Source organism: Hermetia illucens, chromosome 2, assembly GCF_905115235.1.
Source record: "Hermetia illucens chromosome 2, iHerIll2.2.curated.20191125, whole genome shotgun sequence".
Taxonomy (NCBI): Eukaryota; Metazoa; Arthropoda; class Insecta; order Diptera; family Stratiomyidae; genus Hermetia; species Hermetia illucens.
In genome coordinates, this window is record NC_051850.1 from 124,012,626 (window position 1) to 124,134,521 (window position 121,896).

The 121,896-nt window shown below is 42.2% G+C and overlaps 2 protein-coding genes across 7 annotated transcripts; one reads left to right on the forward strand and one right to left on the reverse strand.

Moving 5' to 3' along the window:
* Positions 1-30,816: 30,816 nt before the first annotated feature.
* On the reverse strand, positions 30,817-35,586 carry LOC119649057 (sperm mitochondrial-associated cysteine-rich protein-like). 3 transcript variants are annotated; one of them, XM_038051040.1, is made up of 5 exons: positions 35,341-35,586; positions 31,739-31,852; positions 31,556-31,678; positions 30,915-31,502; positions 30,817-30,862 (listed from the first exon to the last, which is right to left on the reverse strand). In XM_038051040.1, exons 3-4 carry the CDS (start codon positions 31,670-31,672, stop codon positions 30,936-30,938), a joined length of 684 nt encoding a protein of 227 aa, XP_037906968.1. In that variant the 5' UTR covers positions 31,673-31,678; positions 31,739-31,852; positions 35,341-35,586; the 3' UTR covers positions 30,817-30,862; positions 30,915-30,935. The 3 variants fall into 3 exon arrangements, with proteins under 3 accessions (XP_037906968.1, XP_037906967.1, XP_037906966.1); XM_038051039.1 differs by lacking the exon at positions 31,739-31,852; XM_038051038.1 differs by lacking the exon at positions 31,739-31,852 and having other exon boundaries at positions 35,304-35,586.
* A 17,945-nt stretch (positions 35,587-53,531) lies between these two features.
* LOC119650190 (radial spoke head protein 3 homolog B) lies at positions 53,532-121,261 on the forward strand. Of its 4 annotated transcripts, XM_038052750.1 has the most exons (6): positions 63,299-64,309; positions 74,524-74,780; positions 111,877-111,967; positions 119,492-119,536; positions 119,682-120,088; positions 120,169-121,261. In XM_038052750.1, the coding sequence occupies exons 1-6, from the start codon at positions 63,923-63,925 to the stop codon at positions 120,749-120,751; spliced, it is 1,770 nt and encodes a 589-aa protein (XP_037908678.1). In that variant the 5' UTR covers positions 63,299-63,922; the 3' UTR covers positions 120,752-121,261. The 4 variants fall into 4 exon arrangements, with proteins under 4 accessions (XP_037908680.1, XP_037908681.1, XP_037908678.1 ...); XM_038052752.1 differs by lacking the exons at positions 63,299-64,309; positions 74,524-74,780 and adding an exon at positions 53,532-54,246; XM_038052751.1 differs by lacking the exon at positions 119,492-119,536 and having other exon boundaries at positions 63,302-64,309.
* Positions 121,262-121,896: the final 635 nt, after the last annotated feature.

A 121,896-nucleotide genomic window follows, 5' to 3' on the forward strand; every position in this document is an offset into this window, starting at 1 on the left:
CCTTGATGGCAGGAATGAGCCTGTGAGTCCACCGACCCTTTGCCGAGCCTTCCCACTGCTCTTGCCATCTATTTATGGATCTCTCCCTTTCAGTCTTCTTCGTCCGCGATGAGGAAGAGGTTGGCCTTCGCATTGTGTATGTTCGCCATCTCTTCTGCCAAGATGTCAATCGGAATCATTCCAGAGACGACGAATGCTGCATCATCTGAGAAAGTCCTGAAGGCAGAGCATACCCTCAGAGCTGTCCTCCTGTAGACTGCATTCAGTTTGCTAGTGTTAACTGACATCCGCAACGCCTCGCTCCAAACTGGGGTCGCATAGAGCATGATTGAGGTCACCACCCTGGCTATAAGCAACCTAGAGGTGTGCCGTGGCCCTCCCACGTTCGGCATCATCCTGGCCAGGGCCATACTAGCTTTGGATGATTTATCACAAACATACTGAACATGTTGCTTATAGCTGAACTTCCTGTCTCTCACCACCCCCAAGTAATTGATAGCCGGCTTGGAAGTGATGATATGATTCCCGACTCTAACACAGGCGTAATTTCTCTTCCGGCGCTTCGTGATGAGGACCGCTTCCGTTTTTTCCTCCGCAAGCGTCAGACCAAAGCTATCTAACCAGCATTTGACAGCACTGATTGCCTCGCTTGAGTATAACTCCGCATCTTCGAGATGCTTTGCCACAACAACCAGTGCAATGTCGTCAGCGTAACCCACCACTGTGGCTTCCTCCGGAAGTAGTAGTGGGCCCAATACGGAGCCCTGCGGGACACCCGCGGAAACGACGAACTCCTGCGGTCCGTCATCAGTGTCGTACCAGAGCCTCCTGTCAGTTAAATAACTATCGACAATGGCGGCGAGATAGGCGGGAATACTAACCTTCGCTAGGGATTTCCGGATTAGATTCCAATTGGCCGAATTGAATGCATTTTTCACGTCCAGGGTTACTACCACGCAATATTTGCTGGTACTACCCTTTCCGTGGATTGCATCTTCGGCCAAGCCAGTAGCCAATTTGATGGCATCAATGGTTGATCTGGCTTTACGGAACCCATACTGCCGATCTGAAAGGCCGCCTTGGCTCTTGACAACCGGGAGTAATCTATTATAGATTACCCGCTCTAGCATTTTCCCCACCGTTTCCAAAAGACATATGGGTCGGTATGAGGATGGTTCACCTGGAGGTTTACCAGGCTTAGGCAGAAGCACCAACTTCTGCCGCTTCCATACCGCTGGAAATATTCCCTCGGACATGTACGCTACGAACAACTCAGCGAACATGTCCGGCCTGGATTTCACGGCAAGTTTAAGGGCCTTATTCGGTACTCCGTCCAGACCCGGTGCTTTATTGTCTCCTATTCTGCCCCAGATCTCCAGGAGCTCGTCTCTGGTGACTGGCGGGATTGCCGTCACATTCAGAGGTGGTTGGAATGTGTCGGTGTTCTCCTCTTGCCATCACGATTCCATAAGCTCTCCCCCACGGATTTACGTCCACTTCTGAGCAGAGTTCCTTAAAGCATTTCCTCTTGCTTCGCTGGATGGCGAGCTTGAGGGTTTTGCGGGCTGCCTTGTAGGCGCACTCTTTCTGCCCTTGATCGACTCTACCTACCGCCCTCTGAGCCGCTCTTCTGGCTCGGTGGCAGGCTGATCGAAGGCCGGTCAGTTCATCATTCCACCAGTAGTTTGGTCTTCTACGGGGGAATGCGCACCTCCTAGGCATGGACGCGTCACATGCTTTGGCGATGCATTGAGCCAGATGGACAGCTCTTTCCGTAGAGGCGCTTGCTATATCAGGTTGATCTAACCACATCTCTAAGAAGCTCTGCTCATCCAAAGATTTTGCAGACCAGCCTGAAATCTTTTTCGGTTTCGGGCATGATAGCTCTTTGCCCTGAGGTTCGACACATGTCTCAAAGAAAACTGCCTGGTGATCGCTGTGGGTGTAGCGTTCGCTGACGCGCCAGGACATACCACGCGCCAGCGAAGGGCTAACAAAGGTCAGGTCTACAACTGAGCCTGACCCCCCTTTCTGGAAGGTGTTTACAGAACCTTCGTTAGCCAAAATCATGTCCATCTGCGCGAAAGCTTCTATTAAACTGCGCCCCCTAGCCCCCCACTCTAGGGCCCAAGCATTGAAATCACCAGCAATCACCTTTGGACTTCGTCCCCTTGCGTCGAGAACAAGATTATCAAGCATTTGCTCGAATTCAGACAGTGTCAAACTTGGTGGGGCGTAGCAGCTGTATACATATACACCACTTATTTTCGCCCACACAAAGCCACTGGCTGCCTGACTTGCAGTACATTGTATGGCCTGTCGACCGCAAGCCCATATCGCCGCTCCACCAGTCGAATCTGTGACCCATACGCCACCGTGACGGCTTCTGTACGGCTCACTTATGATGGCGATTTCCATCTCTGATTCGAACGTGGTCTGCTCAAGTAAATCCTGAGCGACCCTGCAATGATTGAGGTTTACCTGAATAAACCTCATTTTCTTATTGCAGTGAGCGCCTTCCTAAATTCAGGACATTTACTACTTCCGGCAATATGCCGGTTATCTTGTCCCTCTTTCACCTCACACAATAGGCATTTGGGGTCCCTATTGCACTCCCTGGCAATATGGCCCTTCTCCCCACACCTTCTGCATCGATCGGATCGATCAATGCTGCTGGTGCATACCTTGGCCAAGTGCCCAAACATGAGGCATTTAAAGCACCTCTTTAGTGAAGTCTGTTCTCTTAAACGGCAGACAACCCATCCAATCCGAACTTTTCCGGCAGTCAACAACATCTGCGCTGCCTCCGCAGGTACTCGTATTGTGGCCGTTTGAGTACCGCCATAGGCTTTTCGTAAACTTACAACAGACTCCTCTGTAAGTTCTTCCAACTTGAATTGCTCCTTCAGAGCAGTACAAATTTCTACTTTTGATGTTATTTCATCGAGATCCTTACATTGTATGTAGATCTCATGTTTTTGGGCACGCACTGCGGCATTCTCCCCAAGTGAGTCCTTTACCCGAGTGCGAAAGTCATCAGCCTTGCCCACGCTGGATCTTTTCAGCTCGAACATGAGATCCCCTTTCTGGGTTCTTCGGATTCGATTCACATTTCCGCTCAGATCTTTTAGGTCGGGATCCGCTTTGACCTTTCTGAGTATCTCCGCGTAGGACAGATTGCCCTTACTGGAGATAACAATCGCATCTGGACGGGTTCGCAATTTTGCTTTTCCTTTCGCTTTTTTGCTCGTAACCTTAGTCCATCCATCGTTTCCGTTCGTCTTGGGCTTCGCAACGCTGGTCGACTTTTCTACATTCGCTGTACGCTTTCCTCCTTCAGAGCTATTAGTGCTGGTTTTCAGAGTTTCCTGTCCGCCTTTTTTTCTCTTAGGTGCCTGCTGATTATTTGAAGGATCCCCCTATTTTTCCCGTACTCGTTTGTTTCGCCGTGTTTCGATGGTAGTACGGTTAGGTGTCACTCGGGTCGCTTGTGACATTGTTGGTGCAGCGGGGTTCGGCGTATCCTTAATATTCTTTTCCTCCATCTGCGATCTATTATAGAGGACTCTAATGGCCCTCACCATATTCTTTATGGCTTGGTGCACGTTGTGCTTGTCCTTGATGAACTCGGACAGCTCAACTATTTTTGCCCCAAGCTGGATAAATGGTAATTCCTCCGGATCGGGACTCCGCTCCTTATAAGCCCCGACAGGGTTACCCCTTTTATACGATGTTTCACTTTTGCCAGTTATTGATCTTGCCTGTACTTTATCCTTCATTGCCTTTAGCATTGGTGGAGATCTCAAAGTTGATGAGCTTCTTTTGAATGGATCCTTATCTTGTTCCTGGAGCACCTCTTGCTGTCGCGCATCTTGAACATATGCTGTGGGTGTTGTTACAGTTTTTGTCGTCCAACGATCCATCTTCAGTTCATCCTTGGTTGTTCTTGCTACTGGTGTTCTCGGTAAGGTCGTACTTCGCTTGAACACTTCCTTCTCCAGATCCAAATCACTTGTAACATTATATGCCAAGGTGGCCAAGTTGTCCACCACCGAGGCACTGCGGTCGAGGGATATCGACGACCGGGAGCCCGCTTGCTCACTCCCAAAAGCCGCCGGTACTGGGGTTCCGAGCCCCTGCACCGTAAGTTTACTCCTTCTCTCGTCTTCCGTGGTGGTTTTATGTTCTGGGTATCCTTCCCATAGCCATTTTGGTCCACGCACCAGAGATGAGCAAACACTAGCCCATACACAGTCAGAAAAGAAAAGTGCATGAACACATATTTACACATCAATAGGTATGCCCCTATCCGCCACCTGGGGTCGCGCCTGATGGGAGATCTGGCAACTCCTCACAGGTCTGTCGGTCTGTCTGTCTGTCTGTCACAACCGATTTATTCGGAAACGGCTGAACCGATTGTCACGAAAATTAGTAAGTGTGTGTGATCTGTTGTTCCCTTTACATGCAGCATGTGGCATCATTTTGTGTTAAGTTTAAGGGGGGCTCCTCATACACGTGAATGGAGGGTGCAACATTTTTTTTTATAAAATGTGGCAATGTGGAGTATCAAATTAAAGGGCTCAATTAGTATTTTTCGAAACTGGTTCCATATTTGATATTAGGTAAAATATAGGGGAATGAGGGTTCAAAATGTGACCCCCAAAAAGTGAAACAGGTCTCGTTCTCAGAATCTATCCAAACAAAAATCTGAAAAAAAATCACAGTGGTGTATCTCTACGAAATCTAGGCCTCAAAATATATCCGGTTCCGATATCTGCACAAATAAAGTTGATAATAGTATATTTCCACATTTTAGAAATTTACCCGGCAACCCCCCTTATATTCGTCCCAGAATTATAAAATTTGGCATGGATATAATGCACAAGTTGGTCAAGTTTGAAAAAAATCAAACTATTATTAACAAAATTGTAGGGTGTGAAACTTTGCCATTTTTTGTGAATTTCGTGCACTCTACAACCTGTATGACGTCATCATTACATATCGATTCATCTTATGAATGGGGTCGTAAAAAATTATTTTATTTTATATTTTTAGTCACAATTACTTCAAACAGAGATGTATGTATGTAGGTATATAGTATATGCGTGCTAATGAAGTTTGCGGGTAGTATCTAATTCAGATATTTGTACATTAAACCAGCGGTATTTAATATACGTACTACATATGTACATATGAACACTTTTGTGCACAAAGTAAATCGGAAATATGGGTACGATCATTTTATATACGTGCATATATATGTACAGTATTCGAAAATAGGCAGATTGTTTGGTTAGGGTGAGCGTAATATCTATGGTTGTAATATGTACGTATGTCTCGTAGTTTGGACAAATACGAAGGATTATGTTGGATTTGTAGCTATATACGGATAGAAAAATGTGCGTTGAAATTTCGTACATAAGATGAACACAAAACCTTTATACCCGAAGTGCGAGCTTCCGGTATTCCGACTTGTTACTACCAGGTCAGAAAGCAGGAAGGAAAATTTGACAGAAAACAGTTGTGTTACCACAAGATAAATAAATTCTCAACTAAAAGATACTAATGTTATTGCGTCTGAGCGCATTGTACGTAGAAAATTAAAGGATTCATATTTAAAGGCCTGCCGACCCACCAAGAAGCCCAAGTTAACAGCTGCGATGAAAACCCAGCCTCTGAAGTGGGCCAAACAGTGGCGTGATAAAGATGGCAACCTCTGGAAATCGGTGAGTTGATATTAAACGCGTCATTTACTACAAAATAATGAGAGAGCATAATATTCCTCTATTGGATTGGCTGGGTAACACCCCCGATATGAACCCAATTGAAAATGTGAGAAGTGATCACAACCAAAACTCAGCTCCTTGAAGAAATAAACCATGTGTGGAACCATCATCCTAAATTGTAGGATGCAGTACAATCTTACATTAACAGCTTGCCGCCCAGAATTGAAGCTATCATAGCGGCAAAAGCGGGTTTAACCAAATATGGATACTTTATGGAATACATTTCAAGATTCTTTAGCAGTTAACAAATATTAGGTTGTTGCACATGAAATGGCCGATTTGATACAGATTACAGCTTACAGAAAATTATTTAATTAATCAAATGCCAGTTGATTCAAAACACTTCTCCCAACGAGATAAAAGAGCTTGTATGCCAGTTTCGTAGAAGTCGAATTTTCAGGTGTTGATAATATCGTCAAAGGCAATTTCGATGGCCTCTTCAATCCTAAATTGTTTTTCCGCCAAAAAATGATCAAAATGCTTTAAAAAGTGGTAGTCGGTTGGCGAAAGGTCCGGTGAATACGGTGGATGAGGCAGAGTCTGATACTGCAATTTGTTTAACTTTTGAACTGTTGTTCTGGATACATGGGGTCGTGCATTGTCATGAAGGAGTATCACACCATCTTTGTTGAATAATCTCGGCCGTTGAATACTCAATTTTTGGTGTATTTCCTCGAGTTGGGCGCAGTATTTCTGTGCATTTATCGTTTCGCCAGGTGCCAAAAAAGAATAGTGGACAACTCCAGCTGTAGACCACCAAACAGTTACCATTACCTTCTTCGGATGGAAGCTCGATTTCAGCAGCCTGTGTGCTGATCGGCGACGATTGCCGTATAATGTCCACTTTTCATCACATGTTACTATTCTGTGCAAAAAGGCATCGCTTCTGTTGGGAGAGAGTAAAGAACTGCAAATTTCCATTCGAAGCGCAATGTTTTGCTCCGTAAAGGCATGCAGAACCCATTTTGTCAATTTTTCACCCCTCCAAGTTGTTGCAAGTACCGGGAAACTGTCGAAAAGTGTACGCTCAGTTGCTCTGCAATGTCTCCCACAGACTGACGTGTGTCGGATTCGACTAGCAAACGCAGCTCGTCGTTGTCAATCGATGGTCCTGGATGTCCACGTGGCTCACTTTGAAAGTTTAGTTCACCTGACCGGAATTTTTTGAACCACCGCAGTGTGGTTCTTTTTGCTTACCGTATCCGCTCCGAATGCGCTGTTAATGTTCCTGGTCGCCTCCGCTGCTTTATGACCGAGTTTGAACTCATACAGAAAAATTATACATTTTTGGCTCTTTTCCATCATTTTTTCGTTTTTATTCACTGTTTTCACAACGATGGTCAAAACTGAAATGACTCCTTGATTAAATGTAGGAATGTTTATACTTCATTATCCGACACCAACAACGCCAACTGGTGTTGGTTTGATACAGTAAAATCGCAACTAACTTCACTTGATTACCAAATCGCCCATTTCATATGCAACAACCTAATAAATATTTTTTCTAAAAAGATGATGTTAACAATTGGGTAACTAAGTATATTAAACATATAAATACATAAATGTGTCTATTAATAAATTCTAAAGCTGAAAAACATCCGATAATTGAGATTTTGCATAGAATCCGCAGTGCGCGTATACTTAGACTTATATTCTATCTGATATTAAATGTCAAGCCACTTTCAAAAAGTATTAATCTCGAGCTTTAATTTGATGGAATCTAATAGAACCTATCGCTTGAACTAAATACAAAATCAAGGCATTCGCTATATAAAAGGGCTATATAAGTCCTCAAGGGAAATAAAATTTGTATCCTAGTCCAGCCTTTTAGAGTGGCTCTTCGAGATTATCAAATCATGATAGAACTTGTACAATTATTCAAACTTTTTTGATCATGAAGCTAAATGCTGATATCTGGCCTAACAATAGCCAAATTTAATAAGTCAATATTGGATCGGCATCCATGTAGAGCAACTGATTTATATTCGCGGAAATGATTCGTGCATTTCACATCGATGGCAATGAATACACTCGCACTAAAAATCACTTTCGAATATTGTAAGATGGCATTGTCTGTAATCTAACATTATTGCCCCTACCATAAACAGATCTTGGTAAGACAAGGAATCCGACAGTTCCGATTTCCAAAATAAGGCTAAAGGCCCATTCACTTTAAAATGTGTTCAGACCTCTCTTACATCTCCAAATAAATGGATTGGTATTTTAGAATACATTGTTTACATTGTAGTGGTCCGTATCTTTACTTTGTTGCATGGATGCTGCCTCTTTCGGCTTCTACCTACATTCCCATCGCTTAATTTAGCTAATTATTCCTTGTGTACTTGACTTATAAATTCGGAACGCCAAAGTCTTCTTATAGCTCCAATTCTAACGTTACCTTTAACATATCCAAAGTCTCTCAAAACTCAGAAAAATTTGAGGAATGGATGGACAGAATTCTCTGTTTCTACATATTCACGTATTATGTTTTTACACATTTTCAAAAAATCCAATACGAAGAATACGTCGTAAAAGACAAACATTTTTGTATCTCCGCACACACATTCGATACTTCAGAGATCTGCCTCAAGTCATTGCTTGAGTTTGGCTTCTCACGTATCAGCCTCCACAGTAGTAGCTCAAATACTATCTACGCATCTAATCGCATCCTGTTAAATCTAGATAAATGTGCACTATGCATCTTAACCCTCCTAGTTTATTAATTTTTAGTATCTATTGAAAATGCAAGGAGGGCTATCGTGCAAAGCAATTAAATCTTCGTCAAATTAACCGCAATCCGCAGGCGCCAATACTAAATCAATTTTATTCTCAAACATAAATCACGTTTATAGCATCAGAACGCGTAGTACCAGCCACAGCTCCGAACCACCAGCGATGATTGCTTTACTTCTTGCACACACAATATTTACATCTATCTATATGCATGTATGTACACATATAGTTAACGAAGCGCATCTGAGTACTGATATTTCGTCAGTGATCCTACAGAAAAAAATTAACTTGTTTCCATAACTATTAAATATGATCGCAAGTAACTCCACCGAACCATATCGAAAGGACCAAAATAACGTCAATAATTATTTATGCAAATCAACCGAAATCGCAAAATCGATTAGCACAACGATAAGCGCCTTAATGTGGATGAGATAAATTAAAAGCGCATACAAATAATGCCGTCAATTGTGCGTATAATTATTTATCATCACCATAGCTGCCCGGTATATACTAAGATGCAATAATGTCGAAATTTCTGAAATTGTCTCCCTCACTTTCGTAAAGGTGTCTGGAATTGGAGTTTTCTTTTGCAAAATGATGAAAACGAAAATAGCTGCCAACCATGCAGACTAAAAGATTAACGGATTGAAGTGAATTTTAGTACTAAACAGTGAAAGTTATCATACATAACTTGCAACAAGGATGGGACTCCATGTATAATCCAATCAAATAATCGGCAATTAAATACCTCTCAAACCATCTCTCAACATAACCTCGAAAAGGATAAGAGCATTCATCAATCGTCAGTACAGTAACAACGTGCGATGAAAGACTGTTTATAAATTCAACAGCAACCTTTAGGTTTGAGTCGTGATATGATCACCACACTGCCACAATTGTCAGCGAAGTAAGCCTCAGCAATGCACAGAAAATTAACCTCCTGATGGAAAATTCTCACAAACCGAATATCAGTGTTTCGTGAATTCAATCAGGCTACAAAAGCCGACAGGACTAGAACTATTTGACGTAGTTAAGCGCCTCACGTGCATGCTCGGTTTCAAGAAATAAAGTTCGCTCTCCGACATTCATGTTTAGATCTAACAAAAGTGGACTTTGAACGCTTCACTACTTTCGCCACATAAACCAGCAAACATGCACCTTAAAACGCTCTGATCCTCAAGAAACTCTATTATATCTATATAAAATGGAGAACTAATATGGAAGAATCGTATCGTATCGGAACGAAGCCTCAGTTTAAAATGGGTAAATATGTATTTAGCGAATCATCACCAAACCGCCATTGGTCCAAAGAAAACGCACTTTGATCAAATGGGTAAGCGAACCAGAATATTTCAAACTGAAATACCTGCCATAAACAAATGTGCTTCCTTCAACCTCGAAAAGAACTATAAGCGTCACCCAAGCGGCTATTAAACCTTACTTACGTGCCAAACTGGCATGGAAATGACTTAACAAACTGAATCCGCTCGGCTGATTTGGTTAGAAGGCAATGAAGCAGCAAACGAGCTTGCCAAGAAAGGAGCTATATGCCATTCTATGGAGCCGGAAAGGGGTTCATGGCTACCACATTGAAAAATGAAGAGGCGTAGGGAACTTTATCAGGAACGGAACAGTCCAGCGTGCTCATGGGGGATACGAACCCCAGTCATCGGAAGACAGTCTAAACCTCAACAAGAAGAACCTGCAATGTGAAGTCAGCCCACTGTCTGCCTTACAAACAACCGGGTGCAGGGGACACGCCTGCACATTGCTGTGAAAATAAATGTGTAGCGAGTCGATTTGGCGATGATGCCGCCACATCAACCACGCCCCTACCTCCGATATCACAAGCCATGTTCATCCGCTCCACGGCAGAGTTAGGATGATACATTCGTAATTTGAACATAGTGGTCCGTATCTGCGCTGGACGTTTTCCAGATCGATTTTCGTCCAGGGTAATATTCTGAATGACTCTTATTCTTCCCCGAGAGATGCGATTTCACCACCAGCTTTATACGTCGCGGGAATTCGGACAACAGATCAACCTTCAGATCACCATCTCAAGCATGGGTTCCTTGTAGAATTCCTTAGAACTTGTAGAAGTCTGTATCAGTCTTAACATGGATATGCAGATCTCCAACGCTATGTACAGCATGCGGCTCGTGATGAGCTGTGCGGATGACTTGGTTTCGACACTTGTGTAATCCAAATTCCATCCGAATAATGGCAATTTCTTTGGCCTCTAGTTGCTTGTCGCTCAATTACCGAGCCGATAATGAGCAATCCCTTGACGCAATTCAACAGCCCTCTTGCTCCTCGGAACGAATGTTATTGGTCTCGAGGTGCGCATTGATCCTTCCAAAAAATTGTATGAATTTGTAGCGGGCCGATAAGCAAGTAATCGGTATTGTGTCTGCGAGATCCTGCACTGTCCGCATATTAGGGATAATGTAGGCTATCCCCGCAATGAGTAAGGGTGGAAATTCCTCATACCGACTAATCACCTGATTTATACTATGTATGATATAATACCAACCGACCATGTATACTGGTGAAATTATTGTACCAAAAGTCCTACATGGCTCGTCGAACCTCCACTTTGATAACATCCGTAAAATTTATGCCGAACATAGTGGCATGATGGGTAATTCACTCAGCATACTCAGCATACCAACTCCAATACTCTTTCGTTCCATTATCGAAAATTGCACTATCTGCATGCTCTGTTGGAATTCGTTGAGTGATCTGTGAAAAAATCCTCTGGTTCCACGCGTACGTTGCATTCTAAACACGACTGGAGTGACTTTCGCCATACCGTCATAACCGGCTGCATACGACAGAAAGGTTCTGCTTTAGTGTGTCCAGAATTTCAACTATGATTCTCTCACTGGGGATGACATAGTTCCAGTAAACCATCTGCAGTTTATTCTTCACCCGTCTGCTGGCATTGTCAGAGCTGGCTTGAATTAGCCTAGCAATGTCCTTAGCGAATCCCACCGACGTTCTAGACGAATTTCCCATGATGTATCTTTTCGGTCAGTCAAACCAATAACGCGAAAGCAAATCTTCTGGCCATGCAATCTGACAGCTGAAACTGCATCACAATACAGTGATTGTAGCAGCAGCAGCGACATATCGGGATACAATCTCATAATTGATTTGACGTAAATGTCTCGAGTTGCTAGAGATGCTAGAGCCTGGGAATACCTAGTCTATGCAAAGGATCCATTTCTGAGGATTCTATATACACTCTTTGAAATTCGTCCCGAACTTCAGCGGAAATTTCAGCTGGACGATGAAGAGGTGTGCTTCGGAGAGTATTGAAACTGTTGCCTGCAGTGGGCCGTGGTGTTATTGATGCCGCCGCCTGTGCCCATCGACTCCTGGTTACCAGTTTCCACGATGACATCAAGCCGAATACGTTCCCTTATGATGGCCGGGATTGTGTCCCTGCGAGTAATGAAGCGGTACTGGTATACAACCCGCTGCGCAGTCACGTGCACGTATTGCGGGAAACGCTCGACGAATCTGGTAGGAACGGGTAGTGAAGTGGTTCATTTCCTAAGTCCACTTCATCCATTGCCTCTGCAAACCTGCTGAAGTGGTCGCCACTGATTGATCTCAAACTGTTCAAGCGGGCGGACCTATACTCTTGGTCATTGAGGCACCTAGGCCGTGCTGTCCATTACGGGAGCCCAACCCAGTCATCAAGTCAGACCACTGCCGCCGGTTATCCGTACCGGAGCTTAAATTCCACGCTGTCCTCATTTTTTGATTTACAGTAATAGCTTCCTCAGTAAGTAATTTGTCAGAATGCAAAGCTCCTGCACTCTCCTTACCTACCCCTGAGACGCTACTGTGGCTTACAGCCATTTAGACTAAAGCTATCTATCCCTTCTCCTTTCACAATCGGGCTTGAGGCTGGCTACGACAGAGTTATTATTATTATGGGCGAATTTACGCTCAATATAATTCGTAGTTACGTCGTGTTTTGCAAGTTATATAGCTGAGCATTTAACATCTGGGAATCTCTTCAATCACGCTGCTACCAGGGCAGAAGCGAGACAGCGTGTAACTAGTTGCCTCTATCCTGGTACAAAACCGTAAAGCCCGCTTCGCTTATTATCTTTCGACTATTGCCAGTTATAATTGCATCAATGCCTTTAACAATTAGGTGCAATGAGCTCACATTTGTGGTACCTATCGACAGACCTCAACGACATTTTTGAACCAAACCGCTATCCGCTTTCAGCTCAAGAGTTGATCTTTGCAGCACGAGCTAACACAAAACTGCCTACAGTAAGATAGACCTTTCAGATGCCTTTCCTAAACTTAAGCTTGACCACAACACGGAGAAATAACTCATCATTAACAAGCAGATTTCGTGGCCTCTTTGGCGTCAATCGCCTGCAACCAGGAGATAAAACGGGTACAGGCAGCTTCCAACAATTGATTGACCATTCTCTCTGAACTGGACGGGAATTTTGCCTACATCTACCACGTTTTTATTAGTGGAGTCGTGTCGGACGACGTCAACAAATAACTCTGCGAAGCACTTCACGGCTTTCAAGACTACGTTTTCAAGTTCTGGATCGAGAAGTGTTCATTCGTCCGTACTTCTATACCATTGTATGGATACTTCGTCGATGTTGCCTCGGCCAAAAACATTCCCGTCCAACATGAGTTTTACTTGATCTTATCAACTATTTTGACAAGTTCATCGCAGGTGTAAAGGGTCGACATAGTCTGGCGAGTTTCTCAAGAATTAGTCTACAACTGTACCCGAATTTCGCCGCATAAATATTCATAAATACATTTCCAGCATACGTTGTATCTCATCAAAGAGCATTCCTGTCAATCTGTGGACCAAATTCTGACACCCCCGCCCATACAATAAATGCAAAAGCAGGGGCACGATTTGTCGTTTTTTGCCTACGACTTCAAGATTCGCTGAATACCGAAACCCAATGAGGACACAATCATTGCTGCTTTCCACAACGACGAACCCTCTTCATCTTTTACCATCGACTCATGCGAAACGTCTTCCCGTGAAATTGGCTAATATTCAACAAACATCATGTAGCAGCCTCACATTTCAATAGATTGTTCAATACATATGCAACGGGCTAAGGAAAGAATCAAATTAGCAAGCCTGAGGTGCATTTTTCGGCCAAATCAACAGATCACGTATAGGATCTCTCGGTCGCCATAGGCTGTACTGGCATGGTCTCCTTCATGACATGGAGAATTTCATCAAGCGTTGCAAGAAATGTACAATTGCTAATAAGTCCCCGCCCAAGTGTACACTCTAAACATGGCCCCAACCAAGCGGTACCAATCATCTTATTTTTTCTTATTCGCTAGTGTTGATAATTTTATTTTTGCAAATACCGATATTTCGGGAACCACCTGTTCCCTTCATCAGTGCTAACAAGCCTTCAATCCGACTCTAACTGCTATTAGCCCAAGATCCATAACCCATGAGAGAATAAACGAGTATAACGTCGGATAAGTAGGTGTACCTGGATACTTAAAGAGGCTAATTAAAAATTACTTGTTGGAGAGATCTCTGGTACGAAGTAGACGATAGACTCAAGATTTGACACTAAGTTCTCTACCGTACACTGTGATGCATAATGGAGTTCTCGTCATTCTAGGCCAGCCTAATTAAGGAACACCAGACGTCCCCCAATTCGATATCCCTAAAAGCTGTCTGGCATCCTGACCTATGCCATCGCTCCATTTCCATCTTTCCTACTAGAGGTGTTGCTCTTGTAGCCTTTCCGGACTGGATTATCCTCATCCACACGGATTAACCGTAACGTAACGCACCGTGACCTATTGAGCCGGAATTTATCCACATCCTGACGGTCATGGTATCGCTCATAGATTTCGTCATTATGTAGGCTACGGAATCGTCCATCCTCATCATCAACGGCGCAACAATCAGTATCCGGTCTAGGCCTGCCTTAATAAGGAACTCCAGACATCCCGATTTTGCGCCGAGGACCACCGATTCGATATCTCTAAAAGCTCTCTGGCGTCCTGACCTACGCCATCGCTCCATCTTAGGCAGGGTCCGCCTCGTCTTCTTTTTCTACCATAGATATTGCCCTTATAGACTTTCCGGGCTGGATCGTCCTCATCCGTACGGCCCACCGTAACCTATTGAGCCGGATTTTATCCACAACCGGACGGCCATGGTATCGCTCATAGATTTCGTCGTTATGTAGGCCACGAAATCGTCCAAAAGTTCTTCGGAGGATTCTTCTCTAGAACGCGGCCAAGAGTTCGCAATTTTTCTTGCTAAGAACCCAAGCCTCCGAGGAATACATGAGGACTGGCAAGATCATTGTCTTGTGCAGTAAGAGCTTTGACCCTATGGTGAGACGTTTCGAGCAGAACAGTTTTTGTAAGCTGAAATAGACTCTGTTGGCTGACAACAATCGTGCGCGGATTTCATCATCGTAGCTGTTATCGGTTGTGACTTTCGACCCTAGATAGGAGAAATTATCAACGGTCTCAAAGTTGTATTCTCCTATCCTTATGCTTCCCGTTTGACCTGCTCAAACTCCACCTAACTTTATGCCACTCACTGTATGGATTTCATAGTTCCCAACTGTTCACCAAATTTCGTTTGGATCGGTTCAGCCGTTTTGAAGAAAAGTGCGTGTGACAGATAGACAGTCAGACAGACATTGAATCGATTTTAATAAGGTTTTTTTTACACAAAACCTTAATATATGGTGAAAAATTGGCATTTGTGTCTTTATTCAATTTTTCAAAAAAAAAAAAAAATCCCATAAAAAGCGAAAAAGCCTTCACAAGGGATCACCGTACATGTGTATTTTTTCTCAAAATCAAATGATAAAGTTGAATTTGTACGTGGTTGCACTGTTCTAGTTTTCAGTTTCGGTTGGAGAAAAGAGGTGGCATGTTCTGGTTTCAGAACCTATCTAGCGATTCCGATTGATTCATCGCAATATCTAGTCAAATAAAGTTCATAACATTATATTAACAAATATATTTTAGAAATCTCTTATAAAAGAAAAACCAAAGCTTATATTGCAAACGTAATATTGCGCAATAATATAAACCATAACAGAAGGCGCAATACTTTGGCAATTTCTAAAATTATTAACAAAGTTATAGTAAATTTTTAATATTTTATGTAAATCTATTACACCCAAAGGCGCCATAAGTATAGCCTTGAAGTGATGAAAATGGATGTTAATTTTCATTTTTATTAGACAATTATTTGAGCAGAGTATTATTGAAAACTGTAAACTGAGAGTTTCAGAGTTTAATTAATTAATTTTAATTGATAAAAAGTAAACTCCATGCTAGAATAACAAATACGAAGTTTTTCTTCCCCTTAAATTTCGTCTAATCCAAAATCTATTCCTTTCATCCACACTAAAGATGGACCCCCAAAAACACTACAGCAATCCACCGATTTCAGGCCATGTTTATATATAAAGTCGCAAAAGACGTGGCAATAATCAGCAGCACGTTCTTGAACCCGAACAATTGGTTACGTTGTTATTATTGGCTAATCTGATTAGAAATTAATAATAACGGAATGATGTCGAGTTTATACTCTCAATTAGCAAGCAGAATTTTTGTCACATCATCACGGCTATTCATCTCCAAAAATCGCGTGTCAAGTTAAAATTCCACCTCCACGTTTAAAAAAACCGATAACCACTTTTTCAGCAGATGCCAATTCGAAATTCAAACAAACACAAACCCGACCAAGATATATTTTTCGTTCTATTAAGATGAAAAGTAAACGCTTGTAATTTGCATAACATATTAAACCAGATTTTTTGCTATGTATTTCGGTGCTTTAAATGGGCTTCAACACATAATATACTTGGGGCAAATGCAGGTGCGAAACGCGCTCTTCAGCCGCTGACATGCCTGAATTCAATTAGCATCGACTTCATTTCTAAACGTGTCTAAATATAGGAACGCAGGCGCCGCAGAAATTAATCGTGACCTTTCCGTGCAATTCCTTATTATTTCCTTCAAACATTGTTTTTATTTCTTTTAGAAATTGGGGAGTCCTAGGTCCGCATCCACTTGAAGCCGGACCGGACCAAAAGGACGGACTCTTCTTTTTGGGTTTAACACCCAAGTTTCCAAAATTAAAAGAGGGACGAAGACGGGTACGGTTTCTTACCAGGGCAGACACTGCCTCACCTCTGCCCTGGGAGCAGTTTGGTCCGGTCCGGCATCAAGTAGATGCGGCAATATAACTGAAGAACCAGCAATCAATTGGCTTTGGTATAAAGTTGAATACAAAGCAAGATCAGACAACAAATACGTACCTCACTGAAGATAATTACAGCATATCTTAACTGCCGGAATCAAGCCAGGACAACTATTACACCATCCTATGGTTCCACTTTCAAAATAGCAGTCATGGTCCTCGTCGATTCGAAGGAAAAACTCCATCTTCGCTCTTAGTAATTGTTTTTCATCTTAACAAACTCTAAATAAGCATCCATACTCCTTTCGATTTCTGAGTTCCTTCTCTCGCGCTAGTCCACGTTAGTGTTTGCTCTTTAAATTAATCTTCACTTTTCCCACGTTGCCTGATATCTGGCATATATAATTATTATGTCCACCCCCCTCTGTAAGGACCATATTCCCTTCATCGATAACTTTCACTTCTTTTTACCATTTAGCATTTCCCTATGTCTGCCTTGGTTCCTGCAAGATATTTTCTTGCCGCTTCGCACTTTCCGCCGACTGAGTTACTGGTTCTTAAATAGTCACTTGAGGTTCTGCAATGGATGGGCGGCTTTAGAACCTCACGCATGGCCTCTCATACGGCATTGATATCTCCTCTATGCTTGCTTTTTGCGACTTTAAATTTCCTTTCTGCTGATTTGAAATTTCTTTGACTTCTTGCTGCGGTTTTGCGCTATCTGCCGGTCTACAAACATGACAATGGTCCGATCATGACCAATTGCAGTACTCCTTCTTCTAGCATGGCCACCTTTGCTCCTCTGCTGCTTGTTCAGTGCTTGATGAATAATTTTTTTATCCTATCACTGTACAGTTGCCCTTTGTCTTTTCTGGAATTTCTCACGGAAGTCCTCCCAGGGCTTTGCATTTTTTGTTTTCTATTCTGCTCTTTTTAGAATGCTGCCAATCCCTCGGCGTTGAATTCTGTTAATATGATGTTTCTTGAACTTCTCCTTTTTGATCTTTGGTCACAGATTTCCGAAATGCCTCCTGCAAATCCTTTCCATCTTTTTTTTTCATGTCGTCTCTTAATTTTCTATATCTCCTCTCCGTGTCGTTCCATAATTATCTCTATTCCTTCTTCGTGCCATTTTATGTTGGCCACACATGTTTGCAGAGGTTACAGCGACGCCAACTCCTTTTTGAGCTGCTCCACATTTAAATTCTCGAGCCATTTCCAAATAACATTGACTATGCCATTATACCGCTTTTACCAATTGGTACGCGTCTGCCGAGATTTCTGTACTCCGGCTAACCATCATTATATCATAAAGTCTGAGAATTCTAAGATTCCTTTCACGTCGAGAATTCGAGCAGTACAATTCACCACAAACAAATAATTCAATTTCTCAAAAATCTTCGAGCAACTCCCAGTGTTGAAGTTTCTTGACAAGTCGAACTCATGAAACAGCTGCACCTTAAAGGACTCAAACTTGGTGACTTGACATTTGCCGTACCACAGCGTATCAACACTCTGTTCGGATTTGTTTTGTAAAGGCAAATCATCGGAATTAAGACCATATATTATTCACTCAAAAGCCCAATAATAATTTTTTTTGGTAATACTACGTCCAGTGTTATCAAATTCATCTGGAAATCACTATCAATTCCATCACACCACAGCCAAATCCAAAGACGGAAGCATGCAGCAAATCCTAGCCAAGTTTTAAATCCAAAAATAAATTCCGTCCCCGTGGAGTTCACGAAAGATAGCAACTCGCCTACCCCTCAGTTAGTTCAGCCGCCCTGGTTCTAGCTAGGGTTGGATAGTAGCAAAATAAGTGAATGAAAGTTTCGCCTGACATTCCCCAACGGAGAGTTTCCTGTACAGATTATTCAGGTCCTGCAAGCATTCACACGTGTCTGGTTCGTAAACTCCCCTTTATAGTTTTTGTTCTAGGAGCCCTAAATCTTTCTGAAGTTAGCATATAATAAGGAATTTGAGTAGACTCCGCCCCTCGAAGCATAATCAAACAATTTCATCTTGAGGAACTCAAGCTTCAAATCACGTATCACTCAACATCAACTCACTGGACATCGATACAATCAGAACGATTTCCTTGGATGCTTCATCTTAGCAAATTCACACACAACATTTTGTTGTTTCAAACGTCACACGCATCAAGGGAATGCGGATACAGCACTAACTATCAAGAAATGGTACTCCAATTTCATCCAGTACATAAACAACTCATCAGATGCTGCCTCATCTCTGCCCTGGTGTAGTGTTATGCGAATGGTGCCCATTGGATAACTTGCGGTTGGGGATAACTAACTGTATTCCAACAGAGCCTGATACCTGACTACCTCATTAAGTAAGCATAACCTTATCTTGCTATTGGGAGCTACGGCAAGACGAGCCTCTTACTCCCAATACTCGTGAGATTCAAATGAGTACCATAAGCAATAATAAAAATCACAACAATAAAAACAGCAATAAATTAGTAGAACCACATATAGCACGCAAACTTGTTCAGCTGGTGGAAACGTTGGTAATCAAGTGAAAACACTTAATAAGGGCGAAATTGGGTAGTCAACAGCACATCAAACTCAACATTAGCCTACCATGAAGACCACAACCAACAAAGATCTAAGATCAAAAAGCAGAGACTAGCAAAAGTATGTCTGAAGTTGGTATGTCAAACGCCGGAAAGGAATCAAGTCTCAGTGACGCAGTAACCAAATAGTATTTGCGGCATCTGAAAGAAGGCCGAGAAACAGGAGAGGCCGGGAAGCTCAGGAGACAAGAGAAATCAGCTCACAACAATATGATAAATGCTCCAAGAAACCTCAGCCCGAATAGGTTTTCGACTGGTAATTCTACCTATATCATTTCCAGAACGAGTACTCATTCGTGAGGAGCGGGAAATAATCGAAAACCGTATAGTCCCGAAAATGCATAAGGGATGGAATGCCAAGCTTTTACTCGAGGGGATACGTTTTCGACCAGCTGTTATACTGGTTATACTGGAGAAGGCCTCGGCGGAAAGGCTTAGGACCATTGTCTTTAAATGGCCCATACGAGGGGCACATATTGTGATACACCAGAGGCACACATGGTGACCGTTGCAAGAACCTTGTGATTGCTTAAAATAAAAGTCTGCAGACACAGCTATGGAGGGTGTTGAGAAGCAACCAAAAAGCAAAGAAAACTCCTCACGATCGAATTAAATATCCGATCTCTGGATACAATCAAGAGCATTAAATCCCATATAAGCTACAGATTAGCTAATGCTCCAATACACGTGCATGAAATGAAACCGAATAAAGAGGTTAATTAAAATCCACTCAGTCCCAAGATGAACGGCAAATCATAGAAGAGAGCCAAGTCAGAGGAGAAGGACGATACTCACTATCAGCTGTCAACTTTTACAAGTGGTTAGACCGCTGGGCTTGCGTAGGGAAAGGACGTTGTTGGAATCTCACTGGTGGCAGAGGATTTGTTATCGCGACTGGATGTCGGGTACCCGACATCCAGTCGACTCAGCTGTGAATGAGTAGCTGAGTCAGGGTAATAATCTTCGGCGAGTGCAATGCTGACCACATTCCCTCCTACACTGTACTGTAGTGTAGAATTAGGGTCTTGAATGAAGTGGTCTAATACACTCCAAGGCCCTGAAACAATTGGTTTTTTGCGCCAACGATCCTTATTATTATTAATTTCTAAGGATGATGTTGGAGTAGTGCTGATTCAAAACCTTGGATATATCGGGAAGAGATCCGGTAGAGAAAACAGGAAGAAAGATGAAGATAATTTGAGGCACCTCTTGTGAAAACCCAATCATCATTCTTCAATTCAACCTAGCACATGTAAATCTTCTTCTAGACTGGAAAATTCGCAAGTTCCATCAGAAACCTGTAAAAGAATTCGTGAAGCAGTCGAGGTATCCGGCTACTTCTTAAGAGAGCATTCCCAACTCCTTGCAAATTAATTCATTAACTGGTGAGGTACTGTCAGAGGAAGGTTTCTACCACTCCTTCTCGGCTACCAAGCCAACGAGCACAACGAAGCAGAGATTCCAACCAAAGAGGTGGGGCAATTTATAGCCTTCTTTCATTTATCCTAAATACATCATAGTCATCATCAACGGCGCAACAACCGATATCCCGTCAAGGCCCGCATAAATAAGACATCCCGGTTTTGCGTCGAGATCCACCAATTTGATATCCCTAAAAGCTGTCTGGCGTCCTGGTCTGCACCATCGTTCCATCTCAAGCAGGGTGTCCCTCCTCTTTTTCTGAAAAGGAGTGTAGGAAATTTAATCCACTTCCTGAAATCCCACCGTGGAACTGTCACTGTCTTAATGACATTCTGTGAGGCAGGACAATAATATACTGAGGGGAGAAAAAGGGAAATAATTAACGATGTAACAAGGAAACTCGAGCAAAATAGTCACTGAGTACCATTGAAATTACCTGGATCTTTCCAGCACTCCAAAGGGGCCTTAAGACATCCAGCGCAACTGCTTTGACGCGGCATGGCAATATTGCACTAGAGCGGCAGCCAACTGGCCAGGCAACCCAGCAACATCGCGTATTATATGTAGATGGGGTCATTCCTTTAGTTCCTGTAGTTTAGTCCCCGTGTGCCGGGTTGGAGAAATCGATTTTTTTTTTCCATGAATTGTATCTATATATAGTGGGGAATATGTGGGCAAAGGGATTTTCTGATATTCCGAGTCCTTCAGAAATTACAGGGTTAAACAGGTAAGGAGTTTGCAGCCGCGGCTAGAGTACTCGATGAGAAACAGCATCGAATCTTTTTTTACCTCTTAGCTTTTTACCTGAGCCTTATAAATTCGAACACAGGTATAAATATAAAAAGATGGAAAAGCAATCAATTGTCTAAACTTATTTGCTGTTTGGAATAAAAAGGATAATCCAGTCTAGAGTGAGCACTGAAAGGCGTTCAAGTGTGTGTTCAGTAATTTTTTTTAAATGGATCGTACGAAGGGAGATCGCTTTAACGTTCAACGTCATGCTCGCACTAGAAAACGAATATTTCATGGGAATCGATGCTTATCAAAGAAGAAAAGGACTTCGCATCAACATCAGCAAAGAAACTCTTAGCAAGCATGAACATGGATGTTCCAATTGCGACAAGTTTTGTATATTGTATATTGGATTTTGCTGGAGTTTTCTCCGGTGGTTCTGCAAATTTCTGCAAATAATAAAATATACGTGGTCGTAAAAAAGGAATACGTAGGACATCTCAAGAAAAAAATGGGAACGCGGCTTAGAAATGCAAAGAAGAATCACAAAGGCATTGGTGGAAAAGGGGCTGGAAAACTTACTGATAAGGACCTCACTATATTTTCTGGGCTGACTGTTCGTCGACACGCAAATTCAATAGAAGGAATGAAGCAAGAAATTTGGGAAACTTTCTTCCATAAATGTTCTACGGACGAAAATCCTCAGCATCAAAATTGTCCAGCAGGCGAGGACAGTTGGTGCAAATGGCGTAAAGCGGAAGCTAAAGGAGAACTGGATAGTTTTCACCACGAGAAGGCACCTTTGACTGAAGAAGTTCAAACAGTCATCAAACCAATCTACGAAGATTTGTCACGAGATGATCTCTTGAACAGATTTTTAGGAGCAGAGACCCAGAATAACAATGAGTCGTGAAATGCATTGATCTGAACTTTCGCTCCTAAACACATTCATTCTGGGGCCAAGGTCGTAGAAATAGCCACTTTTCTCGCTGTAATTATTTTCAATGAAGGATTCAATGGCATTCTCAAAATCCTAGTGACAATGGGATTTCAAGTTGGTCACATAAGTCAGGTTTATGCCGACCGCCGTAATGAAGCGCGAATTTGGCGTTTCGAACGACGATCGACTGACCTCGCTAAAAGAGCCACAATTGACACCAGAGAGTAACAATCGCCCTTACAAGACTTTTTTGAAAAAACGGAGGGTGCTCTCTATGGACCAGGTATAGCAGATTAATGGTTAGCTAAAATTTTACTGTTGATAATCACATTTAAATTTTCAAATGCGTTTTTCTCGAAACTGCATCTTGAAAATCGGCTGCCATCATAGCTTAAAATCTATCCAACCAAATTCTTTGAAATTTTCACAACTTCTTTAATACATATTTCTACGGTCCGCAAACTAGGATAATTGCAATCCGACGGGTCGTTTTTTTTTATTCACAAAAAAAGCCGTAAAAAACACCAAAATCCAAAAAGTTAAGTTTAAAAGCCCACCAAAAATTTACCTTTTAATATTTTCTAATTATCCTAGTTTGCGAACCGTGGAGTATTGTCCACATTAAAATGCCGTATAGTTTTTTTCCCTCAGATTAATACAGCGCCCTCCAGCATGGCAGCAGAAAAACACCTTTTTTTGGAGATGGGTGCTTAAATTAGCACTTATTCCAAAAATTAGCTACGAAATCAAGCTGAAAAATTTATCACATATACTAGAGATATCAATAAACATATGGTGAAAAAATCACGTTTCTATCTTTATCCAGTCCTTCACAATAATTTTTCAAAAAAAGGCAACAAAAAAAACGGCCCTCACACGGGATGACCCCCTTAAGCAGGCCCCCCTTAAGCGCGGAAAACGGAAAACAACTTGTTACGAAACCACAACAGGAGCCTCGGATAGGACGGATTTTAAAACGACGGACCCGGCAACGACAAAGGAACAACGATTTGCGCATTTTCTCATGGAACGTGCGATCCCTGTACAGAGATGAAGCTGATAAGCAGCTAGCCGATACCCTGTCCCAATATAGGGCTGATATAACAGCGTTGCAAGAGATGCGATGGACAGGGACCGGTTTCCTGGAGAAGAGCCACTACACCATATATTATAGCGGTCATCCAGTAAACCATGTGCTCGGAGTAGGTTTCTTAGTCAGCCAAAAAATTAAACCTGCTGTTATCGGCTTTGAAAACATAAGCGAACGGCTATGCACTCTGCGCTTGCGAGGCAAGTTTAGAAATATAAGCCTCATAAACGTTCACGCCCCTAAAGAGGAGACTGCAGAGTCGGAGAAGGATACCTTCTACGAGGCAGTAGAACGAACCCTCGAAGCCTGTCCCAGATATGATATCAAAATCATACTTGGGGATTTTAACAGCCAAGTAGGGAAGGAGCCCGTATTCAGGCGATACGTTGGCTCCCATAGCTTACACGAAAAAACAAATGATAACGGACTGCGGACTATTCAATTAGCAGGGTCACACGAAATGGTTGTTGGAAGTACCTGGTTTGCGCGGAAAGCGGTCCACAAACATACGTGGGCCTCTCCAGATGGGATCACTTTCAACCAAATTGACCACCTGTTGATCGAACGCCGCCACCTCTCAGCCTTGATGAATGTCAGAACATATAGGGGGGCCAATATAGACTCGGATCACTATCTCGTTGGCATGGTGCTCCGAGCTCGAGTAACAATACCACCTAGAATCCCCTCTGGCAATCAGGTGAGAGTAAACACTGAAGCCATCCACAACACAACCCTCCGCGAGACCTATAAGAGGGAAATGGGTGCCGCAATAACCACAGTCAACAGAGGACCTGGAGACGAAGCATCAACAAATGATCTTCACAACCACCTGAAGAACGTCATCATGGATACAGCCACAAATATACTTGGCCACAGCCGCAAAAGGAGTCGGAACGGCTGGTTTGACGATGAATGTAAGCTAGCAACGGAACGGAAGAATGCCGCATACCGAGTAATGTTGCATTCTCAAAGAACGCGGGCACGCGCAGAGACTTATCACGAACTCCGTCGAGCGGAGAAGCGACTTCACAGACGGAAAAAGGAAGCCTGGCAGAACCAACAAGTCTGTGAACTAGAGAAGTACACAGAGCAACCGCACCAAGCGCGGAAGTTTTACCAACAAGTCAGCAGGATGAAGCCTTATACACCTCGATGCTCATCCTGTCGAGACAAAGAGGGAAATCTGATTTCCGACAGAATGGGCATATTAGAGCGATGGGTTGAGTACTTTGATGAGCTACTGAACAACCAGAACATCGGCGAGTTGGAGGTCTCGCCAACTGAAGACGACGGACAAATACTGCCACCACCAAGTTTAGGAGAAACAGTCCGTGCAATTCATCGGCTAAAAAATCATAAGTCGCCAGGAGCCGATGGAATTACAGCCGAATTGGTTAAATATGGAGGCGATCAGTTACACCAAGTGGTTCATCAACTTGTGCTCAAGGTATGGGACAGCGAATCAATGCCTGACGATTGGCAACGAGGCATAATCTGTCTCATACATAAAAAGGGAGATATCACACAGTGCAGCAATTATAGAGGTATCACGTTGCTGAGTACCATCTATAAGATATTCTCCACTATCTTGCTAGGCCGGATAGTCCCATACGCCCAGAACATCATTGGCCCATACCAAAGAGGCTTCACTCCAGGCAAATCAGCAATAGATCAGATTTTCTCTCTGCGGCAGGCGATGGAAAAACTGTTGGAATGTGGACAACAGTTGCACCATCTGTTCATCGACTTTAAAGCCGCCTATGATAGCGTAGCCAGGGTAAAACTGTACACGGCCATGAGAGAATTCGGTATCCCGACGAAACTAATAAGACTGACTAGGCTGACCCTGACCAATGTGCGAGGCCTGATAAAAGCAGCAGGATCACTCTCAAGACCATTCGACATCAACAACGGTCTACGACAAGGCGATGCGCTATCATGCGTCCTCTTTAACCTGGCCCTCGAGAAAGTGATCCGTGATGCAAGAGGTACGATCCTCTTCAAGTCCACCCAACTACTGGCCTATGCTGACGATATCGACATCATGGGAAGAACCACCCTAGACGTACAAACTGCCTTCATCCAGATCGAGCAGGCGACGATAGGCGCGAGATCTTGGGCTGCACATCAATGAAGGCAAGACAAAATATATGGTGGCAACGTCAGCACCGAAGACGAATCAACCAACAACATCAAACCGCGCTGGTCAAACACAACCACGAAGAATAATAAGGATAGGAGAATACAACTTTGAGACCGTTGACAATTTCTCCTATCTAGGGTCGAAAATCACAAGCGATAACATCAACGATGATGAAATCCGCGCACGGTTGTTGTCAGCCAACAGAGCCTATTTCAGCTTACAAAGACTGTTCCGCTCGAAACGTCTCACCATGGGGTCAAACCTCTTACTGTACAAGACTATGATTTTGCCAGTCCTCATGTATTCCTCGGAAACTTGTGTTCTTAGCAAGAAAAATTGCGAACTCTTGGCCGCGTTCGAGAGAAGAATCCTCCGAAGAATTTTTGGCCCCCTACATGAGGATGGACGATTCCGTAGCCTACACAATGACGAAATATATGAGCGATACCATGACCGTCAGGTTGTGGATAAAATCCGGCTCAATAGGTTACGGTGGGCGGGTCACTTAATCCGTATGGATGAAGATGATCCCACCCGAAGAGTCTATAAGGGCAATATCTATGGTAGAAAAAGAAGACGTGGCAGACCCTGCCTAAGATGGAGCGATGGCGTGGGCCAGGACGCCAGACAGCTTTTAGGGATATCGAATTGGTGGACCTCGGCGCAAAACCGGGATGTCTGGAGTTCCTTATTAAGGCAGGCCTAGACCGGATACCGGTTGTTGCGCCGTTGATGATGATGATGAAGCGCGGTAGGAACATCAGCACCAAAAGCCATCCAACCAACAACATCAAACCTCCCTGGTCAATTGAGAATAATAAAGATAGGAGACTACAACTTTGAGACCGTTGATAATTTCTCCTGTCTAGGGTCGAAAAACAAAACCGAAAACAGCTACGACGATGAAATCCGCGCACGGTTGTTGGCTGCTAACAGAATCTATTTCAGCTTACAAAAACTGTTTCGCTCGAAACGTCTCACCACATGGTCAAAGTGCCAGTCCTCATGTGTTCCTCGCAAACTTGAGTTCTTAACGAACAACATTGCGAACACTGGGCCGCATTCGAATTCCGTAGCCTACATAACGACGAACTTTATGAGCGGTACCATGGTCTAGTTCTAGATAAAATCCAGCTCAGTAGATTGCGGTGGGCGGGCCACTTAATCCGTATGGATGAGGCTGATCGAGCCCGGAAAGTCTATAAGATCAATACACTTATCTATGGTAGAAAAAGAAGAAGCAGACCCTGCCTGAGATAGAGCGATGGCGTAGGTCTGGGCGCCAGACAACTTTTTGCGGTATCGAATTGATAGACCTCGACGCAAAACCGGGATGTCTGGAGTTCCTTATTAAGGCAGGCCTAGACCGGACGCCGGTTGTTGCTTAAACGCCCACCTAACTTCGTGGCAATAAAGCTAAATTGGAAGAAAATCAAATAGTTAGGGATTACACTAGACAAAACGCTATTCTAGAAGACACACGATGGATCCACACGGCAATAGTGAAACAAATGATTAAGTATCGGGTGGTAATCTAAGGGGACAGAATCAAACTCGACAGGCAATCTTGAGAATATCTGAGGGTATAAATGGGACTGAAAGCTGCCTAAACTGGAGGAAGACTCGACATTTTTTCCAAACGATAATATGAATAATTAATTTTGAGGAATTACATGACAATAAAGTTTGGTTTTGATTGGAAACTTGAAACAATATTAAGCAACAGGGCAGATAGGTGTGGAAGCGATCTACGCCTTAAACTAGCTGCTGATTCCCTCACAACAGAGGGAACTAATGGGTAAGCCCTTCATTACATTTTTAACCAAAATATACACCTTAGATACGCATGCCTACTTCAACTAATTCAACAGTCAATGGAGCTATACAAACAGATATTCTAAGTTGAAAATAACTCTCGAAAGTTATCGCTGTCTTCATCAAGTTCCCCTCAGAACTGAGAAAATCTGAAGTTCCCAGTCTAATCTCATCGCTATCACCAAATTACCTGGAAAAATAATGAGCAAGGTACAAAAATTTAACTTAAACAGCACATTTCCATCAAGAACTGAGAGCTTTATTCAATCATAAACGATTTGAAGGACGATTTGAATTCGCTCTGCAAACTTCAGAAACTATAGTATCAGTAGTAAAGGAGCTTTAGTAGAAACATTTATTCTTCATTGCGTTGAAGAGGCTCGCGAATGAGGTGTCTGAATTCAACAATTAATAGACCAACTACCGGAAACAAATTACTCCTTCGAAACTATTGGCTCACATACTCATGCCGGTGTGACCTACCTTAGCCCAATGTGAATTCAAGTTGGGATGTGCTAGGAGAACTGATTTTAACAGTAGCAGTATACCTGCTGGGAGTTGGGAACTATTCAACTGATGGATTCATCATAGCCTAATGCAATCCAACTTGACTGGGAGCAATTTTATAAACTCCTACTCAGTGATTCTCAATTAAGACCACTAATTCCGAAAAATGACATTTTGGCCGCAACCAGAGTTGGTTCTAGAAAAATCATAGCAATTCTGGGGTAGTTAACCCACATTATAGGGGAGGGCCAAGAGTTTCGCCCCGGCAGCACTACTACTGCATAGCTCCAAATCTCGACAGGATTTAGAGAGCCAAGCCAGAGAACCTGCAACCGCTTTTATTTAAGAACTTATTTATTTAGAATGCTGTACAAGGGAATCTTATATAAAGTCACATAATTCCAAATGTAACAAATACAAGAAACTTGTATAAAAAATCGTAGAAAGCCTAGATGTGCTGGTATGCAACTGACAGCCATACATACAACTCCCTCAGAAACGTCAAATTCGGGGAAGCAAGTGGGCTTACAAATGCACAGGCAAAAATAAATTCATATGTTGAGGGACAGTTAAGCCCTCGAGTGTTTAACGTAGGTACCTGTCGTGGAGACTTAATCCCACGGTCCTCTTAAGACACGGATTGATTTTGTGACCACAATCACAGCCCCTCTCAAACAAGCAACAACGGTACCAGTCTATACCAAGTGCATGGCTTAGCATTCATACTGGTGGACGCAAGACATACCCAAATCTTTACCGAACTAAGGAGTACGGCACCCGTGTTGAAACGCAGCACCACGTCGAGGCCCGAAGGTCTCTTCTCTCTTGAACATAACCACAACCCCCATGAAACTCCCACTAGGGGGCCTACCGCAAACAACCGAGCTCTACTCACATACAATGGGAGTTCACCCGAAGTATGAGAGTCCAGGGGCTATCCCGGTTCCCACGGTACCAGTATACCCTTGGTAAGGTTTCGTGACCAATTTGCTACTTCAGATAAATCCCCGTGCAGACTCGGGACTGATCGCCCTAATTAGGCCTTTGGAGCATTCGCCTACTGCATCACGGCTGCCAAACCAAAGTGAGTACATCGTCTCCTGGAGGTTCTCCTCGGCCACTTGGTTTTGGTTTGCCCGACAGGGTTGCCGCCCCGTCTTCCTCACTGCCACCTCTGAGCACCTATGTTGAGGAACATGAAAGTCCTGGGGGGGGCTTAACGTGAGTACCTGCCGTGAAGGCATAATCCCACGGTCCTGTTCGGATACGGATTGATTTTGGGACCACAATCAGAGGCCCGCCATGCAAGCACAGCGGTCCTGGTTTATTCTGAGCTCCGAGGAGCTCTGCCCGCGATGTAGGCATAACCACAACCACCATGAAACTCTAAGCACTAAGGGGCCAACCGCAAATAACCGGACCGAGAACACATCCTCCAGGAATTTTCCTGGAGGATATGCTCTCAGAGGGCCATCCCGGTTCCCATGGTACCAGATAATCTCCCGTCAGGCTTCGTGGCAGAGCCCCTTCAGATGAGTCCCTTGCAGACTCGGCTCTGATCGCCCTCCTCGAGTACGTGGGGACGGAACTCCCCAACGGGTAAACTGGATATGTTGAGGGACAAGCCAATTTCCACCAAGTCACAAATATTTAATATCTACACGCGCATATGGCGCATGGAAATTAATGATAAAAAATTTTTAAACTGCACACCTAAACTTTCCAAAAAAGCGAATATTCTTTGCATGTGTGTTCATATGTAATTTTTGCAAGTATTCAATGTTCTTAGCATTTAATAGCATAAAGATTTCTTAGTGTCTCACCCAAGAAAACTACAAACATTGGGGCATTGCGGTCATTGCGTATCCGTGAGGTAAGAACAAAGTAGCTATCTGGCCCGTAGCCCTTGTGGTTTATGTATTGGTATATCAATATGTCCATCTAGATGGTTTTCTTGTGCGTGTTTCCATATCCTGTATAGTAAGCCATAAAAAGCTCAGCAGTGGGACATGCCCTCAGCATCTCGGAGCCATGTGCTCGCAACCACGTTGGCGCACACCAATGCACTGCATCACATGCACAGCACGAACACTAAACCTTAAGCGCGGAATTTATCTCGCGCACGTATAGAAGATGGTCTATGATGCGCAATGATTTTGTTAACATACATTTTCTACCAATGCACTGGGAGACGAAGTTCCTGTGTTTCGTCTTCTTGGTTTCACCCAACCAAGAATAAAACCCATTTGGTGCTCCACGGAATGAACACGCATTCATCAACACCCGTAAAACAAATTAGTTGTCATAAAAAGACGCAAGAAGCCATCTATACATTACCCATTATGATGCATTATAATCTCTCTATACCGCAGTTATTTCTTTAATAGGAAAACTGCTTTGGACTCATCTTCCAAAAAGGCGAACTCACTCTTTTCGCGAAATTTCAAACCGATCTCAAACTTATGGACTTTCGAACCCAATGAATGGAAGTTTCATTGTTTTTTTCAAAAGTCTGATCTTATTTTTAGTTTTGAGAATGTTCTTAGCAAAACACCGAAAAGTTCCTTAGCAAAATGGAAAAACGTCCAAGCCAGCAAGACCTGCTTCATTTTCAAATTAAAAGTGCGACTTCTTGAAGTAATAATAAAAGTGAAAACGGTTAATAATAAAACTGCAAATTTGGGTTGCTTAAACTGCTTTCATTTTAAATGTGCTATAAGGTAGGATCAGGACAACTTGTATCTCAGAAAAATCACAGTACTATTATACATATATAACCGGCAAAAATAAATACTGACTTTCGCATTTGTTGTTTCGGATTCCAGATTACGATCAATCAATCAATCATAGTATCGATTTCCCCCACATCGGATAATTCTGAAAGAAAAAAATATATTCCAACTTTTCAAAATAGAAAAACCGACCATACCCTATAGCGCCATCTAAATGCTCAAGAGCAAACTACATATGGCAGGCAAGGAGAAGGAGGACCACAGGGACTGCAAGGCCCGCATGGAAGGCAAGGCGGTCCGCATGGAGCACAAACTCTAGTTGGGTCATAAGGTGATGGTCCACAAGGTGGTGGACACGGCGCACAGGGCGGGCATGGCCCACAAGGTGGGCAGGGCATACACGGAATAGGTCCCGTCACACCACAGGGTCCACATGGATAGCACACTGGTGGCAAAACGATCGGGTCACATTCTTGTGGGCAACTTGGACCACAAAAACCACCACCGCCAGCACCACTGCCACCAATTTCACCACGGAATCCACCCTCAGCGTTTCCACCACAGTTTTCTGAACCGGTTCGGATTTTGGTCACTCCCATCGTCATATTTGTAAATCGTCTAGAAAAACAAGCCGGAGTGCAAGACGGATCAGGCATTGTAAGACAACATGGTTTCCCTTGGCACTCGCTACGTGGACAATCATCTTGTAATCCATTTCGTTTAATGCAGTAGCATTGCGTATATAATATTGATGCTCGCAACTCTCGACTTCGACATCGGCGAACCTAAAAAAAATCAAAATTTATTGAATAATAAGCGGATAATACTAGAAACGCACATCAGGGCAACAAGATGGCGGCGGACAACATGGTGGACAACAAGGGCTACAAGGGGGCGGACAACAAGAAGATCCCCCAACGGGCTCTGCGCATGGTATGCAACACGGTTCACACATCTTGGACTGTAATGAAAAGAAAATCAGAAATGAAATAACATAAAAAGAACAGCATTTGAGCGTTACTTGGGTATATTTAGCTTGTGAGACCCCTCCCTCTTAATTGATCAAGTCCCGGCTTTAAGCTGTCCCATGTCGGTTCGATTAACGAATGTTCCCCTGGCACTCTCTATCAGTATGCTAAAAATCCGTTAAATCAATACAAGCCCCGAGTCTGTCACCTTTTGACCTATCAGACTACCCTACACCCATCGCATTGCGTAAAACCTAATATACCGCCCAAATATAGACATTACCTAGAAAACTAGCCTGTGCCCTAGCATTACTATTACCACTCTTAAGTTGCCGAATATCAAACGCAATGTAATCTCAATACTATGCTTAACATAATATAATCTTCAAGAAGGAAGTTGGTATTTCCATGTAGTGGAACTATGCCCCAGAATGTTCGCCCAACCATCATGGTCAGCGTACTGTGTATTTAAGCGTTCGCACGCGAGAGCACAATCACTTTTCTTTCAACCACTTCGTCTTTGACATGTTGCATGTTGATGTTTTGCCGCTTAGAAATATCTGGTTGCCATTCGCCCCTTGGTGGATACAGCACGTCAACCACACCTACGCGCCATGGCTCGCGATTACCTGAAAAACCTTTCAACTCTCCCCACGATTTCCGGAGACGCTCGCACTCCTCCTCTACTGTTCCGCGCCAAGTGCTCTTGGGGAGGTCCACTCGTCGCCAATCTTGGCAGAGTTGGTTCCACTGCTCTCTGTCGATCTAGGTTTCGAGATGTTCTTCATGCAACGGCAGGGAGCACATAGATACCCCTCCAATTGTCACACTCAAAACGAATCGCGTTCCTTGGGATCCTCACAATCATCCCCTTCTTCAACTCTCTGGGAAAGCTCCTGGATTCCCAAGATTCCTGTATGAATGGAAGCAGCAGATAAGTAACTCTGCGGGGAAACCATCAAACCCAGCGGCTTTACCCCGTTTGAGTGCATTGATGGCCGAAATGAATTCTCCTCTACTTGGAAGAACATACCGTATCCGCATGTAACTATGACTGGCCATTTCATCCACCATAGGAGGAACTTCACTGGAAATGTTACGGTTAAGAACCGTGGTGAAGTGTTCCTTCGACCTCTTCAGTTGTTCATCATCGTGGATGGGAAGTCGACCGTTGAAGTCCTTCATCAACACCGACCACATGAAAGCTCTCCATGATGCGGTATACATTCTTGAAATCATTGCGATCTGCGGCATCTTACACTTTCCTGACTAGTGCAATAGCCAATTCTCTCTTATCATGGTGTACTCAACACTGAACTTCTTGCGATTTCGCTCGGTATCATCACTCCCGCCATTACCATTACGGTCCCCAAGACCGTGTTTCCCCATCATATGTACGAGCAAGGCGTTTTCATCCATCACAATGACAATGTTACCTTTAGGAAGCCACCCTTGAACTGGGTTTAGTTGCTCATAGAAGCATCCTTCTCCACTATATAGGAAGTCTCCAATGGTTCGTAGCGTTGTAGAATTGCGATGCTCCTTTCCAGAGTACAAAAGCACATTGCTATTAGTATCATAGAAGGGAGAGAAATACCCTCGAAAGCCCCACCATCTTACTTCGCTTAGGAACAGAATGTCCAGCTTATATCAGAATTCCGGCCCAAGTTGGCGAAAGCGAGCATTCTGAGGACCCTCGCTACCGTTACCGAGAAGCGTTCGCAAATTCAAGAAACCAATTATAGACCGTTTTCGATAGCCAAAGGTCGTTGCCGTATCCTCGGTGTCGTCGACTTTTCGGTAGCAATAACGTTTCAAAATTTGAAGGCTGTTACCCGACAAATTTCTATCTCTTTTAGTCGCCTCTTAAGATAAGCAGAGAAGACTTTGGGTGTATTCTTGAGCTGCAACTCACGAGGCCACCAAAACTTCCGGGTTTCTAATTTATCACAATCTCGGATGAGCTTTCAAGGAAACACTGAATCATTACATTTCTAGGGGCACTTTTCAGATCCATATCCCTTGGTCAGTTTCTAAACATAGTCCGAACTACACTTCCACGAAAATTCTTGCTGCCAACTGCTTTCGAGTGACCTTTTCAAGGTACAAAAGAGAGAATGGAAATTTAGATTTCTGCAGGTGGAATTCCGGGAAAACTTTTTTAAGCTTACGCCGCAATTGAATACGTTCGACAACTGGTGGGTATGGTTCCTTAAACCCCTATGCATTGTATAGCGCATCACCTACACCTAAGTGCCATTGCAAGGTTCCTAGCAATCTCCTCGAGCTTCGCCACGACTGTCCGAGAAACTTGCCTCAGGCCAGAATAATGACATAACGAGAACATGAGTCGATGAATTTTCGGAAATTCAAAGTAACAGTATACCCATTGCAAAACAGGGGGAGAACATTGGCGCGGAACAGTTTCAACTTAAAACGGGGGTGAGATAAACTATTCTCCGAAAAAGTGTGTGTAGCCAGTCAGACGTGGGCTTATCGGTATTTATCTTGATTCCGGCTCTACTTGCCTCCTACTTTACTCTCGTTGAGTAATGAATCATTGGCCAAGATACTTACAAGACTCAGTGAAAGAACAGACACAGTCCGTTGAATCTCTCTGTGTTCCCCAACCAAGGCAACAGGAAGAACATCATCGATAACGAAATGCAATCTAGACAGACTCAACTTTGGATTAGGTTGACTGACGGATCCAAAAGTGTTACTATCAAATAATGGGCTTTTTTTCAGAACTTCTATTATGCGCTTTCAAAGGCAATTCATAAATTCACCACTGATTACAATAGGATCAATCTGTTCAAAACTTCCAAATGGTGTGCTACCAAAAATATGAGTTTGCGTAACCTTGAGAACTTGTGATACATGGACTGATTGTTTCTGTTCTAACGATAAAGCTTCGCATATTTATAGAATGAGCGGGATCAAACAGCCAATTAGAGTACTGAAGATCTATTCAAAGATATATTAAGTCATCATTTTATATGAAAGGCACAATTCGGGGATGTTAGACAAGTCATTGGAACTGAATGCAATGTCAGAGATATTTCACTCCTACTCACCAAGAAGAATTAATATATATAATTCGAAACTTCGGTTGACAATCTGAACCTTAGGGCGCTTTTGCAAATTCATATCGAACCTGCTGATCGACAAGCTCTTAGCACTCTTTTGCAAGTTTTGTACGAAAACTTGTGGAATGCTAATTTTTCTAAGCTAGCATGGTATCTTTAAGCGGAAGTTTCGTCAATAAGTCATAAAAAAAAAGATATCTTCTAAAGAAAAACCAGCCCTATTGAAGGTCAGATTTCAAATCCTTCTTGGAATACCCAAGAAGTGTCAGATGCCGTTTCAGGAGAATTCGAAATATTCAACCCTAGGTCCTGTATGCTGTTAGCTTCACATATACGAAAAAACCGACTATAGAAATCACTGCGGAAAAAACTCATTCTGGGCATCTAAAGTGAAATTTGTCAAAACTGGTATTTCACTGAAAACAATGATTCTGCCTTTCACCTAACCAACTACCTTTACCTGGAAGTTTTCTTCATTTATTAGATTCTTAAAACCTCCCCAAAAAATAAAGTGATCACACATACTTACACTTTACTACTTTCTAGTTAAATCCAACTGAGGATACACTCCTTTCTTATTTTGCACGGTTAGACTTTTAATTTTAAAACCAAAACTTCTCCAAAGTACAACATAAATAAAACTACAACACGTACAGATTTAATTTTTCAACTTTAAATTTATTTTTAAAGATTAATTATTCTTGCACTTTATTTCAACTTTAAATTTTTACACCGTTATAACACTTTAGATATTTTTATATCTTAATATATTTTTTATATCTTATTTGTGCAGTTTTTATTAGGGAATGGGCTGCCAGATGTCATGGTTCAGAAATGGATTTTCAAAGGAACTAGATGAAATTCTCAAATTTTATAAAATGTTTAACAAGTACTTACTGAACTTAAAATATTATTGAGAATTTTAATTAATTTTATTGGGGGGCTGATTGCAGTAAATTCATAAACCGTGAAAAATAATCGTAATATCGGAAGCTGGGCGCTTCGGGTATAAAAGTTTTGTGTTCATCTTATGTGAGAAAGTCTCCATGCACGATTTTCCAACCGTACATAGCTAAGAATACGAAATATTCCTTCATATTTTTCGAATCTTCAAAATACACATATGTACCATAAATATTGTATTCATCCTAAACAAACACACCTTGCCTGTTACCGCATAACTATGCACATATATATGTGTTCGCATCTGAATTGATCTAACACATCTTCACGCATTTCCACTTTACTCCATGCACAAAAGCATACGTAAGTGCAAAACCACTGGCATGTGCTAACGAACACACAAGTCTGCCATATTGGTTATTACCCCCAAGCTTTAGTTTTTTTTGGGAGTAGGGTAGATGAATGCGTTTACGCACAGTGTTGAACTCCCGCAACATAACAGCACGCTGTCATACTACCAACTAAACAGCTCCCTGTCATCAGAGGATTAGCCTGGAACCGTTTGATACATTACTTCGGGCTAGCCCTCCCACTCTCCCGGCTTTGGAAGCCTTCAAGTCAGGGAATCCCTTTTACCAACGAAAAGGGGGGGGGAGGGAGTTGTTAGTTCAAGGCACCTCTTACAATCCGATCCCTCCGCCGGTCGAATTAAATTTTCTTCGCAATAAGAAAAGCCCGAACATAATGCGTAAAATGATTCCAGCTTCCAGCGCTCTTTCAGCATCCTTCTGACAATGTTGTGTGAAGAGAGCTCCCCTGCGTTTGCATAAAGCTGCTGACGAAAGCCGTCCCACCTCTCGCAAGAGAAAAAGGTGTGTTCTGCGTCGTCCACCATTCCATTGCAGAACACACAACTAGGAGATTGCGCATTCCCAAGTAAAGAGGTAATCAATCTCACCATGCGTTCGGTTCAGTCATGGGTCTAATTTGTCGATGAGTCGCGTAGTCCATCTGCCCCTTGGTTCATGTTGCCAAGAAAGTCGCAAGTCAGTAAGGGTGCGTTGACGCTCCTTACGGATAACTACCTGTCTTAAGTTCTCGCCCTTACGGCGGTAGATAGCTTTACGCTCCTTGGCAAGGGGGGCAACGGGGACAACTCCAGCGATCACCATCACGACCGGTGCACAAACAGTGTAATAAGCAGACGCCACTCGCAAAGCTTCCCGTCTCTGCACTTGAGCAAGGCACTTACGATGCACCTCCTTGCCAAGGGCATCAGCCCATACCTCCGCATCATAGAGCAAAACCGACTGCGTTGCTCCCATAAGGAAACGTGTACTAGTAGAAATAGGAACCCCAACATTCGTCATTAGCCGACTCAAGGGCGCGACAAGGCTCGAAAAAGCTTATCTTCGAGTCGAGCATTAAACCAAGGTATTTAATGGCTGGTTTTGAATCTATAGTCAACTCGTCGGTTGATATAGGACCCAGAGTCGGTATTCTCCTTCTGGTCAAGATGACTATTTGGCTTTTTCGTTTTTTCCAGCGCAAGGCTGAAACCATGAGCAGTCATACATCCGCTTACCCATCGCATCAATATACCCAGTCTGCTTTGCGCCTGTTCAACAGTACGTCCAGCAACAAGTTCCGCAACGTCGTTTGCATAACCCACCAGGCACGACTCTTCGAGCACATAGAGTCTCAGCAGACTATTGTAACGGTCCGGGCCTAGGATGGATCCCTGTGCTACTCCCGACGTAATTCCCATCCTCCTTTGTCCACCTAGCGTCTCTTAGAGCAGGAAGCGGTCTTTCAAATAATCCCTCAATATCCTCAAGAGATAGCTTGGCACGTGAAATGAGTTTTCTAATGTGCCTAGCATACCTGTCCATCTTACTAATTTGAAGGCATTTCTGACATCAAATATGATGAGGAACACTATCCGTCGACGTAGACAGCTGTGTGCCTCGGCTCGATGAACAGCATCTACGACCTCCATAATAGTATCCACTATGGATCCCCCTGTTCTGAACACTAACTGCCTTGGGGATAAGTCCCCGGCAGCGCGGATCGCTTCAGTGAGTCTACTTCTGATGAGCTCCTCAAGCACTTTCCCGGCCCTATACACACCGGTCAATATGCAAACCTATTCGCTCGGCCTTCGGCAAGAACATCAAGTCAAACGTTATCCCGAACCCGATAAGTCGAGATGCCATGGAGCTGGGTCCCTGTTTCGGTATTACTTGCTAATTAACATTAGATCAGCATTTACTTCCGCAGCGAACTGTACTAGTAACCTGTGAACGGTTGCATTCCGGTGCATGTTAATTTGAAAAATGTGGATCATGACATTCGCGCCCTAGCTCTTTCCAATTCCGCCTTGAAGATTGGACACCGTTCCAAGCCCGACGCTCTCACCAAACGCACCACGATCCCTGCAGAGAACCCAACTTACGCTTTCATTCCAGGTTTTCGCTTGATGACCTACTTGACCGCATCTTCGGCATGATGTCCTCCTGTCCGGTCTCTTAGAAGTTGCATGTGTCCATAGTCCAGACTTGGTGGGGCCTACCCGCATTCGTACCCTGCATACTACCCATCCAATTTTAAGGGGGTCATCCCGTGTGAAGGGCGGTTTTCTAGCTTTTTTTAGAAATTTTTTGTGGAGAACTGGATAAAGATACACATGCGAATTTTTCACCATAGATTTGTTAATATCTTGTGCGTGCATAGTAATTTTTCCACTCTGATCGCATAGTTGGTTATTGAAATACAGGGCATTTTATACACCCCTCTCCAAAAAAGGTGTTTTCCTGCTGCCACGCTAGTGGGCGCTGTGGTCATCTTAAAGAAAAAGTAAACGGCATTTTAACATACGGATTTAACTACAGTCCGCAAACTAGGATTATTACAAAATATTAAAAGCAAAATTTTTGGTGCCGTGTTAAACTTTTTTTGGGAATTTTGGTGCTTTTTCACGGCTTCTTCAATGAATAAAAGAAAAACTATTGAACGAATCGCAATTATCCTAGTTTGCAGACCGTGGAAATATGTTCTGAATAAGTCCTGAAAGTTTCAAAAAATTTCGTTGGATAGATTTTGGACTATGGTGGCAGCCGATTTTCAACATGCAGTTTCGAGAAAAACGCATTTAAAAAGTAGAATGGGATTTTAGCCATAAAACTTTAAATGACCATTAATCTGCTATACTTACTCCATAAACCTTAGATTTCCTGAAAAAACTTCAATTTTTGTCCTTTTAGCGAAGTCATTCGAATGTCATGCGGATTGATAAATACGAGCTTTATTACGGCGATCGACATAAATCTGACATATGACTTATCACGTGTTTAACACTATAATTTTCGAACGACTCCGAATATCAAAAAATCACTTTGCCCATATATTCTACACTATATCTAGATATAATTGATGCCACAAAAAAAATCGATTCCGCGAATCCGACACACGGGATGACCCCCTTAATTCTCTCGCTGCTAAAGAGCTTCCTCGCGTATTGCTCACGGACTTCCACCGAAGCAAGTTTTTGGCTCCGAGCATTTACAGAGGTGATACCTATCCAAGCATTGATTACCTCTGGACATTCACGCTTTATCGCCTCCTCCACTTCGACTTTTTCTGTGAGGCGGTCAAGAACCAGGATTTCTAAAAAGCATATGAGTTCTAAGCTAGAAACAAGAGCCTTCTCCTCCAATAACCCCTTGATCGCTTCGTAGAACGTACTCTTGCTAGTCGTTTCCGGGCCCAGTTCGACGAGGACTGCGCCACTCCTCGTTTTCCATATGGAAGACACCTCTGTTCCGTTGTCTGCGGGTTTCATCCTGTGGCGGATTTCACTAAGGACTTCCGCAAATGTATTGCCTTCCACCGGTTTAATGAGCAGAGCCGACGGTCTTTCTTCGTTTCCTCGTCTTTTCTGTTCCTAGTTGCCCTCAGGTTTTATTTACTTCCAATCTTGACAGTCGCCAACATCGCATTTTATTATAGCTTGCATTCTGCAGAAGACCACGCAGATCGATCGCTCCAAATGTGACATAACGAACTGCTGATCAAAAGGCATTTGAGTTTGAAGGCATCAACCTTCGCGTCTCCAGTATGGCCAACAATCCTTCAGAATGCCCTGACACCTGCACACCCTTTATTCCACGTTGACACCGCTTATAATATTCAAATCCTTCCACGATTTTGTCGCGTTCATCTTTAATGTAAGATAGTCTGCAGTCTTCAACCTAATGTTTCATCCTCTGCTTCTCATAATCCTTCTTTGTTGGAGTTCCTGCCAGTTTTTTTTTCGATTTCCTTAAATATCTGTAATCGGTTCCCATAATTCGATTAAAATCAATATTGGCATATGACCAAAGGGATGAAATATAAGCGAAAATTTAGCCACAAAGTTTGAAAAGAATTGATGAAAATGAGATTTTAGTTTCAATAGATTCATTATAAATGTTAGTTAAATTCAAATGTATTGACATGAAAAGAGAATAAAAGGAAACTGTTCTTATTACCATCATCCCCCATCATGTATGTAAAATGGTATTCAGAAAAAGAGCTACATGTGCTACTCATTCAGGCGATACACATTTCGACAATGACCAGAAGTAAATGAGACCTCTCACCAATGCCTTAAATAATTTCATATACGAAACCACTTGTCAGCTCCTAATGGGCTCTTCAAGATGTCAGAACAAGAACCTCAAGAATTTCTCGCAAACGACAAAGGAGAAATTCAAGATGTTAGCCGCGGCAAAAAAAGCCTATTAATGACAATAACATGTTACCGAAGTGAACTGAAAAGTTAATGAAATTGACGAATCACGACCATCAACACTTGGCGGAAAGGTGGCGGCAGATGGAATGTTTGCGTGTAAATAGTGGCTCAATTTGAAGATTTCAAGGTTTAATGTTGTCTGATTGATACACAAAGTTGATTGAAGAACTATGATCAAATTAGTTGATTTGATGGTAGTGGCAATGGGTATTTTGATGGTTAAGTGGAGCTGGACAGAAATTAGTTATTTTAAGGATATGCTTCATAGTCACACTGTGTCCGGATAGCTCAGTGGTTAGAGCACTAGGCTGTCATACGGAAGGTCGCGGTTCAAATCTCACTGGTGGCAGTGGAATTTGCATCGTGATTTGACGTCGGATACCAGTCGACTCAGCTGTGAATGAGTACCTGAGTCAAATCAGGGTAATAATCTCGGGCGAGCGCAATGCTGACCACATTGCCTCCTAGTGGTTATTAGAAGCAGGACTAGGACTAGGCGACAACGCCCAAAATCAACGGAAAGTATCTCTTGCTGAGCCTTATGTCTTATAGGGCCCATACACTGTCAAACGAATTGCGCAACGGGGCGATGCGCAACGTTGCGTTGTGCAATTGCATTTCCCATACACTTAGTGAAATTTTGTTCAAACATTAGTTACAAGTTGGAAACGGTATGAGTAACATGCCATTAAAAGGGTATTGCATCTATCTGTATTGTTATCGGGAGGGGTAGGAGGGTAAGGGGGTGGAGTCCTCTCTAGCCTCCCTTCCACATTGGGGCGATAATTGCTCTAACAGCTTATATATGATTCGCAACTAGGAGGGATATTTTTTTCCTTCTATATGTCCTCTCGGGAATTTGAGAGAGGGGACATCCTTTATCACTGCAGAAATAGGGCTCAAAATTAAACCTTATCGTTTAAAGGGATGATGGCTACCGCTGCTCTTTAATGAGGTTAGAAAAAGAAAACCTTTCTCCCCATTCGGTCCTCCTCGTGGGTTAACCTTGAAAACTCAACTTGATCATGCTGATGTAAAGGGCGATGGGCGCATCGAGTTCCTCTTCCTCCTTTCCACCCCCTCCGGAGATGAGGTTGAAATTCTACCTTTATTAAAATTATATTTCAGTGGTCGGCTGAAAAATATTGCGCAACGAAGCACAATATGCCCACACACAACACATCGCGTTGCGCAAACGGCTCCGTTGCGCAAAAGATTTCAAACATGTTTCAAACATCCGCCCATACATTTGCAAATTATTGCGCAACAGCCTGCTTTGCGCAATTTGTTTGATAGTGTATATGCCCTATTATGTTCCGGTATGAAATTACTACGGTATTATTCCCTCAACATTAGGAAACATTCTGAAGAATTTGCTCATCCTCCACTTCCACAATCATTGCCGACATTTGGACCAGTTCCACCAGTCAGCGCAACTGAAGTCGAGGAGGCAATAAAACAAATGAAGTCGGGGAAAGCAACAGGACCTAACGACATCGCATCTGAGCTCTGGAAAGCGAAGAGCTGGGACCCAACACTGCGGCTCAGTGAATTCTTTAACCGGGTTATTCAGGAAGGAAGAACACCATCTGACTGCCAAGAAAGTACCACAGTTCCAATATGGAAAAAGAAAGGTAGTCCAGCATAATGTTCAAATTACCGTCCGATCCGATTACTTTCCCATACCATGAAGATTTTTGAACGCATTCTTGACAACCTTATTCGCGAAATCGTTGAAATAACCGTGAATCAAGCCGGATTTGTCAAAAACTGCGGAACTACTGACACAATACACGCTGCGCGGTTACTCATGGAGAGACACCGTGAGAAGCATCGCCCTCTTTACATTGCCTTTCTGGATCTAGAGAAAGCGTTTGACCATGTGCCACACGAACTCATCTGGTATGCTTTACGACAACACTTCGTGCCAGAAGAACTCGTGCGCTGAACCCAGCTCTACCACGATCCGAAAAGTAAAGTTCAAAGTATGGCGGGTGTATCAAAACCGCTTCGTGTCTCTGTTGGTGTTCATCTAGAAAGCGCCCTCTCACCAATCCTCTTTGTTCTTGTTATGGACACCGTCACACGGGATATCCAACGTCCAGCGCCCTACACACTGCTTTATGCAGATGATGTTTTCCTAGCATCTGATAGCAAAAATGATCTCGAGCAACTTGTTCAGAAATGGAATGATCGCCTCATGCAACACGGTCTCAGATTGAATTTAAACAAAACTGAATTTTTTACAACCGATCCCAATGAAACAAGCACAATCACTGTCAGCGGCAGTGATCTGCCCAGAACTGAGCGATTTAAATACCTCGGGTCAACGCTATTGTGGCGCGGCAGGATCTGCAGCATTCGAAATTTATTTCGAATGTTGCGGATGCGGACGGGTAGATGGCGCAGAACTCTCCACTCACTTTAGAACTCGCCACTCATTTAGAACTCGCCACGGGAGTGGAGAGTTAGCGGTGAGAAAGTGCCGTTGGTTGGGACAGAAAGGACCGCATGGAAATAAGCCGGTCTCTTCTGCCTCCAACCGTGACATAGAACACATCGGGCCTGTGGGAATTCATTTTGTTTCAAGCGTCTTATAATTTATGTTAATAGGCTTATTGACGCAGTGAGTGTAATTTGTAATAAGAAACTGTGATTGAACAAACCGAACGATAAAGAATAATTAAGGAAAGTCATAAAGAATTGATCATTCCAAAATTGTTGTAAATGGAGTGAAATATTGGTATATCAATTGATTTGAATATAACAGACGCTATTGATCAAGTTTGACCTATTATTTAACCGAGAAAAATGTAAACAAATTCTTGTTGACGACGTGTATTCATTAGCGCATGGAAAATACAGCAAACTATCAAGCAATGGAGAACTGCGTTATGAAATTGCTTCACGCATTAAAGCAAACTGGATGAAGTGGCGTTCCACAACTGGTGGTCTTTGTAATCGACGCAGAAGATCAAAGATTTACCGCAATGTCGTCCGTCCAGTCGCTTTCTATGGTTCTGAGTGTTGGCCGACTATGAAAGACAATGAACGGCATCCTGCGGTAATGGAGACGAAGTTGCTACGTTGGACTATTGGCGTCACACGTTTAGATCACACCCGAAATGACGATATCTGCGATCGTTATGGGGTTGCAACGATCGTGGAAAAGTTGCGAGAGAGGCGTCTTCGGTGGTATGGTCACGCAATTCGTGCCAACGAGAATTCACTTGCCAAGATTGGTCTGAACATCGAAGTCGATGATAAACGATCAAAAGGCAGACCTAAACAACGGTGGCTTGATACGCTAGATGGGGAGTTGAAAGCCTCGAGATTGCACCCAGATCAGGCATTCGATAGAGCCAAATGGCGAAGCCAATCACCACGAGTCGACCCCGCTTGTGAACGGGACAAAGGCTGAAGAAAAAGGAGATTGGGAAACTTTTTTTCTAATTACAAATTTTTCAATAAATTGAAAGAAATTCAACATAGGAAAGCTCCCATACTTAGACAAATCACGGACACCCTGAATGCCACAGTGACCATAAATTTGAAATTAAGACAATACCAAATGTGTATATTCATGCGTTCTTAGCAGTTTACCTGAAAAGGAGTAAAGTCGGAAATAGCACGTCTTCATCCCTAATTAGGATAAGCTTCAATATTACGTTGCAATTAAAACTGCATCTGCTTGCTCATAGACTAGACCACAAAGTTTTAACACAGATCATTCTGAATCAATATAAGGTTTAGCGATCGTAGCTACAAACGACCCTCCATGAGGGGATGCAGCCAGCATTAATAACATAAGCTCTGCAGATTTCTTTCATTCTGATAGATTTCACCACAACGGGTTCACTGGCAGCACACACCCATAATAAAGCGCTTTATAATGTATGCACGCATTGTCTGGTGGCCGAGAATAAACTTTGCTGACACAAGGAAGCAACTAGCATAGATTCAAAGTCTCGACTGCTTAAGCATCGCTGGAGCGATGGGAACTATGCCGTTGGCAAAGTTTGAAGCTATCCTAAATCTACCCGATATTCACTTGTAGCTGAAAGGGTACCATTGGCGCTAGTTTCTAGTGACGTGGCTTAGATGTGAACTCCAGATTTATCCACAAGGCATACTCTCTAATAACTACTGAAAGGCCCATAAATATTTTCGATAAATCCAATTATAGAACTAGCTCAAACCTTTGGAAAAATCGCGGCCATGTTCCAGGCAGAGACATCGCCATTTTGCTAGCGGCATAAAAGCCATTATCAACAGGGCAAAAGGGAGAAAATTTAGCCCAAGCTGAAAATTCCACGCTCCTTACCTACATAATTCTAAAATCAATCTGATTTGGTTATAGCCCGACTATTCCAAACCGGCGAGAAAATTCCTCGCTAGGGGAAAACCATAGCATTTCTGATTTTCAATAAATACTCGCACATATACCTTGGTGGGTGTAGCACATATATATCTAGGGATATAGCGGGTCAACCACACCTACGCGGCATCACTGAAATGCACTCTAACTTCACATACGACTCCACGAGACACCGGCATCCTTCCTCTACTTTTGCGCGCCAAGTGCTCTTTGAGCGACCCTCCGTTCTGACAGGCCTGTGCGACAATCAAGTTCTTCGCCTGAAATAGTATCAAGCCAGCGTACTCCGATGATACGACGCAGAGAGGTGTTAACGAAAACCTGAAGCTTTCGAGTGATATTGGTGGTCACTTTTCATGTGCTATTCCCATGTAGCAACACAAAAAGAACACTAGCATAGAACAGTCTCAACTTCATCATCATCATCTACGGCGCAACAACCGGTATCCGGTCTAGGCCTGCCTTAATAAGGAACTCCAGACATCCCGGTTTGCGCCGAGGGCCACCAATTCGATTTCCCTAAAAGCTGTCTGGCGTCCTGGCCAACGCCATCGCTCCATCTTAGGCAGGGTCTGCCTCGTCTTCTTTTTCTACCATAGATATTGCCCTTATAGACTTTTCAGGTGGGATCATCCTCAACCATACGGATTATGTGACCCGCTCACCGTAACCAACTGAGCTAGATTTTATCCACAACCTGACGGTCATGGTATCGCTCATAGATTCCGCCATTGTCCATCCTCATGTAGGGGACCAAAAATTCTTCGGAGGATTCTTCTCTTGAACGCGGCCAAGACTTCGCAATTTTTGTTGCTAAGAACCCAAGCTTCCGAGGAATACATGAGGACTGGCAAGATCATAGTCTTGTACAGTAAGAGCTTTGACCCTATGGTGAGACGTTTCGAGTGGAACAGTCTTTGTAAGCTGAAATAGGCTCTGTTGGCTGACAACAACCGTGCGCGGATTTCATCATCATAGCTGTTATCGGTTGTGATTTTCGACCCTAGATAAGAGAAATTGTCAACGTCAAAGTTGTATTCTCCTATCCTTATTCTCCCTGTTTGACCAGTACGGTTTGATGTTGTTGGTTGGTTCGTCCTCGGTGCTGATGTTGCCGCCATATATTTTGTCTTGCCTTCATTGATGTGCAGGCCAAGATCTTGCGCCTATCGTCGCCTGCTCGATCTGGATGAAGGCAGTTTGTACGTTTAGGGTGGTTCTTCCCATGATGTCGATATCGTCAGCATAGGCCAGTAGTTGGGTCAGGGATCACTTTCTCGAGGGCCAGGTTAAAGAGGACGCGTGATAGGGTATCCCCTTGTCGTAGACCGTTGTTGATGTCGAATGGTCTTGAGAGTGATCCTGCTGCTTTCATCTGGCCTAGAACATTGGTCAGGGTCAGCCTAGTCAGTCTTATTAGTTTCGTCGGGATACCGAATTCTCTCATTGCCGTGTACAGTTTTACCAATTTGGTCCATTCCAGCATCCACTTTTCACATTCAGACTCACTGGCTCTATCCCACCAATTATATTCATTAAAACCAAAACGATCGCAATGTCTATTCAGCAGAGTAAAAACAAAAAGTCGACTGGGCTTGACAAAATTCCAACCATTGTCCTCAAAAAATGCTGTGCGACCATCAATCAATCTCTATTTAGTCACTGCAGAGGTACGGGTGTAAATTAACGAAGTTGCAACACGGACTAGTCCTATGACCCGTCTCCCAAACTCGTCGAGCGGACCATCAAATTAATCATCAATGAGCGCCGTGATAAGAACAATACCGGTTATTCGGTTGAACACGCCCCTCTGGATGATATGATATGATGATATCGTCAGCGAAGGCCATTAGTTGGGTAGAATTGAAGAGGATGGTGCCTTTCGCATTTACTTCTGTGTCGCGGTATGGGCCAATGATGTTCTGGGCGTATGGGGCTATCCGACCTACCAAGATAGCGGAGAATATCTTATAGCAACGTGATACCTCTATAATTGCTGCACTGCGTGATATCTTCCTTTTTATGTATGAGATAGACAATGCCTCGTTGCCAATCGTCAGGCATTGATTCGCTGTCCCATACCTTGAGCACAAGTTGATGAACCACTTGGTGTAACTGGTCGCCTCCATATTTAACCAATTCGGCTGTAATTCTATCGGCTCCTGGCGACTTATGATTTTTTAGCCGGTGAATTGCACGGACTGTTTCTCCTAAACTTGGTGGTAGTGTTTGGCAGTATTTGTCCGTCGCCTTCAGTTGGCGGGACCTCCAACTCGGCGATGCGTTCTTTGAGAATGCAACATTTCCCTCTTATAGGTGTCGCGGAGGGCTGTGTTGTGGATGGCTTCAGTGTTAACTCTCACCTGATTGTCAGAGAAGATTCTAGGTGGTGTTGTTATTCGAGCTCAGAGCACTATGCCAACGAGGTAGTGATCCGAGTCTATATTGGCCCCCCTATATGTTCTGACATTCATCAAGGCTGAGAGGTGGCGGCGTTCGATCAACACATGGTCAATTTGGTTGAAAGTGGTTCCGTTTGGAGAGGCCCATGTATGTTTGTGGACCGCAAACCAGGTATTTCCAACAACCATTTCGTGTGACCCTGCTAATTGAATAATCCGCAGTCCGTTATCATTTGTATTTTCGTGTAAGCTATGGGAGCCAACGTATCCCCTGAATACGGGCTCCTTCCCTACTTGTTGCTGTTAAAACCCCCAAGTATGATTTTGATATCATATCTGGGACAGGCTTCGAGGATTCGTTCTACTGCCTCGTAGAAGGTATCCTTCTCTGACTCTGCAGTCTCCTCTGTAGGGGCGTAGACGTTAATGAGGTTTATATTTCTATACTTTCCTCGCAAGCGCAGAGTACATAGCCGTTCGGTTATGTTTTCAAAGCCGATAACTGCAGGTTTCATTTCTTTGCCTGACTAAACAACCTACTCCGAGCACATAGTTTATTGGATGGCCACTATAATATATGATGTAGCAGCTTTTCTCCAGGAAACCGGTCCCTGTCCAACGCAACTCCTGTAACGCTGTTACATCGGCCCTATATTGGGACAGGGTATCGGCTAGCTGCTCATCAACTTCATCTCTGTACAGCGAGTGCACGTTCCGTGAGAAAATGCGCAAATCGTTATTCCGTTGTCGTTGCCGGGTTCGTCGTTGTATAATCCGTCCAGTCCGAGGCTCCTGTTATGGCTTCGTAACAATTTGTTTTCCGTGTAAGGTTGTGAGCCCTACCCAACCCCCAACCTGCAGGATCAGTTGGTACAATTTGTCCCCTATTAAGGTGCGGGAGACTCGCCTTCATCCTTCTCCGTCTGCAGCTTTTCGTTAAGGAAGAGCTCCCAGCGGTCACCACGTGGAGGTAGGGTTTAGTAGTAGAGCTGTTGGTGTTGGTTCAGCAGGCATTACCCAGATAACTACGTTTCCACATTTTAGACAATGAAGCGAAAGCGGATCTTGCGCAGTTAATGTCTTAGGCAACAACCAGTTCGGAACCACCGTCGGTAGAAATCACGCTTCCTCGATTACAAATTGACCGAGGCCCAGGAATGTATTTTTTCTTTTTATCATAAATAGTATCTGCATATAGTAGAATATTTGGACAATGTACATTTTTGATATTACTAATTAAATAGGTAAGTTTTCATATGCCAGTCATATGATCACATAATAAAGCGCGAATTTATTGGTCCGATTGACGCCCAAGTGACTTTACTAAAAGAGCGAGTATTGAAGCCAAGGAACAACAATCGGCTTTGCACGACTTTTCTGAAGAAACGGGAGGTTTCTACACCAGGTATAGCAGCAATGGTGGGTTAAAAGTTAATTATTAATAATCACATTTTATTTTTTACATACGTTTTTCACAGAACTACATCTTGAAAATCGGGTGCCACTATACTTCAAGATTTATGGCACGGAATTCCTTAAAATTTTCATAACTTCAGAGCATATTTCTAAGGCCCGCAAACTTGAACTTGTATTCATGTGGCGGTTTTTTGAGGTTTTATTAAAAACAAAACCTTATTAAAATCGATTTACTGTCTGTTTGTCCGTCCGTCTGTCTGTGATACCCATTTCCTCAGACACGGTTACTTCAACTGATACGAAATTCAGTGGAAAAGTGGGAACTGCGAAAACACTTGCATGCAGTGAGTAACATAATTTTACGTTGAATTTCAGGGAAGGTCCCCACACAAAAGAGGCGTGTAACTGTAACTGCGAATAATAGCCATGTGTAGTATCAAATTAAAGGTCTCAACTAGTACTTTTCGAAGTAGTTATTAGTTTTGACATTGGCTAGAAAAGAAAGGGTTGCGTGGATCGGAATAGTGGAAAAAAATTTACGCTATAATTCATACGCGTTTATAATTCACCGCATGTGTGAGGTTCACAGTTCCAACCTTTTTGTACTGAATTTCGTGTCAATGGGTGTAACCGTTTCTGAGAAAAGTGCATCTGACAGACAGACAGTAAACCAATTTTAGGCAAATCAGCAAACTAGAATTTGGACCCTTCAGGTATGAAAGGTTTTCTGTATTTCTCATATAAACACCTTTAAATGGACATTTGCCCGTAACGTATATACATATATTATGTCATATTATTCACACGAACTACTGACATTCTAAATCTTACAATTTCCACAAAAGTGACAACTTCAACCAATTAAACTTTGTTAGAATTGATGCGATTTCCACCAAACTTAATAGAATGATGTTTTATATTATAGTCTATACTACTGATCCATAATTCTAGGATGAACTTTAGAGGGGGAGGGGGGGTTCGCAGTCAATTGTTAAAAATTATAGTATTATACTATTATTAACTTTATTTGTACACCAATCGGTAGGAAGAGTATTTCGGAACCTAGGCAGCTTCGTAATTTTTCTCAGATTTTTCGATTGGATAGATTCTGAGATTGAGTCTGCGAAAGAAATGGCACCTTTTCAGTCCCTACCCTCCCTCCTTTTACTACGAACTGAGAGCAGCTTTAAAAGTTACTTATCGGGACCCTTCATTTGATACGCCACAGAACTATATTTGTTAACAAAAAATGTACACTTCCATTTTGCACGTATGAAGATCACCCATTAAGAACCACATAAAACCATGTTACTCACTGAATGCCTGAGCGTTCACAGTTCCAACCTTCCCCCCAAATTTAGTGTAAATTTCGGCGTTATGTAGGCTACGGAATCATCCATCCTCATGTAGGGGGCCAACAATTCTTCGGAGGATTCTTCTCTCGCAATTTTTTTTTCCTAGGAACCCAAGTCTCCAAGGCTGGCAAGATCATTGTCTTGTACAGTAAGACACCCAGTGGTGAGACGTGTCGAGCGGAACAGTTTTTGTAAGCTGAAATAAGCTCTGTTGGCAGCCAACAACCGTGCGCGGATTTCATCGTCATAGCTGTTATCGGTTGTGATTTTCAACCCTATATAGGAGACATTTTCAGCGGTCTCAAAGTTGTAGTCTGCTATCTTTATTAATTTCATTTGACCAGTGCGTTTCGATGTTGTCCTTTCTTTGGTTTTTGGCGCTGACGTTGCCACCATATACTTCGTCTTGCCTTCATTAATGTGCAGTCCAAGATCTCGCGCATATCTCGGGTTGTTCCTCCCATAATGTCAATATCGTCGGCGTACTCCAGTAGTTGGGTCGACTTGAAGTGGATGGTGCCTCTCGCATTTACGTCTGCATCGCGAATCACTTTCTCCAGGGCCAGTTTGAAAAGTAAGCATGATAAGGCATCCCCTTGTCTTAGACCGTTTTTGATTTGGAAGAGTCTCAATAGTGCTTTATCTGGCCTCGCAAATTGGTCAGAGTCAGCCTAGTCAGTGTTATCAATTTCGTTAGGATACCGAATTCTCACATGGCCGTGTACAGTTTTACCCTGGCTATGCGGTCATAGGCGGCTTTAAAGTCGATGAAAAGATGATGCAACTGATGTCCATATTCCAACGGTTTTTCCATCGCTTGCGGCAGAGGGAAAATCTGATCTGTTACTGATTTGCCAGGAGTGAAGCTTCTTTGGTATGGTAATGATAATGATAATGATATTCTGGGCGCATGATGAACATATCCGGCCTAGCAAAATAGCGAAAAATACCTTATAGATGGTACTCAGCAACGTGATACCTCTATAATTGCTGCACTGCGTGATATCCCACTTTTTATAAATGGAACAGATAATGCCTCTCTGCCAGTCGTCAGGCATTGATTCGCTGTCCCACACTTTGAACATCAGTTGATGAACCACTTGGTGTAGTTGGTCATCTCCATATTTAACCAATTCGGCTGTAATTCCATCAGCTCCTGGCGACTTATGATTTTTAAGCCGATGAATTGCACGGACTGTTTCTTCTGTACTTGGTGGTGGCAGTATTTGTCCGTCATCTTCAGTTGGCGGGACCCCCAACTCGCCGATGTTCTGGTTGTTCAGTGGTTCATCAAAATGCTCAACTCGTCGCTCAAATATGCCGTTTCTGTCGGAAATCAGATTTGCCTCTTTGTCTCGGCAGGATGAGCATCAAGGTGTTTAAGGCTTCATCCTGCTGACTTGTTGGTAAAACTACTGTTGCTCCCTGTACTTTTCGAGTTCACAGACCTGTTGGTTCTCCCAGGCTTCCTTCTTCCGTCTGTGAAGTCGCTTCTCCGCTCGACGGAGTTCCTTGTAGGTCTCTGTGCGTACCGGTATGCAACATTCTTCCATTCCGTTGCTAACTTACATTCATCGTCAAACCATCCATTCCGACTCTTTCTTGCGGCTGGGGCTAAGGGTATTTGTGGCCGTATCAATAATAACGCTCTTCAGGTTGTCGTGAAGATGATTTGTTGATGCTTCATCTCCAGGACATCTATTAGCTGGGGTTATTGCGGCATCCATTTCCCCCTTATAGGTGTTACGGGGGGCTGCGTTGTGAATGGCTTCAGTATTCAGTCTCACCTGGTTGTCAGAGGGGATTGTAGGTGGTGTTGTAATTCGAGCTCAGAGCACCATGCCAACAAGATAGTAATCCGAGTTTATATTGGCTCCCTATATGTTCTGACATTCAAGGCTGAGAGGTGACGGCGGTCAATCAGCACGTGGTCAATTTGCTTGAAAGTTCCGTCTGAAGAGGGCCACGTATGTTTGTGGACCGCTTTCCGCGCAAAGCGGGTACTTCCAACACCCATTTCGTACGATACTGCTAACTGATCAATCCGCAGTCCGTTATCATTGGTATTCCTATGTAAGCTATGGCGGCGGACGTATCGCCTGAATACGGGCTCCGTCCCTACTTGACTGTTGCAATCTCCTAATATGATTTTAATATCATATTTGGGACAGGTTTCGAGGATCCGCTCAACTGCCTCGTAGAAGGTATCCTTCTCCCATTCTGCAGTCTCCTCTGTAGGGACCTGAACTTTAATGAGGCTTATATTTCTAAACTTGCCTCGCAAACGCAGAGTGCATAGCCTTTCGCTTATATTTTCAAAGCCCATAACATTGTCTTCCGCGGGAATAGAATGAGGATAACTTCGATGACTTCTGCTGCCAAGAACCTATCTCCCCATATCAATTCAATTCCCATTCCTCGTCAAGGAAAGAGAAATTCTTCGCTACTGTACCGAGATATTTAAAAAGGGCGATGGTACGAAGTATATATCAAACCAAATCCTCAATTATTCCTTCCATACGCCGCCAGATACGTGGTAAAATTTCTAGAAAGGAGTCAATCACATCCCAAACCCCTAGTTATCGACTGTCTGTGGATCGAGAACTATGAGGAATGTTTTCTCCATTTAGTTCCCAGAACTATAATAGTAATAACCGACTGTTCGACAGAGAAGGTATAGTAGTCCTCTGCACTGGTCGCTATTCTCATTCTCGATATGTACCTCCACCCAAACAAAACGGCTCCGGTCGTTCCTAATCCGCTTCCCGTCCCACCCTTTTGAGGCCACCTCCTCAACCCTCCACCCAAATAAACCATCTGCAACGATTGAAGGTATTTTGTGATCTTTCCTCAAACAACGCAAGCAGATCTTATTCCTTTAGTTCCATAGCTATAACCTTAGATTAAGTTAGCTGCTAAGGTCTCTTTGGTTAGATATTTTTTAAATTTGTGATGTCCACTATTTATAAATAAAAATATTTTTTTTTTAAATGTTTTTGATGTGGGACAACCCAAGGCCCATTGGCGAACGTTGGCCTTTGGCTCTTCTCTTTCTTAATAATGGGCTCTTTTCTCGGAATATGAGCTGAAAAATCGTGTTTCTACGTTTGTCCCCGGTTCCAGTTCCCTTTTTAGGTGATTTTAGAAGCAAATGCGAACGAATTCTTCTTCAAATATCTGACTAGACGCTCAATGAATTTAGTAATCAAGGTAAGTCTACATAACATTTTATGGAAGAAGAGTAAAATATTTCACGTTCAGATTAATCAACAAAATATTTTGTATCGGAGATTTTCCTATGCCAGCGCCATCTTTTAAAAATGTCCGTATTTATAGCAAACAACATCTTCACCAGTGGAGACACGAACCAAAAACATCGACAACACCCAATAGCAAGGACACCAAGTCCCATGGAAACGCACTTTTCATAGAATAACAGCCAACTCTGCCCAACTCCCGGTGTTTAATTTAGTGCAATTTGTCCATTAAATTTCAAGCCTTTCGCAGGCTTTAAGCCCGGAAATTACATTCCGTTGTGACGTTATTCGCCGCATCTAAGGAACATGACAAAATTTGTCAAATCCAACGACAACGAAATCGCAAAAATTTCAAAAATCGTCATTCACTTACTCGAAGTTCCATTGATTGTTTTCGTGGCCCGCCTTATCGTAAACATTGTGCGTGCCGTGAATATTTGCCTGTACTCCCGAGGGACATCCCCGCGTGCTTGTAAACAAAACAAAAATTTCCTTTGATTTTTACAGTGGCCCGTGGTGAATTCGAAGACGGAAAACTTCCTGTAATTTTACAATTATTCATAAGCCAATGGTAATTTTCTAGCCCGCTTAACCAGATTAGATAGCTTTAGTTAATCTCGATGGAATAAGAGTTTGGATGAAGCGGAAGCATAAACGCGCGCCAATTGATTTTCGCTTGTGTTCACATAGTAACTGCCGGGAACCGCCGATAGCGTGTAAATAGAAAATAGAAACGAAATAACAACAAAGCTCCTCCAAAATGCCAACATGTCCAGCTCCCTGTGCCACACACGCCAAGAAATTCCCATGCCCCGACGCGAAGAAGAATCCCGTGGGACTCATCGAACCGAATTTCCCGACTAATGCTAATCAAGCGAAGACAGCAACGTGTCCACCATGCAAGGGCATCTACACCTATTTTACGCCGCCCAAGGCGATGTACAACAACAAGATGATGACCAGACAAAAGTAAGTAACTAGAGATTTGTAAAATGTAATTGCCTGCGTCCATCCTTTCTTCTTCTTCGTAAGTGGTTAGTTATTTTGTTTTGTTGGGCATATACCGATATTTCGGGAACAGCGCAAAAACAGGTATCCGGTCTAGGCCCGGCTTCATAAACAACTACCGACAACCCAGTTTTGCGCCGAGGTCCACTAATTCAATATCCTAAAAGCAATCTGGCGTCCTAGCCTACGCCATCGCTCCATCTCATGCAAGGTTTGCCATGTCATCAGCGTTGTGGAAGTGTTTAAAGAAAGATGTCACAGTCCATTGGATTCCTCCACATCCTCCGGACAAGGCAATATGAAGAATGTCGCCGATAACAACAAGAAATAATATTGATGACAACCCTGCGGGACTCCGCAGTTAATAGCTTTTAGTTAATCTGGAATGCCCCTCCTGCATAGAACTTTCAATTGCACTCCCTGTTCACGCTATCTAAAGCTTTCTCGAAATCTCCAAATCGATCTCTATCTGTCGATCACGCTTTTGAGATATATTATACTTTGATGCGTTCCAGGATTATTTTAGCTATTGTCTTTGCGACGGGAAGGAGCGGGTCCCCTTCTTTGGGATCTTGATGATCAGCCCCTTCTTCCACTCTCTAGGGAATCGTAGTAGCAATAGTATTGTGTGCTGCGCCCGGCATGTTTGCGTTGACAGAAATCATGTCCGAACAAATAAACAGATTCTAATTTCTTTTTGGGGATTGAAAAGTCCTTAGTCCGCATCCATTTAATGTCGGATCGGACCAAATGGAGAGCATGGACTCCTCTTTTGGGGTTAACACCCAAAGTTCAAAAATGAAAAGAGGAACAAAGACGACTACGGCTTCTTACCAGGGCAGAGGAAAATCCTCAGACAGATTCTAATTTCTTTTTTGTCAATGATTTTCGTTTCTATTCCGAGTACATATCCCGGCAGCCACTTGCTGCCTTCTTCAGCGGAACAATCCCAGAAATATCCTTAATCCTAATATATACTAACTATCATATTTGAATCTAATTATCTTAAAAGTTAGGCATTAATTAGATCTTAATACAGATATAAGTGTGTGTTACCCATATCTGTATTCAACCGGTGGTCCTGAGACTCTTTTCCAATGAAGAACCTCTCGTAAGGATCCAATTTGTTGCGCTTGACCTCTTTCAATACCCTTACCCTCCATTTTATGGTCATGTTCTACAATATTCCGTGTGATCGCAGAATTGATATGTGTTTTTCTGCCCCATTTTATTAAATCAGCTCCTTTAAAATATTCCTTGACCCGAATGTTGATGTTCGAGAAACGCTTCAACAACAATATTCGAAAAATGCGTTCTTTGAAAATACTGCGCCCGGACTTCTTTCGACATTCAACCAAACTCAGGGTTGGCTGAGAAATGATAAATGAAATGATATCAACAACAAAACGAAAGATTGATTTTGATTAATTTTATTGACCGCACAAAGCAGGATGAGAAGAACGGAAACGAAAACGAAACGAAAACGAGAAAAAAGTAAACAGCGAATTGCGCGTCAAAAATGATATGATAGACGCCAAGCGGAGATGTAGATAGATTACCGCTGTAAATTTACACACACAGTCAGCGCCAACGCAGGAAGGGTACTGTCGTGATGAGATCAGAAGCGGGAGATTTGAACAGTTGACAAGCCGTTTGGTTTGCCCTACGTATGCACAAGGGCAATTTTCGCAAGACATCTTGTACATGCCGCTTTTTCCTCTTCCTTCTTCGGGTCTTTTTCTTGATCCAACTGCTTCGATGCCTTCTTTGGCCTAGATTCGTCGCAAAGCTGGGAACATTTCCATTGAGCAAGTTACACTGGCTCATTGTATGTCCATCTTCCTCCTCTCTTGTTAACAAAGTTGTTAGGCGATTTCGTTCCTTCGTACCTTGCATCCTCCTAATTAAGCTATGGATTAGAGTTGGCCGAAGTTCATGTTTTGTGGCTGTATCCACAATGTATGATTTTTTTCAAAACTTTTTAAACGTCCTGACGATGGTACGTTGTGTACTCGATAACTTTCTATATATGCCGAAGCCATTATTCAGTATTTTTATGTCGACGAAGGGAATGCCATCATTTGATTCCTCTTTCATCGTTAATTTTATATTAGACAGCCACTTGTTGATTTGGTCAAGTATATCTTGCTTATCCCCTTTTACAATGGCCAGGAGTCATCCACATGGCGTTACCAAACTCTAGGTTTGATTATCTCCATCTTCCATTTTAATTTCTAGGCCAACAAAATTGATTTTGGCCAACTCTAATCCACAGCTTAATTAGGAAAATGCAAGGTACGAAGGAGCGAAATCGCCTAACAACTTTGCAAATCATTGTTTATTTCTAAGAGATTAGATTTTCGTCTGCTATTGGTAGTCCAGCCTAAAAGGACAAGGAGTAGCTTCCTCCAAACTACAATTTTTGGTTTTAAACATAAATATATATTTCGGGAGCGACTTACCCCCTTCATCAGTCCAAAGCTACCTCTAGTAGCAAATCTGCAGTAACTATAGGTGCAGCGTTTTACTCCGTTTGAGTACGTCGATGGACAAAATGATTTCTCTTCTGCTTGGAAGAACAGTCCGGATCTACCTGTTACGGTGACTAGCTATTTCATCCACAAGAAGAGCAACCGCACCGGATTTAATACGGTTAAGAACCCTAGTGAAGTGTTCTTTCCACCTCGGTGGTATAAACTTCTGAATTCACAAAATTCCTTCTTTTTTTCCAATAATATATTTCTTATTATGGCCTTATAAAGAAAAGAAAGTAGTAGTAGTACCGCAGTTCTCCATTGGCTAATAGCATTGACTCGAGATATTTCAATTGCCCAGTTCTTTCAACTGCAGTAAACTGCCCACAATTGAGCGAATTAAATATCTCGGTTAATGCTATCAGCCAATGGCGAACTGCGTAATAAAATTGTTTCACGCATTAATGCGACCTGGATTAAGTGGCATTCCACAACTGCTGATCTTTGTGATCGACGTATCAGCGAACGCCTCAAATCTTAAATTTACTGCAATATCGTCCGTCTGCCGCTCTCTATAGTCCTGAGTGTTAGCCCACTATAAAAGACAATAAACGGTGTCTTGCGGTAATGGAGACGAAAAAGTTGCATTGCATTGCCTTCTAGCTTTTAGAAAGCGATTTATATAAATATATTTATATAAATATAAATAAATATTTAAATAAATTATTTGATGGAAAGCCCTGTGTTGATAATAGTCAACCTCATATTATTAGCAAATGCGAAGAATTTAACCTACAACAGATACAAACAATTCGGAATACCGGAAGCTCGCGCTTCGGGTATTAAGGTTTTGTGTTCATCTTATGTAAGAAATTTCAACACTTTTCTATCCGTATATATTCCTTCATATTTTTCCAAACTACAAGACATACCTACATATTACAGCCATAGATATTATCCTCATTCTAAACAAATAAACCGCCAATTTCCGAATTGATATATGATGATGGCGTCATACAGGTTATAGAATGCTCGAAATTCACGAAAAATGGCAAAGTTTCACTCCCTATAACTTTGTTAATAATAATTGGATTCTTCAAACTTGACCAGATTATGCACTTGTTATTCCTTACACTCATGCCAAATTTTGTACTTCTGCGATGAACCTAAGGGGGGTGCCGGGTAAATTTCTAAAATATGGAAATATACTATTATTAACTTTATTTGTGCAGATATCGGAACCGGATGTATTTTGAGGCCTAGATTTCGTAGATATGCACAACTGTGATTTTTTTCAAATGTTTCGGTTGGATAAATTCTGAGAACGAGACCTGTTACACTTTTTGATGGTCATATTTTGAGCCCTCACTCCCCTATGTTTCACTCGATATCAAATATGGAACCAGTTTCGAAAAGTACTAATTGAGCCCTTTCATTTGATACATGGCCACATTTTATAAAAAAAAATCTTGCACCCTCCATTCACACGTATGGGGAGCCCCCCTTAAACTTAACACAAAATGGCGCCACTTGCTGTATGTAAAGGGAACAACAGATCACATGCTTTCACCAATGGTGACAATCGGTCGAGCCGTTTCCGAATAAATCGGGTGTGACAGACAGACAGGCAAACGGACGGACAGACGCCTATCTCGCTGCTATCGTCGATAGTTATTTAACTGAAAGGAGGCCCTGGTATGACACGGATGACGGACCCCAGGAGTACGTTGTTTCCGCGGGTGTCCCGCAGGGCTTCGTATTGGGCCCACTACTGTGGAACATCATGTACAACGATGTACTTAATCTTCCCCTTCCGGGGGAAGCCACAGTGATGGGTTACGCTGACGACATAGCGCTGGTTGCTGTCGCAAAGCATCTCGAAGATGCTGAGTTATACTCAAGCGAGGCAATCAGTGCTGTTAAAAGTTGGCTAAAGAGCTCTGGTCTGACACTTGCGGAGGAAAAAACGGAAGCGGTCCTCATCACTAAACGCCGGAAGAGAAATTACGCCTGTATTAGAATTGGGAATCATATCATCACTTCCAAGCCGACCATCAAATACTTCGGGGTGGTGATAAACAGGAAGCTTAGCTACAAGCAACATGTGCGGTATGTTTGCGACAAATCATCCACTGCCATTATGGCCCTGGCAAGGATGATGCCGAACGTGGGAGGGCCACGGCATACCTCTAGGTTGCTTATAGCCAGGGTGGTGACCTCGATCATGCTCTATGCAACCCCAGTTTGGAGAGAGGCGTTGCGGATGTCAGGGAACGCTACCAAACTGGGTTCAGTCTACAGGAGGATAGCCCTGAGGGATGCTCTGCCTTCAGGACTGTCTCAGATGATGCAGCATTCGTCATCTCTGGAATGATTCCAATTGACATCTTGGCAGAAGAGATGGCGAACATACACAATGCGAAGCCAACCTCTTCCTCATCGCGGACAAAGAAGACTGAAAGGGAGAGATCCATAAATAGATGTCAAGAGCAGTGGGAACGCTCGGGAAAGGGTCAGTCGACTCATAGGCTCATTCCTGCCATCAAGGAGTGGTTAGAGAGACGACACGGTGAGATTAATTATAATCTCATCCAGTTTCTTTCACAGGTTTGAATTGGAGAGTTCACCCGACTGTCCAAATTGCAATGAAGTCCCAGAGAACCCAGAGCATGTATTCCTCCCCTGTCCGAGGTTTGTGGAAGAAAGGAGGAATGTAGAGGAGACTCTTGGAGAGGTGCTGGTACCAGAAAATCTGGTGCCGAAAATGCTAGCACATCAAGAGAATTGGGATGCGGTCAACTGCATGATCACATCTATCCAAAATAAACTGCGAAAAGCAGAGGAGAGGAGAAAAACGCGGTCACGTGCGCCGCGTATAGAAGAAATGAGATTAAGCTAGAGTGAGCTAACTCCGCCCCGTGATGTAATACCTTATGGTGGTTCCGCGGGGTAGAGAGAAAGTCGAGGGTGGTTTTAGTGGGTAGTGGGTCCAAACCAGTGTCTTTTGAAGAATTCCACCTTCCCAAAAAAAAAAGACAGACAGACATCGAGTCGATTCTAATAAGGTTTTGTTTCACACAAAACCTTAAAAATGTACATACACAGAACAATTCAGGTCGACCATTGCAACCTTGCACTTCGTCATATGCAATACAGGTACAGACAGGTACCTACGTTAAACACCGAGGACTTCCACTATACTGGAAGTCTCCACTAGTGCGTAGTATTGTATAATTGTGATGCCCCTTAACTTGGACCGGAATCTTGCAGTTAGAAGCCCCCAAGTGAAGAGAGCGCGTTATACGATTGCCGCCAGAAACAATAAGAAGCCGGATTCGCGTCTGCTACCACTTCGATTTACAGAGTACAAAATCGCATTGCCGCTGGAGAAAAGAGAGTACTCTCCAGAGTCCCACCATCATACTTTGCTTAGGCCTAGAATTATCATCATGAACGACCAATATCCGGTCTAGCCCTGCCTTAAAAACGAACTCCACACATCCCGGGTTTGTGCTGAGGCCCACCAATTCAATATCTCTAAAAGCTGTCTGGCATCCTGGCCTATGTGCTCGCTCTATCTCGTTTTCTTTTTCCATATCCAGCTTATATCATGGGGATTCGCACTTAAGTTGGAGAAAGCGAGCATTATAAGGACCTTTGCTACCATTTTAGAGGAGCGTGCGCACATACCAGAAACCAATCCGTTTTCAATAGCATAAGGTTGTAACCGTGGAGTCAGCCCCTATCTGAGGGGTGGTAGACGTTTCGGTAGTAATAAAGTTTCAAAATCTACAGGTTGCTAGCTCACAAATTTCTTTTAATCGCCTTTTGCGACAAGCAGGGAAGAGTTTAACCGTATTCTTAAGTGCCAACTCCAGGGTATAGTTAAACGATTTCACCAGACTGTCCAGCTACGGAGGATCTTAAAAGTTAATTATTTTTTTCAGTATTTAAGAAATGAACTAAGGAATTGGATTTGAAAATATCTATTCTTTTTGCTAGTTGCAAATCCAGGGTACAGCCCTCTGGAAACATGCCCTAGGCGGATCATATTGTCTAAAATGTACGCGAAAATTTTCCACAAGACTCATATAGACCTTACTACCACCATCAGTACATTTTGGGGTTTACAGCTATTCATCATCATCAACGGCGCAACAACCGGTATCCGGTCTAGACCTGCCTTAATAAGGAACTCCAGACATCCCGGTTTTTGAGCTTTGACCCTATGGTGAGAGGTTTCGAGCGGAACAGTTTTTGTAAGCTGAAGTAGGCTCTGTTGGCTAACAACAACCGTGTGCGGATTTCCTCATGGCAACTGTTATCGGTTGTGATTTTCGACCCTAGATAGGAGAAATTATCAACGGTCTCAAAGTTGTATTCTCCTACCCTTATTGTTCCTGTTTGACCAGTGCGGTTTGATCTCGTTGGTTGGTTGGTTTTCGATGCTGACGTTGCCACCATTTGCCTTCTTGCCTTCATTGATATGCAGCAGATCTCGCGCCACTTGCTCAATCTGGATGAAGGCAGTTTCTACGTCTCGGGTGGTTCTTCCCATGATGTCGATATCGTCAGCATAGGCCAGTTGTTGGATGGACTTAAAGAGGATCTTGCATTTACCTCAGCATCACGTATCATTTTCTCGAGGGCCAGGTTAAAGAGGATGCATGATAGGGCATCCCCTTGTCGTAGACCGTTGTTGATGTCGAATGGTCTTGAGAGTGATCCTGCTGCTTTTATCTGGCCTCGCACATTGGTCAGGGTCAGCCTAGTCAGTCTTATCAAATTTGTCGGGATACCGAATTCTCTCATGGCCGTGTACAGTTTTACAGCTATTACTCTCAGTTAGTCCAATGCCCAATAACCTGAATTACTCTTAAAAACGGAATTTTGATTTGCTATAAAATGCGAACTACATAATTTGATCCCTACATGGTTGTATCATCTGTGTATGTACATTAGACGAATCGCCTGCTATGAGGGAAATAATCGCCCAATAATTTAACTCCATACACGCTATTGAAATAAGTCCATTGCTCTTTATCCAATTTCTAGAAAACTCTACATAGTTGATAACTTCTCTCATCCTCACGAATTCAATCAATATTCAGTAATCCATCAGAAGAATTTCCCTGAACTTGGAAAAATTCTCATCATTCTTCCTCAGCTGTATGCCTCGAAAATCATTACTTCGCCTTCCTCTCTTCAATGTTAAGGAATATAATTCACGGTCACCGGGCAGTCCAATTTGTTAACCTTTTCCATTCCAATCCGCCATTCAAGCCACGACTTGGCAAAACAAAAACAAGAAACGCTAAAAATAATTATACCGAAACCAATACAAGTAAATTACCCTGTAATATCCTTTTTTCCATTCGGAGTGTTCCTATTTAATATTCATAGAATAAGAAAATGGTCAAAGGAGCTATGAGTATGGAAATTCGAGAATGTCATTTCTAGATTTTCCACAGCTTATCCCATCAATCAAGATCTCTTATCACCGAGTGAAACTGCAAAGTGAACAGGACGATACTTTTTCAGTAAATCGTGTGGGACCTTGAGGGAATCATTTTGGCATAACAAGCCTGCCTGTTACTTGTGGAACCTACCGATAATGGCAGCAGATTACAGAGCATGGGGGGATATGAAGATGGATATGTTGGCATACAGTACATTTATGGGAATTACCAATTCTAATGGGCACATCCTGAAATTCATATTTTTAGCATGTATAAATCATATGAGCTGCCCTCGCATTCGCCGCTACAGGCCGCAGGAAGAACTGTTCAGTGTCGCCAACAATTGGACTTATTGATTCCCCCTTCAGAGGAATATCTTTATATAATATGCAAACTTGCTTGGTTTCTGTCTTATTTTAAATCTAATTTCAGCTGACAATCACAGATATTTAGGGACTGACTGAAGAATCACTGATTGTGGGTTTTTAACCTGTACCCTCGGACTTCTGGCTTCTGCCATATATTTATATACATAAGCGGTTTAATAGTACCTACCTACTGGACACTTTTGTTTCCTCCTCCGCGTGAGGTTCAATAGCGTCGTTAACTTTTTTTGCCTTTCCCAATATTTTCGGCCCCTCATGACCAGAACTGGTAATTACTTCGATCCACTAGCATGGGTTGAAAGCTGGAAAATTCCCTTAATATAGATGTACATGCATTAACTGACTTAAAATCGATCCTGGCAATAATTCATATTCACTTCACAAAAAATTAGCCGCGCATTTCTCACCTTTGTGAATTTAATGCCAAAATAAATAGTTGTTACGATAAACTTGCTCATCGGAATCGAATTGGCGGTCCTTTTGCGTTGGGCACGAATTAGCAATTACAAAAAACATGTGTATGCCCACACCGGCTGTAGTACGAAGGTATGGTTACCGGCTTTCCTGAAAAGAAAACAGAATAGCCTCCCCGTAAATGGCAGGTAGGACGCAAGTCCAGTAAGACGTGGAGAGTCCGATTCCCTTCTACCGGCCAACTCCAATTCCAACTGACCATAGCCTATCGTCATTGATGATTCGTTCTGGACATTTCGTGTTAAGTGCTCGACCTGGAAGGATAACGTTTCTAACAGTCGGTTTTCCCTTGTTGTGTTGAGCACTTCTGTGGACTTGAGTTTTCATAGTTTATAGTAATCAATAATAGCTAGAACTGTTTTGAAGGAACTCTCAATGAATGTGAAGTGATGTGCTTGCAACGCCAAGGAAGCCTTTTCCGTTAATCTACCACACATTTTAAGGATTACTCAAATTAGCTCTGCCGGACTTGCCGGTGAACCAATAAATCCACGTCAGGAAATATCGATTAGGAGCACGAGAGCCCGCTTTTTTCACACTTTGGTCACTTCATGAAGTTTTAATTCATTTGACATAGTGCCCTTCAGTGCATACAGGAGAAAGCCATTACAAAAGCTCCATTAACTGGCTCTATTCCCTTCCATTGAGGAGATTTTTCGTGCCCGATAAGAAACTAAAATTTCCACTATGAAACTACATGAAACTCAAGACTACCGACGTATGGTGAAAACGGAGAAAGTATGTGAAGGACTAACGATCCTCTAAAGCAAACTTTTGTTCCACATACTCGCCTTGGCCAGCGCTTTTGCAATTTACACTTCTCCGAAAAGAAAAGTGAGAAAAAATGTCGACAGCAGTAGTGGACGCGCAGTCTATTGAAGTACTACCAACATCGACCGTTAGTAAGGAGCCTGTGAATCTCGTCCTGCCTGACTCACAAGACGTGTCAAACGTTGATTTTTTGGTTTCGAACGGGCAATTAACCACGGTAGTGAGTCCTACACAAGCATTTCAAGTTATTAATCACGATTTTCTGGCACCGGCCATCTCCAAGCCTAATGCCATTGTAAGACCGTTACGGCGCGATGATCCAATGAATGATTCAAAATTAATTGCCTACGTGGAGTCTCAAATTGTCAAGACTAGTCCAATCGATCAATTTACTAAGGAGCTCGATACGAAACTACGACGACTTAAAACGGAGAATAAAAGTAAATCCTCATCGAAAAATGTATGTATTTCAGTAGAATTAAGTTTTCTCATTGTAATGTGTCAAGGATAATATGAGCAAAGTGTGAGAGAATCGAAACTGTGTTTTCCGTTAAAACGACGTAGGGCGAGCTAGACTAGATATCACACGTTTACTTTAGTATGATACCTATTCTAGCTCTGTAGAACTATAAAACTAAAAAGACGACTTAACACTCGAGAGAATGATAATTAATTGAAATTAGGACAACCTTTTTGAGTTTTAAAATTATTAAAGTAAATAATACTCTCATTTTAAAAAGAAGCTTACGAAAATTTCAACCCTCGTATCTCAGAGAATCAAATAAATTCTATTGCATCCTGCAACATTGATTGTAGCGACATCATTCTGTAAGGACAACCCTTTCCAGGAGCCTTAGGTACTAGTCATACTGGAATAAATGCACATCTGCCATATAGTTACTCTCTCTCAGTCAGGTTAGAGTAGACTAAGTTGAAGAAAGGGGAGGTGTGGGCGCATGAATCCTTACGACTTTGTCTTTCAGAATGGACTTAATAGTGCATAGAAGATCGTCCGTTGGTCCACCAGTATGAAATGATTCTCAGCGAGTTCATTACGTGCAAAGTCCAAGTATCCTGGTATCCACTTCAGGAGCGTTTCATTCAATCAATAAAAAAAATTTTAGGCACGCAATTTATCATCAGCAGCGCAACAAACGGTATCCGGTCTAGGCCTGCCTTAATAAGGAACTCAAAACATCCCGCATTTACGCCGAGGTCCACCAATTGGATATCCCTAAAAGCTGTCTGGCGTCCTGACCTATGCCATCGATCCATCTTGGGGAGGGTCTGAAACGTCTTCTTTTACTATCACAGATATTGCCCTTATAAACATTCCGAACAGGACGGAGAGGATCATCCTCATCCATTCAATTAAGAGACCCGTCCACCGCAACCTATTGAGCCGGACTTTTTCCACAACCATACGGTACTGCTCATAGATTTCGTCATTATGTAGGCTGCGGAATCATCCATCCATCACCAATTTTTCGGAGGATTCTTCTCTCGAACACGGCTAAGAGTTCGCAGTTTTTATTGCTAAGAACCCAAGTCTCCGAAGAATACATAAGGACTAGCAAGATCATTGTCTTGTACAGTAAGAGCTTTGACCCTATGGTGAGATATTTCGAGCGAAACTGTTTTTGCCAGCTGAAATAGGCTCTGTCGGCTGCCAATAACCTATTGCGGATTTCATCGTCAGAGCTGTTATCGGTTATGACTTTCGACCTTAGATAGGAGGAATCATCAACGGTCTCAAAGTTGCAGTCACCTATCTTTATTCTTCCCGTAAGCAGTGCGGTTTGATGTTGTTGGTTGGTTGGTTTCTAGTGCTGACGTTGCCACCAAATATTTCGTCTTGTCTTCATTGATGTGCAGCGCAAGATTTCACGCTGCCTGCTCGATCGCGATGAAGGCAGTTTGTATGTCTCGGGTCGTTCTTCCCATGCTGTCGATATCGTCAGCATATGCCAGTAATTGGGTGGACTTCAAGAGGATTGTGCCCCTCGCATTTATCTCTGCATCTCGGATCACTTTTTCCGGGGCCAGGTTAAAGAGGACGCATGATAGGGCAACCCCTTGTTTTAGCCCGTTGTTGATGTCGAATGGTCTCGAGGGTGATCCAGCTGCTTTTATCTGACCTCGCACATTGGCCAGGGTCAGCCTAGCCAATCTTATCAATTTCGTCAGTATACCGAATTCTCTCATGGCCGTGTATAGTTTTACCCTGGCTATGCTATCATAGTCAGTGCAGTCAATGAAAAGATGGTGCAACAATTTTTCCATCACTTGTCGCAGAGAGAAAATCTGATCTGTTGCTGATTTACCTGGAGTGAAGCCTCTTTGGTATGTTCCAATGATGTTCTGGGCGTATGGCGCACTATGTTATATCTCCCTTTTATGTATGGGACAAATAATGCCTCGTTGCCAGTCATCAGGCATTTATTCGCTGCCCCATACCTTGAGTGTCAGTTGATAAACCGCTTGGTGGATTTGGTCGCCTCCATATTTAACCAATTCGGCTGTAATTCCATGGGCTCCTGGAATTATGATTTTTAAGCCGATTAATTGTACGGACTGTTTCTTCTATACTTGGCGGTGGCACTATTTGTCCGTCGTCTTCAGTTGGCGGGACCTCCAACTCGCCGATGTTCTAGTTGTTCAGTAGTTCATCAAAGTACTCAACCCATCGCTCCAATATTCCCATTCTGTTGGAAATCAGATTTCCCTCTTTGTCTCGGCAGGATGAACATCGACGTGTGTGAGGCTTCATCCTGCTGACTTGTTGGTAAAACTTCCGCGCCTGGTGCGGTTGCTCCCTGTACTTTTCTAGTTCACAGACCTGTTGATTCTCCCTGGCTTCATTTTTCCGTCTGTGAAGTCGCGTCTTCGCTCGCCAGAGTTCGTGATAAGTCTCCGCGTGTGCCCGCGTCCTTTGAGAATGCAACATTACTCGCTTTGCGGCATTCTTCCGTTCCGTTGCTAGCTTACATTCAAGGTCAAACCAGCCGTTCCGGCCCCTTTTGCGGCTGGGGCCAAGTATGTTTGTGGCCGTATTTATGATAACGTTCTTTAGGTGATTATGAAGATCATTTGTTGATGCTTCATCTCCAGGATCTCTGCTGACTGCGATTATTGATTGTCAGAGGGGACTCTGGGTGGTGGTGTTATTCGAGCTCGAAGCACCATGCCCACAAGGTTCTGACATTCATCAAGGCTGAGAGGTGGCAGCGTTCGCTCAACACGTGGTAAATTTGGTTGGAAGTGGTCCCGTCTAGAGAGGCCCACGTATGTTTGTGGACCGCTTTCCGTGCAAATCAGGTACTTCCAACAACCATTTCGTATGACACTACTAACTGAATAATCCGCAATCCGTTATCATTTGTATTTTAATGTAAGCTATGGGAGCCAACGTATCGCCTAAATACGGGCTCCTTCCCTACTTGGCTGGTAAAATCCCCAAGTATGATTTTGATATCATATCTGGAGCAGGCTTCGAGGGTTCGTTCTACTGCCTCGTAGAAGGTACCCTTCTCCGACTCTGCAGTCTCCTCTGTAGGGGCGTGAAAGTTAATGAGTCTTATATTTTTAAATTTGCCTCGCAAGCGCAGAGTGCTTAGCCGTTCGCTTATGTTTTCAAAGCTGATAACAGCAGGTACATGGTTTAATGGCCGCTATAATATATGGTGTAGTGACTCTCCTCCAGGAAACCGGTCCCTGTCCAACGCAACTCCCGTCCAACGCTGTTACATCAGCCCTATATTGGAACAGGATATCGGCTAGCTGCTTGGCAGCTTCATATCTGCACAGGGAGCGCACATTCCATGAGAAAATGCGCAAATCGTTATTCCGTTGTCGTTGCCGGGTTCGTCGTTGTATTATCCGTCCAGTCCGAGGCTCCTATTGTGGCTTCGTAACAAGTTGTTTTCCGTGTAGGGTTGTCATCCCTAACCAACCACCAACCTGGAGGACCAGTTGGTACACTTTGTCGTTTTCAGGCGCGGGAGACTCGCTTTCATCCTTCTCCGTCTGCAGCTTTTCGTTAAGAAAGAGCTCCCAACGGTCACCACGTGGAGGTGGAGATACGGTTTGGTAGTAGAGCTATTGGTGTTGGTTCAGCAGGCGTTTCCCAGGTTTTACGCTGCACCGTGGGTACCAATCGACGTTTCGCCCTGGGACCTATACTACCCTTTGACGACCACCCATGTTCAGCCCTATGAAAAGTAGTCGCCTCTCCACTTACAGTTTCCCCTCGAGATTCACCATACCCACCAAGGCCAGGGAGGGGGCCTACTGATTTCAATTTATATTTATATATTTATATTTATATTTATCTACCGTGTATACCATCCGCAACTATAATATTTTTATGTTTAGGCACATACATATGTAGCTTAAAAAAGTTGAATGCACTTTCAACGCATTTAACTTATTTCTTCGTTGTTCTGCAGTTTCTCTGACACCTGGTTATTCAAACAAAAATCAAGCCATTAGATTGCGACAATAACACTATTCGTATACTTCGCTCCTAAAGACCCTTCTCCCGGACGTTTTGAGCTGTTTATAGAAAATCTTCTCCTCCGAAATTTACGCAGATGCATAGCATTTGACATGAGCTTCGGAAAATCTGGCAAAGTTAGCTTGTTCAGATGCGACTCATCGCCTTTACATCCTCAATCATTTTTTGAGGTTATCTAAAGATTGCCAAATGCCTTCAGAGCTGTAGATTGCAATGCGCCTGTCCTTCAATCGCTCATCAATCACCCCGTTGCTGCTGTTAGGATTGCGTACACTTCAGCCTTAAGGCGGTCTTCTACCGTAAAGCGTAAATTTCAGCCGCAAAATTCAAGTCCCTGTTATAGATGTCGGTTATAAACACATTGCTGAAAACCGTTAACCTGGAGAACGAAGTGAATATTAATCTAGATCATCTTTATTGCGGCCAGATCAGATTTAGACTAAATATGTTCCTTCAATCTTTCCTTTTTTCTTTATTTGGGCTTCAATGGATTACCCCCGATTCCATTAATTTGGGACAACTGCTGTTTTATTCGCTACTTTAGCATTTAGAAATCCTATGATACATAAAAGACTCCGGAATATTCAGTTAGACGGGGACGGGGACAGAGGTGGAAGCCTTCAAATGACACTGGCCTGGAGATGCCAATGTGTAGGATTTTTTACCTACTACTCACCGGTATTATATCTCGGGACGGGGTTGGCTTAGTTTAGCGAGCTATCCTTTCTTCTGTCCCCAGCGATCGTAATCGCGCGTTACTCACCTATTCCGCTTTTCGTAGTTTACTTTGGATCATTGCGAAATTAATAGAATCCAAATCCTTCTGGCAAGCTACCGTTCTGCAGAAAAAAATTTCCGGTAGTAGCATTTCACCTAGAGTTCTCTCTAAATTGCTCCTTTCTTCCACGGACCCCGCATATTGGAAGAATATGTGCGCTGGGTCCTCCGCGATCCCATCGCAATTTGGACAATCAGGTGAGGTGTTCAACTAAAACCTATACAGGCATTGTCCGCATCGTCCATGGTCGGTGAGAAACCGACTAAGAAATAATTGACCGCCCCATGTTCTCTCTCCAGCCATTCCCAGATGGTACTAGCCTTTTCGTGAATTACATCTTAGGCCAAGCCAGTAACCAATTTGATACCATCAACGCTTGATCTGGCTTTACGAAACCCATACTGTCGATCCGAAAGACCTTGACTCTCAACAGCCGGGATTAATCTATTTTCGATTACCCACTCTAGCATTTTTCCCATACTATATACAAGACAGGGCCTATAACAGTAGCATCTTGTCCAGCTTCCATGCCATAGGGAATATCCCCTCGAACATGCACGCTTCAAGCAACTCAGCCAACATGCCCGGCCTGGATGTCACGGTGAGCTTAAGGGCCCTATTCGGTATTCCGTCCAGGCCAGGAACTTTGTTGTCACCTAATCTGCTGCAGATCTCCAGCAGAACGTCTCTAGTTACTGCCGGAATAAACTTCACCTTCAGGGATATGTGAAAGGTGTCAGCGCTCCTCTGTTGCTTTCAATAAAAAGGTATAGCACCTGATGTGCGGGGATGGCCGACCTCTGGGTCCGACAATCATTCTATAGGCGCTCCCCCACCAGTTTACATCCGCCCCAGAACAGAGCTCCTTAAAGCATTCTTTTATGCCCCGCTGAATGCCAGTTTGAGATTTTTGTGGGCTTCCTTGTATGTATGCTCTTTTTCAACTGCTCGTTATCAGGCTGATCGTAAGCCAACTAGTTCACTATTCCCCCAGTAATTGGGTATTCTACTGGGGAATATTAAATCTCCTAGGCTGGTCTAGCTATACTTGCATGAAGGTTTGCTCATTCAGTGCTTTTGTGGACCAGCGTGATGTCCTGTTTCCTGCTGTTTCCCTCCGTAGTCCCAAAACAATTTTCTGATGATCACTGTGGATGCAGTTCTTGCTAACGTGCCAGGATACACAACGCACAATTATATCTCATCAGAACTATATCTAATTGCGCAAAAGCCTCTAATAGACTTCGACTCTCTGCGTTCTTCGCTATTCGAGGGCCCACGCTTTAAAATTACAGGCGTATGTCCAACTTATCTCCAAACTCAGACAATGTGAAACTGGTTGAGAAGTAGCAGCTGTACACGTACACATGACTTATTTTTGCCTACACAAAGCCATTGTCCGACTGATTCATTCTTCATTGTATGGTTTGGCTAACGCAAGCACATATCGTCGCTTCACCAGTCGAGTCTGTGACCCATACGCCCCCGTGAAGATACCTGTACTGTGCATTTAAGTTGGTAACCTCCATCTCAGCCTCGTGGGTGGCTTGTTCAAGTAAATTCTGAGAGACCTTGCAATCTTGATTTTCTTTAGTCTTTGTCCCATTCACAAGCGGGGTCGACTCGTCATGGCCTTTTGGTCGCTTATCATCAACTTCGATGTTTAAACCAATATATCAATCGAATTACGTGACCATGCTATTGAATATGCTTTTCTCACAATTTCTCCATGATCGGTGCAACCCCATATCGATCGATCCTCATTTCAGATGTGATCAAAGCGTGTCACGCGACTAGTCCAACGCAATATCTACGTCTCCATTACCACAAGACACCGTTCATTATCTTCTATAGTCGACCAACACTCAAACCCATAGAAGATGACTGGACGAACGATATTCCGGTAAATTTTAGATTTGAAACGTTCGTTGATACGTTGATCACAAAGAATACCAGTTATGGAACGCCACTTCATCCAGGTTGCGCTAATGCGTGAAGTAATTTCATAACGCAATTCTCCATTGGCTGATAGCATTGACCCGAGATATTTAAATCGCTTAGTTCTAGGCAGTTCACTGCCGCTGACAGTGATTGTGCCTGTTTCATGGGGATCGGTTGTCAAAAATTCAATTTGATTTAGATTCAATCGCAGACTATGTTCCATGAGGCGACCATTCCATTTTTGGCCCGAGATCATTTTTGCTATTGGACGCTACGAAAACATTGTCTGCATAAAGCAGTGTATAAAGCGCTAGACTTAGGATGTGCCATGTGACAGTGTCCATAAAGAGAACAAAGAGGGGTGGTGAGAGGGCGCTTCCTTAATGAACAACAGAGATACGGAGTTTTGATACACCCGCGCACTTTACATTTTGAATCGTAGTAAAGCAATTGAACCCTGTGCACGAGTTCCTCTGGCACTAGGTGTTGTCGTAGCGGAGACCAGACGAGTTCGTGTGGGACACGGTGATCTGGAGAATGCAGAAATGCAATGTAAAGAGGGCGACCCTTTACACAGTTTTTCTCCATAAGTAACCGCGCAGCGTTTATTGCATCTGTAGTTCCGCAGTTATTAGCAATTATTATTTATGTGAACGATTTCACGAAAACGGTTGTCATGAATGCGTTCAAAAATCTTCATGGTATGGGTCAGCAACTGGATCGGACAATAATTTTAACATTCTATTAGATTACATTTCTTTTTCCATATTAGAACTGTAGTACTTGCTTGCCAATCAGGTAGTAGAACACCGCAAACCCCAATAACCTGATTGAAGAAGGTTAGGTCCTGTTGCTTTCTCTGATTTCATTCGTTTGATTGGTTCCCCGACTTTAGTCGCGCAAAGAGGTAGAATTGCTCCAAATTTTGGCAATGCTTGTGGAAGTGGAGGATCAACAAATTCGCCCGTTGAGATCTGCTCAGAATATATAAATATATACCCTAAAGCGTAGTTTTTGCCATTAACGAAACAGCAGTGTTCGATATTCTGTCCTTCTAAATTTAGCAATTGTCCAGCGTTTTATCATCGGGAAACTTGTGGTAGAGGGTTTCGTTTTATGGACCTTCCTTTCAATATCGTCATTCAACAACCAAGTACTTCAGTTGATGAACGGCTTACTTGGCTTGGTGGCCCCGACAGTTGCATAAACCGCTTTTTGGATCGTGTCTTTAACTCGGTAGCACGACTCTCCCACACTCTTAATGGATGGTAATCGCATAAGTGAGATCATGTCTTCTTTCTTCTCACGAAATCGTCACAGTTTAATGCGCGCCTTCCCAGCGGCCAATATTGAGGTGCGATGGTCCCATAGGGAACGGCTTTGCAGTCAGTGACGGTGGTAAAATGTCGGCGTCTTATGAGAATACAGTAGATTTGCATTTTACTGTTCCCACTAAACAATGTAAGAAAATGAGAGAAAACGCCTTTTCACCCACATGACCATTAAAGTCGCCCGCAATGGTGATATAGTCATCAACAGGCATGCCGCAGGTCTTTCCATCCAGAAGTTTCCAGAAGGCATCTTTCTCGGTATCAGGTCGACCTGTCTGTAGTTGATACGCGGTGAAAAAGTGAATGGTGCGATCAGTTGATACAATGGTGAGCTTCATCAGCCGGTCTTCAAATCGTACGACTTCTTCAATGGCATCTCAGAAGCCCTCAGAAATAGCAATGCCAACATCGTAATGACTGTGTGGGCTACCAAAACAGAACCATTTTCACTGCGTTGGCTTTCTATTTCGCAGCTCTTGTCATCAGACTATCGGGTTTTTTTGTAGAGCGCAGATATCAATGCGTGCAGACACTTATTTGTTTTGCTCGGACTAATATCCATGCGTCAAAAACCCTTGCCCATTTCTCGATCTGACTGGGGCCCGTCCTGCCGGGTCAATTGAGGTAAACGCCCTAGCGAAACTTATGACTCAACACCTTCTTTTTCTTTCTAACGACATTAGAAGCATTTTCTGGGTCGGCCTGTCGCGGGACCTGTCACCAAGAAAAATCAGATAGCATAGTGGAATAACTCCAAATATATTTATTTCATTCACTGATCACAGCATTTCATTTTTGTTTCACTGAGGATAGTACAAGGTGCATTGCCTTAAACCTTCCTCCTTTACCTGGACTTGAGACCAGCATGCTATGTAAATAACATGGTGGAGTTCTGAGCGACTTTCCAATGATTGCGGTTTATTTGAGTAAATCTCATTTTTCATTGCAGTCAACGCCTTCTTGAATTCTTGGCATTAACTACTTCCACTAATATTCTGTTTATCATCTCCTTCTTTTCTTCACGCAACAGACATGTGTTCCTTTTGGATCAATCGGAAGTGCCCTAACATGAAGGGCTTTGAAACACCTCTTTACTGAAATCTGTTCTCTCAGACGGCAGACGACGTATCCGATTCGATCTTTCCCTGCTGCCAATTGCTTCTGCGCTGCCTCCACTGTATCGGTTAAGTGCTACCATAGGCTTTTCTCAGACTCAAAATCGATTCGTCGCTCAGTTTCTCCAACTTAAATTGTTCTTTCAACGCAGTGCAAATTTCTCCTTTGGATGTTACTCCTTGCAGAGCATATAGATCTCATGCTTTTGCGCCCGAACTATGACAACCTCCTCAAGTTATGAAAGCCATCAGTTTATGCCCAAGCTAGATTTTCTCAACTCAAACGTGAGATCGCCTTTCTGGCTCCTCCAGATTTCACTGAATTCCTGCTTAGATATATTAGGTCGGGGTCGACTTTGGCCTATTTTAATGTCTCCGCTTAAAGCATATTGCCCTTACTGAAAATAGCAATTGCCTCTAGACGCTTTTTTCTTTGTCTTTTTGTGAATGACCTTGGTAAATCCACCATTTTCGTTGCTTCTTGTCAACCATTCAGCCTTCAACATGTTGTTTATTATTAATGGAAACTCTTTCTGCGGTTGACTATCGACGAATTCATTTCCAATTTCCTTAAGCTAGGCAATGAATTCATTTTTTACTTTTCTATTTTTACTACAGTTTTTATCCAACGGTTCAATTGGAACATTGCATTTAGGACAATTTTACTTTTTGTTGAGAGCAAGTATGCAGGCCCATCTATTATCGAGAAAACAACACAACAAAGGCCAAAGATAGCCGATTATTTGTACAATTCTAAACACAGTTTTTGATAAACAACAAATAAAATTCAATTTTTATCCGAAAATAATTAATAATGTATAATATAACACGCAGTATGTAAAGGAAACATGCATAAGCAAATGAAGGAATATCAACAACAAGTTCCTCAATTTTAATCCACTCACCCGCTTTGCTCAAATTAACCTATCCACATTATAAGTTAATGTCGAAACAACTGTGCATCCAATCACAAGTTACTAAACCCCTCTGCAGGGCAGCAATCAGGAAAACATATGTAAACGTCCCATATTTATTACAACTGTCCCAAAAGGGATATTCCTGCAACCTCCCACAGAGCTACGAGTGCCTTCCAGACGGGTCTATGCATATTCGTCGAAACCGAGAATCTTCACTAATCGATATGGACATGCGAAGGACAAGTGCCATATTAGCCGAGTCGAGAAGGATATTCTTAATGCTGTGGCCGGTGTACGGGCCTTTACTCGTAATCATGCTCAAAACACAGAAAGGTAATTATGGCTATCTTGATCTAGTACACTAAGGATTTTTTCCTTGTTTTCTATCCGAAATAGGACTATAGGACTCTATAGGTTTACGGAAATTGGCTAATAACACTTATAGGACATGAGACATTACGCGCACTGGCATTAATGCGTAAATTAAGCTCCCAACTCTCACAAATTTACAGTTTAGTCCAAATATCCCAAACGACCATTTCTTCCCACTGACCAGCAAAACTCTATAGCAAAATAAATTAGTTGCACCATTAGTGAACAGAATAAGCAGAATAACGATTTCACATTCACATTATCCTTACTAGTGTAGACAAATATAGCAAATGCGTAAAAACAGTCCATATACATCCACTCCAGGATTCGCCAGCTTATTTTCGACCAATTCTAACCACAACATTCGTGATAGTTCAAAGTTATATAATGAGCCTAGCATTGTAAGCTTGTACGAAAATAAAGCACTTACGTTAGTATAGAAAAATAGGCAATCAATCCTTTCCACGACCTTATAATTTGCCGCTACTCCAGTAAGATAGTGCAAAATGAATGAAGCCTTTCCTAGATAGGTAGCGTAAACAAGGCCGTAATGGACTGCAAAGTACTCGTCGAATCACATACCACCAAAGCAAGTTAATTTACATATGGCGTTTACATATTGTGGGCACTCATGAAAGTAAATTATTCTTGACGTGTACGATTCTGTGTAGAGTGTAAAATCTGAATATTGATGCCTAGCAAAGGCCCTTGATGAACGATACTAACCACCGCATTCAACATTGCCTGGATGGAAATGGAAAATAGTAGACGGAATAGAAACGATGTCTGGGAATGCCCTTAAGTTTTATCTATCGAATGTATTTCCGAGCCTGGATCACACAATTTAATTTACTACTCCCAATAACGCCTGCACTCAGTCGGTTACAAGTAAATGATGTCAGATATTGTGAAAAAAGTGGAAAAGATAAATTAGAAATGAATGACAATTTATAATAGGAATGGACATTGGATTTTTATCCAAAAAGACATACTTCATAGCTAAATTTTTCAACGTCCTTTTATCATTTACAATAAGTTCACCCCTCGAGATGTGTACTGTTCCCCACACTATCGTGTCAGGTTGCAGCAATATATGGAAACTGCCGCAAATCAATCATTACTTTACGAGGAGGACTGTGCTTTAAGCCACCAAACCTTCCATCCTTCGCGTCCTCCTTGCGCGCTCTGCTTCTCCAAGTTCCGACTGAATCCTCCTGATTACGAAGTTCACCGTACACTGCGGGATTACTGATTTTCAAAGAGTCTTCTAGGTTCCTCCACTCTGAGCAAAATCGTGGACAGTACAACATGACATTCCCCCGGGTCCACAGGTGTGCAACCACGTTCAGGCAAAAAGAAAAATCACCCAACCTGAATTGGTTTAAATACTTCCTGTAACCACCATGCCCTGACAGAAGTTGAGTTAAGTGGTAGTTAATCTCGCCGTGTGGTCGCTGAATCCACTCCTCAATATGGGAGTCAAAGAGTGGGTCCAGCAACCGCTCTGTGAGTTATCCCTTCATTTTGGTCACTTTTCCAGAGACTCTCGCCATGTCGCCTTTCGGTATTCTATATCCTTTTCAGGTGAATTCATTCTCCTTTTCTCGTACAGGCAGCGTGCCTCACTTGCAAGAATGTTCATTGGGACCATTCCCGCAATAACACACGCTGCTTCCCCTGAGATTGTTCTGAAGGCGCTGAACACCCGTATCACCGCTAAGCGGTAAGCCATATTTACTCTTCTTCAATTGCTTCCTCCTAAACTGGTGCCACATATAATAGTGTAGAACGAACCACTCCGGCTACGAGCAATACGCTACTGTATCTTGGACTTCCAATGTTAAGCATCACTGGCGCTAACGGTACGCTGGTATTTGCTGTTTTCTCACAGGTATAGTCCTGGTATCCAGTATCCCCCAGGTATCTGATAACCGGTTTTGAGATGATGATGTGGCCACCAACACGAATACTAATCGTCTTCTTTTTCCTACGGTTGGCAATCAAGACCACTTCCGTCTTTTATTCCGGAAGGTCAAGCTAAACCATCTCCAGCCACGCTTTTATGGCGTTAATGGTTTCGTTAGCATACACTTCAAAGTCTTTATGTTGTTTCCCAAAGACAACCCACACTAGATCATTCGCGATGATGATGGCACGGGAAGGACAAGAACACCATTGTACATCACGTTCTACAGGAGGGGACCCAAAACTAAGCCCTACTGTGACAGAGTACTGGTTAGGTCTCTCATCCGTATCGAACCAAAGTGCCCTTTCCGAAAGGTAACTTTCGAGGAGCTTAGTCAAATAACTAAGCACACCCGTTTTTGTCAATGAGCTTTTCATCCACTATCAGCTGGCTGAATTGAAAGAATTTTTGCGTCCAAACTCGCTACGGCACAGCATTTATCAGGCAACATCGTGGCTTATCGAAATTCAAATTGTCGCTCCAAAAGGCCATCATTCTATTCTATGATAGGGAGAAGTCTATTGTAGATGACACTTTCGAACATCTTTCCTACCATGTCGATAAGGCAAACCAGGCGGTATGATAATGGATGTCTCGGTTGCTTATTGAGCTTCGGGAGCAAAACTAGCATTTGTCTCTTCCACCGAGCGAGGAAACTCCTTCAACCATGCACGCTCCAAATACGCTGATAAATCACTCGCATCTGCTCTTAACATCAAATGTAAAAACTCTATTGGGAACAGAATCCAAACCGGATACCTGAGTGGTAAGAACAGAAGGTCGTGGTTCAAATCTCACTGGCGGCAGTGGGATTTGTATCGTGATTTGACGTCGGATACCAGTCGACTCAGATGTGGATGAGTACCTGTATCAAATCAGGGTAACAATCTCGGGCGAACGTAATGCTGACCACATTGCCTCCTGTGGGGCACTCTAATCCTTTAGTGTACCGTTACGGTCTTGAATGAAGTGGCCTTGATCCAATTGTATTGTTGCGCCAACGATTATTATTATTATCCAAACCGGGAACTTAATTATTACAGATTCTCCGGCAAAGGTCTACAAGGTCCTCCTCAGTTACCACAAGTATGATGCGAACGTCCAATGCTTGTTTATGATTTTGCGCTCCCCTTTACCCCGGGGAGAGAGCGCCATAACGATTTCGAATGGAAGATACGGGCAAGCCAGTTGTAGTGTTCGCCCTCTCATCTTCTTCATAACTACTCTTTACGCTGTTCCCCCGAGGTTTTAGTCTGTTCCATGTTCCTTGAAGCATTCTCGATTGCTGGTCTGTATAGCCTGCTTAAGCCTACCTCAAAGGTATACTGGCCGTTTTTCGTCGAAGTCTGGTCTTCATCTATTATAGATCGTTGGCAAATCCTTCGAAGTCGCGCAACTCCGCGATCTCTTCATTGCACCAATACTATTAACCGCTTTACCTATTGCTATACCTTTTCTGCAGCGGTACCACCGGGATTGTAGCCTCCGGACAGCATTTCAAAGCTTGCAACCTCTTCAAACTTTTCCATGGACCAGCCTTGATTTCTAGCCCCGCGGGAACACACATCGCCGCATGATGGAAAATTGTCTGGTGGTCGCTATGTGTATAATGTTCACTAACAAACCAGACCATTTTCCTCACGAATGTGATACTTACATATGTCAGATCGACTAAATGTCGTTTCAGTACGAATTCACAAACTTTGAATATCAGTAACACGCGAAAGTCAATATTCTGACAAAGTATATGCATATACATTACGTACGAGGTACTAATGGGACAAATGCCAACACAAATGTTTTTATATAAGAAATACACAAAACCTTTCATACCTGCAGCGTCCAGCTTGTAGTTTTCCGAATTGTTCGTTATGCTTCTATTTATTTTTATTTACAATATTTCAAAGTAAATCAAAAACAAGTAAAATCTTAAATATTTTCTTTGCTCTTTTTTCAATGATTGCTAATTACCACCACTACAAAAACGCTTCCTTGATCACCCGCCTTTGGTAAACATTTTTTTAGTGCCCATTAATATATAGCTGCCACTGCCACAAAGCCCTTACGTAGACCATAGCGCACCACATCTACAAGCAAATGCTGCCGGTTCCTGGGAATTCACTACAACTCCCCTCGTCGGCCATTCTAAGATAGTCGGTTCTTTTACGTGACACAACCCTTGGCGCGCTTTTCAATGAATGACCTGACCTGACTTCCGTCATTGTCAAGGCACTGCACCCCATTTCAGGCCTTAGCTTGGATGTCCTTTCTCCAACCATCTCCATCCATCAATCGCGTTCTCGAATTTTGAAATCCGAGCTGTGATGTGCGGGTTTTCCTGCCGGTCTTCGTCTGTCTGCCCTCCCTTCGAATACTTTTTTTGGGTATCCGAATGTCGTCCATACGCTGAGCGTAGCCAACTCATTGCATCTTACGCAGTTTTATTAATTTGGAGACTTCAGGGTCGTCAAATATTTGGTGCAACTCATGGTTGTATCTAATTCGCCATTGGCCGTCCTCTCGTTTAGATCTCTCAAGATCCTTCTCTTAAATGCATTGACCAGTTTTTCGAAAGTTTGTGTTAAAGTAAATGTTTCATTTTCCGAGCATGGGAGTCTTATTATCGTTTTATACACTCCTAGGTATGCAGCTGACTTAGAAAGTCAATAGGGCCGAGTAAAAGGCTCTTTTTGCGAGCTGGATTGATCCTTTTTTTTTCGTCAAGTTCATTTTCGTCAATTGCAGGCCTAACATAAGTGGTCTATATTTTCTAAGTTGTACTGGTGAATCCAATATATTTTGTCTAGTGGGCGCCATTTTTCTGGTCTGCGTCATAATTTTCGTCTTATTTTCGTTAGTTCGTAAACCAACTTTGTTTGCTGTTTTGTTGATGGCAATAAAAGTCTCCTTTGGTGATGTGAAAGATCGCGCCATGTTTGTATCGTCCGCATATACGACTATTTTTATAGAGCACCGTGCCTTTTATGTTCACAAGCAACTTTCGCAAAACCTGCCCCACTGCCAGATTGAACAGTAGAGGTACTATCTCTTTGTTTTTAATCAATATTTGACTCAAAGGCATCTGTCAGTTTATTATTGACTCTGACCTAGGCTGTTGTGTAGGGTAATGTCATTCTGGTAAGGCTTACCAGTTTTGCTGGAATTCCCAAGTTCAGCATTGCTTTATACAGTACCATTCATATACTTGCTTGAAGTCCACGAATATTTGATGAACATCGAAGTTGAATCCCCAGCATTTTCCTAGCACCTGTTTGACCGTAAATAGCTGATGAATGGTCGATTATCCAGTCCTAAATCCTCCTTGGCATTCACCAATCATATTATCGGCGTACAGTCCAATTCTTCTTTCTAGAATTTTTGTGAAAAAATTGTGAGGAAATACCTCTGTAACTATCACATGTCAACTTGCCACTCTTTTTGTGGATAGGGAATATCATACTTTTTTCTATTCTTGCGGGATTTGTTCGTGATTCCCGATGGAAAGAACCAAATTATGGATAGCTTCAATAATCGATGGACCACCTGCTTTGATGAGTTCAGCAGATCCTTACTAAAATCGGTTCAATGTCTGTCTGTCCGTCTGTCTGTCTTTTTAAGGAGGTGGAAATCTTGACGGTATCCTCCATGGCCGATGAGAAACTGGGTGAGATTATAATTGATCTCCCCATGCTTTCTCTCCAGCCACTCCCTGATGGAAGGGATCAACCTGTAAATTCGACGACCCTTTTCTGACTGATCCCATCGCTGTTGCCATCTGCTAATGAATCTCTCACTTTCGGTTTTTTCCACCTGCGATAAGGGAGAGATGGTGTTATAACTGTTCATCACTTCAGTTGCCAGGATGTCAATCAGAATCATTCCCGAGATGACGAACGCTGCATCGTCTGAGGCGACCCTGGAGACAGAACACACCCTTAAGGCTGTTCTTCTGTAAACCGTACTCAGTTTATATGCATTGCGTTTCCCCAAACTGGGACTGCATACAGCATGATAGAACTCACCACCCCGGCTAAGAGCAGCCTGTAAGTATACCGCGGTCCTCCTACATTCGTCATCATCCTTGCGAGAACCACACTCATGATGGATGCTTCTTTTGCAAGTATGCTCTATGTGCTGCTTAAAATCGAATTTTCCATCTATCATAACTCGCAAGTATTTGATGGCCGGCATGGAAGTGATGATACGATTCCCGATTCTAATGCAGGCGTAATTTCTTTTGCGGCGGTTAGTGATGAGGACCGCTTCTATCTTTTCCTGCGCGAGTGCCACTCCAGCACTCTCTAAACAAGCCTTAACAACACTGATTGGTCCGCTTGAGTACAACTTAGCATCCTCGAGATGCTTTGCGACCACAACCAGTGCTATACCATCGGCATAACCCACCACCGTGGCATCCTCCGGAACCGGAGGGTTGAGTACAGCACTATACATGATGTTCCACAGTAGTGGGCCAAGTACAGATCCCTGTGAACACCCGCGGAGACAACGTACTCCTTGGGTCCATCATCGGACGGTTCCCCTGGCGATTTACCAGCCTCAGGCAGCAGCACCAGCTTCTGCCACTCCCATGGTGCAGGAAAGATACCCTCGGACATGCACGTTTCGTCTGTCTGTCTGTCTGTCTGCCTGTCACACGCACTTTTCTTAGAAACGGCTACATCGATTCACATGAAATTTGGTGAGAAGGTAGGAACTGTGAACCCTCAGACATGCAGTGAGTGATCTCCTTCTACATTGAGATTTAAGGGGGTCCCCATACATGTAAAAGAGGGGTGTAAAATTTTTTTTCGCCGAATATAGTCATGTGTTGGGAATCAAATGAAAGGTCTCGATTAGTACTTTTTGAAACCGGTTTTGAGATTTATTGGAAAGACGGGGAGTGGGAGGGGTAAAAAGTGATAATTTCTTCAACGGACCCATTCTCAGAAACTACCCAACCGAAACTTCTGAAAATTCCTGAAGCTGCCTCTATATAGTGCCCAGGCCTCAAAATACTCTCCATATCGATATTTGTTCAAATTAAGTTAATAATATATTTCCATATTTTTGGCAAAATTGAGTAAAACCTCCTTTAAGTTTATCCCTGCATTATAAAAGTGGGTAGTAGTCTAAAATATAATATGAAGCATATTATCCCCAAGTTTGATCAAAATCATACTATTAGTAACAAAGTTACAGTAGCTCAAAGTTGTCTTTACGTGTAAATTTACAACCCGAAGTACTAAATCTGACATGTTAAATGCATATATATAACGGGCTACCTACAAATGGGATAGTTCTACACTCAAATATACTCACATAAGAAGCAAACAAAACCTTTCACACCTGAAGCGCCCAGCTTCCGGTTTCCCGACTTGTTTGACATTTCATTGCTGACTTTATTTCTTCCAATGTTGACGGCTCCTATTCTGCTCCTATTATGCTCGATGATGATTCTTGTGAGTTCTAATGATTGAGTTGTATGTGAGGGGCTGATGAGTTATTTTAAAAAAGACCTCCATCTCTCACTTTATCTTCACTTTGGTCCCCGATGATTGCTCCGTCATTGTTTTTACAAAGAGTGGCTTTCGATTGATATGCTCTTCACTTTGTACTTTGCAGGCTTGCCTTGTGTTGTTGCTCGCTAGCTGTTATCAGTTTTCTTAATTTCGTCGTCAAAATGTTTTCTCTTCTTTTGCCTTAATATTTTATTAGCTGTTTGTAGGAAATTTTCGTAAATGTTCTCTCTTCGTCCCTGTGTTTCGTTCCCTATGTTGCCTGCATGCCTCGTTTTTCTTGTCAAGCAGTTCCTGGCATTCATTATCGGGCCAATCATTTCTTTAGAATTATGGTTCATGTCAAACCACTTCTTCTGCTGTTGTTTTAATAGCGAGTTTTAGGTCATAGCAGGTATCATATATATGCCGCGTGAGATTCTGTAAAATAGGGCCTAATCGTTCTTCCAAACCTAATCCTTCTTCTAGTTTCGCCTTGTATTCCCCCGCTACTAAATCAGTTTTCAACTTTCCCGTCTCAAATTTTCGAAGTGGGTTAATTTTCATTCCGCGGGTCTTTGAAATTCAACACCTGTGGACGCTTTTTACCATGTATTGGTCGAAATCGCAGTTTGATCTTCGATATGATCCCACATCGGGGATGTTGGATGATCATCTGTTGATGATGATGGCCGAAGGTAATCAACCATCTTTAGACGCCCATGTCCTTTTGTGAAAACACTTGTATGCAGCGCATTCCGATGATTCGACGCAGACATGTGCTGACGAAGGCTTAGAGCTTTTGAGTAAAAGTCAAGGTGACTTTCCATGTACTACTCCCATATCGTAACATAGAAAGAACACTAGCACAGAACAGTCACAACCTGATCTGGGTGTTGAAATAACTGCATTTCCAAATTTTAGAGAAGTCAGCGAAAGTGTCGAGAGACATCCTGTTCGGTGCCACTGTCGGCGGAAATTACGCTTGTTAGATATAGAAATTGACCAACACCTTCATGCTTTTCTCATTAATGCAAATAGAAAGAGTTCGATTACCCTTAGAATGACAACCTTGGTTTTGTTGTTTATCTTCAGTCCAACTTTTTGTGCTCCTCTTTCCAAAACCAAAGCCATTTGGCCAAAGTCCATAGCCAGATTACAGAGCAAACAGTAGTCAAGTAGTTGAGGTGTTTGAGGAACTCCTGCAAGTCCTCCAGACAAGCAGCATGAAGAACGTCATCGATAAGAAAAAGAAATTATATCAAATTCTTCTGAGATTTTTCATATAATATTGTATGCCGCCATATATTGCGCTGATAATAGCTAGTCCGGAATACTCCTCCTGCATAGAGCGCACCAGATATTCTGTTGACCAAGCTTTCGAGATGTTCTTTGATACGTTCTAGGATCTAGCAATCAGCGCGAGTGCGCTTTTTCGGAATCATAACGGTCTTCTTCCACTCTTTGGGAAAAGTCTTGAATTAGCAGATCTGTAGAAACTGCACGAGCTACGATAAATAGCTCTGCGGGGAAATCGTCGAGCCCACGCCGAAATTATTTTTCTAGTGTTCTGAGAAGCAGTCCATATAGCACGATCGGGTAACTAGCCACTTCATCCACAAAAAGCGGAACTCCAGTGGACGTCATACAATTAAGCATCATGGTGAAATGTTTCTTTCACCTCTTCAACTGCTCGTCATGGTGGATAAACAGTCGACCATTAACGTCGCATGAAGAGTGCCTTTCTTCAGAATCTTAACGATCATCCCCTCCTTTGTAAAAAACTCCGGGGGGAGAACGTGATGCTCGGCAGCTTTAATCTACTTGAGCGCGTTGATAGCAAAGATGATTTAGCTTATGTTTGTAGAAGCAATCCATCTCCACATGTTACCGTCCTTTGTTAATTTATCCACAAAAAGTGAAACTTTATGGCAAAGTGCCCTTTCCACCTCCCCACCTCCTTATTATCGTATACAAAACCGTGTCCGAATAGCTGAGTGGTTAGAACACAAGGCTGTCGTGCGGAAGGTCGCGGTTCAAATTTCACTGGTGGCAGTGGAATTTGTATCGTGATTTGACGTCGGACACCAGTCGACTCAGCTGTGAATACCTGAGTACCTGAGTCAAATCAGGGTAATAATCTCGGGCGGGCGCAATGCTGACCACATTGTCTCCTACAGTGTTACTGTAGTGTACCGTTACGATCTTGAATGAAGTGCTCTAATACACTTCAAGGTCCTGATCCAATATGGATTGTTACGCCAACGATTATTATTATTAAAATCTACGTAAACGTAGGAAGTAACAAAATCCACACCTTTTCGAATATTCAATACGTGTCCCCCAACATTATTGATCTGGGTACATCTAACTCCCTTGCGAGTTTCCCGATAGTCTTGTTGTATGCAAACCACATTGATCGATCACACTGGAATGCCTTAATTCGTATCCTTGCTAAAGGTTGACTAAATTTTATTCAATGCAGTACCCATTCCTCGTTCTTTAACATTTCCTTCCCTCGTTCGGAGGCCATCCTAGTTACGACGGCAACCGCCGAAAGGTACCATTTAATACCTTTCGTTACTCCTTACAAAACATTATTTATCTTACCGATTTACTCTTACAGGTTTATAACTCCATTCACTCTGCCTAACTCCAATATTCGATAAAGGATTCTGATTCAGCCTAAATTGTCAGTTTAAACACCCTAAAGGTGACACTCATTGAATATTTAAATGCCGAATAGAGAAAGGTTGCGATCTCGCCGAGACATTCAAAATTAACCTAACCTACAACTCGATTGCTCTGCGTCACGTAGACTCTGCCAACACCTTGCTTCCCGTTTCGGCAATTATAGCAACAACAGTGAAATGTTTGTGGGTTTCTGCAACTATCACCCCTCGTCACCAACGACAAACTGTTCGAGCACAATGCCTGAAGCAAAGTCAGTTGGATCTAGACTGACCAGCAACAAATTTGTATTCAAATCAACGATATGGTTGATGGTCAGCAGTAGATTTGATAATTGCCTTCTAAATGTGCGTACCAAAAGAAATGCGGACATCACCTCCGAAATGAACCATAATCTTCGCTTGTGTATCGTTCCTGCGCATATCACACGATCTTCGTATCTGGTTGATTCAAACTTCCCAAAACCCATAAATTAAGTAAGATGTATTAAGCGAAATCCGGTGACACTAATGCACGCACCAAATGTCCCCCTTTCTACCATAACACCCCGTAAGATTTGGAGCTCCACATTTTCGTGACCGTCAGATGCGGAATCCGCCTGTGATACACTCTTAAAAGCATTCTTTATCAATAGACCAAAGTTCACGATGAAAAGTGCATATCTGTTCATCAAGGACATGATGATGTAAAGAATTCAGTAAAGCTGGTGAAGAGAATTCGATGAAGAGTAGGATGGCCATTAGTTTAAACCAGGATTGCCACAAAAGGCGAGGCAATACTGCCTAAAGATCAAAGGATCACCACAAGCAACCTTGCTGCTTGGGTTCCTCAGATTTCCAGCACCACAATTCACAAGATTTTGCCTGGAAAACTCGGTTGGAATGCGCATAAGCACCAACGATGAAGTCAACTAGCTCTCAGATAGCTATCAAAGTGAGTACACACCTCGTTGTTCGTGCTGATAGAGGTAACGGAGCCATAATTCGCGGTATTATCCGCAGCCACTCCTCCACTTGCTGCTTGATTTCCTCTTCTTCACTTGTCTTGCGTTCTGTCACCCAATCCTAGTTTCTAAATTCCCAGAACTCATCGCATTGAAAGCAAATTTCAGACTGAAACCACTTCATCCTCTTTGGTTTCAAATTTAAAAAACCGAGAAATCACAAAGACTTTCCAGCAACAAACCCGAACCAATTTTCTTTACTTTAATTTCGATTTTGAAACTCCGAAATCACAAAAGACCATGCTGCTCCAGCAGAAGACACGGACCAAGTCCCACTAGTCAGCTGACTGAGCGGGTCCACCCTCCCACCCCTCAGCTACCCAATGTCATGTTAATTTTTCGGAGGAGGCGGAAAACCCCATACAATTAGCACAGAATTCATCACCAACTGAAGCACCAACAAAAGCTACTTCGATTTTTTCTATATTTTACATCGAACCGTCCTTTGTCAAACAGCCCCTGCCCAACAACAAAAATTCCCCAATATCCTAGAATTTGCATGCATAACACGTCGACTTAGCCGAAAGCAGCCACTAAAAATGCATTTAATGATATCCAGTATTATCAGGTCTATATGAAAACAATAACAAAAAAGGTTAATGATCATTTTGCGAATATTCCAAAATGATTGAAAATATTTAAATGACTTAAAAGATGAGAGGGTTTTGCAAATACAATTGGAAAAAGAACGTCTCCATTTATAAATTAATATATTAAAACGAACGACTGTCAGAGGAGGTAGGTGAAAGAAGGGTAATGGGGATGTTAAAGGAAGCTAAAGAGGAAAAAAAAAATGATGCATCTTTTGCGTAGCCGCGGAAAATACACCATATTTACATATATCTAAATAAAATACGATGAAACTATTATTGGTAGCTGAACACTTGATATAGAGGAAAATGGAATCTCACATGCCTTAGCAAAAGGGGACCCTAACTAATAATTGTAATGTCAGTATCATTGGCAAATTTTATTATCAAAAAATTGGTAGCAGGCTATGGCAAAATTTATCCTATCTAGAAGCGGAAAGATATACAGTATTTCGACTGCTCATAACTTACTCACTGGACATATGCTGGTAGTACGAATGTTGCAAAGTGATACGAGCCCGCACTATAACAGTGAAGCCCCATTAAAGAAACGTTTCTTATGGAAGAGCACCGCCTATGACCACGTAGCAGAGTAGCCTAGTATAAAAACTCCTTGCAAACATAACCATCCCGGGGGGAGATCTGCTCCATGATAAATAAGAAACAATCATTTTTGATAATATGATAATAAATATGTATAAGTTCGGGGGAATCGAATTCAAATCTAGTTTGGGTCAAATCCCTCTATCAAAGTAAAAATGAGAGGTCTGAAGTCAAGATAAAGTCAGTTTGCTATCACTCCTCCTATAAAAAAATGTGTTTTATCAGATAGGACAAGCCAATTTTGATGAGTGCTACACATCTGTAAGGCCTACACTACTTTATCGTTCAACTTCTAGGAAAAGCACATTAGTGACTGCTGTTATCATTAAAATATCATTACATTCTCACCCAACACGTTTTGCTTTTATATACAATAAAACGAAATTCATAATTCCCACACAAGCATGAAATAACAGAAACTGCTCTAAGGTTAGTCAAGTTCAGAGTCCTAACTCTTCCCTCAGCTCCTCTGAATTGAAAACCCCATCATCCCGGTCGGTTGAATGAACATAACATTATACTCAGGTGAAAAGTGGAAAGTTGTAATCGTACATCGGACGTCCAAACGACGGACTTCGGTCACCAGGTTCGTGCTACAACACTGCGGTACGTGACGTAGTCCAACAAGCCTCATGAATACTTCTCCCTCCCCCCAGACCACATTCTATTGATTAATAATTTTTCTCAGTCAGCCGACCTAAGAAAAATAAACAACAATTCTAACGAGCTTGTGGCAAATGACATGAAGATCCTAACGTTGGATAGGACGCCCATTCCATTATTATCCTGGCTGGTCTCAGGCCCTGTCCGTTGAAATAGAAAGCGAAAATGGGCGATGGGTTCGCGTGCTTTGTAGACAATCTGCGTTAAATGCTGAAATGTCCTTGACTTGTGAGTGGTAAGTTGGGAGTTATGACCACAGGTCGCAGGAGACATGAGCACTATTGCGTGGTTGGGTATTGAATTCGGTAGGAATATGGAAGAGGCCGTTGAGAACTAATTTGTTTTAAAACTGATTAGGATCGAGGCTACCAACGAAATAGAAAGAGTTCCAGACAGGTATTTTGAACAACATTTCTAAGGACTTTAAACGAACCAAACCTCTTCTAACACTCCGTTAGAGGGTGGAAAGGGTAGGGAGTACGCTTTGAAATTATAATTAGAAAAGCCTAGGCGTTAGGGCAATAACTTTATATCGCATGTGAAAGCGATGGAATAAGGCATATAATTATTGCTGTCAATAGGAATATTTGCGCTCAAAAACGACAAACTTGCCATTTTGAATGGTCACTACGAAGCCATATAGTAAATTGCTACATTCTCATTATTGTGTCGAACTGATGTTCTTTAATTATTGGTTCACACTCTATTAAAACACAACATAATTACCTGCCAAAAGAGACGAGTATAATTAACAAAATATATTGCTGTCGAGGGACATAATTACTCGATAGCTTCAAGGCTACTTTTCCAATAAATTTTCCTGTTTTTAGGACAAAATAAATAGATAGAGGGAGGGTAGACAGTTTTTGAAATTTGAAACTTGATCGCACTTATGATTAAATTCAAATCCTCAAATCTCATATTATAGGGTCTAGGGTCTAGGACTTTCTTTTTGAAATTCAGAGAAACACATTTTAAGAAAATGCTGTAAAATTCTTCACTGAACGACACTGTAGAGGCTTTAGTATCAATATCAGGTAAATGTCCCCCTGTTTATTTTACCAAGATGATGCAGCGCACTTCATTGACAGTAACGTTAACACGGCCCTCGAAAAAAATATAGAGAAATGGTGCCCACGTGAAGAGTGTGGTAGTTATTCAATAACCTCTTTTGGATCTTCAGGAGTCCAAATGCGACCATTTCGCTTGTTAGCATACCCGTATAGTGATCCTATCAATAAATGTGCGATGTTCAAACTTACCTGTTGTCTTCTATCCGAATACCAGTTCGACCTTCTGAACCGAACCTTTCTGCAAAATCCATCATGCTATCATTGTAAACTTCGCCGTGAGGCAGACAAATTCCGGTCTCCTACAACCACGGAGCTGAATAATATTGCACTGCTCACTAACTATTGTACCCTTTTGATGGTTACAGTGTACCTATTAACAGTAGTACATATCTGGATAAGTTCTATAATCGGCAGAAATTTTGGAACCTTTCCTAATTCGAGGTACTTTAGTTTTCTGTCTCATATTAAGCATTCTCCCAAGTGTATTTTCCTACTTTGCACAAGTACCGAAAATTGTTCCAGAATATGTATAAAGATTTTCATTGCTCTCTCCACAGAATCTCTAAGAAATGTTGGCAGATATCTCCAGCTTTCAGATAGTTGTTTAGCCTGCAATGACCTGTATTCTCATTATACTCCTAAGAATCTTATCGGTGAAGTTCAAACAATCCTGCGGGGTTTTTGATTCATATTTTCTCATAAGCACCCTTACCATTCCTGGTAAATTCACCCAATATACCGTAGTTCCCTCAGCTGTTCCTCCTCTTTCATAAATGATATACCCATGAATTTTTCCGCGATTCTGCAGAACGACTATGACCTACATAGAGCAGTGCTTCTGCTTCGTTCCTGGCTAGCCACTGTCTGATGACATCGTAACCCCTCTGGGTTCCAGGTCTTTTTATACAAGAGTATCTTTATCGTACAATAATTAATGTTACATGATTACCAGGTGTTTTATTTGTCACTTCCCTGAGTAGCTTTCGTTGAATATTACCCGTGTTATGGTTTAAACTATTTCCCCTGGTTCACTTAAGATTGCCAGTCTCTTTAGTGCATCTAATTTCAGGGATGGACCCTTTCTTTCTTTTTCCTGGCCGCTTTTCTCACGTGTTGCTCCGCGTGCCAAAACTCTCTACGTTATTACATTGTAAATCATAATTTGGGATACGTCTTTGGAGTAAATGTGTGTGTGTGTATAAGGAGGAGAGAGGCACAGATTTCCCCATATAGGAGAACATTTCAGACTCGTTTATCTATCGCAGGACTTCCAATAGTGAACGTGATGCTACCCGCTGCATCTTGAGCCCATCAGCAACAAAAATTTGATGTCTGATACGTCCATGCACGGTTCGCTCACTTAGAAAATGTTTCATGGATTCCGTTTCCTCCTTACAGGATGTACATGTACTATCTTGTAGAGTTCCTGTTCTGAACAAATGTCCAGCTAGTGAAAACTGACCAGTCAGAATGCGAACAGCACTCCTGCAAATCTTTCTGCTTTTCGACAAGATAAACTTTACAGGATAGTTGCTCAGTTTTGACAGGAAAAATTTTGGTATGTCTAGCCGCATTAAGGTTCTGCCTTCTATCCTTATGAGAAACTTGTTCTCAGCTTTTCTTTAATAGCAGCCTTAGCCAATGTTACCGACACTCCAATTTCTGGTTTCGCTCTGGGCATGAGAGAAATGCAACTCTCTTTTGCTAAGGAATCTGAGATTTCCTTCGACACCGGAGTGGAAAGAGACTCAGAATAGTTGCTGCGGTTAGCATCAAACAGGCATCAATCGGTTTCTTTCTTCATTCCTGAATAATTTTTTAGGTGATCAAAAGACTGCTCGACGCCCTCAGCGCTTCTTGACTATCGTCTGCCTTTAAACCACAGTCCGTCAGTCGCCCTTAGGATCATATACACTTTAACGCGACAGACCGTTACATTGCATTGCAGGCAAGACGCCCACGCCGCCTTTTTCTTGCTCCAAAACCTTGTTCTGTTTTTGAACCATCGGTGTAGAAGATTTCAGTACATCATGCCATGCATTCTTCTGTATCGTCCCAGTTTCCTCTACGTTTGAGATTTATTACATATCTTCGGTATCCGAGAATCAGAAGGCATTCCAAAAACTGGATTAAGCCCTCATCGGTTGTTTCCCCCATAGATCTAAACGAATTAGTCTATGAGTTGTTTTCAATATAAATTTATATCCAAATTGGGCAATGCGTTTAGACCTTCTTCGAATGTCGTGCACATGGCACCGGTAGTACCCAGACACACAGTTCTTTGCAGTTAGGGAGGCTAACTTACAGTACATCGTTTGTTCCACCTTACGTCGGCACACTAAGGGATGCATAGGCATACATCGGGCTATCAATAGCAACATATATCCACTTTATTATGTAAAGCAAACGACCGCCTACACAGCCCATAAACTGTGAGAGCTCGTTTTATCTTGTATCTCTACATGTTTGTTCACCAAAGAAGCTTCTTGTCTAGAATAACTCCCAGATATGTCACTTCTTCGGAGAGTTGAAGGGTTGTCCCCTCATCTCTGGAAGACAAAGACGTATGGACATCTTCCTTCCTTTCGTAAATCATACCATTGTGGTTTTATTTGAATGAACTGGGAGTTCATGCCTGAGGCACCAAATGTCAGTCACATCAACGGCGCGTTGTATATTTCTACACACCGTTTCGAGATCCCGGCCAGCAACAAGCACAGAGCGTGTATTGACAAATTTTCCAGTTTGCATAGTAGTGAATCGATGAACATACCTCACAGAAGTGGCGAAAGCACACCGCCTTGAGGGCAACCTTTTGTTGCTTCTGCTGCGTTAATACGAATATAGCATAGATCCACATAAATAAAGTTTTATCGACACCATGCTCTCTGACGGCATCACAGAGCTTTTGGAAAGGCGCACAGTCAAATGCCCCTTCAATGTGCACAACCACCGCCATCGCGTACTCACCTTTCAAAGTCACGGCCTCTATCTTCGAAACCAAAGAATCATAAGCAGACTCACAGGACTTTCCACACTGGTAAACATTTTGGTTTTCATTTAGTGTGTGCGAATTTTGCCATTTCTCATGAATGTGACGCTCAACTAGTCTTTCCAAAATTTAGGTGTGAAGCCTATCTTAACCTTCTGCCAAGAGGCCGTAGTTCAGAGAAAGACCTCCTCGAAAAATATTTCTTAGAAGCTGCTCTAGGTTCTCAATGCCCTCCTATAACATCGCTGAATAGATGCTATCCGTACGAGGTGCTTTGAAGTGTTCAAACAATACTATGATATATCAGCTCTAGCCTTTTTATTGACATCAACCGCACTCGCAGTGTTACAATTCCCCTTGCAACAATTTTGTGTTGACAGGTTTGCAGAAACCGCCAATTGGCTCCCTCCCACTTCTGTCATCTGTTCTCCTGGGTGGTGTATTTTCAAGAGACTCTCTACAAACTCAATTCTGGAGTTCGTGATAGTTTCATCCAGTTTTCTAAGAGAATCCAACTTAGTCGACTCATCCTTTTTAAGGACTCTGTACACCCTGGGAGTCTCCGTTTCTCTTTCCAGTTCCTCACAGACTGCTCTAAAGGAATCTCGCTTCGAACCTTTTATGGACCTCTTATATTCACGCTGTGAATTCCGGACATTTAACCAGTCTTCGTTCTTATTGGTTTTACAAGCACGAATTAGAAGTCGTCTGGTTGATTTGCTGAGTTTTGCAGTTCTCCGTTCAACCATTGAACCGTTTTGACCCCGGGGAATACGACAAGCCTCTTCAAAGCACTCTAAAATTGTACAATTCAGAGTTTCTATTATAATTGAGCTTTTATCGCCAAAGAAGTCCTTAGTAGCCTAGGAAGCTGAACTTTGTTACCAAGAAGTTCATTGCACTTTTTCCATTCCTTTTTCCTAGGATTCCGTCTTTGTATTACAGACTGTTAGGCTGCAATAGTCTAGACTAAATTCTAAGTAACGGTGATCTAAAAGTGAGACTTCATCTAGCCCTCGCCTAGCTCTAATCAGCTCTAATAAATTTGTAGTGCAGATTGTTAGATTACTGCCACGAAAGAAGGGGCACACCCTATGTTCGAGGTCACTTGATTCTCCATGCACTATCAGATCCCTTATTTCTAGTTCTACCCGCTGCTAACTGGAGGGTCTGTTGCGCCTAATGTAGGTCTCATTTCCGCTTCTTTGCATGCCATTTTATATTGCTACACCTGGAAGTACAGCAAAGCTCATGTTTTCAACTCTATGTTTTCCTTCACAGTACCTTCCACTGCTGTTGGCTTGGAGCCTTGACAGGTTCGCAGTATTCGCACTACATTTTTTATACAACTTTGTTTATTATTGTATCTTCTATTTTTACTGAACTAACAATAAATGATCAAATCTTACAGACTAAAGAAAGCATATATAAACATTCCACCCTAATATTATGAATTATTAATTGTTATAAAGTTAATTTGAGCGTAATTCGAAGGTACTATTATGAACGTTAATTAATAATAATAATACTCGTTGGCACAACAATCCATATTGGATCAGGGCCTTGAAGTGTGTTAGAGCACTTCATTCAAGACCGTAAAGGTACACTAGGCGACAATATGGTCAGCATTGCGCTCGCCCGAGATTATTACCCTGATTTGACTCAGGTACTCATTCACAGCTGAGTCGACTGGTATCCGACGTCAAATCACGATGCAAATCCCACTGCCGCCAGCGAGATTTGAACCATGACCTTCCGTACGACAGCCTTGTGTTCTAACCACTCAGCTATCCAGACAGACGTTAACGAACGTGAACGTTAATTATAACATGTTAATGAGTACCCTGCAACAAGTTCCTAGCAAGCATATTTGGATCCTTTTTAAGATTTTCTCCATCCTTTTTAAATTGACAAAGTATTTCGTCATCTATAAGAGGAGTATTTAGATCTCGATGTAAACTAATGTTTTTGATGATCCACGGTGCATTCATAGCCTCTTTGACTGCATCTGTTGGAACATTCTGATGTTAGTAATTTCCGTTGTACTCCATAACTGAATCCCGAAGGTCCAGTTGGGTTTAACTAATGACATGTACAAAAGTACCTTATTTTCTAGTGATAAGCTAGAGTAGATATAGATACGCCATCTCCAAGTAAGACGTCGATCAAGATAGATGCCAAAATATCTGCCATTGCCACTTTGTGGGATGTTTGTTCCATTTAACGAAATGGGCGGGCACATTTTCCGATATGGAGTGAATGTAACATGGCAACTTCTGCTATTATTTGCGTAAATTCTCCATGTCGTTAGTCATTGCTCTATCTTTTTGAGATAGAATTACAAGCACCTGGACATATGCTCAGCATTTTTGTGAGAACTGGGGATCACACCAGGCTGTCGTACAGAAGATCACGGTTCAAATCTCACTGGTGGCAATGGGGTTTGTATCGTGATCTGACGACGAATACCAATCGACTCAATTGTGAATGAGTACCTGAGTCAAATCAGCGTAATAATCTTGGACGAGCGCAATGCTGACCGCATTACCTCCTATACTCCGATGAAACGATGAAAGTATAATTCTACAAAATCGGCACTTCAGTTGGTATCAAAGTGGGTGTGTCAACAAGAAAAGCATCGAAATTTCTTCAAAATTTAGGTGAAGAGAATATAGCGGTTCCCTCCCCTTCACAATCCGCGATTTGGTGTCGAGCTATGAAGCATGCAGAAAAGTAAAGAGCCGGCTTAGAGAACTTTTCGCTGGAGAGGAACTTTGTTTGTACTTTGATAGGAAGAATCAAAAAATAAAAAATATCAGGTGGTTCGTCTCACAAATTCTAAAAGAACTCTGCAATTTGGTGTTTTGGTTTGTACCAGCTTAGCTGACTCGCTCGCCATTTTTATTCCTTTGCAAGCAGTGTCACCATGATTATTTATGACACAACTGCAGTTAACGCGGGAAAAAAAGATCGGCATAGTTGCGTAGCACCTCAGTTTATAGTGTGTCAACATAATATTTTTGATCTTGTTTTTCGCCACTTGATGGATTACGTGTTCCAAATCGCGTTTAAACAGCATCGACTATCAATTTATTGAAGATATTTTGGTAGAAGACGAGAATATGCAAAGAAATTATTCTGCCATAGAAAATATGCCGTCATCATTGGGATACATATTTTGAGCCCTCACTCCCCTATCTTTCACCCAATATCAAAAATCATATCAGTTTCAAGAAGTACTAATCGTGCCCTTTCGTTTAATATCCCACATGACTATATTCTGTGAAAAAATATACACCCCCTTTCGCATGTATGAGGAGCCCCCCCCCCCCCCCCTTCAACTCAACACAAAAGATGGACAGACAAACATTGAATCGATTTTAATAAGGTTTTGTTTCACGTACGACCAAAAAATCATAACCCTAATACACGCACACCCCAACAACAATAAGGTTTTCCATGATTTCCTGCTCCTTAGACATGAGTATGTGGCAAAATGCCCTATCGACATCCTTGACAGCGCTAGCATACCTAATGCCAGGTTTCTTGACTTTTAACTGCGATCCCGAAGTTTTCTCCTTCTTTGGTTTGAGTTTCTTGGGGGCATTGCCATTTTGTGGACTGATCTCTTCTGCTCCCTTCTTTGGGTCCGCTGTTGAAGGCTTAAGACTATTCTGAGCCTTCTTAAGGTACTCTCACAGTTCCATTCTTTTTAAGGGGTTTAATGAAACAAAACCTTATTAAAAATGTCTGCCACACCTGATTTACTCAGAATTGACTTAACTTATTATCACGAAATTTGATGAGAAGGTGTAATCTGTGAATCTCTTTACGTAAACCAAGTGGCGCATTTTTGTTGAGTTTAAGGAGGGTTTACATACATACATGCGAAATGGGGGTGCAACTTTTTTCACAACTTTCGGTATTCCAACTTGTTTCATATAGCGCAGAAACCATTTGACTTCTGCGTCACTGAAGCCTTCCTTCTTACGTCTGATGGACCAACTCCTTTTCATCATGAATCTTCGATTGTTGAGGTCTTTATAGGGTAATGTTCATCTTAGCTTCACTGACCAAATTCCACTTTTTTTGGTGTTGCCATGTGATTATTAGTATTGCAGAGATGGGCCTTCCTCTAACGCACCAGTTTGAGGGCGATATGGGGTACCACTTGCCAGTTGCTATTTTTTCCTTGTTGTTATTTTTCTTATGACCCGTGTGAATTCCGCTAATATATGGATCAAGAGGTCCCACGTACCATCGACAGTCAGTCACTTCTAACCTGCAAACGATCGAATCACGTCTTTGAGGGTGGAGAAGCCTAGATTGACAACGCTTTGTTACACGCACGAGTGGCCTTGGTAAACAAGAGACTTAGCCCCCAAAAAGCTATATTTCGCTCAGTCTACCGTGGGCTACTCCCAAATAACATGCAATGGACGTAGCGTTTGACAAATTATATTCAGCTATAGACAATGCATTAAAACGAGCCGGAGGAAAAACGTTTTTTTCTCCCAAACTAAATTGCAACACCACATTGAAAATAAAGGTAAAAGACCAAAATTATATTTCCGAATTTCATATAAGAGACATCCACAATACCAATTGAAATCATCAATAGATTCATCCCAGCAATTCTGAAAACTGACAATAGAATAATCAACATGGAAATTCATCTTCTAAAAATTGGCTATTAACAATTTGAATTAGAATGACCAACGAAGCTTCTGGTCGATGGTGCCGAAAATCAAGTTTAGTTACTCGTTTAATGTTTTATCTCCGATGTCCGTTCCATGTCTTCATTTGTCTAATGTCTGAAACAGACACGGACATTCGTTTAAAACAAGCACAGATTTTTGTCTGATAGCCAAACCAACTGTTAATTTCTCTACAAATATATTGAGTATAATCATAATCATGGCCTGTGATTATAATTAAGGGGGTCATCCCGTGTGAAGGCAGTTTTTTTTTAAAAATTTTTTGTTAAGAACTGGAGAAAGATACAAATACGAATTTTTCACCATAGATTTATTTTGGGGTTTTTTACGGCTTCTTCAATGAATAAAAGAAAATTACTCAATGAATCGCAATTATCCTAGTTTGCGGACCGTAGAAATATGTTCTGAATAAATCGTGAAAATTTCAAAGAATTTCGTTGGATAGATTTTGGGCTATGGTGGCAGCCGATTTTCAATATGCGGTTTCGAGAAAAACCCATTTAAAAAGTAGAATGTAATTTTTAGCCATAAAATCTTAACTGACCATTAATCTGCTATACCTAGTCCATAAACCTTAGCTTTCTTGAAGAAACACATGTACGGCCTTGGCTTCAATTTTTGTCCTTTTAGCGAAGTCATTCGAACGTCATTCGGACCGATAAATACGAGCTTCATTACGGCGATCGACATAAATCTAGCATGTGACTTATCACGTGTTTAATATCAAAAAATCACTGTACGACACACGGGATGACCCCCTTAAAATCGTGTAATCACAAAATCATGCCCACTTCCATCATCGTCTCATCATGATTATGATTATGATTACGTAATCGTAATCATGGTTGCGACTTTGGTCAACTCTAGTATTCACGGTTTCCTTTGCTTACAGCGGCATTGTCCATTATAATTTTTTCCATAACAACAAACAGTGATCTACAGCCATCTACTTTATGACGAGCGGTACCAATTTTGAAGAGCAACTCACTCCTGTTTTGAAGTGCATTCTTGGGTATATACCCAATACTTTCAAAAAATTCTGTTGACTGACAGTTTCTACCGGAGGGCAAAAGCAATCTCATCAGACGCTGCCTCACGTCCCTGCCCTGCAAAGCAGCGTGAGCGAGAGTAGCTACGGATGTTGTTGACCCCGTATAAATCGATTCAAAAGTTCTACAAGTGTATGAATAACATATATCGATTGAACCGCCAGCTTTTCAACATTGTCTGGTTTGAGCGTAGACACCTAGTTTATCTGAGGATATAGTGGTCCGAGTCAACGTCTGAGATTGCTTTTGCCCTGCCGTCAAAACCGTCAGCCATCATAAGCCATTATGAGACCTTAGCATAAAGCGATTTTCCAAAAACGCAAGAATTTGTGAGCACCGTCCCACAATGCCTTCACTATACGTGAATTTTTAACCAAACGCGCAAGAAATACTATTCACCGAATTTATCTGATTTGGCTTCCTGTGATTTCTTTCTGTTCAATTAAATCAAGCCAGCAGCCAAGGAAGTAATGGAAAAATCGAAGATGGATCTGAAGGACATATGAAATATCGAACGTAAAAATGCAGTAGTTTGTGGATTAATTTGAAGAGGGCAATATCGATTTTGATAAATAATCTATTATTTTAAATTTTCTGAGTAAATTCAGGATACATTTAGATCTAGGTGGTATTTTGATACGATAATTGAACGAAATTGAAGACATTGTAACAAATGATAAACCTGCTGCTGAATGACAGTTCCCCACATAGAAGATTTCAACCCTCTTGAAAAGCCAAATACTTTATGATTGACCCTATAGAAAGTGGGGGTATAATCTTTAAAAAAAAGTTAGCTGTTTTTCTTTTCAATTTTCCCACTAATCTACCACAACTCAAAAGTGAGTGAGCAAATTACTCAACATTACAACAAAAACTTAACGAAACTTTCCTGAAAACTTTCTCTACCCTTAAATAAAGAGACAAGCTCAAGCAATTCGTCCAATGTTTCTACTATGTTGAAATATGTATGTATTACCACGCGAATGTCTGTAATTTGCGATAAAGTAAATAAGCCTCGTCTAAAATAGAATTGAATATATTTCAGCTCCTACACACATGACACTTGATTGCCTGAGGGCTTAGGCTATCAAGTGTCTAAGTGTCTATGGGTAGTTTTCCACGTGCAACAAATATTCTAATTTTACATGCAATCGAAAAAAGCATGTAGGCTTCCCATTCCATTGCCTGCCAAGAAACTTTCTTAAAGATAATTTATTAAACGACTACATATGGTCATTTCGCAGCATGTCAATAGCACTCAATATTCGAGAGTGTTAACACAATCATTTCGGGTAGTTACACTGGTATTGTAGCAATTTCGGGTATGGGGACTGAACGAAGGTTGAATCGACAATTTATCTCACGGTCATTCAAAGGAAGAATAATTACAGGAGGTCGATATGTAGACATTTACGGGGAAATACCAATATCAAATTGTGAACACTGCGTTTGGCGCCAGTTATCCCCGAAAAAAGCCAAATTATATATAATTTTGTTTTTTCATGGGGTATTGATCAGGCACATACTATCTTTTCTTCTTCTTTTGTTATATCTTATTGTCCTTGATCATTACGGAACTAATTTACGTCAATAAAAACCTTATTTTTGCCACAAAAGAGAGTACAAAGACTCGTCTCTTGTATCTATCATCAAGTAAGATTGGGATTGCTTAGTTATCCAATATATTCAAGCTTTGCAGTTAATATATTTGGTCAATCAGTTTCAGGATAAACTCTTCCTGCCTCCATATATTGGTAAACGATTTTATTCTTCATTAAAAGAAATTTGGATATGTGTGTTGTTAGCTTCTAAACTGGATCTTCCAAACTCTTAGAAGCATTTCAGAAGAACTCTGCTGAAGGTAGAAGAACACTGAATGAATATCGAAAATACATTCGTCTAAGCCAACTCAAACAAAGCTTAAGATAGCCTGTTGTCAATAGAAAATAATTAGTGAGCCTAATCAATATCCTTCGGGGAACACTTTTTAGTACGATTCGGAATATAAGGCCAGAGAGGACTGTACATTTGCTACAAAGTATGGTGCATATGCAGTGATAGCCTCTCTGGTCTCGAAGAGGCTACAAATATGTGCTCTGCTGATGACTTAATCGAGTTTTTCAACGCAAAACACCCGGCGAATGTGTAGATTAAAAAGTGGTAAACCACATTATGGCATTTTCAATCATCTTTCTGAATTCTCAGAAAACCGAAACACCGAACCGAAGGAATGAATCAGCAAACGAGACTAACTCACACCAATTGAGTACTCAAAGTCCATGCCTATCCCCAAGCTAATAGACATACTCATGACTGCGCTTTCCTAGCGTTCTCTTCTTCTTTTAACCTATATTGGCTAAATTTTATCAAGCACAGCAGATCGTATTCTAATCCTCCCGGCATATGAGTATTCTATTCACCAGATTTTTTGGTTGACTTAGTGTTTTGGGTGCCATGCTTTAAAATTGCAAATCAAGAATTCAGATGTCAGTCGACTCAGTAATGATTGAGTACTCAACTCAAATTATAGTAATAATTAAGGGTGGACACTACCTTATCGTACTGGAGAAGCCAGTAGTAGTTAACTACTACACTAAGGGTTTCCCAAACACATGAGAATGGGAGCAATGGATTGTAATTCTCCAAGTAGTAAGGACTCCCAGTCTTTGAGAAATCAGGTCGTGGCGGAGGAACAGATTTCAAAGGCTTCACCAAATTCATGTTTCCTGGCAATGAAATCTGGGAGAAAACATGCTCTCCACTTCAATGGAATAGTGCAGCAACTCCCTTAATGAAAGGAACTGAAAACATGGCTACGGCCGAGCTATCGGCGACATTGTTCCCTAATTCTTCTAGAAATCAATTTTCCGCAAAGGAAGGGGAATACAGGTTTGCCTGCCAAAACCTTATCCTCCGCCTCTACCAGGAAAAGCGGAAGAAAGGGAAGCTGGTGATGTGGACGCAACGCATACAATTCTAGTATAAGAGGCATGGGTTCGTTTTAACAAAATCTGTGGTATTGTAAAGGGTAAAGGTAAAGTAAACTAAAGAGGACTTAGCATCTTTATCAACGAGAGATCCTCGACACCGGGAGCCGATGTCAAAATTGTTAGGGGCAACCATACTGAGACAATTCTGCTCCGAAGATCCCATTGCAGTCAACTTACAATACCAGCTTAATAGCAAGAGATGAAACGTCATAGTAGCCTGTGCTTACCTATCCTATGATACTTTGTGGCCTCCTCCGGGGCAAGAACTATCATTGTTACTTAGAATTTAATCTGACTATTAAAAGCGAACATTTTGTAATACAAAGACGGAGTTTTAAGAAAATGGATTGGACAAAGTTCAATGCACTTCTTGGCAACAAATTGAATTGCACTCTTCTAGAGTACTTTGATGTGGCTTGTCCTATTTTCTGAGGCCGAAGGAGGAAAACGGTTCCATGGTTGAATCGAGAACTGCAACGACTCAGGAAGTCAACCAGATGACTTCTGAATCGTGCTTTTGAAACAATAAGAATGAAGACTGGTTAAACTTCCGGAACTCACAATGTGAATGCAAGAGGCTCGTAAAACGTCCGAAACGAGACTCCTTTAGAACATACTGTGAGGAACTGAAGGCGAAAGAACGACTTCCAGAGTGTGCAGAGTCCTTAAAAAAATATGAGTCGGCCAAGTTGGAGTCCATATGCAAAAGGGTAGTGTAAATTTTTTTTTCATCAAATATACTCATGTAGGGTTTTAAATTAAAGGTATCGGTTAGTACTTTCCAAAGCTGGTCCAGGTTTTGACGTTTGTTAGAGAGGCGGGGAGTTCGGGGGTCGAAAGTGGTCATTTATTTAACGGGGCCATTTTCAGAAACCGCCCAACCGAAAAATCTGAAAAAAAACCAAGAGGCTGCCACTATATGGTGGCTAGGCTCCGAAATACCTTCCATATCGATATCTCTTCAAATAAAGTTAATAATAGTACATCACTATAATTTTCAGTAATTGACTACAGAACCCCCTTTACGTTCATCGTAGCAGCTTCTTTCAGTCGCCTGTGGAATCGTTTTACCATTGTAGCTGCCACGTTCCATACTGCATTCGATGGCACCATATACCTTACCTTTCTTAATCTTAGGCAAGTGAAGAAAACGTGTTCTGCATCTTCGGCAGCACTTTCACATGTAAGGCAATTGGGCGATTCATTGAAACCGAACCTATAGAGGTAGTTCCTGTACCCACCTTGTACTATTAAAAACTGAATTAAATCGTAACTTGCATCACCGTGGTTTCGTCTAGTCCACATATTTTCATTCTTCGCCTGGTCCAATGCTGTTTGCCACGCAGCTAATTGCCACATTCACTTTGCCGTGTCTGTCTGTCACACCTATAATAGGTTATTTCTATTAATACGGAAAGGTCATTATCATCAACGGCGCAACAACCGGTATCCGGTTTAGGCCTGCCTTAATGAGGAACTCCAAACATCCCGGTTTTGCGCCGAGGTCCACCAATTCGATATCCCTAAAAGCTGTCTGGTGTCCTGACCTACGCCATCGCTCCATTTTAGACAGGGTCTGCCTTGTTTTCTTTTTTCACCATAGATAATGCCCTTATATACTTTCCGGGCTAAATCAGCCTCATCCATACGAATTAAGTGACCCGCCCAATGCAACCTATTGAGCCGGATTTTATCCACAATCTGACGGTCATGGTGTCGCTCATAGATTTCGACGTTATGTAAGCTACGGAATCGTCCATCCTCATGTACGGAAAGGTGGCATCTGTGAATCCCCTTGCAAGCAGTGAGTAACGTAGGTCCACATTAAGTTTAAGGGGGGTGTACATTTTTTTCACGGAATAGAGTCATGTGGGTATTGGTTTTGACATTGGTTGCAAAAGACTAGATGTGCGCAAGCAACAATAAAACGTTAATGTAATCGATATTAATCGTTGTGAAATATGTACATTCAGCTTGTGAAAATATGTATATTGTTTATCTTCGGTGGACCTGCAGGCCGCAGAAGCTGTTACCTGCATCTTCAAGAAATTAGAATGGGTTGCTTCGCCGGTCGGTTAGCAATAGAAGCTAGTGTTTCTAAAACGGCAATTTTCAAAATAAGGCTGGGGATGAAAATACAAAGTCTCATCAAGTATCTTTGAGAAAATTTCCCGGAAAACTTTTCATAAAGCAGAACACAAATGTATAAATGGTTCTCAGATCAACGCAAAAGAAACTTTTCTATTAGAACCTCTATTTTGAAAGCAAATAATAATGCGAAAAATTTTAAGACAAATCATCTTCATCTTGCTTTACCAGCTGAGAGTATTCTATTTTCTCGTTCTAACAACACGCATCACGTTTTTTTTGAAAGGTTCAGGATTTTTCCGAAGTTTGCAGTTTTGCAGTTTCTTTGTAATTGGCCCTAACATTTTATCACACTTTGCCGGGAAAGCCCTGTCGTTTGGACATTTGGACGCTCTAACCACTTAACCCATCCGGACACCTCCTTGCATATTGCTTATTCTTTAACCCTTTTCATTAGACTTTTTTCTTTTTTCAATATATTCACGACATCTAGGATCTTAAAGTCTTTTCCCTTCAGGCCTTGCGCAATGTTGTCTTTTTGACACGTCATGTGAAGTCTCCTAGCCATAACCTTGAGAGGTCTATTGACCTTATCCTCATACGAATACCATTTTTTTCGGTGGTCAGCATTTTCGACAGGGTCCGATAGTCGTCTGAGTCTACATTGTGTATTTCCCACACATAATTGTGTGGAGGAATTATTATGTACTCCTTTTCAAAGCCTGCCTTTAATACGCTTTAAATTTTTTAATTTTTAGGTGCTTATCAATTCCGCTGATATTTCAATTTCGTCCCGTTTCACTTTATCGATTTTCACGGGACTTTGTCTAATAAGTTCCTGAGTCAAATCAGAGTAATGATCTCGGGCGAACGCAATGCTGACCACATTGCCTCCTATAGGGAACTGTGATCCTGTAGTGTAGCATTACGGTCTTAAATGAAGTGCTCTAACACACTTCAAAGCCCTGATCCAATATGGATTGTTGCGCCAGCGATTATTGTTCTTTAATTTACAAGCTAAATTGTGATGTCGATTTCTCTAACCTGTTGAGCTTGCTGCGCAGTTCCTCATTTTCCTTTCTCTGGAGTGTTTTCGGTAGATTACTAATTATAATAATAATAATCGTTGGTGCAACAATCCATATTCAATCTTTATTCATTCCATCATTCCACAGGAGGCAATGTGGTCAGCATTGCGCTCACCCGAGATTATTATCCTGATTTGACTCAGGAACTCATTCACAGTCGACTGGTATCCGACGTCAAATCACGATACAAATTCCACTGCCACCATTGAGATTTGAACCGCGACCTTCCATACGACAGCATTTACTTACAGCCTTTACATTTATTTAATTTATTAGACAAAACTGAGAGCACCATGCAAAGTTGACCTAAAATTTAATCATATTTGAATAAAGGACTTCCGTAACAGATATTTCGTTGGATACTCATATCAGGGATTGACAATAGCTCAATAATTTCCTTGATATACACCGAGATAAATGAATAATCAAGGACGAAATAATAAACATTAATACAATCGCCCATCCACAAAATGATGATTCAACTAATTCAGGTCAAAGAAAATTGATTGATTTGTTCGATATAAATGTTAATAGGTATTTTGGCACGAAACAAAGAACGTAAATCAGCTTCGATAGTTATCATAGGAGTTAGGGGGGATACTTTCACTTTATACTCGTACTTCCTCCAGTCTATATAGCCTTGATACAGAAACCCCAATGCTGGAATTTTTTTTCTTTTCATATGTGTAATGTATGTCCTCTCCAAGGCACTTATGATTATTTTTATTTTCAGTTAGTCCAATGAGAACGAGTAAAAGCATATGTATCTAGATGTGAGTGCATGTTCACAATGCACGCTTGAAATGACCTACTTAAAACCGACGACAGTAGGAAAGTCATACTGAATTTTCGTGAAAAGCCATCATGGGAAATGATTGCGGCCATTTGAAATATTCATGAAATCGAGATACCAACTCATTCCATGAATCTGTGACAGTTTGATATTAAAAATTCACCTGTTTCATCGTTAAAGCCTGACATTCGAAAATCCCAAGGTTTTTGAATACCAAATCTCGATTCATGAATTGTTTCTGAATCGCAAAACGGTCACCCATAACGAATAAATAGTTATTCCAACAACAAATAAATTAACCCATTTATACGTCCTTTATCAAAATCCAATATCTTTTTTCGGAGAAAACTTACCCAAGTGACACCCAATAGATGTATTGAATCAAGATAAAAAAACTCTTTGCCTCAATTACATCAATACATCCAAGCATGTATAATAATATGTTACAATTATTGTTTTACGGTAAGCATGACAGCAAAACAGTAATTACTGTTGAATTTCACTTCTTGATTTTCCCAAGTAATTATTTTTGTAGAATACAGAACAGGATGAACGAAGATAGCATAAACTTTCTTCAAATATATTTTATGAATCTCGGAATATTCCCATAAAGATAAGCTAATTTGCAAGAAAAATGGGTGGGGACTTCGTACCTAGCATTTATCTTCAGGACAAATGAAGTTGCTGATGACCTCCTGAGCCATTAATGCAACCACAAATCAAAAATCTTAGAAGTCTATATACTTCTTGAGAAGAAACAACAGTTGAATCAGCCACCAATATGTGCTTTGGACACGACACCCTTTATTCCATAAAGTGAAGGCATTTTTTCCGCAAAGATTGAACACAGCATTTGCAGCAATTTTGAGAATACACCTCATAATACAGAGGACCAAATATATGCAAAAAATAAGCGACAAAAAAGCGAGGCACCTACTGACTTTCCTGGAAAACTGTGAAATAAACCTGAAGATGCTTCATAATATGCCTTCTGGGTACGATGGAAAATATCCCGAGAAGAATAATTGCCAACATATTGACAGATACAGTCGAAAGTGAAAAAGCTCTATCTGGCATTCAGTTGGGTTTTAAGAAAGGCCGCTCCACCGTCGATGCAATAAAGGTGGTCTAGCGCTATTAATCAAAAGAGTAGCGTGCAGTGACCACGTTGTCGCTCATCGGAATGAATACTCCGCTCTACCTGGGGAACATAGTGGCTAGCTGCTCCAAAGATAAGGAGCTTAAATACGAGAGCAACGAAGCTTCAAATTTCTACCATGTCCCAGCTAGGATCGCTCGTGGGCCGGTACTGGACCCACTCTTGTAAAAAATCATATACAATGGAGCCTTAAGCTTGCTTTTGCCAAAAGGGGCAAGAGTAATCAGTTTAGTGACGATATTGCCGCGATTATTGTGGCAAAGTACATCCGGAAGCAGTCAATGGGGCAATCTAGAATATCCAAGGCTGGCATGAAAGTAATCAGAGATTGGGTAATAATAGCCTTGGTTATTAAGCTCCAAATAAGAACAAAAAAAACGTAAACTTCGGCTCTGCTGGTGGTGCTTTAAGAGAACTACTTCAGGAAATTTCGGATTATAACATCAACATTCTGGTGATACACCAAACGCCCAATATGCTAGCGGCAGCATATTATGCTTCAAAACTTTTCCGCAACTATAAGAAAAGCAAAATACGAAAACTCAAAGTGGACAACTTAAAACAGAAACAAGTCGGGGAACTTGCCCAGAACTGAGCGAATTAAACATCTCGGGTCAATTCTATCAGCCAATGGAGAACTGCGTAATGAAATTCTTACACGCATTAATGCGACCTGGATGAAGTGGCATTCCACAACTGGTATTCTTTGTGATAGACGTATCAACGAACGTCTCAAATCTAAAATTTACCACAATGTCGTCCATCTGCCGCTCTCTATAGTCCTGAGTGTTGCCCGACTATAAAAGACAATGAACGACGGCTTGTGGTAATGGAGACGAAGATGTTGCATTGGACTGGTGGCGTGAGACGTTTTGATTACATCCAAAATGAGAATATCCGCGATCGATATGGGGTTACACCGATCGTGGAGAAACTCCGAGGAAGGCATCTTCGATGGTATAGTCACGTAATTCGTCTTCACGGGAATTTACTTACCAAGATTGCTCTGAACTTCGAAGTCAATGATAAGCGACCAAAAAACCGGCCGAAACAACGGTGGCTTGATACACTGGATGGGGATTTAAAGGCCTCGCGATTACATCCTGATCAGGCATTTGATAAAATAAAATGGCGAAACCGATCACGATGAACCGACCCCGCTTGTGAGCGGGACAAAGGTAATATCATTAGCAAATGCGAAAATACAAAAAAGGGCTAGGGAGAAGTAGATTCTTCATGAATGGAATTTTAATGTTTCATTCGAATGTCAATTATTCTCGTTAATTATGACGTCTGTATCTTATTTGTATGACTTCGGATGCGATAAATTCGCAGGAAAATGATAAGTTTGAACTGCTATAACTTTGACACTAATAGATGTCCTTAAGATTTGGCATGTGTATGCACGAGACCTCTATGTCGGTGCAAAATTGAGTACTCCTAGGATGAATTTAGAGGGGGTGTTTTCAGTCAATTTCTAAAAGTTGGTAATATACTATTAGTAAGTTTATTTGAGCAGATATCGAAATGGGACATATTTTGAGGCCTAGATTTCATCTAAGCCCACCATCCTGATTTTTTCGGATTTTTGGGTTGGGTAGTTTCTGAAAATGAGTCCTGTCTCACTTTAAGTGCGTACATTTTTACTCTTTACTCGCGCAGTTTGCAATTCACACCAAAACTAGCATCAGTTTCGGTAAGTACTAATCGAGACCCTTCATTTGATACCCTATATGACTATATCCGGTGAAAATTTTTTTAAATCCCCCCTTTGCATGTATGGAGAACCCCGCTTTAAACTCCACCTAAATCTATACCACTCGCTGTATGCGTGGGATTTCATAGTTCCCATCTGTCCACCAAATTTTGTTCGGATCGGTTTAGGTAAGGTTTTGTTTTACATAAAATCTTAAAAAAGTATGCGTTAAGACTATAACGTCGTCATCATCATCAACGGCACAACCACAAGTAACCTTCCTAGTCTGATGGTCATATTCCAACAGTTTTTCCATCGATTACCGTGCTGATTTACCTGGGGTGAAGCCTCTTTGGTGCCAATAATATCCTGAGCGTATGGGACTGTCCGGTCTAGCAAGAAAGCGGGAAATATCTTATAGATAGTACCCAGCAATGCTATATCTATATAATTGCTACAGTGCATGATACCTCCCTTTAAATGTATGGGACAGATAATGTTTCGACGCCAATCATCAGCTATCCCACACCGTGAGCGCAAGTTGATGAACCACTTAGTTTAGTTAGTCGCCTCCATATTTGAGCAGTTGAGTTGTGATTCCATCGTTGACTTATGATTCTTGAACCTATGGATTGCAATGACTATTTCTTCCATGCTTGGTGGTGGCAGAATGTATCCGTCCATTGGCGGGATCTCCAACTCGCCAATATTTTGTTTGGTGAGTATCATCAAAGTACTCAACCCATACGGTCGGAAATCAGATTTTCCTCTTTGTTTGGGCGAGATGAGCTTGAAGATGTATATGGCCCAATCCTGCTTACCCCTTATATGTGTTGCGAAGAACTTTGTCATGGATGGACTCAGTACCCATTCTCACGTGATTGTCAGAAGGTATTCAAGGTGATCTTGTTATTCGAGTTCAGAGCACCATGCCAACGACATAGTGATCCCTCTCCTACCGATCACCACGTAGGAATGAAGATAATATTTAGTAGTAAAGCTGAGTGTGTGTCCGGATGGCTCAAGTGGTTAGAGCGCTGGGCTGTCGTAGCGGAAGGTCGCGGTTCAAATCTCGCTGGGGGCAGAGGAATTTGTTATCGTGATTGGATGTCGGACACCAGTCGACTCAGCTGTAAATGAGTACCTGAGTCAAATCAGGGTAATAATCTCAGGCGAACGCAATGCTGACCTCATTGTGTCCTGCAGGGTACTGCAATCCTGTAGTGTACCATTACGGTCTTAAATGAAGTGCTATACTTGGTCCGATACGGTAGAGATCAGACTGCAGAATTAGGTACACACGTAGTTATAACAAAATCTTTGACAATCCAGTTGTATACATTCTAGTCAAACTTCGCAAGCTTTAGTGGGCAGGCCATGTGGAGCTTACAGACAACAACTGCAGCGAAGACTGCAGGGTGAAACTTAAAACGCATGGCCAAAAGAAAAAAATCAATATATAATTACAACGGATCGGTCGGGATTCAACTATTTACTCTCGATATTAGGCTAAAAATGAAATACATAAAAAAGTATCACTGTTGCAGGCGGTCTTCTCCCGTATGTTACTAAATATCAATAGACTCAGATACGTGAACAGAGTGCTACTGTTTCGAACCATTTGGTCAATCTTACTCTATGTCGCGTCTGAAAGGAATGCGCCATTAACGACGAACGAAATCAGAAGAAACATGCCCCCTCTCCCGGATATGCACCCTGATGTTAATTGCAGCTTTTGTACAATATCGATGACCAAGCGTTGGTCAAGTCGGTTTGTTGCCGGTGGACATCTTGACTAAAGAAATGTCATAAATCTATACCAGGAGATTGACAACCCAGAACTGTGTGAAAATTATCAAGAAAGAGGAACGGAATTTTCAAATGACAGACCTGTGGGATAGCTCAACGAAAGGCCGACACATAAGCTAATCACCGATATGTAGGTTAATTCGTCACCATAGAGACTAAATATAGTCACTAGTTAACTCAGCTAATATATGGCAGCGGTGGCTACCGCAAATACTACACAGGCATGAAAACGACGATTTTTCAGAAATTATCCCAAGTCAGGTGAATACGCAAAGAATGTAATGTTTTCTTACAGTCGCTTCACGTTCCAGCATACATCTCCTGCTGAAGCACATCTATGAGGAAAGGGAGGCAGAGGAGTTATTCCGTTATCAGGAGTTCAACAAAATTAGATTGATTGTCCAATTTAAGGGGAGGAGACGCATAGTTTTCATCAAGGTCTCCTTATCTCGGCCCTGCTCCTCACTTGAATGTCATTCGCAGCAGTAATACATTAGTATTTGTCACCTCCTTAAAGACATAATCCATATTCAGTTTCACGACTTTCATCACTCTTTGGACAAATAGCATAATAATTAGAGCACTAAAATGTCGCAACTGGGGTTGCGGTCCAAATATCACTAGGAGCAGAGTAGTTTATATCACAGGCTGAGTATCAAATATAAATTATGAATGAGTATCTAAATCAAATCAGGGTAGTAATCCCGAACAAACACAATGCTAGTCAAATTACTTCCTAGCGTATCCTTACGGTCCCGAAATAATGTACATTAACACACCTGGATACGTAGTTTGAAATAAACGGTGGTGCTATTGATTATTATTATTATCGCCAAGTGTCTGACTAGTGATTTGCCGGTAATGGTGGCCTCTCGAAAAAGTTAACATCTATCAACTCAGTTAAATAACTAGAACACCCATCTAAACAATTAGCTTTTAACATATCAACCGCTGGCAAAATTAACCCCGTCTTCGGTATCCAACATCAACGCAACACATTTGCCGAAAGTCACCGCTACTGGAACAAAGCTCAGTACCACCTTTATATCCTCCATCAAAGGCCATACCTATCCTCTATGGTAGGAGAGAGCCTGTTGTAAATGACCCTCTGTAGCACCTTTCCTATTGTGTCTACGAGTCAGGTTAGTGTTATAGTTATGCGTCTCCTGGTTGGTTATTGGGTCGCAGCAGCAAAGCCAGTTTCAGCCTGTCTTGCCTCGTTTTAACAGCGAACTTCAGAACTTCAGAGTTGTATCAGAGTGGAATCTAAGACAATGCATGATTGTCCCCGTTCTTCTCGTTCCAACCTAGTTACTGCCGCTCTATATGGTCAAGTTATCCAGTACTTCTTTAGATCGTTTGCAGATTCACTCCGGCGGGGGAAAGAACACCATCCCTCTATTGGGTAGAAAATGCGGGCCTAAACTTGTTCATGGCAATACTGGCCAAGAGTTCCACTCTACCTTCTCGCAAATTTCTTTAGAAAATTCGCGGTTCCTAGTGTATTTAGCCTGATTACACCTACTCCAAAGATCCGTGCTGTATCTTTCTCGCAGAAATCTGGCTTCCCTGCGGCCGGCTAGTAAATTTTGATTGGTTGAGGGGATATAACCCCACAACTCTTCGATCTCGTCATTCCACCAGTCATTTGAAAACCTGTTTTTAAGAATCTACTGTCTTACTGGCATAGTAACATCACATGTCTCTACTATGAGTTATCTGTGCTACGTTTTCTGCAATCACCCCCCCCCCCCCCCACCCGAGATCACGGCCAACTTACAGTCTCCGAAGCGCTAAAATCCCCGGCTATGATGGTGGAATTCCCGCACTATGAGTTTGCAAGCGACCCAACCTATTTTTCCCTTATCAGCGACGAGCAGTAATAACTTCTCATGCCAGTAATCGCATGGATGTAGTTTGCATCTCCCAATATGTTTTTTTGAGCAACTGATTGTTGCAGCTTGAACAGTCCGAACTAAATTTTTAAAACCTCTCGCGTGCTTATCCTTTATCGTAACTTCATCATATGTACTATATGATGACTTCCTACTTTTCGACCTTATTTTAGCCGGCTACACTTAAGAGTTCTCGACCATGTAGAGAAAGATTTCTTCGGCTCCAGCAGGAAAACGCTCTTTTTGAAACTTCTGATTAGATTGATGTTGTCTCCAGCTCCGAGTTGGTAGATATTCTACGTGATTATTGGTGGGTTGGTTGCACGCCCGGAAAACCTTTTGACACGAATTTTGGTGGGGACTTTTGGAAGACAATCAGTGTCGTAAGGAAAAAAACCGGGCCTTGGGTTGAAAATCATCCCTCCACCACAAAGTTGCACACTCCCAGAGAATTCCAGCCCCGTAGAGAAGGGCCACTCCCCTCCCCCCTCTCTCTTCTCGACGAACCTGACGATAATAGGCATGTCACGATATTTTGAAAATTTACTGGGAAACCTCCAAATTGAAATAAGTTGGAGTAATGTTTATCATTCGTCCTATAGGTATTTTTTCTATACTTTAATCTAACCCTCAATAACAAAGGTTAATATATTATGTTATATCAATACATTTGACCTTTTTTGCTTTTCTTTTCAGGGAAACCCAGCCAAGCGAGCCATACAAAAATATAATGCATGATAAACGTGTGGTGCGGGGAAGTAATTTCAGCCAATTGCAAACAATTGCAGTGAGTATTCTGTTGATAAATTACAGCTTTCTGGTACTATAGTGAGAACTTATGATTTATAGTGTTTTCGATTCTTGTTTGCATTTGATTTTCTGTTGGTATTATTTTGAAATGGATTGGTAGTGGTGATGTCCTAACTTTGAATGGAGGTATTAAGTATATCCCCTTGGATTATATCATGTTCATATATTTGTATAAATACTTCTCCCTCAACCTGATCTAATTAGTGTATATAAAGTAAAGTATACCAAATATTCTGTCTCTTGATGAGACAATAACTTCACAGAAAATCATCGATACGAATACCAATTTGCATGTACAACAAAACCACCTGTATCGTCCGCTGTCAAACAACTCTAATTGATTAAACATATAAAATGAAAAGTCTAGTCAAAAGTAATGAAATTTGAATCATCAAAAAAAAATATATATTATACTCTCAGTCGCTTTTCGAATATCGCCTCATCATTAGAAAACCCTTGTGATTATTACCCAAATGATCCTCCCAATCTAAAGAGCAGCCCTAGAAGCTTCTTAACAGGAAGACTTATTTACAAAAATGGTACATATGTACTTATCTTTATTTATAACGATAGACATAAAAAATGAAACAATGAAAAATTAGCAAATTTAGCAAACGCCGATATTTCGGGAACAAATGGTCTCCTTCCTTAGTTGTAGTTATAAGGCCCATTGTACTATCCCCGCTGATCGTCTATTCAATGGCCTCCCGTCTACGGTATTCACAGGCTTTTGCGAATCTGAAAACATTCTCCAGAGTCAGAGTGTACGCAAACTCTTCGTTGAAGAAAACGTTACCGAAGTATCTTCGTCTGGGGTCTGAGAAAGTCAGCCAGCGTATGAAATGCAAGACCGTCTTCCTCTCATCACATTGTCTGTATATAGCCGGGATGACCACCCCATTTTTCTCCATGTAGTAGTTTAAGGAGCTGTGTCCCGTTAAAAGCCCTACTATGGTTTTCATGTCCCACTTCCTAATGGGCCGCAACCACTCTAGCGACCCCGTTTTTTTCACAAAGATTTTAGCTTACCAGCAGGAATTCAAATTCGACTACGTAAATTCTTGCAATTTCACCCTTCAGAGGAGAGTTGACATTGAATCGCGAGATGCTAAAAGCTGGCTCTGGCCCCACCATTGTGAATCCTTTGCCAACCAGTCCGCCAGCTTCCTCATTACCACCGATATTCGAGTGCCCTGGTACGAACATCAGAAATGTCTCGTTCAGTCGGCCAAATTTTTGGTAGCAACTCCAAACCACCTGGCTTGATTTGTCACGTCTGTATAGTACTAACCCCAATACCTGACTGTCGGAACAGATTCGAATGATGCGATAATTGGATTTACCGAGAACTCCCCTACGTCCGATTTGTCTTCCCTAACTGACCCGTGAACATTATTAATTCTGTAATCACAAAAGACTCGTGGCCATCTGTCGACAATTCTTCTCTTTTGGTGATTACGACAAAGTATATCTTTTCAAAGACGAATTTGGATCGCCTGTATGATCGGTCGGCTTACCACGGGCCAACGGTATCAAGCCTGTATGCGCCGTTAAGTGGTTTCCCTTTCGCCTCCAAATAAATGGGGAGTAGATGTAGGATAGCTTCGAGTGACGGCGTCGGTGTAATACTCATTGCCCCTGTTACAATTATCCTTTGAATCTGCACTAACAGCTTCCTGCTGTTAGCAAAGTTCTACTTCGGCCACCAGACGATGTACGCATGCATTAAAATGGGTTTTATTATGGATATATACGTCCAATCAATCCGTATGTTGGGAGTTCCCAGGTGTTACATTTCACAGTCCAGGATTTCCGGTATTATTCCTGGATATGGTGCTTCCCCGTTTGCTTGGAGTCGAAGCGGATTCCTAAATATTTGACAGTTTGTACCAGCTGAATCTCCGCTCCTAATAAGGTGTGTAGCGTGCAGTTGTCCCACCTAACGTTCCTAGTAAATATAACCAATCCAGTTTTTCTAGCGTTACTCAAGAATCCGTTACGGAGGCACCAACTGTGGTTCCCCTGCGAAACTTTGATGAAGAATTTTTTCTTAGGAAGGGCACTGACTTACACCTATGTGTCCCTATTAGCCGCCTGTTTCCTTTTCTGGGTGCGCATTTTTTGCAGCTTATTTTGTATAGTCACTAACGTTGCTACTATTTTCTGTGTATTCCTTTCCGGAATACACAAGGAAGATCCACAAATGCATTGGGTGTTTTTTTCTCTTACGTGGAAACGTAAAAACAACCGATTGAAGATATACAGAGATTAATGCCACAACGACATAGGTTGCCATACCCTAGGTTTTCCTAAGTGGATTACACACTCTCAGCACAATTATACCGTATACTGTACTCACTTTTACCTGATTCATGATGCTGATGCCCTTCTAATGCTCTCACGCACACAAAGACCACTTAAAGCGGAATGGATTATACCAGTTCATCCAAAGGCAGTCTGAGACTAAGTATCGATCCTCGATGCTACACATCACCTACACATTAACTAGTTTTTGCTCTCTTGTCGTGGGCGTAATTCATGCATATCCTGAAAATCACCATGGCGTCAATCGTCTCTCCCAGGTAATTAATCGTTGATTGTGAAACGATCTCGTATTCAGCGGTTTTTCCTGCAACTAGGGTTTTTCACCGTCTACTCAATTTGTCAATTTATTACCATGCTTTTATAGTTTGAATAGTATCCCCTGCATATACGTCCACATTTTTGGAGTAAACGACAACTACGACCATCGCCAGGTCGCTGGTGCATTTCATAAAAGATGAAACCTCATAGAACTCCTGCGAAAATAATGAAACCATTTCACTTCACCTTCATATGTTTCGTTACATAGGAGTATCTTCTAGAGCTGATTCTCAATTAGTCGAGCTCAGAATCAAGAGACATCCTTTGCTTAGACTGAAGCTGACCGAATAATGGATACGCTTGACGCCCAATATTAACACCATACAGAATTTTCTAAAATTCATTGCATTTGTCGAGGATATTTCGACCCCACCATCGCATCAGCCAACGGTAGAACGAACACTCCCAAATCCGTCCCTAACGAAAAGCGTCTTTCGCATGGTATCTAAAAGACAAATCGACAAACAGGACTAAAAGGCAAATAAAACGATGTGATATGAAGAAGGTGCGCCAGGTGGTTCATAATGTTCCGTTAGTAAAACCAGGCTCTATATTGTCCACTAGGCGAGAAACACACCTTCCTTAGTACACCAGTGAAACATTTCCCGTAGTTTCTCTTCAATTACTAGGAAAACCGAAAAAGATCCTGTTGGACCATCGCTTAAAGTACATCTTCCTGTTGCTGCTGGGGAAAATTGTTAAATTTTCGAGCAAGAGCCACATAGATTCACTGCAGGTGACTTTTGCCCACGTACCTCGTTGATAGCAACCTTATACGCAGTGCCGCACGAGTTCATATTCACATCTCTCTTGTCACCCCCGTTTAAGGCCACTTCAGAGAACTCGGTATTCTGGCTCCAGCTCTTGGTGATATCGCCACCGTTGTGGTTTCTGACAAAGTCAATGGTCTCAACATCTCAATTTCGTTATACCGTTCAATTTATTGCTGAAGAGCAAACCTCACCTTAGCCTGGCACCTCACCTTGGCCTATTACGCATCGCGCCAACTGTTCCACCTTCCATATCATCACCCAAGGCTACTAGAAATATTGCTTTCCTTAAACCCCCCCCCCCCCCTGGCTGCTTTTTTGCGAAAACACCTTCCATTGCCGGCTCATCCACCTCCGATGTGGAAGAGAAATTCCGTTCGTGGACTAATACCATGTCTACCTCTGCAAAGCATTTGAGTAGGATCTATCTCCTGATGTTCCTTAACCGTGGCGCCGCCATAATGCCGGTCCCGATCACCGTCAAGTCAAGATTCACCTCTCCAAAATCTGCAAACAACTAATCCAGAGCCGCCTCGCAGTTTCATTTACATATACAATGCAGCACCCTCTACAGGGTGCGTTAGCAAAATATCCGTTTTTTTTTGTTTTTTATAACGTAGCCACATGCCCAAAGTTTAAATTGACATAGTTTTGAAGATCAAATCAGCTTGGTGACGTGCCTTATATACTGAGTAAATCAATTTTTGGCATTTGACTTGACTCTTGCCAGCATAGCAAGAGTTATGTTAGAAATTTCTTCCAGGATATTGGTCTTCCAAACTTGTAGGGTCCTCGAACGGCAAAACACAAGATTTAAAAAAAAAACCATAGAAAAAAATTAAAAGGGGCCATATCAAGAGAGCAGACCGGTCATTCTAAATCGCTCCCAATTAAGATGAGGCGCGCTGGGAAGTGTTAGCTCAAAATAGCGTCGATGCTCTTCAGGTGTGTACTGCTGGAGCGTCCTGTTGAAACCTTAACTCCAATTCATCTTCACATGGAAAAAGTCTCCTCACAGAACGATCGGAAAGTCCAAGAACAGACGCATGTTTGCGCGCAGGACTCCGTGGTGAGCAAAACATTGAAACTCTCGCTGTCTCAATGTTCTCAGCTAATCTAATGGGCTGGGGGGACTCAAATCCTTCGTCTTGCAATACTTACAGTTTGTCTGAACATAGTGATCTACGAAACAATTGATTTTCGATCCACGGTAGGAGCCAACAGGGCTATTCCGAAAGGCACGCTGGATTGCGATCACAGAATAGAAAAGTAGGCCTCAATGGGAAAAGTACGCTCTTCACTGTTCCAACGCATTATGGTGACTGAACTGTGTTGCGATCGAGACCAGTGGCGCTAGACTCGGCTATCAACCTACTGACTGGCGCGCATTGTAAAATGGGGAGTTATGTTGCCACGCCCTGGATATACCGGATTTTTATCGGTGGTGTCTCTAGTTCTGCTCTCTCTGGTTACTGCACTAACTATAACTCTGATGCATGCTACTTCAAACAGGCCGAATTCGAAGTACCTAAAGAATATCTTTAGTAACATTCACCAAGATATGTATCAAACACTCCTGTTCCGTTCATGACAGCAACAGTACTTTGTTTACCGATCGACGAGCCGCGGCGGATAGCTGGTGGGAATATTTCAAGCAGATTTCAACAGAAGAATTTGCTCGTTCTCCACTTTCATAATCACTGCGACATTTTAAAGAATTCTTCTCTCAGCGCCACTGAAATCGAGGAAGCAATTGAACGAATCGGGAAAAGCTGCAGCACCTGATGGCATTGCATCTGAGCCCTGGAAAGCGAAGAGCTGAGACCCAACACTCTGACTCAATGAGTTCTTCAATTGGGTTATTGAGGAGGGTAGAACGCCATCTGCCTGGCAGGAAACCACGACCGTTCCCACATGGAACATGATGCTACACCAACTCATCTGGTACGCTCGGATTCAACACCTACCGCCAGAGAAACTCGTGTACTGGGTTAAATTGCTTTACCAAGATCCCAAAAGTAAAGTTCGAGGTGTGGCAGGTATATCAAAACCGGTTCGTGCCTCTGTCGATGTTCATCGAGGAAGTACCCTCTCATCACTCCTCTTTGTTCTTGTTATCGATACTGTCACGTCACATATTATATCCAACGTTCAACACCCTATACACTGCTTTATGCAAACGATGTTTTCCTATCGTGTAACAGCAAAGCTGATTTTAAGCAACTTGTTCAAAATGGAATGATCAATGATGAATCAGAATTTTTTACGACCGACACCAATGAGACAGGCACTATCACGTCAATAGTAATCAGAACCGAACAATTTAAATATCTTGGATCATGCTATCAGCCAATGGTGAACTGCCTTGTGATATGGCGTTATATCGATCGTGGAAGAATTGCAACAGAGGTGTCATCGATCATGTAGACATAAAATTCACGCTAACGAAAAGTAGCTTGTCACTTGTCTAAACATCGTAGTCCAAAGGAAACAACCAAAAGGCCGATCGAAATAATGAAGACTTGATGCGCTAGAGGGGGATTGAGGGTCAGGTATTTGACCGAATAAAATAGCAAAACTGGTAAAGACGAGCTGACCCAACTTTTCAACGGGACAAAGACTCGAGAAGAAGAAGAAGATTTACCCTCTATTCGAGCCTTGTCCTCCTTTCTTCCTGCCTTCCATTGTTCAGACTTTCAATTGCTAAATTTTCCTATCCTTTCGTTTTTCTCCTGCCGACTTATAGCATACCAAAGGCTCGTTTATTTCGCGCTTACTTGGTTTACCCGTTACAAGTTACATAAATTGCTGATCCCACAGCCGAACAAAGAAACGCTGCCTTTTTTCTGTCCCTCCCTTCCAACTCACTCAAAGGGTCCCGACTAATGAAAGGCATTGGTTTTATTGGTGGTGATCTCAGCATAATAGCATGAAGACCATCTCGAAAGACTTTGTCATGGACTCCCCCCTGATTTCTCGTTACACTGAACGCCATAGTAGTAAAATTTTGTACTGTTGTTTTTGATTATCAGCGTTAATCGTTACCATTCACAAAAGCGCCAATGCTAGTTTCCAAAGGCCTGAACCGTAACCTTGCCATAACCATTTTGACCACAGACTTACCCAACCTGATTGTTTAAGATGTTATCCATATACCATAGCTTTGCTATCTGTACAGTTCACACCTAACATATAATATTAGCTAACATTTGCAGGAACTGATTTCGCATTCCAGTGCTACCTGCATGCGATACCTAACTAATACTAGTAGACTCCGATTAATTTGTTCCTACATGATGAATGGATTGGCTCCTTTTTGTCAAGATGCTGACTGTATCCTACGAATGAACTTTGAACTTTGCCTTTGAGTTTCTGGATTTTTATTACTTTCGTTTTCAATCACCTCATCCTTTCCTTTCGTTTTCATTTCTGGATAGTTTAGTTTTCCCGCAAGAACCCTGTGATGATACCAGTGAGGATAATAGATGTAAACCAGTAACAAAATATTCGCCTTTTTTATACTGTGACCTACCGACTGCCTCTTCAGCCTTCTAATCATCACGTCTACCGCTATCTGGTCCGTACACAGTTCCGCAGACGATGACACTGAGGAGGCAAGTGTTAGCAAATGTTTGTAGCTATTGACGAAGCAGATTCAAACACACGCAGGATAAATACTAATGAACCGCCCGTCACATAAAATTAGGGACGAAAAAGCATTCACCTTCTATAGGGCAATGCGTGATATTCTGTTACGTCCCGGCAAATCAAATCAATCAAGAGTTTCCTTTTCTTGGCCAAAAAGCGTTATTCATTTACCCAATATACTTGTACAGTATTTCGAGGAACATTTCTGCAAGATGAAAAAAAATCACTGATTCATGTAAATATTTAGACTTAATACTTCCATTCCTGTTTTGATTCGCTTCCTTAAAGCATAATAACTTTAAATAAAAACCGTAGTGTAAAAAAAATGTAATGTGTTCAATCTAAGAATGTTTGTTTTTGCGATTATTACTCCTCCACACCCTCCAACATCACTTTCTCTTCAACACCAAAACCAACATTTTGCAATAAAACATTCCCAGCCGTGGAATCCGTATTTTGCATATGCGGGGCTCCTGTCTGGCAAGGTGAGTGTTTCGTAGTTAGTAGGCTTTTAGTCAAGATCCTAGCATGTAAAGAAAACTTGCATTTGATTGTGTGTATTTGGAATCTTTACAATAACCCAAAGATTTTGGCATTTCCAACATTGTATAAAACCTTTCCTTTCTCTAGGGTGAAGGTGATTGCTTCAAAGAAGCAGAAGCCCGACGCCGTAATGTCCTTCGCAAGAAAGTTGTACGCAATCAGAGAGGAGTTATTGGGACTCCACCACCCGTATGTGGCCGCAAACATGAAGACGTCCAAACGGACAAGTATCTTGAGGAGTTATTTGAAAAGCCACCGGAAATCGAGATCGGATGCCAAACTGATCTGTTCTTGTATCGCCCACCGTCCCCACCATTCGTACCAAGCAAGGTTGGGGTTGATGTGGAGACGCAGATCTACGACGGAGATCTATTCGATTTCGATGTAGAAGTACAACCAATACTGGAATCTCTTGTCGGACATACTATTGAACAGGGACTAGTGGAAATTCTACACGAAGAGGAACTTGCATACATTCAGTACAAGAAAGAAGAGTATGTACTTCCTTTTTAAAAAAATGACAACCAGGCGTCTGCACTGATGTTCATTTCTCATATTCCCAACTTTTTTTCAGACTCCTGGCTCTCCGCGAAACCGATTTGGCTGAGGTTCGACGTCTTCAAGCCGAGGAAGCCCGCTTCACAGCTGAAAGACACCGCCGAATCCGCCAAGATTCAATTGCCAAGAATCTAGATGCTGAGATGCAAGATAAAGTGACAGCAGCCCGACTCTTGCAGGGACACATTGCAAATCTAGTCCCAGCTGTTCTAAAGCAACTCGAACCTTTGAACGAGGCTGAAAACCGAGAGGAACTCGAACGTAAATTGTGCCCATGGCTAACGCAGCAAGTTGCTGAAGAAGTTGGCCATATGATCGACTCTCGCGAAATTCTTACAGCCATCGTCAAGGAAATACTTCTTCAAAGGGCCGAAATGTACGATCCTGATTTCACGCTCGCTTCTTCAGAAGGAATGCTTGTTTGTGTTGAAGAAAATGATACAGCCTCTGCAGGATCTCCTACTTTAAGCGAGCTGAGTCAAGTTGATGAGGATCCCATTGCTAATGATTATGAAGCATCAGCTGCACCTACTCCTCAAATAAACGTAACTAGTGAAGCAAGTGACAAACTTGATCTCGAGCAGGAGCCCGAGAAGTAAGAAAATACTGAACGGTGAATGTGATATTAAATGTTGGCGAAATAGGCGGCGACAAATTTCGACATTGTTGATCATTTTACTTCAATTTTGTTGTTGTTTCGGTGAAAAAGGGCGGGAAGGATCAAGCAATTATTCCACTGTACGCAAAATCTACTTTTTATACTGCATATCCAGATACGTATGAAAGGCATTTTAAAAGTCAAGAAGCTCACATCAAATTCAATCGGTAGATTAGTAATATTAAAACATTACTACGAGTTAAATTTAACAAAAATTATCAGACATCTATATTTAATCGTATGGAGATATTGGATCCTGTGTAGCAACTGACATACTTAAAAGCGTTAATATTCGTAAAAATGAATCATTATTTGTGGAAAGGGCAAAGCAAATATGACAGTGACACAAATTCCTATGATTTGGCTTGCATTTTCCACAAAAGATTGAAATTGCTCAGTCCCTATGTTGTTGTTAATAGTTTCGTATTTTTAAAATAAATGTAAAATTGCATATTGAGTGTTTTCATGTTTTATTCCATTTGCTTCAGGGGAAGGTATGGGTATATCCTCCCAAAAATCGTCTCTGGACTAACCATGGATAGTCGAGTGTTTCTACAGAAATGTAAAAAATTACGTCATGAAACTTCCATTTTAGGCATTTTCTTCATATCACACGCCCGAGGCTCCTGTCCACCCGGAAACTGCCCACTTCTCACTGTAAGAATACTGGAAGAAACGGTTTTGCCCATCAAAAACAAAAAAGCACCAACACGGTATGATATCTCAGCAGAGCGCTGAAGCTGGTATATAAGTATATTCATAAGCCCGAGGATAAAAGTCAGTACGTTTAACGTATCTTTGGTTTTTGCCCTACCAATAGGAGGTTGCAACACTGGTGCTGGTCAGCAAAGGCAAGAAAGATTTGCAAGAGACGCACCAAGAGCTCAGTATGTTGGACACAGCAGGAAGGAGTTGTCCAATGTCAGCAAGTGGTGTTCTCCGTAGCACTGAGTACAATGAACGCCATCAATTCTGCAAGATGGGCCAACATGTTTAAGATACTTTTCATGTTTCAGACTACCTTTTGTGGATATTGGAGGACTAGTAAAGGGTGCGAGAATGGGGAAAGACAATAGAGAATGAAGG

Excerpts from the sequence above, each read along its gene's own strand:
- LOC119650190 (XM_038052750.1), top strand. The coding sequence starts at position 63,923 with ATGTCGACAGCAGTAGTGGACGCGCAGTCTATTGAAGTACTACCAACA. Across the intron at positions 74,781-111,876 it reads CATGCTCAAAACACAGAAAG|GGAAACCCAGCCAAGCGAGC; the intron begins GTAATTATGGCT and ends TTTTCTTTTCAG. Across the intron at positions 119,537-119,681 it reads CGGGGCTCCTGTCTGGCAAG|GGTGAAGGTGATTGCTTCAA; the intron begins GTGAGTGTTTCG and ends TCCTTTCTCTAG.
- LOC119649057 (XM_038051039.1), bottom strand. The coding sequence starts at position 31,672 with ATGTGTGAACCGTGTTGCATACCATGCGCAGAGCCCGTTGGGGGATCT. Across the intron at positions 31,503-31,555 it reads CGCCATCTTGTTGCCCTGAT|GTTCGCCGATGTCGAAGTCG; the intron begins GTGCGTTTCTAG and ends GATTTTTTTTAG.